This window comes from Pongo abelii, chromosome 10 (genome assembly GCF_028885655.2).
Source record: "Pongo abelii isolate AG06213 chromosome 10, NHGRI_mPonAbe1-v2.0_pri, whole genome shotgun sequence".
In the NCBI taxonomy this organism is placed as follows: Eukaryota; Metazoa; Chordata; class Mammalia; order Primates; family Hominidae; genus Pongo; species Pongo abelii.
The window spans coordinates 91,929,555-92,036,384 of record NC_071995.2 but is presented as its reverse complement, the minus strand read 5'-3'; the positions used below and the strand labels follow the sequence as shown (position 1 = coordinate 92,036,384).

General features: G+C 40.4%; 2 protein-coding genes and 1 long non-coding RNA gene across 12 annotated transcripts; 1 reads left to right on the top strand and 2 right to left on the bottom strand.

The window, feature by feature from the left end:
• Positions 1-7,012: 7,012 nt before the first annotated feature.
• On the bottom strand, positions 7,013-67,414 carry MRPL42 (mitochondrial ribosomal protein L42). 8 transcript variants are annotated; one of them, XM_009248095.4, is made up of 10 exons: positions 67,173-67,414; positions 55,722-55,878; positions 55,497-55,590; positions 51,745-51,927; positions 42,318-42,484; positions 40,512-40,678; positions 32,640-32,703; positions 30,201-30,285; positions 22,038-22,201; positions 7,013-8,497 (listed from the first exon to the last, which is right to left on the bottom strand). In XM_009248095.4, exons 6-10 carry the CDS (start codon positions 40,579-40,581, stop codon positions 8,452-8,454), a joined length of 429 nt encoding a protein of 142 aa, XP_009246370.2. In that variant the 5' UTR covers positions 40,582-40,678; positions 42,318-42,484; positions 51,745-51,927; positions 55,497-55,590; positions 55,722-55,878; positions 67,173-67,414; the 3' UTR covers positions 7,013-8,451.
• A 221-nt stretch (positions 67,415-67,635) lies between these two features.
• UBE2N (ubiquitin conjugating enzyme E2 N) lies at positions 67,636-101,291 on the top strand. 3 transcript variants are annotated; one of them, XM_054526576.2, is made up of 7 exons: positions 86,569-86,755; positions 87,758-87,869; positions 91,343-91,448; positions 94,922-95,020; positions 98,353-98,599; positions 98,778-98,918; positions 99,577-101,291. In XM_054526576.2, the coding sequence occupies exons 4-7, from the start codon at positions 94,946-94,948 to the stop codon at positions 99,615-99,617; spliced, it is 504 nt and encodes a 167-aa protein (XP_054382551.1). In that variant the 5' UTR covers positions 86,569-86,755; positions 87,758-87,869; positions 91,343-91,448; positions 94,922-94,945; the 3' UTR covers positions 99,618-101,291.
• On the bottom strand, positions 80,131-86,582 carry LOC129049192 (uncharacterized). The gene is made up of 3 exons (XR_008512048.2): positions 86,455-86,582; positions 85,362-85,424; positions 80,131-83,613 (listed from the first exon to the last, which is right to left on the bottom strand). It is a non-coding gene; the product is annotated as an uncharacterized LOC129049192 (long non-coding RNA).
• Positions 101,292-106,830: the final 5,539 nt, after the last annotated feature.

Genomic DNA, 106,830 nt, shown 5'->3' with positions numbered 1-106,830 from the left:
CAAATATTTTCAAATAGGAGTAAATTTATTTCATATAGATTCAGGGGCAGAATCAAGTCTGAGGATTATAAACCATAAGCAGACTGATTTCCACTCAATATAAGGAAACACTTTCCATTAAAACTGTCCGATAATGGCCAGGTGCAGTGGCTCACGCCTGTAATCTCAGCACTTTGGGAGGCCAAGGCAGCCGGATCACCTGAGGTCGGGAGTCCAAGACCAGCCTGGTCAACATGGTGAAACCCTGTCTCTACCAAAAAAAATTAGCCAGGTGTGGAGGTGGGTGCCGGTAATCCCAGCTACTCAGGAGGCTGAGGCACAAGAATCGCTTGAGCTCAGGAGGCGAAGATTTCAATGAACCGAGATCAACAGAGGAGACGCCATCTCAAAAAAAAAAAAAAAAGAGAGAAAACTGTCCAATAATGGAGTTAGGTCCATGGAAACGTAGTGAACTCCTAGTTACTGAAAGAATTCAAGAGAAAGCTGAATAATATTCCAGAATGTACACTATAAAACAGGAGTTGGCTGGGCATGGTGGCTCACGCCTGTAATCTAGCACTTTGGGAGGCCGGGGCAGGCAGATCATGAGGTCAGGAGTTCAAGACCAGCCTGACCAACATGGTGAAACCCCGTCTCTACTAAAAATACAAAAATTAGCCGAGTGTGGTGGTGGGCACCTGTAGTCCCACCTACTCGGGAGGCTGAGGCAGAAGAATCGCTTGAACCTGGGAGGGTGAGGTTGCAATGAGCCAAGATCGCGCCACTGCACTCCAGCTGGGGTGACAGAGCAAGACTCGGCCTAAAAAAAAACAGGAGTCATTGAACTATCTGTGATGAAACAATAGTTCTCTAATCCATTGTGATCTAGTACTTTTATAAATTATAAAATGAAACTAGTAGAATGAAAAAAAAACTTTTTTTAAAAGCCCCAATTTTTAATTATGTTAATGGATATAAAATTAAATTTCAATAAATAGAATTGGAACACATAAAAGGGAAAGAAAAAAATTATTAAGAAACCTTTTCACTGAAAATGTGAATTTAAGATTAACATAGCAATTTCTATAACTCAACTTTTTGTCATTCTTCAATTATAACTGAAGATTATAACTGAAGTAGTGATTCTGTTTATTAGACCATTAGATATACTTTGAACAAACACAATGCATACTAATATTTAAAAGTTTTTAGGTCAAGCGAGGTGGCTCACACCTGTAATCTCAACACTTGTGGGGGCCAAGATGGGAGGATCACTTGAGGCCAGGAGTTTGATACCAACCTGGGTTAACACAGGGAGACTTCGTCTCTACAAAAAATAAATTCGCCAGGCGTGACGGCAGACACCTGAAGCTCCAGCTGCAGGCTGAGGTGGGAGGATTGCTTGAGCCCAGAAGTTCAAGGTTACAGTGAGCTACGATTGCACCACCGCACTCCAGCCTGGGCAATAAAATGAGGCTGAGGCAGGCAGATCACCTGAGGTGGGGAATTCGAGACCAGCCTGACCAACACGGAGAAACCCCGTCTCTACTAAAAATACAAAATTAGCTGGGCGTGGTGGCTCATGCCTGTAATCTCAGCTACTCGGGAGACTGAGGCAGGAGAATCGTTTGAACCCAGGAGAGGAAGGTTCTGGTGAGCTGAGATCGCGCCATTGCACTCCAGCCTGGGCAACAAGGGCGAAACTCCATCTCAAAAAAATTTTTTTTTTACAGATGGGCTCTCACTATGTTGCCCAAGCTGGTCTTGAACTCCTGGGCTCAAGCAATCCCCCAACCTTGGCCTCCCAAAGTGCTGGAATTACAGGTGTGAGTCATCATGCCCAGCCCCAATCTTGTACTCTTGAAACCCTAAAGCCATGTGAATAATCCAGGCCTAGCTTGCTGGATGATGAGAGAGACACAGTCCCCCTAATGCCCCAGGTGACAGTCACTCAATACCAGACATATGAGTGACACCATCTAGGACCAGCCAGCCCCAACAACCCAACTAGTAACCTCAGCTGCATGAGCAAGTCCAGCCAAGATAAGCTGAGCTGGATCCAGACTATAAGAATTACCTGGAAAAACACAAACTAATGAAAGATTGTTGTTTTAAGCCAATGAGCTTTGGCGTGATTTGTTAATTTGCAACAAATAACTGATATTCAAGGATTCATCCAAAGTTCCCTTAAAAGATAGAACCCATTAAGTCATTTTAAACACTTATTAGCAAGTTATTAAATCCTTAAAAGAAACTGAAAGTTTCTAAGGTATAGTGGGTTGGAAAAAGGAAAAGAAAAAGAAGCTAAAAGTGAAGGCTGAGACTGACAAGTAAGGAGTTATTTCTCCCTGCAAATGTAATCAGAAAATAAGGTAAAGTGTCTCTGAATGCATAACTAGAACAAGTAAAGAAACAATCTAATGGTTTTAGTAGTAAATATATGATTTCAGGGGCGCATCCAGTGGAATGATGGAGTCAGTGCACAACAACTTGCAAGATCCAGTCATGGAAACTGGCAAACATTACAAGTTAGAACCAGTTGTTAAATCTTCATTAGTACATCATTGGAAACATCTATTGCTAAAGGCACATTTCATCAGTATGTATATGCATAAATATAAATATAAGATGTCCTTAATGTTTAAAAAAGACATTGGTTGGTTCTGCCACAATCTGTGATCTTGGGCAAGTCAATTAGTCTCTTTGGATCTGTTTCCATATCAGTCCCCAAAAATCATCTTTAAGATGTCTTTCAGCTTTACGATTCTATCTTCTACGCTCTTATGGTAATCACACCTGGATGCAGCAATTGAAAAGTCCAATGGGATCAATCCAAATTGCCACACTTACCATGTTACTGACTAAATATATTACTCATCAAGACAATTATTCAAGTAAGTGGCATAATAGTAATCCAATGTACTTTGCATTATGAGTGAAGAAGAGATTAATTTTGACTAGAGGGGAAAGAAGGGATGGTCTGGGCAAGATACTTTGTCAATCAGGAATGAGGGCTATCTTTGAACCCACAGTGGCTTGAACTCTATAGGTGCTTAATAAAATTTGCCGAAAAGATTACACGCTTAGAGACAACACTATAAAGAAGAGACATTCTTGGCCAGGCGTGGTGGCTCATGCCTATAATCCCAGCACTTCAGGAGGCCAAAGCGGGTGGATCACCTGAGGTCAGGAGTTTGAGACCAGCCTGACCAACATGGTGAAACCCCGTCTATACTAAATACAAAAAATTAGCCGGACATGGTGTTGCATGCCTGTAGTCCCAGCTACTTGGGAGGCTGAGGCAGGAGAATCGCTTGAACCCGGGAGGTGGAGGTTGCAGTGAGCTGAGACTGTGCCATTGCACTCCAGCCAAGGCAACAAGAGCAAGACTCTGTCTCAAAAAAAAAAAAAAAAAAAAGAGACATTCTTGCTGAATTGAAGACTCAGAAGAGGCTGGGCACAGTGGCTCACCCTTGTAATCCCAGTATTTTGGGAGACCAAGGTGGGCAGATCACCTGAGGTCAAGAGTTCAAGACCAGCCTGGCCAACGTGGTGAAACCTCATCTCTACTGAAAATACAAAAAATCAGCCAGGCATGCTGGTGCACGCTCATAATCCCAGCTACTCGGGAGGCTGAGGCAGGAGAATCGCTTGAGCCTATGAGGCGGAGGTTGCAGTGGGCTGAGATCATGCCACTGGCCACTGTACTGCACTCCAGCCTGGGTGACAAAAGTGAAACTCCATCTCAAAAAAAAAAAAAAAAAAAAGACTTAGAAGTAATCATAAGGTTTCTACTTGTTATTCTCACATATAATTGTGAGACTCTGCCTCCATTTCTCCATCTAAAAACAGGAGCTCATTTACAAGCAATAGGACAAGAATTCAAGCAGTCATGACTGAAGCATTTCTGCAGGAGGATATGCTATATAAGTATGAGGTTGTTACTAAATCAAAATGAATGCCTTTGTGCAAAACTAGAAAGCACATTACATATTGTTCCTGAGTATTCCTTCCCAGTGCATTCAAAATATTCTCACATTCAGAAGGTTAAACAGCACATTAAAAAATAGTAGGAGGCTGATGGCTGAGCTCAATTGGGAAGATCTTTCTTTGGTGTTAGAATGTTTGAAAATTATTTTGGGAAGACTATGAGCAAGTTATTTTGAATTTCTGGGGGAAAAAAATCTGAAGAAGCATTCCCTTTGCCTAAAAGCAATGGAGACATTTATTTATGCCTTTAGCAAATAAAATAGTTTGCTTACTACCAGTATTTGTGGGCTGATATTCAACTTATCTTCTAGAAATTTTAAAAATACACGTTGAAACTGAAAAAGTATTCTTTGAGTAAGGGTTTACCTGAAGTGCCCAGAACCATCCAAAATGATGGCACATAATATCTTTTTTTTTCTTAAAAATTTTTGGAATCTAATTGAAGATGCCTCTTAGAATATGTGGAAACCACACGTGCTATCTTGCATATCACTATCATTTCAGTTCTAATGTTATTAGGTGTTTAGCTACAGGCAAGTAGAATTAGGGCATGATGTGACAGACTTTAATGAGTTGCTGAGAAACTACATACTCTATCCCCAGGAAAACACATATTCTCAAAATTCTACACAGTTTCAGGAATTTCATAGATGCCCCCACCCCAAATCCCATTCATGAAATCCTTAGCTTAAAATCCTGTGCACTACAGCAATGTATTTTACAAAACCATATTCAGATGCCTGTGAAGCAATGAATGTGCTAGGCAATGTTAAGCAGTAGGAACAGTGATACACCTAGTCAGACAGGGTCCCTAGAAGTCATGGAGCTTATAGTCTAGTAGGGGAGATGGACATTTACCAAATAATCACACAAAAAGATGCCTAATTACAAACTCTGATTAAGGGCTATGGAGAGATATACAGTGTTGCATGTAACAATGGAATCTAAAGAAGTTACATTTTAGGGGGCATATAAACAATGTTGTGCAGGAGAGGTAGAAGAAACATATTACTGTAAAGCGCTGCAAAGGAAATAAGCCCATAATAAGGCCTCTTATAGGTTTAAGCTAGGACCTGAAACTTGTATACTTTATATGCTTTGAAATGAGACATATACTAAATTCAAAGTGGCTGATGAAATTAAAACATTTTCCATTCTTTGCCTACTAAATTGACAAAGATTTTTTAAAATTTTAATAGAAGTAAAGAGAAAATATTTCCATATACTGATGTTAGGAGTATGCAATTTAGGCCAGGCATGGAGGCTCACACCTATAAATCCCACCCAGCACTTTGGGAGGCCAAGGTGGGTGGATCACTTGAGGTCAGGAGTTCGAGACCAGCCTGACCAACATGGTGAAACCCTGTCTCTACTAAAAATGCAAAACTACCCGAGTATGGTGGTGCACACCTGTAATCCCAACTACTTAGGAGGCTGAGGCAGGAGAATCGCTGGAACCCGGGAGGCGGAGGTTGCAGTGAGCCAAGATCGTGCCATTGCATTCCAGCTTGGGCAGAGCAAACTTCCATCTCCAAAACCCAAAAAGTACACAGTTTAAACCACTGACTTTAAAAATGTACATAAACATGGATGCCGGACATGGTGATTCAACGATTGCACTTACAGAAACAAATCTAAGAAAATAGTAATGATCTTGCCAGCTTCTGATAAGATTATAAGAAAAAAAAAAGAAGAAATAAATTTAAAAAATAATAATAAAAAAAGAAAATCGTAATAATCCACCAGGATGTTAATAACAGCATTATTTACAAGATGGAACAAACAGAAACAATGATTTTGTCTAACAGCAGGGAGTTAATTAAATTATGACAAGCCAGATTATAGAATAATATCCACCCATTAAATCAGAGTACTTAATGATATGGAAAAAAATTCCTATTGAGTGAAAAAAGCATTACAAAACAGCATACATTATGAGCTCTATTTTTACTTTTGAAATATATTTATGCAGAGAAATACAAAATGTTAACAATATTATCTTAAAAAAAAAAATAAGGCTGGGCACAGTGGCTCACACCTGTAATCCCACACTTTTGGAAGCCAAGGTGAGTGGATTGCGTTGAGCCCAGGAGTTCAAGACCAGCCTGGGCAACATGGGGAAACCCCGTCTCTATAAAAAAAATTAAAACAATTAGCCAGGCGTGGTAGCATACACGTGTAGTCCCAGCAATTCGGGAGGCTGCGGTGGGAGGATTGCTTGAGCCCAGGATATTGAGGTTGCAGTGCAATGTGATTGTGCCACTGCACTCCATCCTGGGCGACACAGCAAGATCTTCTCTTTAAAAAAAAAAAAAAAAAATCAGTTTTTGCTATTGGTCTACTCAGAATATTCCAGCACTTAATTTCGCTATTACCATTTATTCTACTAGTCATTCTCAACTAATGAACATCCAAATTCTCTGCTAATTAAGTGCTTTTAAAAGTCACTTTTGGGCGAGATGTTCAAATTAAGCCCTGGGTGAGAGTGCCCTCTGGTGGTTTCCCAATAATGCTTGAACAACAACTGTGTAGTGAGTTTTTCATGAAGCTAAATGTATTTAAATTAAAGAAGCATCCCATTTTACGAATTTTAAAATGTCTGCAAAACAGACAAATAAGTAGATCTTTCATAAAATGTTACTGATGGTGGATAACAGGTTCTTATCCCTGGGGGACGGGGGAGGAACAGAGGACAGGTGATGCTGGTGATGGAATATGTGCTTATTTAGCAAAATTAAAAATCAGCAACCCATGAAAAGCAAAATCCCAGAAAGCACAGTGTTAATCTATACTTCCAGTAGAATAAAGTCAAAGTTAATTCTCCAAATCATTGACACATAAGTATGTGGATGTGGGCGTCTTGGGTAAATCCCTATTTAGCAGAGCTTTGTACTTGGAAGAGAAGAAAATCTTCGTCATTATATTTTGATTTTTCACTTCTTTCTACATTTATAACATAGCTAAGAATTTGTAGAATTTTGGATATAAGTCAACCTGAAAGAAAACCAAACATTTTTCAAGAATACACCATCGACAAAGCTGGTAAATATTTCTGATTTATCAAGTTCAATCAAACTTGTTTTTTTAATCTTTCCAAATGAAATTTATATTAATGGAAAAAGTAAACCACTTAACAGAGGGTCATCATTATTAATTAATTCCTTTACTCTCTATTCCTCACACTTCACTGGCCACTTGAAACTTCTAGAGTTCCTTTATTAAAATAACTAGATCAAACAATAGACTTTGAATGAGAAATTATTTTTCACATCAATTTTACAAATACTGTATCACAAACATTCTACAATACCAATTTAAATAAAGCAACTTTCTACCTTATTAAAATATTCCTCACCTCCTAAATAGAAACTGAAGGGGAAGCAATGCTATTAAGGATCATATATAAACTAATAGAGGCAGCAGAATTATCTATTAACATTCTCCTAACACTAGTCTAGTGACCTTAACATTTTAATCACAGAGCTGCAGCTGTTTGCATGTGTTCTAAAGCTAGCATAATCTTTAAGACAGCCAGGAAAAAAAACCTTCAAAACAAATTACATAATATTCTATCTAGAAAAATTTCCAGGAAAGCACATTCTTAGGTGAAAGAAAGCCACCCCTTTGTCAGTGTGATGCACTGAAAAAAAGCTTTGGAGCCTGATAGTTTGGCTCCTGGCTCTTCCACTTGTTTGGGTAGGGTTCGAGTCACTGTAAAATGTACTTATACTCCTTTTTCAAAGGATTATTTTGAGAATTTAATAAGAATGGATGGAAGGGGCCTAGCAGATAGTAAAACCTGATTAAAATATCACTAATTTAATTATTTCCTAGAAGCCAACTGAAACATCATAACATTTATTTTCTTGGTAGACCTTATGAGTTTATTCTCAAAGGCAATTAAAAAATCTCCTTCAGGAAAGCCATGCACGTTTTTATTAATCATATTTATACTACTAACAATGCTTGGCTGATTATTAAAAATACTTAAATCACAGTAGACACACAAAAAGAGATGTTTCTCAACTTATGGTAGGGTTACATCCCAATAAACTTACTATCAGTTGAAAATATTGTAAATTGAAAATGCTAGCCTGTCTTAAATATGCTCAGAACACTTACAGTAGCCTACTGTTCAGCAAAATTATCTAACACGAAGCCCGTTTTATAATAAAGTGTTGAATTTCTGATGTAATTTATTGATGTTCTACTGAATATGTATGGCTTTGGCACTACGGAAAAGTCCTAAATTGGAGACCGTACATAAATGAAAGACTAAAATCGAAAAAGAAAAAAGAAAATAGGTTTCTCTAAATGAGAATGTCAAATCCAGAATTACTTTATATAAAAGTACACATTCTAATATACGAAAAGATATTTTATCATTATTACTTTACTATATATTACTGAATACACCAGACTGCATCTTCTCAAATGGCAAATGAGGCACATTTCTCTTTGATTCCCCCAGGAACCTCAGCATCATCTGTCTTTTGGAGGATTCAGGTTCTTACGACATCTGTGATACCTTGAAAAGAAGAAAATACTTGGAATAAGATGATTGTAATAAAAATTATTTCTGATAAAAATCTAACTTCTATGATTATTTTGCTATTGGAACTATTTTTTTAAAAAATCAATGAAACTACGTATCAGGCATTTCTTAATAATAAGCCACATTCTCCCATTGTGAAAATTTGTTTTCTTTTCTTTAAGTAATCATTTTTTTTTTTTTTCTAGAGACTGGGTCTTGCTTTATTGCCCAGGCTGAAGTGCAGAGGTTATTCATAAGCTCAATAATAGTGTACTACAGCCTCAAACTCCCGGCACAAGGGCTTCTCCTACCTTACCCTGCCTAGTAGCTGGGACTACAGGCACACCACCACACGTGGCTAAGTTGTTGACTATTAATTAAATTAAGTATTTGAAATAGTTTTCTTTCATATCTTGAGGATAGTTTCAACATGGTAACCTAGATGACTGATTTTGAATTAAAAACTAATGGTTTTTTGTCTCAGTAGTGAAGAAATATCACATCTGGTGAGATTTAGGCTTCCAAAACACAAAGAAACATCACATCGTGAACATGAATGTGTTCTGTTAAAGTTTTATTTACAAGGGGCTATTTTCCTCTAAATAGAGGTCTTTATAAATGCAAAATCATGTTTTAATATAAAATAAGATACAACTAGTAATATGTCTGTGGAAAAATGTGTAATGTCATGCAAAATGGAGGGATTGCAAATCAGAACAGTGAGGAACCCTTTGTTTTTGAGATCACAAACATGTTAAAAATCATAATGCCCAATCCAAGCACAGGTGTGGTGAAATTAGGAGTATGAGACCCAACTGGTTAAAAGTATAAACTTTTACTTCAAAATACTTTTGAAAAGCAGTATGATAAGATATATCAAGAAATATTCATAATTTTTGACCTAGTAATTCCTCTTCTAGCACTCTGTTCCAAAGGAATATAGAAAAAGTAGTTAAAATATTAAGGAAGAACACAGGAGAAAACTTACATATATAGCATGATTATAACCATGTAAAAATAAGCAAACTAACAAAACTTATGTATAGATATAGAGAAATGAAATGCATTGTTAGCAGTGATAGTTTTTGAGTGATTTCACCATGGAGCATTCTTCTTTTTCCTCCTCTGCATTTCCTTATTTTCTTTACTGATTTAAGAAACATTTCTGCATAGAGTACATGTGTTTTTGTGATGAGTTATCTTCAAAAATTTCCTTCTGGTCAGATTTTGGCAAGTTGGTCAAAAGTTAATTTTTGTTTTCAACTTTTTGCTAATGTGGAAATTCAGTTTTATACTATAAACGGTAAGACATGTACCCTATGATCTTTAGTTGTTGTGATTAAGATATCAAAAGCATTTTTTTGCTTCAGGTTTCATATAGGCAACTTCCCGATACACTGATTTTTGAAAATTTGCAAAATACAGGAATTAAGTTGAAAAGAATGAAGTACAGCTGTCTATACTAACATGGAACAGTAAGTTGTCAAAAAATACACACAGTAAAATACCATCTGCATAAACATTTCTACATGGACTTATGTTGGCATAGAGAAAATTCTGTTTTTTTCTAAAAGGTTCCATTGACATACCAGATAATCAAGGTTGTAACTAGTACAATAGTGTCTCTGAAAGGCATTCTCTCAAAGCACGGAGAATGGTCATCAGAATAGCGGTTCTAGAAGGAGTTTGGGAAGTCACTAACTTCTTGAAATTATTTGTAAAAATTTTGAATATGTGTTTTTCTGGGCAGTGGATTCAAAACTTTTATCAGATTCTCAATGAAGTATGAGACCTTCAGAATGCTAAGAACTATCCATTAAAAGTGTCATTCAGCATACACTGTTCAACTATATTTACTACTCAAGACTGAAAATGTTTGAGACTCTGATAGCCCTAAACTGAACAAAGTTCTAAAATATGCTCAAATGTTTTTGAGCTCAAATTTATTTGACAATAAATGTCAAATAGCATTTACAGATATCTTATCATGCATGAATTTTAATGTACACTACAATCACTTGCTAAAAGCAAGCCCCTTAATTTTAGGATGACCTTATTCTATCATCCAGATTGGGAACCTTGCAGACACTATTAATAATTAATACAAGAGTTAAATTGAGATTGCTCCTGGCAAACCAAGTTATATTGTTACACTTCTTAGATTACACAATGACTCAGTGACATCTGGAACGCTGGTCTACAGCTCTTAACCCGGAAAACTTTACCTCCCGGTTCATACTAAGCTAGGTAATCAAATCTGTTTCCTATTGATGGAAGTAGCTAACTTTGGTTGTCTCCATGGAAAAATATTAAAGTAGTTTCTTAAATAAAGTGGTACTATTCTCCATGCATTTGTAAGATTGCCCTATATTTCAGAAATTTAGAATTATTTTCTCCTTCCTGCCTGCCTGCCTGCCTCCCTCCCCCCACCTCCTCTCTTTTACTCTCCTCCTTTCTTTGAGTCATGGTCTTGCTCTAACACCCAGGATGGAGTGTAATGACACAATCATAGCTCGTTGCACCCTCAAGCTCCTGGGCTCAAGTGATCCTCCCACCTCAGTCTTCTGAGTAGGTAGGACTACAGGCATACAGCACCATGCCCAGCTAATTTTTAAAAATTGTGGGGGCTGGGCACAGTGGCTCATCCCTGTAATTCCAGCACTCTGGTAGGCCAAGGTGGGCAGATCAGTTGAGCCTAGGAGTTCGAGACCAGCCTGGGCAACATGATGAAACCACATCTCTACAAAAAATTTAAAAAGTAGCCAGGCATGGTGGTATGCATCTGTAGTCCCAGCTACTCAGGAGGCTGAGGCAGGAGAATCTCTTGAACCTGGGAGGTGGAGGTTGTAGTGAGCCGAGATCAGGCCACTGCATTCCAGTCTGGGTGACAGGGCAAGACCCTGTCTCAAAAAAAAAAAAAAATGTATTACGAGAATCAGAATCATTTATCAATTTTAAAATGCGTGAGCACCTACTATGTGTAGATCCTAAGGATTCTGTAGTACACAAAACAAGATAAAAATCCCGACTTTCATGGATCTTACATTCCAGTACAGGAGATAGGAAAATAAGATGAATAAGCTGGTCAGGGAAGGCTTCATTGAGTAAAAACCTGAAGGAAGTAAGAGAGCTAGCTTTACTGATACTGTGAGAAAGAGTGTTCTGTGCGACAAACAGCAAGTATAAAGGCCCTGAGGTGGAAGGAAGGACATGTTCAAAAGCAAAAAAGAGGCCATGTAGCCAGAATACATGAACAAGGAAAAGACAGTAGGGCATGAGAGCAGAGAGGTAATGCAGGACCAAATCACGTAGGTAGTTGTAGGCCTAGAGTGTTTCTGAGTGAGATAGGAAGCTGTTTGAGGATTTTCAACAGAAAAATTACAAGAACCAGTGAAGAGAGATTATTTGACTTTTTCTTTTCCTGAGTGGACGCCTTTTTTTTTTTTCTTGCCTGATTGCTCTGGCTAGGACTTCCCCAGTACTATGCTGAAAAGGAGTAGTGAGAATGGGCATCCTTGTCTTGTTTCTGTTCTTAAAGGAAAAGATCTCAGCTTTTGCTTGTTCAGTATGTTGGCTGTGGGTTTGTCATAAATGGCTCTTATTATTTCGGAGTATGTTCCCTCAATGCCTAGTTTGTTGAGGATTTTCATCATGAAGGGATGTTGGATTTTATTGAAAGTTTTTTTTCTGTGTTTACTGAAATGATCATACATTTTTTGCTTTTAATTCTGTTTATATGATGAATCACATTTATTTATTTGCATATGTTGAATCAGCCTTGCATCTCAGGCAGAAAGCCTGCTTGATCATGGTGAATTAATTTTTTGATGTGCTGCTAGATTTGGTTTGCTCGTATTTTGTTGAGGATTTTAGCATCCATGTTTATCAGGGATACTGGCCCATAGTTTTGTTTTTTTGTTATGTCTCTGTCAGATTTGGGTATCAGGACGATGCCGTTTTTGTAGAACGAGTTGGGGAGGAGTCCTTCCTCCTCGATTTTTTTTTGTTGTTGTTGGGGGAATAGTTTCAGTAGGATTGGTACTGGCTCTTTGCACATCTGGTAGAATTCAGCTGTGGATCTGTCTGGTCCAGAGCTTTTTTTGGTTGTTGGTTTTTTATTACTGATTCAGTTTCAGAATTCATTATTCATCTGTTCAGGGTTTCAGTTTCTTCCTGATTCAATCATGGGAGGTTGTACGTTTTCAGGAATTTGTCCATTGCCTCTAGATTTTCTAGTTTGTGTGCTTGGAAGTGTTCCTAATAATAGTCTCTGAGGAATCACTGGGAGACGGAGGTTACAGTGAGCCTAGATTGTGCCATTGCACTCCAGCCTGGGGGACAAGAGCAGAACTCCATCCCCACCCGCCCCCAACCCAAAAAAAAAAAAAAATAGTCTCTGAGAATCTGTTGTATTTCTCTGGGATTGGTTGTAATGTCACCTTTGTCATTTCTGTATTACTTTTAATCTGGCTGTCTTTATTTTTAAAGTGGATTTCTTATAGGCAGCATATAGTTGGGGCTTGCCTTTTTTTTTTTTTTTTTAACCTAATCTGACCTCAGTGCCCCATCTCATTTCAACATCAAGCTATTTAAAATGCTTTACCCTGTTTTCAGCACTTTTACTCTTCCTCTTCTATTTGCTCTTATCTTACTTTCTTCATGACATTTTACTTTTTTATATTCACTTTGAATATCTACTGTCCCTCTTAGCACAACTGCATATAATTATAGTTTATTAGGCATCTGTTAATGTTATATTTACATTTTTAGGTGACTTTTTTTGGTTAAATCTTCTTCTCTGGAGTATTTCCACTTTGTTAAGGATGTTGTCTGGGCGTGGTGGCTCATGCTTGTCATCTTAGCACTTTGGGAGCCCGAGGTGGGTGGATCGCTTGAGGTCAGGAGTTCGAGACCAGCCTGGCCAACACGGCGAAACCCTGTCTTTACTACAAATACGAAAATTAGCCGGGTGTGGTGGTGGACGCCTGTAATCCCAGCTACTCGGGAGGCTGAGGCAGGAGAATTGCTTGAACTCAGGAGGTGGTGGCTGCAGTTAGCTGAGATTGTGCAACTGCGCTCCAGCCTGGGTGACAAAGCAAGACTCCGTGTCAAACAAAAACAAAAACAAAAACAAAAACAAAACCCAAACATCTGTTTTGTAATTTTCCACAATAATTCTAACACAGTATCCTTAATACAATGTATGAGTATTAAATTATTGTCTGATGGAATACTATCTCACCTAATTGTCTTCACAGTTTCTTTAAGGTGTTCAGTTCCTCTTTGAAATGGTACTTTATGGAAGTTTTGAGGATGCACTGGTAAATTTCCCAGTGATTCTTGGAAGTTTTATTTCCAGAGTTCAGCTACCAGGTTACATGGGTTTATCCATTTTATCCAGGTAGGTCACAGGCGGGTTAAGATGTTCCTCATTATCAGATTCTTAATCAAGGTCAGCAGATCCTTAATGATCCAGAAGTGTTGCCCCACTTCATTCAGTCTTGAAGCTACCTGAGTCTAATTATTGGCCTCACCCAAGGTGGGTGAACTGGGAGTTTAAGTTGTATGACTCTAAAGAATCAATGCTGAATAGGCCAGTGGCTAATAAGTATCATTGATTAGATTATCTCATGTCTGAAAATCTGAAGTGTTTACTATTAAATCTGTGGGCCAGGATTACAAGCTTGTAATCCCAGCACTTTGGGAGGCCGAGGTGGACAGACTGCTTGAGCCCAGCAGTTGGAGATCAGCATGGGCAACATGGCAAACCCCATCTCTCCAAAAAATACAAACAATAACAAAAAAATCAGCCAGGTATGGTAGTATGCTTCTGTAGTCCCAGCTACTTAGGAGGCTGAGTCTTTAGTCTTCCTTAGTTGGCATGAAAAAAAATCAAGTCATAAAGTATTCCTTCTAATATAATCTTCCTAGAACACATCATTTGAGCAGTATTATTGTTGTAGGATTTTTTTCTTAGGTCAGCTAAAGACACACAACCACAAAAAATTAGGTTCACAGACAATTTGAAGGGTGAGGAAGGACAGGGTTTATTGGGTGAAAAGGAAAAAACTCAGCAAAGCAAGAGAGGTTCCTATTAACAGGCCCACATCTCACAGATTGAATCCCCAGGTTACCACACCAGATCACAAGAGGCCAGGCTCCTTTTCCCTGCAAACAGCGCGAACTTCGCAAAGCTCCACCCCATTTTCCCAGTGCACAAGCTGGTCGGAGTTTCTCTGGGGACCCCTGTATCACTATATCTCTATAGAGTTCCTGATGGTGTGTCTGTTACTTTTCTCGTTAATTCGACCTTAGTAATGGTTGAAATTCTTTCTACATATCCAAAGTTAATATACTATCTTGATTTATCTTGGTGCTTCCTTTTCATCTCCCTTGTCTCTAGACTTTGGAGTGCCCCAAGAATCAGTCCTTGGACCTCTCCACTTTTCTGTTCCATTGTCTAGGACAGGAATCTCATCCAGTCCCATGGCATTAAATACCATCTGTGTGATGATGACTTCCAAATCCATCTGTGGTCAAGACCTGTCCCTTGACCTCTAGACTTACATATCCAACTGCCTGCTTGACATGTGTAGTAGGTATCCTTAACTCGGTATGTGTCTAACTGCGCTTCTGATGGTCCTCCACAAACCAGCTTCTCCTGAAGCCTGCTCTCTCAGTTAATGCCAGTTCTATTCTTCTAGGTGCTTGGGCCAAAAACCTTGGTACCACTCTTGATTCCTCTCTCTGTCTCATACCCAACATCTGGTCTATTAGCGAATCTTGTTAGCTCTATCTCCAAAATGTATCTAGATTTGACCACTTATCACCATTCCCTCTGCCGCTTTCCTAGTCCAAATCACCATTCTTGCCTGTTTTGTTGAAATAACTTCCTAACTGGTCTCCCAGCTGCTTCCTTTGCTTTGCTGCAGTCTGTTTGTAGCATAGCAGCCAGAGTAACCTACTGTTAACACTTCCTTGGTTCTTGTAATTTTTCTGTTGAAAATCCTCAAACAACTTCCTATCTCACTCAGAAACACTCTAGGCCTACAACTACCTACGTGATTTGGTCCTGCATTACCTCTCTGCTCTCATGCCCTACTGTCTTTTCCTTGTTCATGTATTCTGGCTACATGGCCTCTTTTTTGCTTTTGAACACGTCCTTCCTTCCACCTCAGGGCCTTTATACTTGCTGTTTGTCGCACAGAACACTCTTTCTCACAGTATCAGTAAAGCTAGCTCTCTTACTTCCTTCAGGTTTTTACTCATTGAAGCCTTCCCTGACCAGCTTATTCATCTTATTTTCCTATCTCCTGTACTGGAACGTAAGATCCATGAAAGTCGGGATTTTTATCTTGTTTTGTGTACTACAGAATCCTTAGGATCTACACATAGTAGGTGCTCACACATTTTAAAATGGATAAATGATTCTGATTCCCGTAATACCTTTTTTTTTGTTTGTTTTTGAGACAGGGTCTTGCCCTGTCACCCAGACTGGAATGCAGTGGCCTGATCTCGGCTCACTACAACCTCCACCTCCCAGGTTCAAGAGATTCTCCTGCCTCAGCCTCCTGAGTAGCTGGGACTACAGATGCATACCACCATGCCTGGCTACTTTTTAAATTTTTTGTAGAGATGTGGTTTCATCATGTTGCCCAGGCTGGTCTCGAACTCCTAGGCTCAACTGATCTGCCCACCTTGGCCTACCAGAGTGCTGGAATTACAGGGATGAGCCACTGTGCCCAGCCCCCACAATTTTTAAAAATTAGCTGGGCATGGTGCTGTATGCCTGTAGTCCTACCTACTCAGAAGACTGAGGTGGGAGGATCACTTGAGCCCAGGAGCTTGAGGGTGCAACGAGCTATGATTGTGTCATTACACTCCATCCTGGGTGTTAGAGCAAGACCATGACTCAAAGAAAGGAGGAGAGTAAAAGAGAGGAGGTGGGGGGAGGGAGGCAGGCAGGCAGGCAGGAAGGAGAAAATAATTCTAAATTTCTGAAATATAGGGCAATCTTACAAATGCATGGAGAATAGTACCACTTTATTTAAGAAACTACTTTAATATTTTTCCATGGAGACAACCAAAGTTAGCTACTTCCATCAATAGGAAACAGATTTGATTACCTAGCTTAGTATGAACCGGGAGGTAAAGTTTTCCAGGTTAAGAGCTGTAGACCAGCGTTCCAGATGTCACTGAGTCATTGTGTAATCTAAGAAGTGTAACAATATAACTTGGTTTGCCAGGAGCAATCTCAATTTAACTCTTGTATTAATTATTAATAGTGTCTGCAAGGTTCCCAATCTGGATGATAGAATAAGGTCATCCTAAAATGAAGGTGCTTGCTTTTGGCTAGTGATTGTACTGTACATTAAAATTCATGCATGATAAGATATCTGTAAATGCTATTTGACATTTATTGAGCATATTTTAGAACCTGACTTTGTTCAGTTTAGGGATACCAGAGTCTCAAACATTTTCAGTCTTGAGTAGTAAATATAGTTGAAGAGTGTATGCTGAAATGACACTTTTAATGGATAGTTCTTAGCATTCTGAAGGTCTCATACTTCATTGAGAGTCTGATAAAAGTTTTGAATCCACTGCCCAGAAAAACACATATTCAAAATTTTTACAAATAATTTCAAGAGTTTAATGACTTCTCAAACCCCTTCTAGAACCAGAATCTGTAAGGAACTTAAATCAACAAGCAAAAACAAGTAATTCCATTAAAAAGTGGGCAAGGGAACATGAACAGACACTTCTCAAAAGAAGACATACAAGCAGCCAACAAACATATGAAAAAATGCTCAACATCACTAATCATCAGAGAAATGCAAATTTAAAAAATCACAGTGTGATACCAGCTGATACTAGTTAGAATGGCTATCATTAAAAACAGAAAAAAATAATAAATGTTGGCAAGGCTGCAAAGAAAAGCAAATGCTTACATACTATTGGTGGGAATGTAAATTAGTTCAGCCACTATGGAAAGCAATTTGGAGATTTCTCAAAGAACTAAAAACAGAACTGCCATTCGACCCACCAATCCCGTTACTAGGTAAATACCCAAAGGAATAGAAACTGTTCCACCAAAAAGACACATGTAATTGTATGTACACTGTAGCACTACTCACAACAGCAAAGACATGGAATCAATCCAGGTGCCTGTCAATGGTGAACTGGATAAAGAAAATGTGGTACACATACACCATGGAATACTATACAGACATAAAAAAAGAACAAAATCATGTCCTTTGCAGCAGCACAGATGCAGCTGGAAGCCATTATCCTAAGCAAATTAACACAGAAACAGAAAACCAAATACCACATGTTCTCACGTATAAGTGGGAGCCAAACACTGGGTACACACGGACACAAAGATGGAAACAAAAAACACTGGGGACAACAGACAGGAGGGAAAGAGGTGACAGAAAGCTGATGAACTACCTACTGGTCACTATCTCACTGCCTGGGTGATGGGTTCAATCATACTCCAAACCTCAGCATCACACAATATACCCTTGTGTACCCCCTGAAGCTAAAAACTGAAATAAAACAAACAAAAAAATCCTTATCTTAGGGTCTCCTAGGAAACCACATCTAAGACAGCATCTATTAAAATACATACATACATATATACATAGTGAAAGGCAAGCTTAGATAAAAAAATTTACAAAGCATATAGCTCATATAGCACTTTGGTCTGTAAGTTTTATACCTTAATAAAACAACCACTTTGCTTTTTAAAAAATAGGCAAAATATTTCTACAGATACTTAACTGAAAACAAACAAAAACCAAAACCCAAACATATGAATGGCCAATAAGCACATGAAAAGATGTTCAACATCTAGGTGGGTTAACCTCTACCTCTATGAATAGCCCTACCTCATAGTATACCCAATTCCCTATGGAGAACATAGAAATAGAGAACACTTCTATTTTATATTTTAAATACTTCTGCATAGTTTAAAAATACTTTTTAAAAATGTGTGTTTTGGCCAGGCATGGTGGCTCACACCTGTAATCCCAGCACTTTGGGAGCCCAAGGCAGTGGGATCATTTGAGGTCTGGAGTTTGAGACCAGCCTGGCCAACATGGTGAAACCTCGTCTCTACTAAAAATACAAAAAACAACCAGGCACGGTGGTGTGCACCTGTAGTCCCAGCTACTTGGGAGGCTGAGGCACTAGAATCGCTTGAACCCAGGAGGCGGAGGTTGCAGTGAGCCGAGATGGCACCACTGCACTCCAGCCTGGGCGACAGAGCAAGACTCTGTCTCAGAAAAATAAAAAATAAAAAAAAAAATAAAATGTGTTTTATACCTTTTAATAAAAACTTATTTAAGAAGAAGTTATATATGCCCAGTTATTAAATTCATAATGAGTCCCATTCTTTTGACTGCTGTAACTTAAGAACTGTGAAATATTTAGTAAATCATCCTTCTATATATTAAATGAGGTTTAAAAAGAAGTGGTCTGACTAGGGAAAACAAGCTGAGAATGAATGAATGAATCAATGCATGAATGGACGGACGGACAGATAGACAGACAAAAAGAAAGAAATGGCCACTGACATCCAGAAACCAACACTTGAAAATGATTCACATTAATCCAAAATACATATGTAGATATCAAATAAATATGTGTTGAATGATAAGTGATTACACATAGGCATATTTAAAATTCAGCAAGATGATACATCTACAAGGACAAGTCCTACAGATAAAATTTCTCTTTATACACATAAACTAGTCTCTGGGGTTTTTCTGCCAAGCTCTTTATTAGGATATATATTGGGATAATCTAATTAAAGTCAATTTACAATAAAAATTGCCTAGTAATTTTGATAGGAAAAAATATCAGGAGATTAAATTAACTAGCAGTCTAAAGCTGATTAGCAGTAAGATTAAGTAAATAAGATTAAACATAGGGTACTAGACACAAATGTCTAAAGATAACATGCTCAGTTTTAAGACTCCTAGTCTCCCTGTCTTCAGTCTTGTCTCCGTCAAGTTACATACCTTTAGAGTGATTTGGTTATGAATGCTTAAAACAGATTGTAGCAATATGGAACATGCAGGAAAGAAACAGGTACTGAAAGCCATTACAGAAGAAGTTGAAACAAGGTTTGAACTCAAATACCTGGATAATGTGATACAAATCAAAAATAAACATGAGAGATGTTAAGAATCATAAAAAGAAATCTCAGAATATAATGAGATTTAATGATTTAAGATACAGGGCTATGAGATGGTTTCCTAATTTGTTTGCACATCCTAACCTTACAATTAAAAATATAGGGAAAAATCCAGATAGCATGCATAAACAAAGTGGGTATTAAATAAGAAGGAAGGCCGGGAGCAGTGGCTCACGCCTGTAATCCCAGCACTTTGGGAGGCCAAGGTGGGCAGATCACCTGAGGTCAGGAGTTCGAGACCAGCCTGGCCAACATGGTGAAACCTTGTCTCTACTAAAAATACAAAAGATTAGCCAGGTATGGTGGCACACGTGCCTGTAGTCCCAGCTACTTGGGAGGCTGAGGCAGGAGAATCACTTGAACCTGGGAGGGGGAAGTTGCAGTGAGCTGAGATCACACCACCGCACTCCAGCCTAGGCGACAGAGCAAGACTATGTCTCAATAAATAAATAAATAAATAAATAAATAAAATTAAATTAAATAAATAAGAAGGAAAAATCAAGGAAGGAGATACAAAAGAGAAGCAGGAATTGAAAGACTATGTTGCCCGCCCCCCCAAAAAAATCAATATTTTTCCTTGGGAAAATGATACAAAAAAAATCACTTTTATTATAGAGATTATTAAGAAAGGGGCTTCTTAAGACAGGAAACAATGGGCTATGTTTTGTTATAATAAATTAATATTCTGGGTGCCATAATCCGACCTATTAGTAATTTCCCCCACACACTTTATCCGAAATGCTGTTTCCTCTGCCTGTGAAGTTTACCCCTCATTCTCCGTGGGTTAACTCCTAACCCTCCTTCAAGGCTCAATCACACTTGATTTAACCGTTTATTTACTCTACTATCTTCCCTCCTTGACTATAAACAATTTGTAAGTGGGGATTATGTTTTGCATTAACCAGCACTTAGAGCCACTTGATAAATGTATATTCATTAATTCTATAAATGTATCCTGCCATAAATATGCCAGCCAGTGCTAGTTACCGAGTTAAACAAGTAAGAACAAAGTTTTATTCAAACTAGCTGGGCGTGGCAGGGTGTGCCTGTAATCCCAGCTACTTAGGAGGCTGAGGAAGGAGGATTGCTTGAGCCCAGGAGTTCAAGATCAGCCTGGGTAACATAGTGAGACCTCCTTCTCACAAAAAAGAAAAAAAAGTTTGTTCAAATATAAACAACAAAAACATCTTATAGTTTGGTATGGAAGAAGATAGATACAAAAGAAAAAAATCAAAAAAAGGAAAACTAATTAATGCCAGAGTCAAATGGCAGGTAAGAATCGATGGAAAATGTGAGTATTTGCAAACATCAGGGCAATTACAGTTTCCAAGGGAACTGAGAACAACATATGCTGCCCAATCATTTGCTGTACCCCAAAGTTTTTGCAATAACTCAAAATCTGTTAAAGAAATTGATAAAGGGCTGAAGACACAATCAATTAACAGGAAAATGAACAAAAACAACATATTAAATGAATACATCATAGAACGTAAAAATTTTCAAGAACTCTTACAAAATTCACTGAAAGCTCTGGTTAAATTCCCCCATTAAAATAAAGAAAGAAAGAAGTACTATTTCATTTTAGCTAAACTATATGTAAATTTAAAAGTACAGTGGCAGTGGCTCATTCTTATAATCCCAGCTGAGGGAGGAGGATCACTTGAGTCCAGGAGTTTAAAATCAGCCTGCGCAACACAGTGAGTGAGACCTTGCCTCTACAAAAGAAAAAAAAAGAGCCAGGCTCGGTGGCTCACGCCTGTAATCCCAGCACTTTGGGAGGCCAAGGTGGGTGGATCACAAGGTCAGGAATTCAAGACCATCCTGGCTAACACGGTAAAACCCCGCCTCTAATGAAAATACAAAAAATTAGCCGGGCATGGTGGCACGTGCCTGTGGTCCCAGCTACTCAGGAGGCTGAGGCAAGAGAATCGCTTGAACCTGGGAGGTGGAAGTTGCAGAGAAACAAGATCGCGCCACTGCACTCCAGCCTGGGTGACAGATCAAGACTCTGTCTCAAAAAAAAAAAGAACAAAATTAGCCAGGTGTGGTGGCACATGCCTGTAGTACTAGCTACTCGGAGGGCTAAAGTAGGAAGATCGCTTGAGCACTGGAGGTTGAGGCTGCAGTGAGCTGAGATTGTGGCACTGCACTCCAGCCTGGGTGACAGAGCGAGATCCTGTCTCAGAAAAGAAAAAAAAAGTACAAAATAGTAGGTGATTCTACTTGGGGTTAATTTCCTCATGCAAAACACCACGTCAGAAGTTTGTTATTGCAAGAAAATCTATGTGTTCCTTTACCGTATGTAGCAGGGATTGAAGAAAAGAAAAGAAAATTTACCGTCCATGAGGATACCAACGGTGCTTAGTAGTAAAGAACATTTTGCTAAGTTGTTCTATCATAGGTCCTTCCTCAAGGTGTTCAACTTTTTCTTCCAATCTGGTTTTCAGCACTTGATCATGTGTTTCTTCATTATTATGCACAGGATCTGGCCGAGGGATAGGCTACAAAATAATCAGTAACAAACATCATGAAGATCTGGGAATGTTAGCCAGCATTTTTGTTTGAGATTACAATAAAACAATTACCATACTCAGTAATTCACTATAGTACTTTAGGGTGGGCAAATAAGTTATCAAAACAAAGTTTCACTTAGTTGCATTATTCATTAGTCAGAAATATTTTTCTTCTCACAGTAAATTTTACGTTTCTTTTCTAATAGTAAAGTTCTTATTTAGGCCAGGTGCAGTGAGTGGCTCATGCCTGTAATCCCAGCACTTTGGGAAACCAAGGCAGGAGAATCGCTTGAGCCCAGGAGTTCCAAAGCATGGGACCAGCTTGGACAACATGGTCAGACAAAAAAAATTTAAAAACTATCTAGGCGTGATGGCATGCACCTGTAGTCCCAGCTACTCAAGAGGCTGAAGTGGGAGGATCATTTGAGACCAGGAGGTTGAGGCTACCTGTGATCACACTACTGCGCTCCAGCCTGGGTGACAGAGTGAAACCCTGTCACAAAAAAAGAGAAAGAAAAATAGAAAGGCCAGGTGTGGTGGCTCATGCCTGTAATTTCAGCACTTTGGGAGGCCAAGGTGGGAGGATCACTTCAGTTCAAGAGTTCAAGACCAGCCTGGGCAACACAGCGAGACCATGTCTCTACTACAAATTAAAAAAAAAGAAAAAAAGAAAAAAAGAAAGCCCTCATTTAATGTTCTTATTTTCCGCAGTAATAAAGTACTTACTACTTTAGTTTCTGTTTCTCAAAGGTATAAATTATGCCTATTATTATTTTTTAACTTAAAAGTTTACCATTTACCTTTTATATCATTAAGATGAGAAACAATTAAAAACTTTTCATTGAAAATGACATTTTTTGGCCAGGTGCGGTGGCTCACGCCTGTAATCCCAGCACTTTGGGAGGCCAAGGCAGGTGGATCACCTGAGGTCAGGAGTTCAAGACCACCCTGGCCAACATGGTGAAACCCCATCTCTACTTAAAAATTAGCTTTGTGCGGTAGCGCATGCCTGTAATCCCAGCTACTCCGGAGGCTGAGGAAGGAGAATCGCTGTAGCCCAGGAGGCAGAGGTTGCAGTGAGCCAAAATTGCACCATTGCACTCCAGCCTGGGCGAAAGAGCAAGACTGTCTCAAAAAAAAAAAAAAAAAAAAAAGAAAGAAAATGACATTTCTTACATCCAACGGAAGCAGAAAAATTTTCAACATTTTCATTTCAGGTGACTAAAATGCCACCAAACAGTGCTTTATTGTAATTTAAACAGCTTTCCCCCAAAGTTAATGATTACTAAAAATCTCATCTCCTCAACACACATGAATGATATACAACATATTCCACCAGTAATAGTGACTCACTAAAGACTTTAAGAATCACTGTCTTAGCCAGCCATGTGGCTCACATCTGTAATCCCAGCACTTTCGGAGGTCAAGGTAGGAGAACCACTTGAGCCCAGGAGTTTGAGACCAGCCTGGGCAAGATAGTGAGACCTCATCTCTACAAAAAATTTAAAAACAAAAAATAAATTAGCCAGGTGTGGTGGTGCATGGCTGCAGTCCCAGCTACTTGGGGTCTGAGGCAGGATGATCCTCTGAGCCCAGGAGTTCAAGGCTGCAGTGAGCCATGACTGCACAGTACCCTCCTGCCTGAGCAAGAGTGAGACCCTGTCTCAAAACAAAACAAAACGGAAAACAAAAGGAATCACTATCTTGGAGGGTCAAGTTACCTATATTTTAAATATTAAGTGATATTAAGGTATGTAACAAAGATTGTAACATTCAATACTATATAAAGCTATCATAATGAAAGTAACATATTCAATAATAATAATATATATGTAACAAGATTGTAACACTGCCTTGCTTTAAAATAACAATATATACGTATTATAATACAATGAAAATCTGAATTTACAGCTAGTAAGAAACAATTCAAACACAGATATTTTCTTTACATTCATACACTATTAGTGACAACTACATTCTACCACTGTATTAAATATTATAGCATATATTTATATCTAGTTTATGCACATGAAACAAGACGTCTTTAAGAGGCAATGTGGCCAGGTGCGGTGGCTCACATGTGTTAATCCTAGCACTTTGGGAGGCTGAGGCAGGCAGATCACTTTGTGCTCAGGAGTTGGAGACTATGTCTCTACAAAAAATACAAAAAATTAGCCAGGCATGGTAGCTCACGTCTGCAGTCCCAGCTACTCAGGAGGCTGAAATGGGAGGACCACTTAAGCCTGGGAAGCGGAGGCTGCAGTGAGCCAAGATTGCGCCACTGCATTCCAGTCTTGGTGACACAGACAGACCCTGTGTCAATTAAAAAAAAAAAAAAGGCAATGTGGGCCACGTGCAGTGGCTCACACCTGTAATCCCGGCACTTAGGAAGGTCAAAGTGGCAAAGGAATGCTTGAACCTAGGAGGTCGAGACCAGCCTGGGCACCATGGTAAGACCCCCCATCTCTATTTTTATATATATGTGTGTGTTTTTTAAAAAGCAATGGAGGTGGCATAATTAAGTAAAGTCATGGGCTGCATAAGAATGTTTTGAGGCTGGGCGCAGTGACTCACACCTGTAATCCCAGCACTTTGGGAGGCCACGGTGGGCGGATCACATGAGGTCAAGAGTTCAAGACCAGCCTGGCCAACATGTTGAAACTCTGTCTCTACTGAAAATACAAAAATTAGCCAGGTGTGGTGGTGCATGCCTGTAACCCCAGCTACTTGGGAAGCTGAGGCAGAAGAACTGTTTGAACCCAGGAGGCAGAGGTTTCAGTGAACCGAGATCATGCCACCGCATTCCACCCTGGGTGACAGGGCAAGATTCTGTCTGAAATAACAATGTTTTAGTCAACAATGTACAGTGATGAAGGACAGTGTATACTACAGTGGTCCCATAAGATTATCAAGAAGCTAAAAAAATTCCTGTCACCTAGTGATGGTGCAGAACGCCATAGTGCAATGCATTGCTTACACGTTTGTGGTGGTGCCAATGTAAACAAACCGACTGCACTGCCAGCTGTATAAAAGCATAGCACATACAATTATGTATAGCACATAATACTTGACAATAATAATAAATAACGGCAGGGTACAGTGGCTCACATCTGTAATCCTAGCACTTAGTGAGGCTTGAGCTCAGGAGTTCAAAACTAGCCAAAGTAACATGCAGTGAGACCCTGTCTCAACCAAAATAATTAAATAATAAAAATAATAATAAATGACTAGGCAACTGGTTTATGCATTTACTATACTATACTTTTTATCATTATTTTAGAGTGTACTCCTTCTACTTGTTAAAAAAAGTCAATTGTAAAACAGCCTCAGGCAAGCCCTTCAGGAGGTATTCCAGAAGAAGGCATTGTTATCATAGGAGATGACAGCTCCAGGCATGTTACTGTCCCTGAAGATCTTCCAGTGGGACAAAATGTGGAGGTAGAAGACAGTAATATTGATCATCCTGACCCTGTGTGGGCCTAGACTGTGTTTGTGTCTTAGTTTTCACAAAAAAAGTTAAAAAAGTGCAAACAAAAATTTTAATACAAAAAAGCTTATAGAATAAGGATATAAAGAAAATATTTTTGTATAGCTGTACACGATATTTTAAGCTAAGTGTTATTACAAAAGAGTAAAAATTATTAAAATTTTTTTAAGTTTATTAAGTTTAAAAGTGACAGTAACCTAAGGTTAATTTATTATTAAAGAAAGAAAAATTTTTTTAAAAATTTAGTGTAGCCTAAGCATATAGTGTTTGTTTATAAAGTATACAGCAGTGTACAATAATGTACTAGGCCTTTACACTCACTGACTCACCCAGGGCAACTTCCAGTCCTATAAGCTCCATTTTTGGTTGAGTACCCTATACAGGTATATTACAATTTATCTTTTATATCACATTTTTACTGTGCCTTTTCTATGTTTAAATACGTTTAGATATATAAATATTTACCATGGTGTTACAATTGCCTATAGTCACTACAGTAATATGCTGTATACGTTTGCAGCCTGGGAGCAATAGGCTATACCATGAAGTCTGGGTGTGTAGTAGGCTACACGATCTAGGTTTGCGTAAGTGACACTCTATGATGTTCACATAACAATGAAATTGCCTAACAATGCATATCCCCATCAGTAAGCAATGCATGACTGTACTACAGAAATGCAAAGTAACAAAGATATCAGTGAAAAGTAGAAAGGGAGCCAAGCCAGAGCCTTGTCACAAAAACCAGAATGGGGCCAGGTGTGGTGGCTCATGCCTATAATCCCAGCACTTCGGGAGGCCAAGGCAGGCAGATCACTTGAGGCCAGGAGTTAGAGACCAGCCTGGCCAACATGGCGAAACCCCCTCTCCACTGAAAATACAAAAATTAGCCAGGCGTGGTCACGAGTGCCTGTAATCCCAGCTATTTGGGTGGCTGAGGCATAAGAATCACTTGAACCTGGGGAGGCATGGAGGTTGCAATGACACAAGATCACACCACTGCATTCTAGCCTGGTTGACAGAGCGAGACTCTGTCTCAAAAAAAAACCAGATTGGGCAAGGTACAGTGGCTCATGCTTGTAAGCCCGGCACTTTGAGAAGCCAAGGTGAGAGGACTGCTTGAGTCCAGGAATTCAAGATCAGTTTGGACAACATAGTGAGACCCTGTCTCTACAAAAAATTTAAAAAATTAGCTGGGCATGGTGGTGTGTGCCTATAGTCCGAGCTACTCAGGAGGCTAAAGTGGGAGGATTGCTTGAGCCCATGTTACTATTATTCTACTAATAGTAACATGTTCTCAAGAGTGTTTCTTATTTTGCATCCCAATCTACAATTTATTGCTTGACAAACAAAAACTTTCCATGCTTTCTCATGTGAATGTCTCTTAGCCCTAAAACAAAAAACCCTTAAGCATGAAGAGGAAGGAACAACTTCATTCACTTAACAGAAAAATATTTATTGTGCACCTACCAAGTTCAAAGCATTATTCCAGGTGCTGAAGACCAAGCAGGGGAAAAAAACACACAAGGCCCTGTCCTCACCAAGCTTACATTTTAGTGATGGGAGATAGCCAGAAAACATCCAGTATGCTAGAAATGATAAATGCTATTGAGAAAAGTAAATCAAAGGACAACAAGGAGTGCAGGAGCAGAGGTACAACTTTAAATGCAGTAGCCAAGGAAGGCCACACGAGATAACAAATAAGGAAAAAGACCTTAAGGAAAGGGAGTAAACTATGAAGTAAAAGCATTCCAGGCAAAGGAAGCAGGAAATACAAAAGCTCTGAGTGGGGAGCTCGCCTAATACAGCTGAAGAACAGCTGGGGTTGTGGTCAGTATGGTGGCAGTGGAGTGATTACTTGAAAACTTGTAGGAGTGATTACTTACCTAAACTAGAGAGATGAATATTGATGATGTGGCAGAGAAGGTAACTGTCAAAACAAAGGAAACACAACAAAGAAAGAGGATGCAGGGGAGGTGGTCATGTGTACAGAGGAATGATGATAATGATAAACCATGATATGAGTCTGTGCTGGGTTAAGTAGGGAGTCAGAATGTGTGAGATACACGAGGGACTGTGAAAAAGTGGTTGGATCAATCGACGTAGGTTACAAAGAGGGAACGAATAATTCTTGGAGCTGGGAGACCAAGAGGGACTGGTAGTTAACTACTGGATTTCTTAAAATTTAGATTGGGAAAGAGGAGTAGCAATGATTGGTAATTAGAATATCTCTAGGGAATCATAGGGAATCCTCCCATGGAAGTGGGTAGCTGATGTAGAGAGAGATCAAGAAGTGAGGCACCACGGTATTAGATCACCTACATGGATATTGAAGTAACAAAGAATGAGGGTAAAACAGTATTGGAGAAAGTGTGACAGCAAGCTTAGAATATTCAAGGAAGTGCAGAGTGGTGGAGGAGGAGAAATAACCTGGCAGTTGGTAGATAACAGCAATAAAAAAAGATAGTAAATGATGCAGTTTAATGATACAAGCTACAAAGCTAGAAATTGTTATGAAGGAAGAGAAATGATCTAGATTTGACAGTGAGAAGCTACAAGGATACCTTCCCCATCTTTAGACCCAGTGGTAAAAGAGTATGGGAGAGAAAGCAGCAACTACTTAAAAGAACTGCTGGGGAAGTAATGTCTCCAGGGTACAGGCAGGTTTCTATTAGAGTCAGAAGGTGAAGGCAACATTCTGGAATAGGTTAAGGTTGTAAGAGATTTTGCCAAGGGTGGTAAGTTCTACAAGCACAGTGGGAAAGTTTTGACATTTGAGGAGGGTCAGATTCAGAGATATAAAGAGCCATTTGGGGATACGAGTCTGGATGCTATGAAATGACCTGGCATTCTTAGTATAATTGCTAAAACAGGGCAAATAAACCAAAGATATTTAACAAAATAACAATGGACAAAGGCACAACATAGTGTGACCTGGAGAGTTTATAGGCCAAAACTCAGTGATGTAGGCCTATTTTTCTAAACGTTGCCCAAATAAGTGATATAAAAGAGGCACTGGATTAGTACCTATGATACCTGGCTTTTGTTTCCTAACAAAGCAGGGAGACAAAATGGTGAGTTTAAAAAGGAATACAGAAATTATTTGTCGGCCTGGGCGTGGTGGCTCATACCTGTAATCCCAGCGTTTTGGGAGGCTGAGGCAGGCAGATCATGAGGTCAAGAGATCGAGACCATCCTGCCCAACATGGTGAAACCCTGTCTCTACTAAAAATACAAAAATTAGCTGGGTGTGGTAGTGCACGCCTGTAATCCCAGCTACTCGGGAGGCTGAGACAGGAGAATCGCTTGAACCCAGGAGGCAGAGGCTGCTGTGAGCCGAGATCGTGCCATTGCACTCCAGCCTGGGCAACAGAGTGAGACTAGGTCTCAAAAAAAAAAAAAAAGAAAAGAAATTATTTGTCAAATCAACCAGCACCCTGACCCTAACGATGATTTTTTTAAAATAAGTACCACTAATATCTTGGATGACTTAAACCATCTAATTTTCTCCTCAAAAAGCACATCAAGGCCGGGCACGGTGGCTCATGCCTGTAATCCCAGCACTTTGGGAGGCTGAGGCAGGCGGATCACCTGAGCTTAGGAATTCGAGATCAGCCTGGGCAACATGGTGAAACGCCGTCTCTACCAAAAATACAAAAATTAGCCGGGCGTGGTGGCAGGTGCCTGTAGCCCCAGGTACTCGGGAGGCTGAAACAGGAGAATAGCTTGAACCCAGGAGGTGGAGGTTGCAGTGAGCCAGATCACGCCACTGCACTCCTGCCTGGGCGACAGAGTGAGACCCTGTCTCAAAAAAAAAAGCAAATCAAACATTACCTAGTAGAAGGAGGCTTAAAGAAATAGGAAAAAGCATTTCAAATACAAAACAATAAAAAGACTTGGGTCAAACTAAAAATAAATTATATTAAAAACAATACAAAATCCTCTTCTATCTAGTACTTGGCTTTTCAAAAAATAGGGAAAAAAATCTAACTGGGCCATTCAAAATATATACCTATGTTGGCCCATTAAAAAATAAAAATAAAGAAATTCACCAAATGTTAAAAAAAAAAAACTGTCAGAACCAATAGTAAAAAAGTAGCTGTAATCCCAGCACTCTAAAATACAACTTTTATTTGTAACAGCACTCTAAAATACAACTTTTTCATAATTGTCTAGATTATAATATGGGGTAGTATGGGACAATGCATTTTATAATTTTATACTAGATGTATTTGATCCTTAACCAGAAATCTACCAAATTTTTTAGACCAGAAAACTGATGCCATAATTGTGTTTAAATGGTTCATTTTGTATTCTGAAAAAAGACTGTAAAGAAAGCAGATGAAAAATAAATAAGCAAAAAACCAAAAAGTAAAATTAAAAAGCCAAAAGAAAATCTAAAACAAGGAAAATCAGATGACTCCTTTCTTTTTGGATACTACAAAGAAGTGCAAACATTTGTAACAGCAAATGAAAAACTGCGAGAAATTTTCTCATACATACTTTTGTGTGTTCATACGGAATGTCCACGGAAGGGTGGTAGCATACTATCGTCCTGCCATCAGAAGTCAGAGCAAGCTCTACGCTGCTAAAAAAGAATGGTTTAGAAATAAAGTTATACTGTATTCAAGGCAAAATGATTACCTTTTTTTTTTTTTGAGATGGAACCTCACTGTGTCACCCAGGCTGGAGTGCAGTGGCCACTCCAGCTTAAAGCTAAAATTAGTACCCGGCCTAATAATCATTCTGGGCCCAGTGTGGTGGCTCATGCCTGTAATCCCAGCACTGTGTAAGGCCGAGGTGGGCGGATTGCTTGAGGTCAGGAGTTCAAGACCACCCTGGCAAAACCCCGTCTCTACTTAAAATACAAATATTAGCCAGGCGTGGTGGTACACGCCTGTAGTCCCAGCTACTCAGGAGGCTGAGGCAGGAGAATCACTTGAACCCAGGAGGCGGAGGCTGAAGTAAGTCAAGATCACGCCACTGCACTCCAGCCTGGGCAAAAGAATGAGACTCCACCTCAAAAAAAAAAAAAAAAAAAGCTAAAATTAATCACAAATTGCTGAAGAGAAGATACTACATCACTGGATTGGCAAACCTGGTACCCATAACACAGGAGACAAATGAAGACCATCCCACAGAATATGTCAGCTTAAATACCACAACTAAATACATTTGTAGCTAACAGAGAATAGGCATTAGATTGTTTCACCGTGGTTTCAAGATTGAACACCATAACATGGCTACAATGAACATTTAATCTGTCAAACGATTTCTTCATGAGAAGACAGTTTTATAGAATGCAAAACACTTATATGACTCAGTCTTTCCAGGTTCAAAAACTGTTACCTATTCCAATTTCATCGCTATCATAGTACTCATTAGATGTACAATTAAAACTAGTGTCAAGGCTAGGCGTGGTAGCTCACATCTGTAATCCTTACACTTTGGGAGGCCAAGGCGGGAGGATCACTTGAGCTCAGGAGTTTGAGACCAGCCTGGGTAACATGGCAAAATCCTGTCTCTACAAAAAATAAAAAAAATTAGCCAGGTGTGGTGGCACACACCTGTAGTTCCAGTTACTTGGGGGGACTGAGGCAGGAGGACAGCTTGAACCCGGGAGGTTGACGCTGCAATGAGCTGACATAACGCCACCACACTCCAGTCTGGGTGACAAGGTGAGACCCTGTCTCAAAAATAAAAGGCCAACCATGATGGCTCACACCTGTAATCTTTGTATGCTGGGAGGCCGAGGGAGGCAGATTGCTTGAGCTCAGGAGTTTAAGACCAGCCTGAGCAACATGGTGAAACCCCGTTTCTACAAAAAATACAGAATTAGCTGGGTGTGGTGGCACACACCTATAGTCCCAGCTACTTGGGGGGCTGAGGCAAGAGGATTACTTGAACCTCGGAAGTTGAGGATGCAGTGAGCTGAGATTGTGCCACTGCATTCCAGCCTGGGTGACAAAGTGAGACCCTGTCTCACAAAAATAAAAGGTCAGGTGCAGTGCCTCATGCCTGTAATTCCAGCATTTTGAGAGGCCCAGGTGGGCAGATTACCTGAGGTCAGGAGTTTGAGACCAGCCTGGCTAACATGGTGAAACCCCATCTCTACTAAAAATACAAAAATTAGCCAGGCATGGTGGCACGCGCCTATAGTCTCAGCTACTCAGGAGGCTGAGGTTGCAAAATCGCCTGAACACAGGAGGTGGAGGTTGCAGTGAGCCAAGATCACACCACTGCTCTCCAGCCTGGGTGACAGAACAAGACCCCATCTCAGGTTGCAGTGAGCCAAGATCACACCACTGCTCTCCAGCCTGAGCAAGAAAACAAGACCCCATCAGGAAAACAAAATAAAAATAAAACTAGTGTCAAGAGAGAAGAAAAAACATTTTTATTATAATTTGTAATAAAAACAACATAGATTAAGAAAATAGGTTGCAGTTTCTGCATATCAGACTCTGCTGCAGAGAAAAAAGACAATGTCATATGTTATTCCTAGTTCTTATCATAGTGACTAAATTGAATAAGTACCAAATAAATGGTGGTTAAATTAAGTATGTGTAATTTAGGATTATTCAATATCAAACAAAAGAAAAGATAAATAATGGCTTAAGCTAATAGATATGAACCCTATAAAAACTAATTAACTTTTCCAAAAAGCTAAAGCATGCTTCAGGAAGAAAAGATAGCAGTTCTAAACAGCATGTCTGTCTTATAACAAATTAAATATTCAATGAAACACAATGACAATGATTTTTATTTAAAATGTTCATAAGCCCAGATACTGGGTAAATAAAATCATTAAAATAATTTTTAAAAACAAAATTAAGGAAAGAATAATGAGAAAAGAAAGCAACAGACATCAAAACAGGAAATAAAATTAAATCATTTCAGCTATAGCTAAGACTATTATTTTTTCGATTGAATTTTAATACATACCAATTATAGTCATCTGGTAGAGGAGAATACGTAGATTTATGACAAACACAATATAAAGCTCCATCTGCAAAAACCCCAAACAGTGAAACAGATTTGGTTAATTTGAGCATATTTTCTCCATAAATTTAAAGCTAGTTTTACTCATTCAACCAACATTACTGTTTAGTATGAAACAGGCCTGTGCTAGGGGCTAGGGATTCAACAACAAGACTCAGTCCCTACCCTCAAAAGGGTATATAGTCTGCTTGTGAGAGAGACAGACAAACAATTACAACATAGAGGATAAGCACTGTTAGGATTGGTAAACAATGGCAAAGATGGGTCACACAGAAAGGCTACCAAACAAATTGTGCAGGTTCAAGAAAGCCTTCTCAGTGGAGATGATGTCCAAGGTGCTCTGAAGAATGAGAAAATAAGTAAGGACTGATAAGAGATGAAAACAATGTTTCTAGCAGAGGGAGTAGCAGGCGCAAGGACTCCAGGTAAGAAAAAAAATAAAAGTGTTTGGGTACTCCAGCCTTTCCAAGAAAGAACTTATTTGGGGCCGGGCACAGTGGCTCACGCCTGTAATCCCAACACTTTGGGAGGCCAAGGTGGGCAGATCACCTGAGGTCAAGGAGTTCGAGACCAGCCTGACTAACATGGTGAAACTTTGTCTCTACTAAAAATACAAAATTAGCCAGGTGTGGTCAGCTACTCGGGAGACTGAGGCAGGAGAATTGCTCGAACCCGGGAGGCAGAGTTTGCAGTGAGCTGAGATCATGCTATATGCACTCCAGCCTGTGCGACAAGAGTGAAACTTTGTCTCAAAAACATAAATAAAAATAAAGTATTTGGGTTTTCCAAGGTGCATAGTTTATAAGGGGTGGGGTGGTGGTGAAGTGATGAAATATGAAATGATTTGTTTAAAATTAACTTTTCTTAATCAAAATGCTTACATTTTAAAGCATATTTTCCTTTTTTAGAATACCTGCAAATTCAAGAGCCAAAACTGTTTTTCTTTTTTTGTTTTTGTTGTTTTGTTTTGTTTTTGAGACGGAGTCTCGCTCTGTCACCCAGGCCGGAGTGCAGTGGTGCGATCTCCACTCACTGCAAGCTCCGCCTCCCAGGTTCACGCCATTCTCCTGCCTCAGCCTCCCAAGTAGCTGGGACTACAGGCGCCCACCACCACGCCTGGCTAATTTTTTGTATTTTTAGTAGAGACGGGGTTCGCCATGTTATCCAGGATGGTCTCTATCTCCTGACCTTGTGATCCACCTGCCTCGGCCTCCCAAAGTGCTGGGATTACAGGTGTGAGCCACCATGCCCAGCCATAATTGCTTTTTTAAAAGCTTGTGAAAGGTTCTTCCATGTTCAAAAAAGGGTATTCTTTTAATATAAAGAAAAAAATTTAAAAGTAGCTCAATATAGTTAAAGCAAGTTTTGAATGCACCTTGGTTAATGCCAAGAATCAAAGTCTCAACAGAGCCTCTTGTTCCTGTGATATAGAACTGTAACCTACCCTGCCTTTCCTATCTCCGAGCCTTTACCATGTCCTCAGTATGGAATTCCATCCCCATTTTGTTCAAATACTCCTCATCCTTAAAATACTTGCCGGGCGCAGTGGCTCATGCCTGTAATCCCAGCACTTTGGGAGGCCAGGGCAGGTGGATCACTTGAGGTCAGGAGTTCAAGACCAGCCTGGCCAACATGGTGAAACCCCCTCTCTACTAAAAATACAAAAAATTAGCCAGGTGTGGTGGTACACACCTGTAATCCCAGCTACTCAGGAGGCTAAGACAGGAGAATCACTTGAACCCGGGAGGCAGAAGTTGCAGTGAGCCAAGATCGTGCCATTGCACTCCAGCCTGGGTGACAGAGTGAGACTTCATCTCAAAAAAAAAAAAAGGTCAAACACTCTTCTTCCATGAAATCCTTTTTACTCTCCCTGCCCCCAAGGTTCCTCATAGAAGAAAGAGTTGTCTATTTTACATGTCCCATAATCAGTGCTTCATATGACATTGATATACCTTCTCTGTAGTTATTTTTTGTTCTGCATTATTTACATGTATCTGTTTTCCACCTTTGTACACATCTCCTCTCCCCAATAACTGCATATACATATGCTCTAAATCCTTACCCCAAGGCATTAAAAAGTCTCTTAACTAAATTCATTATTTTTTTTGCCCTAGAGAGGTTAAGCTGCCATTAAATCCATGATTATCATAAAAAAGACTATTTGGCAAAATGTGAGCCCCAAAATTCCATTGATACAAGATAAAATACAAAGAATTCAAAACTTAATTTCATCTCTGAAAAGATTAATTCTCAATTATCTGTGCTCATAAACAGGAGCATTCAGTAAGACAAATCATTTATACTATTTTATTATTTTTTTATTTTATTATATTTTTTGAGACAGAGCCTCGCTCTGTCGCCCAGGCTGGAGTGCAGTGGCACGATCTCAGCTCATTGCAACCTCCGCCTCCCAGGTTCAAGCAATTCTCCTACCTCAGCCCCTCGAGTAGCTGAGATTACAGGCGCCCACCATGTCCGGCTAATTTTTGTATTTTTGGTAGAGACAGGGTTTCACCATATTGGCCAGGCTGGTCTTGAACTCCTGACCTTGGGTGATCAGCCCGCCTTGGCCTCCCAAAGTGCTGGGATTACTGGTGTGAGCTCCTGTGCCTGCCCATATTTTATTTTCTTGTTTGACATCACTGGGACCTTCCTAATTATGCATGGATTGGGTTAATATTAAAAGAAGTTTATAAAGCTAGGCACGGTAGTTCACGCCTGTAATCTCAACACTTTGGGAGGCCAACACTGCTCAAGGCCAGGAATTTTGAGACCAGCCTGCGCAACACAGTGAGATATTATCTTTAAAAAATATTTTTAAAAATTAGCTGGGCTTGGTGGCATGCACCTATAATCCCAGCTACTCAGGTGGCTGAAGCTGAAGGATCACTTGAACCTAGGAGGGTGAGGCTGCAATGAACTATGATTGTGCCACTGAATTCTAGCCTGGGCAACAGAGCAAAATCGTTTCCAAAAAAATTAAAACTGGTGGGGTGTGGTGGCTCACTCCTGTAATCTCAGCGCTTTGCGAGGCCAAGGCAGCAGGATCGCTTGATCCAGCAGTTCAAGACCAGCCTGGGCAACATAGCTGGGTCATATAGTGAGACCCCATCTCTATTAAAAAAAAATTAATAATAAAAAATATAAATTAAAAAAATACAATTTTGTATCTCTGAATACAAACCAACTAGATGATATACATTTTCACTGAAAGAAACGTGACTAGGTGGCAGAATTAAGTGTTCTGAAATATGCAGACAAGAAAACTCAAGACAACAATATTTTAGTTAACAAGAAACTCAGTAAAATTTCTACTCTGTGTTTACACAGACATTTGTAGACAAGAAAACTCAAGACAACAATATTTTAGTTAACAAGAAACTCAGTAAAATTTCTACTCTGTGTTTACGCACACATTTGTTTGTGCCCTCATGACACACTTATCACATTCTGCCTCATATTCTGGGCATTCTTAGTGTTGCTAGATGTCTGTTTCACCTACAAGTCTAAATAAGTTCCTTAAGGCCAGGAACTGTACCTTGTTCATTACTGTGTCCCCTATAGTGCCTACACATTAAAAAGTGATTGCCGAACTGCCTCTCAAATGTTTCTGCATAATTGATACTTGAAAAATTCATAAGGACTGGGCATCATGGCTCACGCCTGTAATACCAGAACTTTGGGAGGCTGAGGCAGGTGGATCACTTGAACCCAGGAGTTCAAGACCAGCCTGGGCAACATGGCAAAACTCCATCTCTACAAAGAAATACAAAACATAGGCCAAGCGTAGTGGCTCACGTCTGTAATCCCAGCACTTTGGGAGGCTGAGGTAGGTAGATCACCTGAGGTCAGGAGATCGAGACCAGCCTGACCAACATGGTGAAACCCCGTCTCTACTAAAAATACAAAATTAGCCGGGCATGGTGGTACATGCCTATAATCCCAGCTACTTGGGAGGCTGAGGCAGGAAAATCACTTGAATCTGGGAGGCAGAGGTTGCAGTGGGCCAAGATCATGCCATTGCACTCCAGCCTGGGAAACAAGAGCGAAACTCCATCTCAAAAATAAATAAATAAATAAATAAATAAATAAATAACCAGACATGGTAGTACACATCTGTAGTCTTGCTTACTTGGGAGACTGAGATAGCAGGATCACCTGAGCCCAGGGAGGTCGAAGCTGCAGTGGGCCAAGACTGCACCACTGCACTCCAGCCTGGGCAACAGAGTGAGACTTCACTTCAAAAAAAAAAATAAAGAAACATTCATTACCTGACATTTTACCAATGGAAGTAATTCTGGATATAGAAGTAGCAGAAGCTCTAACTATATAATTAGGACCAATGCCAAAGTTAACAGCAATCAAGCTCAATGTGCCAAAAGAATTTCAATTAACAATAATTTCTGTAATTTATGAGTTATTCTTGTTACATATATATATTTAATTGCATTTTGAAAGAGCTATGAAAGCTAAAAGTTGTCCCATCTTCAAATGCTCAGTATTTTACCTTGCTACAGAAAACGAAGTACAATAGAAAGTATACAGGACAAAGTAAGGTGGGGAGATCTAGATTTTGGTCACAGTTTTAGTTTACCAAATATGTGACCCTGGGTGAACTTATGAGGGCCACAGAACTCAAGTTTCTTTACCTTCATAAAGAGGATAAGGCTACATGGGTTACCAAAATCAAAGCTGTTATAAGGACCAAATGGCTTAACATGCTTTGAAAACTGTAAAGTGTTCTACATTCCCAGGCTGCCTGACCATTTGGGAAATTTTAAAATATTCCTTCTAGAATATAAGGAAGGCTTTTTATTTTTGCTCACTGAACTTTCTTCCTTAATCATGATTTCGCTTTGCCTCCAATCTTACTGTCCTTCCCTTTTTTATTAAACATCAATAATAACAGTAATGAAACTTTCTTTAATTTTAATTTTTTATTTTTGAGACAGGGTCTCACTCTGTCTCCCAGGCTGGAGTGCAATGGCACAATCACAGCCTTGAACTCCTGGGCTCAAGCCATCCTCCTACCTCAGCCTCCTGAGTAAGCTGGCTCCCTCCTGGGACCACAGGCGTGTACCACCTCGCCCAGCTAATTTTTTGTAACTTTTGTAGAAATGAGGTTTCGTCATGTTGCCCAGCCTGGTCTCAAACTTCGGAGCCTGCCTCAGCCTCCCAAAGTGCTGGTATTACAGGTGTGAGCCACCCTGCCCAGCCCTTTACTTTCAATAATAGTAGTAATGGGAACTTTGCAGTATAAGGGACTTTTAGGATATAAGAAGTTAGGTCACTGAGTATTAGGATGACTGATAATGGAATGATTTTCTAGGGTAACCTAATTCTTAGTTAACTAGATATTTTGAGAGTAACTCTAATCCATTCAGATTACTTGAACAAACACTGATATATCTCCTATCATGAATGAGAGGCCCCAGGGACACCAAAATGAATTAGATACAGTACAAACTTAGTGGGAAATCCAGTAGGGAAAAAGATATATAAACAATTTTCAATTATCCAGGGACATATTAATTGGTTTTCTGATGGGCCTGTGTGAGGACTAATTGTTTCAAAACATAGTCTATGTAAAAACTGATTGGATGTGACTTCTCATTAGCCTAGGAGCTGGGTTCCTGCAAGGCAAAGAGGAGTCTAAGAAGTAAGGGTCTTTCTCCCAATTCTCAACAACAAAAATGCTCCTAGATAATCAAAAGCTGATTGTAGTTTTGTTGTAACTTATTTTAGTTTATATCCAAAGTCTCTTAAGCAATCTCCTGTTCTATTTACTGAATTCTAAGTTGATTTTACTTTGAATATATTGTAATAAATGTTTCTATGTTTAGGGCCCTAAAAAATGGGAGAGTGGGGCAAGCAAGGAAGCAGGGATGGAAAGCTTCCTATAAGAGCAGGATTTGGTGGCCGGGTGCGGTGGCTCACGCCTATAATCCCAGCACTCTGGGAGGCTGAGGTGGGCAGATCACTTGAGGTCAGGAGTTTGAGACCAGTTTTGGCCAACATGGTGAAATCCCTCCCCTACTAAAAATACAAAAATTAGGCCAGGCGCAATGGCTCACACCTGTAATCTCAGCACTTCGGGAGGCCAAGGCAGGAGGATCATTCAAGGTTGGGAGTTCGAGACCAGCCTGGCCAACATGGTGAAACTTTACCTCTACTAAAAATACAAATATTAACCAGGCATGGTGGTAGGTGCCTATAATCCCAGCTACTCAGGAGGCTGAGGCAGGAGAATCACTTGAACCTGGGAGGCAGAAGTTGCAGTATGCCAAGATCATGCCTCTGCACTCCAGCCTGAACAATGGAGCAAGGTCCAGTCTCAAAAAATAAAATAAAATAAAATAGAGTAGGATCTGGCAGACTTTTGAGCATTCTATTCAACAAAGGTGTTTACTGAGTAAAATATTTTCCTCGTCTCAAGCATAACAAATTGCCTATTTATTACTTTACTTTTACTCTATTCTTCAAATTAAACATTGGGTACATATGGACACAAAGATGGGAACAATAAACACTGGGGACTCAAAACAGAATGGAGGGATGAAGGGAAGAGTTGAAAAACTACCTATTGGGTACTATGTTCACTATTTGGGTAACGGGTTCAGTTGAAGCCCAAACCTCAGTATATGTAAATATCCACGTAACAAACCTGCACATGTACCCCCGAATCCAAAATAAAAAATAAAAATAAAAAGTTGGCTGACATAGTTAAATATAAAAAGGCAAACCTACTGTAGCCTTCTATACATGTCTACTTTAGAAATGGAAAGCTTCCTATAAGAGCTGTTTATAAGAGCTATAAACTCTGTTTACAGACAGGAAAAGGAAAAAGAAAGCACAGTTGGCTGAGAAAAAAGACTTTAATACTCTATTTACTTATTTGGGTCCATGCTTTGACTGTCAAACATGTATTAACAGGCTTTCGAGAAAATACTAACTATATACAGTTCTTTAGAAAAGAAAGGCAGAAATTACATTTCATTTTTTTAAAATGGCTAGGTACATAGAAAAAACACAATGACAATCCACCAAAATATTAACAATGATTATCTTTGGAAGATGGGACTGTGAATTTACCCTTTATTCGCACATTTTAAGAAATACTAAAAAAGTAATCACACCACCGCACTCCAGCCTGGGCGACAGAGCCAGACTCCGTCAAAAAAAAAAAAAAAAAAGAGAAATACTAAAAAAGTAATACATGTAATCGAACAACAGAAAGTTACCCTTGACCAGTCCCTTACTCCTACCCTCAGTCAAATCCCAAGAGTGGGCTACACAGATAACCACTGTTTGGTCCAGACCTTTTACCTCTGCATTTATGCATATGCACATATGCATATGATGGGTCATCTTTTAAACATATAAATAAGATCATATGATAGATATATATAGATGTGGTTCTGACATGCTTTTTTGTTTCTATTTGGAGATCTTTCCATGTCAGTAACAGCTACATGACAGTCACAGTTAAGATGTACCATAATTTATCCATTCCCCTCCCTGACTCACATGTTTTTTTAGAGATGGGGGTCTTGCTATGTTGCCCAGGCTGGTCTCAAACCCCTGGCCTCAAGCAATCCTCCCACCTCAGCCTCCCAAAATGCTGGGATTACAGGCATGAGACACCACATCTGACCTATCCATTCCCCTTTTGACTGACATTTAGGTTTTCTCCCACTTTCCATTATTGCAAACACTCCTGCAAATTACAGGCATATACAATAACTAAATGCTTTAAATTTTCTATATTCTTAAAAGTTTAAAACTTTTTAAACATTAAAAAAAAATTTCACTTACTTTGGACTGGAAATAAATGTTTCAAGATAGTTCTCTTTGACATCACCCATTTTACTGCAGCTACAGCCATGGTGTTTCAAGATGCTTATCAAGTGGTATGAAAAAAGATGTTTTGAAGATAAACTGCTTTTAAAATCTGCTTCTAAGCATACCAATTTCTACTCCTGCTGAAGAGATAAAAGAAAAATCAGTGCTACCTATGGTAAATTTAAGTTATATTAAACACCACAAGAACAAGGTAAGAATCACTGCCTAGAAGTCAACTGAAGCAATGCTTTTAAACAACTTGGCAATTCCACATGATTTAACAACAGGACGAAGAGCAACATGGACAGAATATAAGATCAGAACCACTGGAACTATGTCCATTACTATTTATCTTAAATGCAAACTTCTCTGCAGGACCCAGTGCAGCTCCTTCCACTTAATGAATACTCAGTAAATGTGTAACTACTCTTGAAACAGTCACTCACAAATGGTACACAGAGTACTCATTCTCATAATGCTAGTGTGTCTGTGTACAACCTCCAAGGTTCCATACACAAGATACTACATCACTTACAGTACTATCCTGTTTCTGATTAAATATTTGTCTGCCCTGAGCCATTAATAATAATAATAATAATAATAATAATAATAAAGAATATCAAACAAGGCCTATCCTTAGGCTATTCCTCAATTGGAGGAACTCATAAATGCCCTCAAGTCCCAGATAAAATTTCACTATCTTATATGTGTATAAGGTTTTTAACTTTCCAAGGTACTTTCACCACCATTTCATTTTGCTCTCGTATTAATCATGTGAGGTATCTTTATTCTGATTCACGAAGAAACTAAAGTACAAAATTTAAACGTCTTGTTTCCAAGGACTTTAGAGTCAGTCACTGCCAAACTGGGAAACTCTAAACAAGTCATTAACTAAAGGATCCTGTTTCTCCAATGACAAAATGGGGAAAACCACAATCTTCATGGCCTGTTGTGAATAAATGACAAATAACCATTGTTAAACCTTGTTTTTAATAGTCTTCAATGAGTATCCGTGCCCTTCCCCCAATAGTGATAAAAGAGAATTAGGACACAGGCCCTCTTATTTGCTAGTCTAAACCACTCACACTGATACCTTGCACTGCCAGTACATTAACACCGTTAACCCTGAGCTCATAGGTGTGCTTTTTAGTTTACAACCCACTTTCATATACAATATGTGCTCTGACTTTCACAAGTCTGTGAAGCAGGCATCTCCATTTCAGATGAAGAACAAAGGCTCAGGGAGGTCAATCGATTACTTGCTCAGTATGTCGCTGCTTAATACATGCGTGGGACGTAAACCCATGACCTCTGACCACGAATAAAACATCTTGGGGGAAATTAGGTCCCCTCTGTCCGAAGCCCAGAGGCAAGCACACCCTGCTGGGAGTCAGATTATTCACCCCAGGAAGATCATTTCGGAGGTCAAGTCCCGTAGCCCGGAATTCAACCCCAAAACAAAAGCTACAGAGCCTCTGAGGGTCAGAGGTTTGAGGAGCAGGCTACCAGGAGCACCGGAACTCTTCGACCTAAAGGAGTCCCTAGAGCCACAAGCTGCATCACCTCCCCACGGGCGTCCGCCAGGGAACAAAGGGGGCGCTATAAGAAGCGCGCAGCCACATGCCGGCCCTTCTGCAGGAAGGACAAAGGCTGGGGATGCAGGCAACCTCGCCCTGCCGGGAACGACAGGCGGGAGACCTCGACAACTGCCGACAAACACTGTGAGACTGCCCAGTTTCGAGGGAGTCCTCGACAGGAGGAGTAGAGGGAAGGGGTTACCTTGACGGCTTCTCACCACGGGCCCGCCATCTTGTTTCAATCCTGGTCCCACGAAACAGCGCTGCGCGCGTCCTCCCGGCCCGCGGGGCATTCTGGGAAAAGTAGTCTCCGCGGGAAAGCGGCCCGGGTGCAGAGAGAAAGCGGGGATCGTTGCTACGGACTCTTGCCTTTAGTTGCGGAAGCGTGGCCGCAATGTTACTAAGGTACCCAGAAAAACAAAATCACTGCCCCAAACACATACCCTTAGAAAGTAACAAGCTTTTTTTTTTTTTCTTTCTTTTTTTTGCAGCCTCTACCTCCTGGGCCCAAGAGAGCCTCCCACCTCAGCCTCCTGAGTAGCTGGTACTACAGGCGCACACCACCACACCCAGCTAATTTTTTATATTTTTGTAGAGATGGGGTCTCGCTATGTTGCCCAGGCTTGACTCAAGCAATCCTCCCGCCTCAGCCTCCCAAAGTGCTGGAATTACAGGCATGAGCCACCATGCAAACCTACAAGTACTTTTTAAAAAAATTATGTTAATATTCAGAGAAATCATAGATTGCTCTTTAGTAGATGAGTTAAAGTTTCCCAGGAGAAGAGACATTCCAGAGAAGCCCTGAAATGTGGCGGCTAGGATTTGGACGTTTGAAATCAGAACCTGAAGAGGCCCTGCACTCGGAAAACCTGGCGCTGTGCCCTCAGAACTGTGCTGGCTACCTATTATGGGAGGAAGTAAATATGCAGAATCTTGGACCTCGCTTTCCATCTTAGTAGGAAGGAAAGACTCCTGGGCCTTTGCACTCTCTGTTCCCATTGCCAACAATGTGCTTCTGTCACCTCTTCTCATGACTTTACAGGTCTTTCTCAAATATCATCTTAGAAAGGACCACACCATTAAAATAGCCTCACCCACCTTTATTCCATGCCCCCCTTTATTTTCCTTCAGAGCATTTACCATTACCTGACTTTATATTGATTATTTGTTTGCTCGTTTAATGTCTCTTTTTTTTTTTTTTTTTTTTTGAGACGGAGTCTCGCTCTGTCGTCCAGGCTAGAGTGCAGTGGCATGATCTCGGCTCACTGCAACCTCCGCCTCCCAGCTTCAAGCGATTCTCCTGCCTCAGCCTCCTAATTAGCTGGGATTACAGGTGCCCACCACCACGCCCAGCTAATTTTTGTATTTTTAGTAGAGATGAGGTTTCGCCATGTTTGCCAGGCTGATCTCGAACTCCTTACCTCAGATGATCTGCCCACCTCAGCCTCTCAAAGGGCTAGGATTACAGGCGTGAGCCACCACACCCAGCCTCGTTTAATGTCTCTTATGCTGGATAATGTAAGCTCCGTGAAGGCAGAGACATATGTCTATCTTGTTCTTTACTGTGTGCAAACCCAGCATCTCAGACTGTGCTTGGTCTCATTATAGGTCTCCAGTAAGTGTTTGCTGAATGAATGAAAAGACTAGATAACGCTGCAAGTATCCGAGACAGTAGATGATTGGCTGGTAAAGCAGAAGCGGTCGCCTGGGAATTCCCTTCTCCCATGATTTGCAAAATTTTGCTTTTGTATATTTTTCTAAGAAAGAATCTATAGCTTTTATTATGTATTCCAGGGAATTGATAAACCCCTCAACAAGTTAAGAACCATATTCCTGAAGTGACTAGTATTGAAAGTAAGTGAACACAGATCACATAGAAAAGAAAACTAAATATGGGCTGTGTAGTGTGTCTCCTCATTTCCCACAGAATATCAGGAGGCTAATCTTTGCTCTTATAGAACCCCACAGAGGGCCCATCTGTGTCATTTCCAGTCGTGTCCATCCTCCAAAGCCACCCATGATGTCTTTCTGGACTATGCAATAGGAAGGGACAGAGAGGAGAAACAGATTTGAATGAGCAGTCAACTGGACTGGTTGAACATTCCCTGCGTAAAGTGTAAGAAGAATGGATCACAGATAATTCCAGATGGCAAGTCTTGATGGCTGTGAGCAGAGTGGGACCAGCCCCCAACAGGGCGACTCACTAAGTGGGACCATTCCCCAACAGGGCGACTCACTTAGTGGGACCAGGGAAGGTCTCACAAAGCTGAGACCAGAAAAGAAACCAACATTTTTGGGGGAAGAGAGGGGAGAGACAGGTTTAGGCTGAGTGAGGGAACAACTTACACAAAAGCTTTAATGTGGTGGAAATAGCTTACCATATACTGGAGTAGGGTGGACGGTGCAGAGGAGAGCGGCAGGAGATGAGGAGAGTCGGAGCCAGGTCATGTTGGGCTTCATAAGCCTTGGAGGGGTTAACATGGAGTTAGGACACAGGACATATGTAGAGATTAAATAGAGTAGGTGGTGCTGTGTGCCTGTAGTCCTAGCTACCCTGGGAGTGGGAGGCTGAAGTGGGAGGATTGCTTGAGCCCAGGAGGTCAAGGCGGCAGTGAGCTATGATCGTGCCGTGCACTCCAGCCTGGGTGACAGAGTGAGCCCTGTCTCTTGAGATTTTTACACAAAAGAAGTGACATAATTTGATTTCTATTTTTAAAAGGTTACTCTGGCTGCCCTGGGAGGAGTGGTTTGGAGAGTGGCAAGACCGCAGGCAAGTCTAGCAAGGAAGCTACTGCAGTACTGCAGTCAAGAAATCATGTGATGGAGGGTGGTGGCAGTGGAGATGGAGAGACAGGAAGAGTCCAGATGTATTTTGAAATTGGAAGTGATGACTTAACTTGCTGATGGATTGATTGAGAGGGAGGAAGATACTTCAGGTGATGCTTTGATGACTAGTTGACAGTGGCGCCCTTCATAAGACAAGGAAGACTGAAAGAGGAACAGGTTTGGGGAGTCTGATGACGGTGGAAATGCATACTTCCGTTTGGGAGTTGTTGAGTTTGAGATGGCTCTGAGACACTCCAGTGGAGATACAGAACAAGGCAGCAGCCTGGGCAATATAGTGAGTGAGGCCTTGTCTCTACAAAAAATAAACAAAACTAGTCAGGTTGATGGTGTGCACCTGTGATCCCAGCTACTAAGGAGGCTGAGGTAGGAGGATCATTTGAGCCCTGGAGGTTGAGGCTGCAGTGAGCTATGGTCATGCCACTGCACTCCAGCCTGAGTAACAGAGTGAGACCCCCATCTTCAAAAAAACAAAAAACAAAAGGCAGGTACTTGAAGAGGTGTGTTTGGAGAGTAGAGGTTGGACTAGGTATCGAAAAAAAAGATAAAGGGCCTGGAAGCTTGCCCCAGGGAATTCCAAGGCTTAGAAATCAGGTGGAGGAGGATAACCTTAAGCAAGGGCCTCCCAGGAGTGGCAGTGAGAAAGGTAGAAGGAAAACAAATACGATGATGTAAGAGTAGTTAAGAGAGGCCATGTCACAAAGTGCTCCTAACTTAAGAGGTCAGTGCTAGCAACTTAAAAAGTATAATTTCCAAAAATACAAACTGAAATACCAGCAAATAACTTATATTGGCCTACATAAAAGTGCTTTATTTTATTTTATTTATTTATTTTTTTAAGACGGAGTCTTGCTCTGTCACCCAGGCTGAAGTACAGTGACGTGACCTCGGCTCACTGCAACCTCCACCTCTTGGGTACAAGGGATTCTCCTGCCTCAGCCTCCTGAGTAGCTGGGATTACAGGTGCCCACCACAATGCGCAGCTAATTTTTGTATTTTTAGTAGAGACAGAGTTTCACCATGTTGGCCAGACTGGTCTCGAGCTCCTGACCTCAAGTGATTCGCCCACCTCAAGTGATCCGCACACTTCAACCTCCCAAAGTGCTGGGATTATAGGCATGAGCCACTGTGCTCAGCTACAAATGCTTTAAATTCATGCTAGTAGAATGACAAACAGACAAAATTCTAGAACTTTGGAATTGGCATCAAATGGCTTCCATTTAAAAGAGGATTGCCTTTTCTTCTGTAACTTCCCAGAAAAAAAAAGTCATTCTTTGTATCAATCAGAGAGCAAAGACTCCAGAGCAATCTTAAGACCAAACTATTAGGAATGATCTTTCTGGTAGGGCACGGTGGCTCACGCCTGTAATCCCAACACTTTGGGAGGCCTAAGGCAGGCGGATCATGAGATCAGGAGTTCCAGACCAGCCTGACCAACATGGTGAAACCCCGTCTCTACTAAAAAATACAAAAATTAGCTGGGCGTGGTGGCACACGCCTGTAATTCCAGCTACTCAGTAGGCTGAGGCAGGAGAATCATTTGTACCCGGGAGGCGGAGGTTGCAGTGAACCGAGATCACACCACTGCACTCCAGCCTGGGTGACAGAGTGAAACTCTGTCTCAAAAAAAAAAAAAAAGGAATGATCTTTCTAAACACTTAAACAATTATTGTTACTGTCATTTTACAAACAGAAGTAACAGAGGCACAGAGAGGTTAACAACTTGTTCAAAGTCACACAAGTTATTGTGCTTTGAACCCAGGAACTACTATTACCAGTGCTCGTGAACTTAACCACTGTGCTAGACTGAGCCATGCTTATTTCAAAATACAAAATATAGATTAGACTAGGTGCTGTGGAGTGCACCTGTAATCCCAGCTACTCAAGAGACTGAGCGAGGAGGACTGACTGAGCCAATGAGTTCAAAACCAGCCTGAGCAACACAGCAAGATCCCATCTCAACAACAAATAAAACAGATTTTTAAAAAAATGAATGCAGATTTTAAAAACAAAACCCAAGAGATAATCACTGCTAACATTTTGATATATAACTTTTCACTTTACATTTCTTTACTTTTTTTTCTTTGAGACAGGGTCTTGCTATAGTGCCCAGGTTGGTCTCAAACGCCCGGCCTCAGGCAATCCTTCTGCCTTATCCTCCTGGGTAATTGGGATTACAGCCTTGAGCCACAGCACCCGGCTCCCTTCTTTTATCTATATTATGATAATAGCTAACATTTATTGAGCACATTATGTGTACTATTCTAAAGTTCTATGGCAAGTAAATGGTGGAGCTGAGATAGGAACTAGATAGCCTGATTCTCCTTCAATCTCCCTTTCTTTCACACAAATACATTATTTTTAGGTTTTCTCCTATTACTGTTAATATACATATACAAATAAATATACATATACACGTATGCACATATTTTTTCCTATGAACACCCTAAATATTGTCAGTGTAGAACCACAAGCCTCCTAGAGATCATCAGGACTTAAAGGATTATTTCGATTATTAAAGATCTTTACATTGGGTATGGTGGCTTCTGCCTGTAATCCCAGCACTATCAGAGGCCAAGGGAGGAGGATCTCTTGAGCCCAGGAGTTTAAGACCAGCCTGGGCCACATAGTGAGACCCCATCTGTACAAAAAATTTTAAATTTTGTTTTTTAAAAATGAAGTCTGGGGCCAGGTGCAGTGGCTCACGCCTGTAATCCCAGCACTTTGGGAGGCCAAGGCAGGCAGATCATGAGGTCAGGAGTTCAAGACCAGCCTGGCCAACATGGTGAAACCCCATCTCTACTAAAAATACAAAATTAGCTGGGCGTGGTGGCGGGTGCATGTAATCCCAGCTACTCGGGAGGCTGAGGCAGGAGAATCATTTGAAGCCGGGAGGCGGAGGTTGCAGTGAGCTGAGACTGTGCCATTGCACTCCAGCCTGGGCGACAGGGTGAGACTCCATCTCAAAAAAAAAAAAAAAAATGAAGTCTGGGCATGGTGGCTCACACCTGTAATCCCAGCACTTTGGGAGGCCAAGGCAGGAGAATTACTTGAGCCCAGGAGTTTGAGACCAGCCTGGGTGACATAGTGAGGCCCTTGTTTCTACAAAAAATAAAAAAATTCGCCAGGTATGATGGCATATGCCTCTAGTCCCACCTACTCAGGAGGCTGACGTGGGAGGATCACTTGAGCCCAGAAGGTTGAGGCTGCGATGAGTCATGGTTGTGCCACTGCACTCCAGTTTGGGTGACATAGCAAGACCCTGTCTCAAAAAAAAAAAAAAAAGAAAGAGAGAGAAATCCTTACAATATAGCTTTCATCTTTTTTTCTGAGATGGGATCTTGTTGTTTTGCTCAGCCAGGACTCAAACTCCTGGGCTCAAGCGATTCTCCTTCCTCAGCCTCTCAAGATGATATTTTTCATTTTAAAGTTAATTCATTATTAGGTGTTTTCCTGCAACTCCTAGATTTTTAATTTATTCTAATTCATTTACTTATCTAATAAATATTTATTGAGGACCTATTATATGTACCAGACACCAGAGCAGCAGTTTGTCTTCACAGATTATATCGTCAGAGGGTGACAGATACTAAATATATACTATGGGATTAATTATTGTATGACAGTTTTGTTGAGTGTCTCAGAGGAAACGGATGTCAATGGAGCACATACCAGGAACATCTGACTAGTGTACTCAGGACAGGAAAGGCTTTCCTGAGGAAGTGAATTTAAGCAGAAATGTGAAGGAAGAATAGAAGTTAGGTAGAGGAAGAGGGCCAGAGGGAACAGCCGGTGTGAAGGCGCTAAAATAGGAAGTAGTATGATTCTTTTAAGAAACAAAAGAGACGGTGTAGTAGTTCAGCCTATAATCCCAGCAACTGGTGCTGGGGTGGGGGCATAGTGAGGCAGGAGGATTGCTTGAAGCCAAGAGTTCAAGACCAGCCTGAGAAGCATAGCAAGACCCTGTCTCTAAATAAATAAATAAATGAGGCCTGTGTGACTAGAATATAGGGTGCTAGCAAAAGCAATGAGGCTAATGGCAAAGGCAGATTTATTTTAATGTTATTCCTGACAGCCAAAAACTGGCTGGTTCAAGTGCAGCGGTGTTTACAACTCATTGATCATAACCAGTTACAGATTTCTTTGTTCCATCTCCACTCCCGCTGCTTCAGTTGACTGGCCTAAAAAAATAATTAACAAATAAACCTTTCTAGGAGACCACATTATTTCAAACTTAACCAAAAATCAAGACCCTGTTTTTCTAGTAAGCACTAAGTGTTCTTTTTAAGAAGTGTTTGCTTTGCCTTGTTAAGATAAATGTTATACCTTAAATCATAGGAATAAATGTCCCCACCAGAAACTGAGAAATCTATAGCAGAAACTGCAAGCTATCCCCTAACAGATGTTTCTGCTCTTCCTCTGTATTAACAGAACCCCTAATTCAGGGGTATATGGTTACTCACAATTATAAAATTCACACTTTTTTTTTTTTTTTTTACAAAAAATTAGCCTGGCATGGTGGCATGTGCCTGTAATCCCAGCTACTCAGGAGGCTGTGGCACGAGAACCACCTGAACCTGCGAGGCAGAGGTTGCAGTGAGCCAAGATTGTGCCACTGCACTCCAGCCCAGATGACAGACTGAGAGCCTGTCTCAAAAAAACAAAAAAACAAAAAAATTACATTTTTCAGCTTCTTTTGCAATCCTAGTTGTGGTCATGTGACTTCCTTAAAGCCAACTGGTATGCACCTTTTGCTCCCTACTTCATCCTTCCTCTTGGAATGTGGATTTAATGATCATTATTGTAGAATCCCAGGATGGCCTTGACCTTGGAATGATGGAGCAGTCAGCTGGAAAGAGTCTGGATTTTTGATGGCTTTGTAGACAAGGTTCCTGAGACTTCCTACTACAGATTTTTACAAAAGAGAGAAGTAAACTTTTATCTTGTTTAATCCGCTGTTATAGTAATTGCAGTTTTTGTCACTTACAGTAATGGCAAAAGTTAGTGCAAAAGTAATTGCACCAATTTTTGCCAGACACCAGAGCAGCAGTCTTCACAGATTATATAGTCAGATCGTGACAGATATTAAATATATAATGATGGGATTAATTATTTTATGACAATTATGTTAAGTGTCTCAGAGGAAAGGGAAGTCATGGAGCACATACCAGGAACATCTGACTAGTGTACTCAGGACAGGAAAGGCTTTCCTGAGGAAGTGAATTTAATTTGCCATATAATCTGTGAAGACAAACTGCTGCTCTGTTAGTAAAAGACAAAGTGTTAGGCTGCTGCGCAACAACCTAATACTTTGTCTTTTACTAACAGTGGAAACTAATCCTATCTGAAATGACAGAATCAAATAATTCAAATCAGAAATAATTCAAGAAAAATATCTACAAAGGATTAGTATTGATAAAAATATAAGGTCCTCTATTCTACTGAGTACAATACAGATCACAAGTTATAAACTACTTTTCCTTCAAAAGTTTTCTTAGGACCATTCAAGATGAGTTTTACACTTAATATCATCTCTATCCTTAAGATCTTAAAGGGCTCCCCATGTGTAGGATCATCTTATTTCTTTTTTTAAATAGAAATTTATTTTATTTATTTGTTTATTTTCATTTTTGAGACAGGGTCCTGTGCTGTCACCCAGGGTGGAATGCATTGGTACGATCTCAGCTCACTGCAACCTCTGCTTCCCAGGCTGAAGCAATCCTCCCACCTCAGCCTCCCTGGTGGCTAGAACTACAGGCACAAACCACTACTCTGGGCTAATTTTTTGTATTTTTTGTAAAGACTGAGTTTTGTCGTGTTGCCCAGGCTGGTCTCGAACTCCTGGCCTCAAGTGATCCACCTACCTCAGCCTTGCAAAGTGCTTGGATTACGGTCATGAGCCACTGTTCCCAGCCAGAACCATCTTAATTATTTTCTTTATAGCTCCTGGAGGTTCAGCATAATGTTAGGTAGGCAGTAGAGTGCAGAGGTTAAGAAATGGAGTCTGAGAATCTAGCTGCCTAAATTTGAATCTCCCCTTGCTTCTTAACTATGTTATTTGGGGTAATTTAATTACTTAATATTTTTGAGTCTCAGTTTATCCTTTGTAAAAGTAAGGTAATATGTTTTCTGGCTGGGTGTGGTGGCTCACACCTGTAATCTACTTTACAGAATTGTTGAGTGGAAAAAATAACAGAAAGTGAGCAAAAAGCTTAGCAAAGTACCTAGCAGGTAGTAAGCACTCAATCAGTGCTAACCATAATCAGATCTTACAGATGCTTAACAAAATCTTGTCTAATAATTTTTGTGAAAATCTGTATCAAGGAGATGACTTCTTAGGCACTAAAATAAAAGCCTTCCCTTTTGACTACAAGGAATGATCTAATAAATAACTAAAAATGAAAAAACAAATCTGGTCTAAAATGAACAATAATGGCCAGGCGCAGTGGCTCATGCCTGTAATTTCAGCACTTTGAGAGGCTGAGGTAAGTGGATCACCTGAGCTCAGGAGTTCGAGAACAGCCTGGCCAACATGGCAAAATCCCATCTCTACTAAAAATACAAAAATTAGCCAGGCTTGGTGGCACGCACCTGTAGTCGCAGCTACTTGGGAGGCTGAAGCAGGAGAATCGCTTGAATCCAGGAGGTGGAGGTTGCAATGAGCGGAGATCATGCCACCGCACTCCAGCCTGGGCAATAGAGAGAGACTCTGTCTAAACAAAAATAAAAACAAAAAGGTTGGCATATCTGTTAGGGTCCCAGAAGAAAACAGATGACTCACTCACATCGGGATGGTTTCACGAGGGTTTGTTTACAGAAGGTGTCTTCACGGAAGTGTGAGTGGTATGTAGGGGAATCACAGGATCACAGGTAGTAGTAGTAATAGTAGTAGTAGTAGCAGCAGTAGTAGTAGAAGAAGAAGAATTTGGGCTTAGTAAAACTGGCTGTTCCTTCATGCTCCTCCAGGCCTGAAGGTACAAAGAGAGGGAGCAGTTATCAGAACCCAGAAAAAGAGAGTCCTGCAGCAGCTACCTTGAGAGGGGAAGTAACCTTCAACTGAAGGGCATAGCTAGCCTGAGGTGACCTTGAAGGAGTAACCCAGAGTAATAATTACCCTGACCTCTCCATCTTTCCTGTCTCCCATGGGTTAAGGGCCCAGTCTCATAAGACACAAGACTGCCCCCGCCACTGCAGATGCCAATCTGTGATGTACTGCGTGTGTGTGTGTGTGTGTGTGTGTGTACTGGAAAATAGCACTGTAGGTGGATCTGGTTTATTTCATTACAGATATATATACATATATATGTGTATATTTGTGTGTGTATATATGTGTACACATCATATATAATATATGGTATGTACATATGTACACATCACATATTACTATATGTAAGTATTCTATGTGTAAGTCCTTAGAATGTATTATATTCACTTTGTGGCCTATTAGTTTATCTTTGTAATTCTAATTTTTTTTTTACATGGGGTCTCACTCTGTCACCCAGGCTGGAGGGCAGTAGTACTATAGTGGCTCACTGCAGCCTTGACATCCCGGACTCAAGTGATGCCCCCACCTCAGCCTCCCAAGTAGCTGGAACTACAGGTGTGCCACCACGCCCAGCTATTTTTTTTTAATATAGAGATGGGGGGTCTCACCATGTTGCTTAGTCTTGTCTCAAACTCCTGGGCTCAAGCCATGCTCCCAAATGCTTTTTTTTTTAAGACAGGGGATTTTTTAAAGATTTTAAGATTTTAGATTTAAGATTTTAAGATTTTAAGATTAAAAAAAAGTTAAGATTTTTTTTAAGACGGGGGAGAATACTCCCCAAATGCTGAGAGTACAGGTATGAGCCACTGTGCCTGACCTATGATTCTAATTTTTAAAGGCTTCTTATTACAGAAAATTTCAAACATATACAAAATTAGAAAGAATAGTATAATAAACCACTAGGTACCTCTCATTCAGCTTCAACAATGATAACTCATGGCCAATTTTATTTCATCTATACTCCCACCTTGTACCTTCTCCTATATTATTTTGAAGCAAATCACACATAGCCTATAATTTCATCTATAACTATCTCGGTAAGAAACACTAATAGGTAAGAACTCCTTTCTTCTAACATAACCGTATGTCATTATACAATTTTTAAAAATTGACAAGGATTATTTAACATTCTCAAATATCCAGTGAATATACAGCTTTCCAGATGGTTCATAAATGTCATATTTTAAATTTGCTTTGCTTGTTTGAATCAGAATCCAAATTAGATCCATGCATTTTAACTGTTTGAGATCACTTTTAAGTTTCTTTAATTTACACGTTCCTCCTCGATTCCTCTCTCTCTCTCTTTTTTTTTTTCTTGCATTTATTTGTCTAATAAACCGGGTTGTTTGCCCTGAAAAGATTCTCACAGTCTGGACTTTGCTGAGTGCATCCTTGGGGCAAACTTTAACATGTTCCCAGGTCCTTTGTATCTTCTGTAATTTGTGATCCCAATTTTTTTAAAAAATGATTTCCTTAGAAATCATTATATTAAAAAGGACAATTGCACTCATATGTTTATCACAGCACTAGTCACAATAGCAAAGTCCTGAAACCAACCTAAGTGCCCATCAACAGTTGGCTGCATAAAGAAAATGTGTGAGAGAGAGAGAGAGAGAGAGAGAGATAGATAGATATCTCATGGAACACTATGCAGCCATAAAAAAGAATGAAATCATGTCCTTCGCAGCAACGTGGATAGGGCTGGAGGCTGTTATTCTAAGTGATCTAATTCAGAAACAGGAAATCAAATACCACATGTTCTCACTTATAAGTGGTAGCTTGACAATGGCATACATGGACATAAAGATAGAAATAATAGACATCCAAAGGGAGGAAGTTTGCAGGGGGACTAGGGTTGAAAAATTTTACCTCTCAGGTACAATGTTCACTGTTTGGATAGGGGATACACTAGAACCCCAATCCATCCCCACCAGTGTGAAATACAGTCATGTAGCAGACATACACATGTACTCCTTGAATCTAAAACTAAATTAAATTTTAAATAAGTTTTAAAAATGTATCTTTAGGTAGCCAATTTAGACTTGTAAGTCTATGTTGGAGGGTGTAAAAAATTGTATTAGGTTTGGAAGCACTATTAGAGTATTTCATAGCTGAGTTGCCATATTTAGATTTTTTTAATTTATGAGAATTATTTCAGTGCTTGAGAATATTTATCAGTCAGAAAATTGGAGGGCTGGAAAAGAAAATCGTATATGCTAGATTTATTAATGCAATTTTAATGTTTAAATGGCCAGGCATGGTGACTCATGCCTATAATCCCAGCACATTGGGAGGCTGACACAGGAGGATCACTTGAGCCCAGGAGTTCACAACCAGCCTAGGCAACATGGTGAGACCCTGTCTTAAAAAAAAAGAAAAGGAAATTAATATTTAAATGTATTTAACTTGCTCAAGTATTATTTTAGCCGCTAGTCTATAAATAGAATAATAAGAACTATTGCAGCCATAAAAAAGAATGAGTTCATATCCTTTGCAGGTACATAGATGAAGCAGGAAGCCATCATTCTCAGCAAACTAACACAGGAACAGAAAACCAAACACCTCATGTTCTCACTTGTAAGTGGGAGCTGGACAGTGAGAACACATGGACACAGAGAGGGGAACATCACACACGGGGGCCTGTCAGGGGTGGAGGGCAAGGGGAGGGAGAGCATTAGGAAAAATACCTAATGCATGTGGGGTTTAAAACCCAGATGACCGGTTGATAGGTGCCGCAAACCACCATGGCACATGTATTCCTATGTAACAAACCTGCACGTTCTACATATGTATACCAGAACTTAAAGTAAAAAAAAAAAAAAAGAATAATAAGAACTATAAATCAAACTTGAAATCTTGAGGAAAAACTATACTTTACTGTTACTTCAATCAATTTAATGTTAATTTTTCAAAAATCTGTGAATAACCAGACATGGTGGCTCACGCCTGTAATCCCAGCACTTTGGGAGGCCAAGGCAGGCAGATCACCTGAGGTCAAAAGTTCAAGACCAGCCTGGCCAACATGGTGAAACCCCATTCTACTAAAAATATCAAAATTAGGGCAGGCACAGTGGCTTGTGCCTGTAATCCCAGCACTTTGGGAGGCCAAGGCAGGTGGATCATTTGAGGTTGGGAGTTCCAGAACAGCCTGGCCAACATGGTGAAACCCCATCTCTACTAAAAAATACAAAAATCAACCTGGCATGGTGGCAGGTGCCTGTAATCCCAGCTACTCAGGAGGCTGAGGCAGGAGAATCGTTTCAAACTGGGAACCTGGGAGGCGGAGGTTGCAGTGAGCTGAGACTGTGCCACCGCACTCCAGCCTGGGTGACAGAGTGAGACCCCCATCTCAAAAAGAAAATTTTGTGAATAATCTTGTGCCTCAAAGAGAACAAAATACATCAACTTAAAGATGTTTTTGCCCTCATCTCTCAAAAATCACATCCAAACAACAGTGAGAACAAAAATGGAAGCTGACAGAAACTGGAATACCTGACTTGGTAGAGCAAAGTCAAGCATACAAGTTGCACCAAGGCTCAGGAATTGGTGGCATCAAGTATTTAGGAAGGCAGGAGGGATGAGGGGGCTGAAAAGTGATGGAATATTTGAAAATCAGCATAAAGCACAATTAGACCTCAGACTCCTATATCTAACAGCCTACCCCAGTTGGAAATGGAAATACAAATCCCAAAGATTCTGGATTTAGGAAAGTTATACCTAGAAGAGGGCAGAGGAGAAGAGTCCAATGGAAAACTGGGGAGGTGGCTGGGATGGTGGTTCACGCCTGTAATACTAACACTTTGGAGGTCCAAGCGGGAGATTGTTTGAAGCCAGGAGTTAGATACCAGCCTGGGTTAACATAGCGAGGTGCCATCTGTACAAAAAAGAAAAAAAAAAATTAGCCGGCTGTGGTGGTGCATCTGTAGTCCCAGCTACTCAGGAGGCTGAAGCTGAGTTTGCAGGATTGCTTAAGCCCAGGAGTTTCAGGGTTCAGTGAGCTATGATCTTACAACTGCATTCCAGCCTGGGTGACAGAGCAAGACCCTGTCTCCAAAAAAAGGAAAAAAGAAAACTTGGGAGGAGGAATGCCAGGTCTGTTTTTTGAGCCTGGTCTGCAGCCTTTCCTGTGATCATGTGAACCACCCCATGTCCTCCCAGTGAATTCCTTTTCTGTTTCAGTCAGCCTGAGTCAGTTTCCATGCCTGTAACCAAGAACCCTGATTAACGTAATATTTTGCACTTACTTGGTGACAATTCTACTAACATTATGTTTCCATCCCCCATAAGCCCATAAGGGTAGTTTTTTTTCTTGCAACCTCTGCCTCCCGGGTTCAAGCGATTCTCGTGCCTCAGCCTCCTGAGTAGCTGGGATTACAGGGACGTGGCCAGCTCGTTTTTGTATTTTAAGTAGAGATGGGGTTTCACTGTGTTGGCCAGGCTGGTCTTGAACTCCTGACTTAAAGTAATTCACCCATCTCGGCCTCCCAAAGTGCTGGGATTACAGGCGTGAGCCACCGTGCCTGGCCCCATAAGAGTAGTTCTTCGTCTGATTTTGCTCATAATTTTACTTGCAGAGTCTAGTATAGTGTCTGGCACTTAGTGGGCACTAACCAAATAAATGTTTTGGTTTGTTTTTTTGTTTGTTTTGTTTTTTTGAGACAGAGTCTTGCTGTCGCCTAAGCCAGAGTGCAATGGCGTGATCTTGGCTTACTGCAACCTCCCCCTCCTGGAGTCAAGCAATTCTCCTGTCTCAGCCTCCTGAGTAGCTGGGATTAAAGGCGCCTGCCACCACGCCTGATTGATTTTTATATTTTTAGTAGAAACGGGGTTTCACTATGTTGGTCAGGCGGGTCTTGAACTCCTGACCTTAGGTGATCCACCTGCTTGGGCCTCCCAAAGTGCTGGGGTTACAGGTGTGAGCCACCGAGCCTGGGATAAATATTGGATGGATGAAGAAGCCTTCTCTGTGTCTTCTATATACTCCTAATTGCATCTCTTCTATATCTCAGTTTAACAACTTGTCACATCAAATTGTATTAGTTTTTAATGTCTGTTTCCCCTATTAGAATGTAAGTTCAAGCCAGGTGCGGTGGCTTACGCCTGTAATCCCAGCACTTTGGGAGGCTGAGGTGGGTGGATCACCTGAGGTCTGGAGTTTGAGACCTGCCTGACCAACATGGTGCAACCCCGTCTCTACTAAAAATACAAAATTAGCCAGGTGTGGTGGCGCATGCCTATAATCCCAGCTACTTGGGAGTCTAAGGCAGGAGAATTGCCTGAGCCTGGGAGGCGGAGGTTGCAGTGAGCCGAGATCGCACTATCGCACTCCAGCCTGGGCAACAAGAGCAAAACTCCGTCTCAAAAAAAAAAAAAAAAAGTAAATTCAAGATCAGAGATCCTACCTTGTTCATTAAAAAAAAAAAAAAATTACCTCCTAGACCAGGCGTGGTGGCTCATGCCTGTGAACCCAGCACTTTGGGAGGCCAAGGCCAGAGGATCGCTTGAGCTTAGGAGTTCGAGACCAGCCTGGGCAACATAGCAAGACCCCATCTCTATCTTAAAAAAAAAAGTTAAAAAAAAATTTAGTTCCTAAACCAGGTGTGGTGGCTGGTGGCTCAAAAAAAAAAATACAAAAATTAGCCAGTCATGGGGGTATGTGCCTATGGTTTCAGCTATTCAGGAGGCTGAGATGGGAGGATAGCTTGAACCCAGGAAGTCGGGGTTGCAGTGAACCATGATGACACCACTGCGCTCCAGCCTGGGCAGCAGAGTGAGACTCTGTCTCAAAAAAAAAAAAGTTCTTACAGATGGTCTAGTATAGTACATCATAGGCAGAGAATGAGTGAAGGCAGGAAGGAGGGAATGTGTGCAGCCATTATGTTACTGCTGAACACATAACAAAGAAGAATATGGTGCTCCCTGCCTTAAAGGGGTGCACAATGTGGTGAGGGAGACAGGTAAACAGATTACTACAAGTGACCGTTGTTAGAACATGATGAACAAGGTGTTTTGGAGAACATGGAGAAAACTTCATTGCAGAAAGTAAAAAGTTTCCTCTTCAAATTTCCCTTCTTGTTAAAGAATAAATCATAAGTGTTAGAAATAATAATTTCTTTTAAAGACTAACTTCCTTGAAGCCTCCTTGCTTTGTGCTAATAACTCTTTGTTAAGCCTTATCCTATGTAGCTGTTAGACATACTCACAGGCACATAGTATATTCTATGTCCTTGTACTTTAACCAAGATATTTGTGCTGGACGTGCTCACAGGCATGTTCCAGCTCACAGCCTATGCCCCTTCCTTATTTAGGAATATTATTACTTTTCTAAGTCCTTTGGTAAGCAACTTCCTCTTTTCCTCTGTTCTCCATTGCTTTTACCTATTTTTAAAAGTTTTTAAGCTGTTAGCCAATCGGGTGCAGTTTAGACTGTGAGGTCTGGCTCCAGCCAATGGAGACAGGACACAGTAGCAAGGACAAGCTGCGTAAGGAATAAAAATTGCTTCCCTCCTTTGTTCAGATGTGCTCTCACCATTGTTCCATCTGCAAGGAGCACCCTTTCTGCAGAAAGTAAAATTGCCTTGTTGAGAGAACTTTTTGTCTGAATGCTAATTTTTCCCTGTGGTACCAAGGAACAAGCATTCTGTTTTTAAATAAACATTTTACATATAACATTCATGGAGGAGGGCAAGAAACCATCAGGTAGATGGGGTGGAGAACCTCTTGTGAAAAGGCAACCAGATGTGAAAATTATGGTGTTAGAAGGAGTGCTAGTATGATCCATTATAGGACATTCAAAGCAATGACGAGATTGCCCAGGTTGTGATATGGGGTTGCTTTCAGGGAGTTGTCATAGAAAGTAAGCAGTCGGGGCCTGGCGTGGTGGCTCATGCCTATAATTCCAGCACTTTGGGTGGCAGAGGCGGGAGGATCACTTAAGGCCAGGAGTTCAAGACCAGGTGAGGCAACATGTTCTCTATTAACAACATGTTGCCTAGCCTGGTCTTGAACACATAACATCTTTCTTATGCTTCTGCTTACTTTTTGTTGTTGTTGTTAATAGGGATGTTACAACAGCATCTTTATTAACAAAAACAACAACAAGTAAGCAGAAGCATAAGAAAAAGTCAAGTGGTTTTGTGATTTTGTGATTACAAGAGGAATAAGTTTTCTGATTGGTGAATTTCAAACTAATGAACTCGGTCTGCTCAGCCTTTTATCTTTCCCTCCTCCCATTTTTTCTCTCTCCTATTTTTTTTTTTTTTTTTTTTTGTCCCTGCCTCTGGCCTCATGCATTCCCATTTGCTGTCTTGGGTTAAGGAGCTTGCAGTTGTCTAGCTGTGCTAAGTGACTATGTAGCTATAATTGCAATTATGGGGCTAGTGGGGGAACATTAGTAAGCCCAACTGACTGCTGATTTAGAGCTATATTCTCCAATCAGATTTATTAATAATGAAAGCAATATTTTAATTTCCGTCTGTTGTGTTTTTCAACTGGTTATAATTTCAGGAGTGGAAAGCCAGGTATCGTGGCTCACGCCTGTAATCCCAGCACTTTGGGAGGCCAAGGTGGGCAGATCACGAGGTCAGGAGATCAAGACCATCTTGGCCAACATGGTGAAAGCCCGTCTCTACTGAAAATACAAAAATTAGCTGGGCGTGGTGGTGCACGCCTGTAGTCCCAGCTACTCGGGAGGCTGAGGCAGGAGAATTGCTTAAACTGGAGAGGCGGAGGGTGCAGTGAGCTGAGATCACACCAATGCACTCCAGCCTGGGCGACAGAGCGAGACTCTGTCTCAAAAAACAAAAAAAAAATTCAGGAGTGGAAAGAGGTGAACAATACTGAACACCCAAAACCCAACAATCTGGAATACTGAACACCTGGGGCCAACTTAAACTTCAACAATCTGAAATATCTCACACTTGGACCAAAAGAATTTGAACAGGCAGGAGGAAAGATATAGGTATTGGGTCAGGAGAGTTTAGAAAAGCAGGAGTAAGTAAATTGTAAGTCAAGGTTCCTGTTGCAACTGTTTTGCTTTTCTTGAAAAGGTCACATAATATGACATTGACTCTCAAGCTTTAGACCCTTCAGTGGCCCCTAGGGAGCTTGTTAAAAACACAGAGACATGGGGACTATGACTTGAACTCAGAAGACCTTGGGCAGGGCCCCTTCACTGGTATGTTCAACTAGTCTCTGAAGTGAGCAAGCAGTCTAAAGTTTGAAAACATCTGTTCCAGGGTATATCGGATCCCAAATCAATGCACTCAGAAGAAAAATAACAATTTCAAAAACATTTCTAATCATACTAGAAGCAGATGAATTTTTTTTTTTTTTTTTTTTTTTTTTTTTGCAGATAGCAAGTGACATAATAGAGAAACGTGGGAGAAATCAATCAGACTTGAGACCGACAGGTGATGGTGAAGGAGGGAGAAAGGTGATGGGAGTGAATTAAAAAGAAACTTGGGTGGGGCACACCAGGTGGGAGGAAGTGGGAGAACAGTTTAGGCTGGGTAGGGGCTGAGTATGCAATCACTGGCAGAGTTACGAAGTGACTGAAGCCCAGGGACGTGGAAAGCAAACAGTTCTCCTGGGAACCTGAAAGGGTGGCACACTGGCGGAGAAGTGAGCCCTGCTTTGCAGAGTTCCTGTTCCAGCCAGGCTTCTGGCCAAATGTCTTGAGTCACCAACCTCTGGAATCCTGTTTCCACTGGGAACTGGCCCAGACAAAGGAGACGAATATACGTGTGGAACACCCTCCTCCATCCACTTTTATTTATTTATTTATTTATTTATTTGAGACAGAGTCTTGCTCTGTCACCTAGGCTGGAGTGCAGTGGCGCGATCTTGGCTCACTGCAACCTCCACCTCCTGGGTTCAAGCGATTCTCCTGCCTCAGCCTCCCAAGTAGCTGGGATTACAGGCACATACTACTACGCCCAGCTAATTTTTTTTATTTTTAGTAGAGATGGGGTTTCACCATGTTGACCAGGCTGGTCTTGAACTCCTGACCTCAAGTGATCCACCCACCTCAGCCTCCAAAGTGCTGGGATTACAGGCATGAGCCACCCTGCCCAGCTCCATTTACTTTTATAGGAACATTGCAGAATCAGTGATGGATCCTACAAAATCACTCTAGTGGTGCATGCACTTAAAGGTACTTAAAGCTGTTGCTAGGTGAGATAACATTCACAAACACTTTGTAAAGCATAAAACACTAAACAAAGCAAAGCTGTATTACTCTGATTCTCCTGGGTCTCATGTTTCCCAGGGTCTTCCACGTGAGACAGCACTCCTTAGGGACTGCCTATGACCCTGGAAGATCCCACTCAGGTCCTTCTTACAGGCTGGTCTGGTGCTGGTTAAGAGTTTGTAAGTGCTCAATGTCTTATGATGAAGGCATGAATATAAGCCACCAGGCAATTTTTCTTCCTTTTTTAAAATCAGTGAGCAGTCTTTTCTTCCCACACCCCCACCCCACCCACTCCCTGTTTGAGTCAGTGTTCATGAACCTTCCTCTCACAGATTCTTCTGTCTTGATCACCCACGAAACAGTTTCCCTATGCTGCAAGAAACAATAAGGGAACTTGCAAACAAATACTTCTGCCTGATGACAATTGTATATGAATTGAAATAGGACCTCTATTAAAGGTGACTGATATACCATTTTCCAAACTGAACTACTCTATTCTTTTTCTGCAAAGCATTAGTTTGTAGAAAAACTCTGTTGCTCTCCAGAAAGTCAAGTTGAAAGGTTTAGGGATTGACATAAACATCCTGTGCTTTCTGTAAGTGTTCACTTACGGATCATGAATCTATGGCAACCATTCTCAAACAGGTGTTTATATTCAGCCTGTACCGATTGATTTATTCCCTTGACAAGTATTTTTTGAGAGCATATATGTAGCAGTCCCTGTACTTGGGCCCAGGGTACAGTGGTAACCAAGACAGAGAAGATCCCTGACTCTGAGAAGATCAGGAACATATGTCCTAAGTTATTGCCTATAGGGTAAATGGTACTTAGGTCTCTGCCATTACGAGACCAAAGTAGAAAACCTGGAATATTTGGGGGTGGGTAATGAGGAAGCAGCAAGGGGCAGTAAAATACTGTTTGGGGGAGTAAGAGTTTCTCATACAATGGGACTCCTCTAATGCCTCCAACATAGCAGTCATTCTTGTTTGCTTGTGCCCTGTAAGATAATGCAATGGCACTCGCACTTTGAGTCCCAGAAGGAGCAGAGACTGGAAAAAAACCAGGAGAAGAGTGCAGCCTGACAAAGAACCAAAAAAAGACTAATTAGCTAAGAGTTCTGGTCTGGGCGTGGTGGCTCATGTCTGTAATCTCAGCATTTTGGGAGGCTGAGGTGGGTGGATCACCTGAGGTCATGAGTTTGAGACCAGCCTGACCAACATGGCGAAATCCCGTCTATACTAAAAAATACAAAAATTAGCCGAGTGTGGTGATGTGTGCCTGTAGTCCCAGCTACTCAGAAGGCTGAGGCAGGAGAATTGCTTGAACCCAAGAGGCGGAGGTTGCAGTGAGCTGTGATCGCACCACCGCACTCCAGCCTGGGCAACAAAGCGAGAGACTCTGTCTCAAAAAAGAAAAAAAAAGAAAGAAAAAAGAGTTCTGGGTCAGACATGGTGGCTCACACCTGTAAGTCCAGCATTTTGGGAGGCAGAGGCAGGAGTATTTCTCGAGGCCAGGAGCTTTAGACCAGCCTGCACAACATAGCCAGACCCAGTCTCTACAAAAAAATTAAAAATTACCCAGGCATGGTGGAGGCTGAGTGGGGAGGAGTTGGAGACTACATTGAATTATGATTTGATTGCGCCACTGCACTCCAGTCTGGGGCAACAGAGCAAGACACTGTCTCTTAAAAAAAAAAAAAAAAAAGAGTTATGGCTAGCACTGCTCAGCTTAGTGAAGCTATCTGGCCACTGTCATTATTTATTCAGTACCATGGACCTGGACCAGCATCTTTTTGCTGAGTTTTGAGTGTATTATATAAGTCCTGATCAGCATTGTTAGAGCTTTGAATACCTCTTGAGCAGTCTATTGAAATTAGTGAACTGAACACATATTTCACATTTTGAATAGCTAAAACATTCACGTGGTTCATAATTCAAAAAGTATAAGAGTACACAGTAAAAAGCCTCCCTTTTACATTTGTTCTCTGGCTGCTCAATATCCCACCTCTGAAGGAATCCACTTAGTTTTTTAAAAAAATGTTTTGTGGGTACATAGTAGGTATATATATTTATGAGGTACATGATCAGTTAGTTTTTTAGATATCCTATTTTATCCATATTTTATGGGTATAGTAAGTAGGATTTTTAAAAATAAGTTTTGGCCAGGAATGGTGGCTTACGCTTGTAATCCAGCAGCACTTCAGGAGGCTGAGGTGGGAGGGGTCGCTTAAGCCCAGGAGTTCGAGACCATCCTAGGCAACATGGTGAAACTCTTGTTTCTAAAAAATTTAAAAATTAGCTGGGCATGGTGGTGTGCATCTGTAGTCCCAGCTTCTCAGGAGGCTGAGGCCCACTTGAGCCCAGGAGGTTGAGGCTGAGGCTGCAGTAAGCCATGTTTGTACCACTGCACTCCAGACTGGGTAACAAGTGAGACTCTGCCTCAAAACATTTTTTTTAATTTTATTTATTTTTTGAGACCTAGTTTAGTTCTTGTTGTCCAGGCTGGAGTGCAATGGTGCCATCTCAGCTAACTGCAAACTCTGCCTCCCGGGTTCAAGCGATTCTCCTGTCTCAGTCGCCCAAGTAGCTGAGATTATAGGCATGAGCCACCACACCCAGCTAATTTTGTATTTTTAGTAGAGACGGGGTTTCACTGTGTTGGTCAGGCTGGTCTCGAACTCCTGACCTCGAGTGATCCACCTGCCTCAGCCTCCCAAAGTGCTGGAATTATAGGGGTGAGCTACTGTGTGTGGCCAAACAAAATTATTTTATTGTTTATATTGAAGGTATACAACATGATGTTATGGAATATGTTGTGTATCAATAGTAAGTAGGTTACTATTGTGAAGCAAATTGATATATCCATCATCTCACATAGTTACCTATGTTTTTGTGACAACAGTAGCTAAAATCTACTTATTTAGCATAAATCTCATACATAGTGTAAACTTATTACCTATAGCTCTCATATACATTAGCTCTCTAGGCTTGTTCTCATGTACATTAGCTCTCTAGACTTGTCCTAAATATCTGCTACTTTGTACCCTCTAATCTACATCTCTGATTCTCCATCACTCCACCCCACAACCTGCTCCGGGTAACGACTGTTTTGTTGTCTATCTCTGTATTAGATATAGTAAACAGGATTCTTAACTAGCCTTCTAATTTGAGAACTGTATCTCAGCCCTGTGACAACCTGTTCTTCTAGAGTATATCCTGTTCCACAGGATTTATATGAATCAGAAGTTCAGATTTTCGTTTCCAGATGAGTTTAGTGTGAGCTGTCCTCAAGAGGGAAAAAAACAGAAAAAACAATTTGGAGAGACAGGAAAAATGTATATGTTAAAGTGTTAATACTCTCAGAGAATATTATGCCATCAAACCAATCTCTACCAAACAAAGTTATACTATCAAGTTTTAAAAATCTGGTTTCCTAAAGAAAACTATACATGGTTCTATCAAATTACAAAAAATAAGTGATTGCTAAGTGCTGTGTACTGTTCTAAGTACCTTGTACAAATGACATCATTTAAACTTCCCAACAACCACATGAAGGTAAGTATATTTAATAGGTGAAGAAAACAAAGGACAGAGAAATTAAGCAAAGTGTGTTTTCAAACCCAGACTGGGGGCTCCAGAGCTCTCACGCTTAACCTGAATGATACTTATTGTCTGTTCTGATAGAAAATAGACAAAAGGAGGCCAGGTGGAGTGGCTCACACCTGTAATCCCAGAATTTTGGAAGGCCGAGGCAGGCGGATCACTTGAGGCCAGGAATTCAAGATCAGCTTAGCCAACATGGTGAAACTCCATCTCTACTAAAAATACAAAAATTAGCAGGGGGCGGTGGCACACACCTGTAATCTCAGCTACCCTGGAGGCTGAGGCAGAACTGCTTGAATCTTGGAGGGAGAGGTTGCAGTGAGCCGAGATCATGTCACTGCACTCCAGCCTGGGTGACAGAGTGAGAGACTCTGTCTCAAAAAAATAGAAAAAAAAAAAGCACCCGGCACCTCTTTTTGTTTTGCTTATTGTTTTTTTCTCATTTGTTCAGAATTTTTTGTCTTCAAGTGTTAGTATCCATCAAAATTACCCCTGATGTTTAAATGCAGATTCCCAGGTCTCAGCACTGACCTAGAGAATTAGAATCCCTGGGGGAAGGGTTCCAGCTGCAGGAATGCTTTTTTTAACAACAACAACAACAACAAAACAGTGCCCTAGGTGATTCCAAGGCGGGTGGCTGGTAAGCATACTCTGACAAATATTGTACATGTGGCAGTTTCTTTCCCAAAATTGGCCACAACCATACTTTCCATCACATATATGCTGCTAGTTCCTAGAGTCTTGCAGCTCCCCTTTCAAGAGGTGGTGTCCATGTTGCCTGCCCTTGAGACAAGGTGGGTTTTGTGGCTGGTTGGCTGATGGATTATGGTTATTGTGATGCCATGTGACTTCCACGAGGCCATGTGATTTCCATGGCTGGGTCAAAAAAGGCGATTTAGTGTCCATTTCAGCTTGCTAGAACACTTACTCTTGGAGCCCAGCCACCATGCAATGCGGAAGCTCAAGATGCCCCAGGGAGAGGCCCACTTGGAGTGAAACTAACAGCCAGCACCAACTTGCCCGCCTTGTGAACCATCATGGAAGCCAATCTTCTGGTTGCACAGGCTGATGCAGCACAAGCAGAGTGTGCCTTCCTGCCAAGCCCTGCCCAGAATGCAGACCTACACACTCCCAACACAATAGCACTCTGCCTTTCTGCCTACCAGCATGAATTATCCTGGGTCCTCTATAAAATATTCTGAAAAGTATCTTTGTCCAGTTTCATTTACTTTTGCAGATTCTTCTAGTCACAGAACCACCTATTGCAGACTTCTGGTTATTTGAAATTCTCATTATTACCTCTGAACCTTGGCTTCTCATCTAAAACGTTCTGTTAATAATAGAGCCTACCTCATCTGTTTTATAATTGAACGATGTATTAAATTTATGTAATCATTTAGCATCGTGCCAGCACAAAATATCTCTTATTGTTCTTAGCAGGTTTCTTGCATTCAGAGTTCCAGTTTCTTTAGTGCACTATTTTTTCTCTCTCATAGCTCAATGCCATTTCACAGGCCATTTCCTATGCTTGGCATGCTCTTCCCTACAAGGTCAGGTAGGTTCTTACTCATCATTTAGGACTCCACTTATTTAAGAAGGCTTCCTTGAGTTCTCAAGCAGTTAATGCCTCTCTGCTAAAATAGCACCTTGGAGGAACCTCTATTACAGCCCTTAACACATTTGATTGTAACTAATTGTTTACTGGTCTCTCTTCTCCATTGGAATCTAAGTTCCTGGAAGGCATGGTCAGTCCTGTCTTCATTTATTCACCATCTACTGTCTGTTAGTGTGCTAGGAAACACTGTGGTTAAGTAGTTAAGGGCCAGGTCTTGGCGGATCTGCCTGGGGACAAAACAGCTCCTTGGAAAAGGTTAACTCTCTAAGCCTCATTTGTAAAATGGAAACAACACCTCCTCCTTATGATTGCTGTGAAGATGAAGTAAAGTGCTTGCAAACAGTCCATCACACAGCAAACCATCATCAGGATAAAATGCTTCCCCAACAATTCAATTTTCGGGCACCCCCCCACTCTAATTCTCTCATAGGACCTCGCACTCTATAGGTAATCTCTGGTTTACGGATTACTCTGGGTTCTTCAAACCTTTCCTTGGTCATTCGTCCTGTTAACAATTCTGAGTCTCAACCGTTAGGTCTAGGCGTTCAGAACGATTCTTCCCGCCTCCAACTCGCTCCAAACCCTTTTCCTTCAGCCTACTCTGGGCCTACGGGGCGTGTCAGAGTTCCGATTTATACAATTTAAACATCAAAACTCCCCCAACAGCGTGTGAGTAACTGGAGAGACCCCCAGTCAGAGCTTTGCCACCGAGTTTCGGTCTTGCCCTCCCTTTGAGGAAGGAGCAAGACGATGAGCCCCACCTCAGTCGTTCACTGCAGAGCCAGCAGGGAACGCGCGCAATGCAGGCTGAGCTGAAAGAACGAACGCGTGAATGAATGAATGGGCTACGTCGGAGGCCAGGCCTCTGTTACGTCGTCCACCGGCGCGGGCGTGGCCACGGTTAAGAGAGCCGCGCGCGCGAGCGCGCGCGGGCCGTGTCGTACCACCGTCGCGGGCAGGCTCGGCCACGAGCGCCAGAGCCCCGCGCCTCCCCGCGCGGCCTCTCCCAAGTCCCTGCCCCGCCGCAGAGCGTCACTTCCGCCATCCCCGGCCGCGGTTGGGGAGGGCCGCACGGGGGAGGGGGCCAGGTCGGAGGGAAGCCCGCCCGTGCCCGAGCCCGCGCCCGAGCAGAGACTACATTTCCCGAGGGGCCACGGCGGCGGCTGCGGCGACGGGCGCGGCAACGTCCCCCGGAAGTGGAGCCCGGGACTTCCACTCGTGCGTGAGGCGAGAGGAGCCGGAGACTAGACCAGAGGCCGAACTCGGGTTCTGACAAGATGGCCGGGCTGCCCCGCAGGATCATCAAGGTAACCGCCGAGGCCGGCCTCCAGCTCTTCCCTCTGCTCTCGTCGGCTCAGTTGGGCAGGCAGCGCGGCCTCTCGCCTCCTTCGGCCCGCGGCGCGCTCTGGGAGGCCCGAGGCGGCGCGGAGAGGGGTTGGCCGCGGCGGCGAGGGAAGTCGGGTGCTGGGGAGGGGGCGCCGGGGAGACTTCCGGCCGCGGCGGGGCAGCCGGACAGCGGGGAACCGGGGCTTGCAGGCGGCCGCCCGGCGGGCTAGGGAGTGCTGTCCCGCGCCCCGGCGGAGGGTGGGGCGGCAAGGCTGCGGGTCTCTGGGCTTGGGCGCGGGCCTCCATAGCTTCTGAGACCACCCCCCGCCGGAGGCCGCGGGCGCGCGGGAGTCGCGGCGGGGCTCGGACTCCTGGTGGGGATTGTGGCCCGACAAGGTCCCTCGGCAGCCGAGCCCCTCCTTCTCCGCCCGGACGGGGCCGCGGAGGTGCGGCAGCCGCGGGTGCAGAATGAATGAACCGGGAGGGTCAGGCCGGGCGGGGCCCTGCGCCCCGGGAAGTGGCTCTGGGAGGCCCGCGCGTCCTGCCGCGGTCAGCACATGCTCGCCCCTGATTGCCGCGGCTGCCTGGGTCCCGGGACGTGGGGGCCCTGCGCCCTGCTGCCCTTGCTTCCGCGATCTCTCTCTTCTAAATACGTTTCCGCTCGTTTATCTCTGCGAAGTGATTTTACTCTGGTTGGCAAACTCTTTCAGAGCTGTTCCGAGGAAATAGTTTTAACACAAGGCTCGGGGAGGGCAGCAGTTATGGGGGATTCTCTCTCTCTCTTCTCTTCTCTCTCTCCTCTCCTCTCTTTTTCGTAGATATGAGGCCTCGCTATAGTGCCCGGGCGGATTCCAAAACTCCTGGCTTCAGAGATCTTCCTACCTTGGCCTCTATGGGGGATCTCGTGAAATCTTTTGCCCCTCAGTTTAGTGCGTTTTAATTATTAATTGGCTGTTTATGAATACTGTGTTTTGACAAGTACATATGGAATCATGACATTTTCGATTCTTTGATTTTGTAAAGTCTTAAGGAAATATCGACAAGTCTTCAGACGTGAGATATTCCTTGTCATCACAACAACTAAACCTTAAATTTTTGTGTCAGTTTTTATGAAGGAAATTAGTTGAACATTTGTGTGGCTAAATGCGCCAGTTAAAGTGACTCAATTGCAACATCATTTTGCTTGATATAACCTGGTGAACGTGTATGTTAATCTTGTTCATTCTTGTGAAATCTATGGGGAGATGCATACTAAGTGGAAGACTTGTTAGGCTTCGAGGATGATGTACTGTATACTGCTTCATCCAATTGCATTTAAATATATCTGAGATGAGGGAGATGTCACTGACCTAAGGGTGCTGATGTAGAGAAATAAGACGTTTTTGTATGGTAGAAATTCTTAGAAATGAGAGAAATAGAACAGATTGTCAGGGAGCACTGGAGTCTAATAATGTGAATCTTCATAGTCCGAAATTTGTTGTGTGTGGTTTTATCTAGGATTCTGTCCAAGGAGTTTTAATTGTCATATGTATTGGCAGGTCCTTACAACGTGGTTTTAGTTATAATGCAGTCACATGGTCCCCAAAGATTATGTTTATTGAGGCCCCAGTTGAAAAATGCATAGGGAGTGATAGAGCCATACATCAAATATCCTTGTTTTTGTTGTTACTTAGGTTATTGACTAAGTACATATTGCAAGTTGACATTCATGATAATTCTCTGAAATTACATAGTGAACTAAACATTTAACACGCATTTTTCTATTTTTGATTATGAAGATATGCCCGGTAGTATGAAAGCCTTGGATGAAAAAATAAATTCTGTGGAACCTTGTTTATAAATTTACAGAAATGGTTTAAGGCAGTAAGTTGAAGTCCTCATGATTCAGTTCATTTGGCACACAGTAATTTAATTTACACTGGGCATTTACATTTTGCTGTTCAAACTAAGATAGTAGTAACTCATACTGTGATATATAATCTTAATTTTACGGTATCTTGTTGAGAACATCTATCTAATGAATGGTACCTTGATTTGGGTTTTATCTTATTAATGTCATTTATAGCTTAAAAGGATGGTTTTCTCCAATCTTTAAACAGAAGACTAAAATACTAGATTTTTAAAAGTGTCCATGCTTGTGTTATGTAGGTTGTTCCATAATCAGTGACAATGCTTTAAAAAAAAATCAGAATTTATTTTTAAAAGTTGCCTTTTTTCTGTCAATCACTATACAAAGTTCTGTGTGGTGGATGGGGGTAACGGTATTGTCCTGAGGCAATAGGGACATGACTTTGTTGATTGGACTGTTAATTTGTTTTACTTCTGGGTCATCTTTGACTTTCTTCTTTTCTTTCTGTTTTTCTTTTCTTTTCTTGAGACTCGTCTCACTCCGCTCCCAGGCTGCAGTGCAGTGGCAGGATCATGGCTTACCACAGCCTTGATCTCCTGGTCTTAGATGATCCTCCCACTTAAGCCTCCTGAATAGCTGGGACTGCAAGGTGCATGCCACCACACCCAGCTAATTTTTGTAGGGACGGGGTTTCGCCATGTTGCCCAGGCTGGTCTCAAACTCTTGACCTCACACAATCCACCCACTTCAGCCTCCCACAGTGCTGGGATCACAGGCGTGAGCCACTGTGCCCCGCCTGACCTTTGACTTTCAAAGGATGAAATTTAGTGTTGATATAACATCAGTGTTATCATTCTCATCTAATGAAAATGTTAAAATAAGGTGGTTTGATTTGCATGCCTGTTAATATGATGCTTTCTAACTTACAATGATCACTGTTTACATTTGTAGATTTCGTAACCATTTGATTCTTACAGACATTTTTGTGAACTAGACAATATATTTTGCTGTCTAGAAAGTGACTTAAATGACTTTCCTAAGGTAAAGCTGGTAAGAGGCAGAATTTGGATCTTGATTAGTGTAACATTCTCCTGTCTCTTGTTACTGTAAAATGACTAACTATAAATACAAGATGATTTTCTGGACTACTATTCACCCAGTTGCTATCTCATTTAGATTCCTATATCTAATCCAGTAGCAAATTCTGTAGGTTCTGCCTTCAGTATATGTACTAAATCAGACACTTTCCCCTCTGTGTCTTTCAAACTTCTGTTCACTTCCATCATTTACTGCCTGGCCTCCTGTATTAGCCTACTTTGGAGCAGCAGCTAGTGTTATCTTCTTAAAATATAGACCATGTTACTCCCCTACTAAAAACTCTGTAGAGGTTCTCCATCACACTTACATTAGAATCTTGCCTTTTCCCCCCCCTTAGCTATAAGGCCCTGCATTCATCTGGGATGCCTACTTCTGAGCGCATCTGCACTTCTCTCTTTGGGTCACTCCACTGTAGCCACACTGTTGCTTTGCTGTACCCTGAACAATAAGTGGTTGAGCTTATTCCAGTCACAGGACTTTCCTCCTATTTGTTGCATTGCTTGCTTTGTCCAGTTGTTCCGTTCTTAGCTCATATGTTATACCCTCTACCTAACCTGTCCCGTATAAACGAGTTTCCCTTTTTCCTCCCCCACAATTTTACCCTCCTATCTCTCTTTCTTCTGTATAAGTGCTTATTACTGTTCGAAGTTACGTTATTTACTGTTTATTTCTCTCTATTCCGCATTAAACCTTCATGAAGTTAGGGACTCTTGGATATCCCGGGCATTGCTCATTCGTGCCTAGACCAATCCTTCGCACATAGTAGATACTGAAATATTAATAGACTAACTGAATTGATGAGGCTTAATCTCAATGAGCAATAATTTGACATTGTTACTGCTTGGTATATTCTGTCTCAACCAATGTCTGAGCTAAAAGTTAAAGCTAATCTCATTTTCCACCCATAAGCTCATTTAAAAACCACATCAATCTTTTACATTATTTCTTTTTTATGTGCCTACTCTGCTTATGTATCTTTTGTTATTAACTAGGAAATGCACACATAGAGCACATTTGAAAGGCTCTGAAGGATACATAGAGAATCCCTCATCTGTCCTTCAGCATTCCAGTTCCCCTGCTTAGACAACCACTGTTTTTGTTTGTCTGTTTGTTTTTTGAGACGGAGTCTCCCCCTGTTGCCCAGGCTGGAGTGCAGTGGTACAATCTTGGCTCACTGCAAACTCCACCTCCCAGGTTCAAGTGATTCTCCTGCCTCAGTCTCTTAAGTAGCTGAGACTACAGGCACGTGCCACCATGCCTGGCTAATTTTTAGTAGAGATGGGGTTTCACCATGTTGGCCATGCTGGTCTCAAACTCCTCTTCTCAAGTGATCCACCTGCCTCAGCCTCACAAAGTGCTAGGATTACAGGTGTGAGCCACTGCACCTGACTTCAACCACTATTTTTATTGTGTATCCTTACAAGAAGACCAGAGCAACTTTCTGCTATAAGTTAGGCATCTTCTTCTTCTCATGCAGATACCTTGATTCCCTTCTTTTCACCTCTGACCACCTAGTATCTTCAAGTTGACTTTTTTTTTTTTTTTTAAGAGACAGACTGCTGCTTTGTTGCCCAGGCTGGAGTGCAGTGGCTTTTCACAGGCGTGATCATAGTACATTATATACATACAGCCTCAAATTCCTAATATCAGGTGATCTCTACCTTCAGCCTCCAGTATCTGGGATTACAGGCATGCATCATAGTGTCCCGCTTTGGCTCTTTTTTTTTTTCAAAGGGCTGTTTAATGGAACCTTATGGTTAGACTTTATTTTATTTTTTTAAATATTGGAAATTTAATACTTTTTCAATAGAGATGGGGTCTTGCCATGTTGCCTAGGCTGTTCTCGAGCTCCTAGGCTCAAGTGATTCTTCCACCTCGGCCTCCCAAAGTGCTAGGGTTACAGGCATGAACCACCATGCCTGCCTAGACTTTATTGTAACTAATTGCTTATTCATAACTTTCAGAATATTTCCCTATTGTGCTATATAAAAAATGCTGTAATGAAGTTTTGTATGTATGGCATTTTGCACAAGTGTGAGTGATATTGAGTCTTGGTAGTTCTGTTTTAAGCTAGAATCTTTAGTTTTGTTTTTCTGCCTTATCTTCTGGACCAAAGCTCTTTTAGCCAGTAAAAGTGACTGAAGCTGGGCACGGTGGTTCACACCTGTAATAACAGCTCTTTGGGAGACTGAGGCCCAAGGATTGCTTGAAGCCAGGAGTTGAGACCAGCCTGAGGAACATAGTGAGATCTCCGTCTCCACCAAAAAAAAAGTGAACAGTTAAAACTTAAAGTCATAAAGGCTAAGAGGTACCTAAAATGTCCCTCAAATGAGAGGTTCTGCATAATCCTGTCATAAAGAAGAATCACTTTCGGGAACCAATAAGTGAGATCTATAGTTATGGCCTTGGTCAAAACCAAATCTGTTTCAGCTTTACATGTTACATTGATATAGTGACTGACATTCCTTTAATGGTCTTTTCAGAATTAATCATGAGGGCTGGGCACTGTGTCTCATACCTATAATCTCAGTACTTTGGGAGGCGGAGGCGGGAGGAACCCTTGAGCCCAGGGTTTCGAGACTGGGCTGTACAACATAATGAGACCTTGTCTCTACAAAAAAATAAAATGAAAATTAGCCAGGTGTTGTGGCACACATCTGTAGTCCCAGCTACTCAGGAGACAGATGGGAGGATTGGTTTGGCCCAGGAAGTTGAGGCTGCAGTGAGCCTAGATCGCGCCACTGCACTCCAGCCTGGGCGACAGAGTGAAACCCTGTCTCAAAATAGTAATAATGATAATAATGAAAATGATAAAATACGGTCTTGGGAAAAAGTAGTTAACTTACCCTAGGGGTTGACTTATTTGATTAAAACCTAGTGAGCCAACCTGCTGGAATTAGAATTTTACCAGTCTTTCGCAGAATTTACTTTATGTCTCCCTTCCCCACTGGTCCCTTGTCTATGGTGCTGAAAAATTTACTTAAAAAAATACATTTAATTAATTTTTTGAGACAGGGTCTCTGTCACCCAGGCTGAAGTGCAGTGGAAAAATTTACTCTTCTGTTTGGTGTGATTTAGCCTCAAATTCTTAAAAAGCAGATACAGTCTGATTTTACATTGAGACTTGAGTTTACTTTTTTAATAGGATTTTTTGAAGTGCACACATTATTTTTTCCTATTACTGTTTAAAAGCCACTCATTTGATAGGTATTCTAGTGCATACGGTATTTTTTTTTGTAAGAAAAGTGATTTAGAAAACTCACTTTATTTATTTATTTATTTATTTGAGATGGGAGTCTTGCTCTGTTGCCCAGGCTGGGGTGCAGTGGCACAATCTTGGCTTACTGCAACCTCTGCCTCCCAGGTTCAAGCAGTTCTCCTGCCTCAGCCTCTGGAGTAGCTTTACTCTGCCTTGGACTTTTTTTTTTTTTTCTTTTTTTGAGATGAAGTTTTGCTTTTGTTGCCCAGGCTGGAGTGCAATGGCGTGATCTCGGCTCACTGCAACTTCTGCCCCCTGGGTTCAAGCGATTCTCCTGCCTCAGCGTCCCTAGTAGCTGGGATTACGGGTGTGTGCCACCACGCCCAGCTAATTTTTGTATTTTTAGTAGAGGAGGGTTTCACCATGTTGGTCAGGCTGGTCTCGAACTCCTGAACTTTGGTGATCTGCCCACCTCGGCCTCCCAAAGTGCTGGGACTACAGGTGTGAGCCACCGTGCCTGGCCTACCTGTTGTTTTAAGCTCTGAAAATACTTGTCTGATAATGTTTTTTTCCAACTAAAAAAAGGCATGGAAAAGTTACCATGATGTTTCAGAAATATATCTACCTCCAGGTGAGGGCAGGGGAACTTAGCCAGGTATGGTGGTTCATGCAGTAATCCTAACAGAACACTGAGGCAAGAGGATCCCTTGAATCCAGGAGGCCGAGGCTGCAGTGAGCTATTAGTGGCACCACTGCACCCCAGCCTGGGTAATAGAGGCAAGACCCTGTCTCTTAAAAAAAAAAAAAAAAAAAAAAATTAAAAAAAAAACTCATTATGATGAAGACGGATTTGTTATAAGTTGTAATTAAAATCACCTTTGGAATTAAAAAAAAAACTTGTAAAAAATTTGACCAGGAACAGTGGTTCTTTAGTTCTTTCAGTTGTCTCACTTAAGAATTTTCTGACCTCTTCCTAGAAAAAAAAGCTATATTTTTTAGCGTATGACTTCTGGGGATTCAGATTCTTGCCAAGTTGTGGATTCCCTAGGTCTTCATGTGCTCCATGTTAAGAATCCTTGGACTGCTTTTGGTAGTGATTAAACTTTCAGGCTCTAAAGATACTGTTTTAATATACTATCTAATGTTTTGATTATGAAATGAGAGCATAACTGAAAGTAAGTTAAAAATCGCAGTCAGTTCAGTATTCTTTCTTAAGCTCCTCTGTGTCAAGCAGTTCCTTTAGTCCAGATTGATCAACTCCTGCACAATTGAAATTAAGTTTTGTCAAATTATCAAGCACTTTAGTATTCACTGTGCTAAATGACTGTGACTGGAAATGTTATGCATTTGCTTTGCTGAAGTTTGGAATTTTTCCACACGTGTTAATGACCACTCTTAAAACCAGAGGTTTTTTTTTTTGAGACAGAGTCTCACTCTGTCGCCAGGCTGGAGTGCAGTGGCACGAACTCGGCTCACTGCAATCTCTACCTCCCAGGTTCAAGCGATTCTCCTGCCTCAGCCTCCCGAGTAGCTGGAATTACAGGCACACGCCACCACACCCAGCTAATTTTTTTTTATTTTTAGTAGAGACGGGTTTCACCATATTGGCCAGGATGGTTTCTATCTCCTGACCTTGTGATCCACCCACCTCGGCCTCCCAAAGTGCTGGGACTACGGGAGTGAGCCACCAGAGTTTTACACATTAGAGAACATCTGTTCATCCTTTTCTTTCTCTGGTGAGGAATTTGTAGGCCAAAGAAGTTGGATGACCAGATTCCTGATGTACAATTCGGTTCTTCTTCTTTTTTCCCTATACCTTATAGGATAGTTTACCTGTGTAAATGGATTTAAGAAGAAAATATGCTACAGATTCAAGTTGTATGGATTCTGAACACACATTATATTTTCTGTTATAATGAATTATGGATGCATATGTGCTATGGAAATAAATACTAGAAACAAGGAAATGAGGACAGCAGCATCCAGCAGGGGCTTTTGACATTACAATTATAGTAATCATAGTTCTGATTTAAGGTGCCAAATTCGTATCTTATACAGTGCTGCTTTCTAAAAACAAAATAAATCTGAGAGGCGTAGTATATGTAATAATATTATATCAAGAAAAAGAATTCTTATGTGTGTATGCGAAAAATGAGTTGGACTGTTGTTTCATTATAGAGTTGAAATTTTCTTTGCAAATGTAATATATGAAGGAATCAACGTGGATATACCAATTAGGGGATGAAATAATAGGGAGTCTTTTAACTTCAGTTAAAATCTTAGCTTTTAAAATTTCTTCCCAAGTGAAGTGATTGATGGCCCTAGGGTCTTTTGTGGCAGAAACATGACTGTGTGGTTGGAAGAACTGGATAATTGGTTAAGAGTCCTCAGAATCAACAGAAATACTTCATTATTATTCATTCTTTCAAGGGCTACATGACACCATTGGGGGCATTTTATATTTTTTAAAAATCCTGGCCAGGCGTGGTGGCTCATGCCTGTAATCCCAGCACTTTGGGAGGCTGAGGCAGGAGGATCACAAGGTCAGGAGATCGAGACCATCCTGGCTAACACGGTGAAACCCCATCTCTACTAAAAATACAAAAAAATTAGCTGGGTGTGGTGGTGGACGCCTGTAGTCCCAGCTAGTCGGGAGGCTGAGGCAGGAGAATCGCGTGAACCCAGGAGCAGCGGAGCTTGCAGTGAGCAGAGATCGCCCCACTGCACTACAGCCTGGGCAACAGAGGGAGACTCCGTCTCAAAAAAAAAAAAAAAAAAAAATCCTGGAGGAAGCTATTCTAAAATTTCTTGAGGACTTAGGCACAGACATTTTTGGTTTTGAATTGGCCAGTAACTGAGATGCTTCTGAATAATTAGGATTCTACTGTAATTTAAAGTAATTTTAGATACCGGTTTCAGAATCTAAGGTTGACATATTTTGCATTAAAACAATTGGCTATGTTGTCTTTAGATTTTCAAATTTTTTTTTAGTTTTTGGTACCTTCACATTATGTCTCCATCAGTTTGGTTAATTTTGGGCAAATGGATTTATATTTTGAAAGTCTTTACAGTTCTAGGGATTGAAGGCATTGTAGTTAAGGAAACACTGGAAAGAACTAACAAATTTATATCGTGAAACCATTGGTGATTTTTTTGTTGCTCTATAACTTTCTTAAGATTACTTTATAGCTTATACTCAGGAAAATGTTAGTAAGTAGCTGTTTTTTTTTTTTTTTTTTTTTGTGACTCTTAAAGACAACTAGATTACCATCTTACTATGAGGCAGAGACAAAGTGGTTTTAGTAACATAGGCCGATCCCAAGGCCAAATTTCAGTTTTCTGTAACCTTGTGATTTGTGTGTCTCTTTTATTATCCATTCATAAGATTTTTATTATATTATTATCCATTCATAAGTTTTTTTTCAGTTCAATTAATTGGACATTCATTGAATGCATAATATGCATTTACCAGTAAGCCAGGTGAACAAGAAAGGCATCCCTGTGTAATGGAAAACACAGTCATGAAACAAGAAATTTCTGTGGCCCAGGCTGGAATGCAGTGACGCGATCTTGGCTTACTGCAACCTCCGCCTCCCGGGTTCAAGCAATTCTCCTGTCTCAGCCTCCTGAGTAGCTGGGATTACAGGTGCATGCCACCACACCCGGCTAATTTTGGTATTTTTAGTAGAGACAGGGTTTCACCATGTTGGTCAGGCTGGTCTCGAACTCCTGACCTCGTGATCTGCCCGCCTCGGCCTCCCAAAGTGCTGAGATTATAGGTAGGAGCCACCGCGCCCAGCCGAGGAAGTGTTTTTAAACTTGAAGAGTAAGAGTTTGCTGGGCCAAGAGAGGGAGGGAGTGTGAGTGAGTTTTGGGCACATGGGGCAGCAGATATGAAAGCTGGAAGGAGAGACAGAAAGCATGGCATCATCTAGAAATATAGTATGTGATGGATAATAGAATCAGGGTCTCATCAAAAATAATTATTACTGTTTAATGACTGTGTTCAAAGAGTTGGCATCAAGAATTGTTAGGCAAACAAAGTGTTTCTAATTATGAAATTCATATTTAGTCTGTGAACTATTCACCAGCATGCAGTGTGGCAACTGTTCCTGAAGTGAGGTTGGTCATATAGTTTTTATTATGTAAAAATAGACATCTTTCATTGGCATCGTGTACCAGGCACTGTTCTAAGCATGTTATGTGCATTAATTTACTTAATTCTAATTGCAGTTTTATGATGTGTGGATATTAGTATCATTCCTATTTTATAGCTATGGGAACCTGCACAGAGGGATTTATTAGTTTGTAGAGCTATGATTTGAACCCAGGTGGTCTGATTCTGTAGACTGTGGGTACTGAAGATAGAATACGCCAGAACATATCTATTCCTAGATAATAACTGGCAGTGCATGTATTTTTATACTGTATCATTTGGACACGTGAAGTGGAAACATGTTTAAGAACAGGATCTGAGTGCTTAGCTTACTTGTTTTGGGTTGTGTTTTGTTTGTTTGTTTGGTTGGTTTTTTTTGAGACAGAATTTTGCTCTTGTTGCCCAGGCTGGAGTGCAATGGCATGATCTTGGCTCCCAGGTTCAAGCGATTCTTCTGCCTCAGCCTTCGGAGTAGCTGGGATTACAGGTGCCTGCCACCACACCCGGCTAATTTTTGTATTTTTAGTAGAGACGAGGTTTCACCATGTTGGCCAGGCTGGTCTCGAACGCCTGACCTCGTGATTCACCCGCCTTGGCCTCCGAAAGTGCTGGGATTACAGGCATGAGCCACTGCGCCTGGCTGTGTTTTTTTGTTTGTTTGTTTGTTTTTAAGATAGGGTCTCACTGTGTTGCCCAGGCATGATCATGGCTCACTGCAGCCTCAGCCTCCCGAGTAGCTGGGATCACAGGCATGCACTACCATCCCCAACTAATTTAAAAAATATTTTTTTATATATATGTAAAATATATATTATGTACAATATATATTATATGTGTATATATATTATATATATAAATACATAAAAATATATAAAAATACATATATATGTATATATATAAAATATATATACATATGTAATATATATTACATAGAGACGGGTCTCCCTATGTTGCTCAGGCTGGTTTTGAACTCCTGGGCTCAAGTGATCCTCCTGTCTCAGCCTTCCACAGTGTTGGGATTACAGGCGTGAGCCACTGAGCCTGCCGCTTTCTTGTTTTTTTTTTAATCAGAAGTCTGTTTATTGTAATTTAATTAGAGGCTTTCCTACAAACATGAGACCCTGTTTAGTAACATAGTTCACCTTAAGATGGAATGCCTCTGGTCTGGATAGCATATTCTTTTCCTCCCCCTCCCCACCCAGCCAGTCCTGGATTTGAGGAATTTTGTGGTCTGGTGAGAAGGGACTCTTTGCTACTCTTTCTTACTAGCAAAATATACAGTCTTGAATCACTTAACGATGGAGTTACTTTCTGAGAAATGCACCATAGGCAATTTCATCATTGTGTGAACATCATAGAGTGTATTTATACAAACCTGTATAGTGTAGCATGCTACATACCTAGGCTATGTTGTATAGTCTGTTGATCCTAGGCTACAGACCTAGGATCAAGTTTAGTATGTTACTGTACTTAATACTGTAGGCAGTTGTAATGCAGTGGTAAGTATGTGTATATCAAAATAGGAAAGGTACAGTAAAAATCTGGTATAAAAGATAAAAAATGGTATACCTGTATAGGGCACTTACCATGAAGGAAGCTTGCAGGACTGGAAGTTGCCCTGGGTGAGTGAGTGGTGAGTGGATTTGAAGGGCTAGGACATTACTGTACACTACGATAGACTTTATAAGCATTGTACACTTAGGCTACACCAAAAAATTATTTTTTAAAATGTTTCTTCAATAATAAGCCTTAGCTTACTGTAACTTTTTTATTTTATAAACTTATATTTTTAAACTTTCGATTTTTTTGTATTAACATTTAGCTTAAAACACATCATACAGCTGTGCAAAAATATATTTTCTTTATATCCTATAAGCTTTTTTCTCTGTTACAATCTTTTTAAAAAAACTTTTTTGTGAAAAACTAAGACATACACACACATATTAGGCCTATTCAGGATCATCAGTATCACTGTCTTCCAGCTCCTCTTGTCCTACTCGAAGGTCTTCAGGGGCAGTAACACACATGGAGCTGTCATCTCCTATGACAACAATGCCTTCTGGAATACCTCTTGAAGGACCTGCCTGAACCTGTTTTACAGTCAACTTTTTTTTTTTTAATAAGCAGAAGGAATACACTCTAAAATAATCATTAAAAGTATAGTGTAGTAAATACTAGGCAATAGGAATTTTTCAGTTCCATTATAATTTTGTGGGACCACTGTCTTGTGCAGTTCATCATTGACTGAAACTCATACGGTGCATGACTGTATTTAAAGTACCACTGAATCAGACTAGTTTTAAACAAGAATTTTTTTTCTCAGTAAGCCTAAAAATATATTAGTTATCTTGCATTCATTTATATATCAAGTTGAGTTTTGTGTTTTCTTTCTTTCTTTTTTTTTTTTGAGACAGAGTCTCCCTCTGTCGCACAGGCTGGAGTGCAATGGCGTGATCTCGACTCACTGCAACCTCCGCCTCCTGGGTTCAAGCAGCTCTACTTCCTCAGCCTCCTGAGTAGCTGGGACTAGCTGGGACTACAGGCGTGCACCACCACACTCAGCTAATTTTGGTATTTTTAGTAGAGACGGGGTTTCACCATGTTGGTTGGGCTGGTCTTGAACTCCTGACCTCGTGATCTGCCCGCCTCAGCCTCCAAAAGTGCTGGGATTACAGGCATGAGCCACCGCACCCGGCCTATGCTTTTTCAAATAAAGCACACCATCCAGGACCCTGTCTTTATTGTTGTGGTTCAGGTAAGGGTTAAACTAAAAGTGCTGCAAGCTCTATTCAGGGGCCAGCACTGACTGTGATTAGAGAAGTACTTGGCCAGACCTTGCCTATTTTTTCTCCTAGTTTAATTGGCAGGGGTGCTGATGTATTGGCAAGGATGCCAAGACAAGAATCTATGGGCTATTTTCTCTGAACACTTGTTTCTAGTCTGAGTACTTAGTTCATGGTTATACATCAGAATTATCTGGGGATGTTTGTAAATTTAACATTGCCAGCCCAACATATTTTTGTTGTTTTAAGAGCTGCTTATGATTTTAGTGTACACTTTGCAGAAACACTGGTCATCTGTGTGCTTGGCTTCAATGCAAAGATGAGTAGAATGGGAGACAAAAGTAAAATCATACAGCTAGTGCTGCTTTGTATGTAGAATACAAAGGCATCAATGGGAACACCAAAGAAGTAACAGACTGGCCTGGAAAACCCTCAAGATTGGTTTAGGGAAAGGTTTTTAGAGGATGATATTTGAGCTGAATTTTGAAGCATAAGTAGAAAAGGGGGAGTAGAATGTCATTCTAGGTTAGACATACCAGACCCAGGAGATATTTGAACTAAGACTGTGTAACTTGAGTCAGCATGTCTATGCTTGGATCACAGATACTTAGTTTCAAAAGTAATCTTTTAATTTGAAGTTTCTTTTCTTCAGAAGTGTAGTTCATGAATATATATTCATTACTAAAAATTCTGTTGGCTGGGTGCAGTGGCTTATGTCTGTGATCCCAGCACTTTGGGAGGCTGAAGCAGGTAGGTTGCTTGAGCCCAAGAATTCGAGAACAGCTTGGGCAACATGAGGAAGCCCCATGTCTACAAAAAAATACAAAAAATAGCCAGGTGTGGTGGCACACGTCTGTAGTCCCAGCTACTAGTTGGGAGGGTGAAATGGGAGGATCACTTGAGCCTGGGAGGTTGAGGCGGCAGTGAGCCAAGATTGTGCCACTATACTCTAGCCTGGGCGACAGAGCAAGATCCTGTCTCAAAAAACTGAAAACTCTGTTAACATGCTGTGAATATGTTATATACTAAATAGTCAAGTAATAGATATTTATTTTCTCTTCACTTACTTTTACTATTCCAATCTCTAATTCATCGGTAAGATTCCAAAATCTCACTGAATATTGAAGGAAAACTCAAATGCTTCATTTATTTTTTTGAGGTGTAATTCTCATACCATAAAATTCACCCAAAGTGTACAGTTCAGTGGTTTTTTCATATATTCACAAAGTAGTACAACATCATCACTTGCTAATTCCAGAAGATTTTTGTCACCCCAAAAAGAAAAACCCTGTGCCCATTAGCAGTCACTCTACCTTCAACCCCTGGCAACCATTTATCTGCTTTCCAATTCTATGGATTTTCCTATTTTACACACTTCATATAAATGGAATTATACAATATATGGCCTTTTCTTTCTGGCTTCTTTCATTTAGCATGTTTTCAAGGTTCATGTATATTGTAGCATGTATTAGTACTTCATTCCTTTGTAAACATTTTAGCTGAAGTGTTTTCTAAATGAAATCTTTTAAAAAGTGACAGTGCTGAAGGGAAGCAAGGTAGAATTTTTAGGAGATAGGTAATCTGTATTGGCTCTCATAAAACTAGTCTCATTTGAAGCCTGCATTGCTTTAGAACAGGGATTTCCAACCTTTTGGCTTCCCTGGGCCACAATGGAATAAGAATTGTCTCGTGGCCGGGCACGGTGGCCCACGCCTGTAATCCCAGCCCTTTGGGAGGCCGAGGTGGGCTGATCCTTTGAGGTCAGGAGCTCAAGACCAGCCTGGTCAACATGGTGAAACCCTGTCTCTATTAAAAATACAAAAATTAGCTGGGTGTGGTGGCACACCCCTGTAATCCCAGCTACTTGGGGGGCTGAGGTGGGAGAATTGCTTCAACCTGGGAAGCAGAGGCTGCAGTGAGCCGAGATCGTGCCACTGCACTCCAGTCTGGGTGACAAAAGAAAAAAAAAAAAAGAATTGTCTTAGGCCACACATAAAATACACTAACACTAATGAGCTTAAAAAAAAGCCGATGAGCTTAAAAAAAAAAAAAAAATCTGCTGATGCACCCATGAGAGGGGAGACAGCACTGTCCTCTCTCGCAGTTTTCCCTTAACACCCCCTTATCTGCAGACTTAAACTAGGAGCCCCTAGCAGAGTCCTACCTCCAGAATCACAAAAGTGTAGAAGGAAAGTGAGAGACATTGATTGATTTTATATCTGACTTTCTAGTTTCCTAAGGCAGAGATTTTTTAGAAAACTGCCTGGCCTGGCCCAGCCCATGATAGATAGGGATGGGTAAGAAGCCCTTGAGATGTGGCAGTATGTGGCTTGACTTCAGACTTGTCGGATTAGGGGTTTTATAGGGTTTTTTGCTCTTGTTTTGATTAAGCTTGTTTGACTTGCAGGGTGTCTCCTACTTGTGTTCCAGCCACCCGATTTCCTTACTCAAGAAAACTGTTTACTTATACTATTCAAATTATTTTCAGGACTATTTTTATGACTTTTTAGCTTTTTTTTTTGGATGCAGTTTCACATAATACATTGCTGGCTTGTGTTGCTAGCAAGAACTGATTCCAGCATTTATATTCTTTGATTGTATTGTCACATTCTTTCGGAGACTCAAGCTGTCCACATGAAGTGGATGAATTTGACCCGGTATTATTGTCCATGGGTACTCTATTGTAATACATCAGCCCTAGTGTGTAAGTTTGTGCTTATTTCAGTTACATTAAAATCTGAGTTGTCTGGATCATTTCCTCCTCTGGCTTAGTAGTGCAGGACGAGATCATCTGAAATCACAGAAGAGTAAAAAATCTGCTGAGTTATTTACTCCAGCTGGATCTCTTAAGACTGTTCAAATTTCAGACCTCATTGATAATCTGTGAAATATTAAAGTCTCTAACCAAGCTGTTTCATTTCAGATTCTTCCCAAAACCTTGAGGTAGGGGAAAGAATCATCTTTAATATGTCAACTCGTGATTATTGAGGCAATGATCACTTTTTTAAATTGAGGAAAATGCTTATTAGATTGTTGAAGCTGCCTAGAGGAGCAAAAGAAGTGATAAGGTTGGTATCTCTGGTGCTTCATAATTGGTCCATTTAAGTGTATGACCTGTAGGAATAGTGTCAAAGCTAAGGCTTTTGGACAGACATGCTAAATAATTTGTAAAGATTCGGTTTGGAGTCTTGCAAGTCTTTTTTTCTGCATACTCCTGCTCTTTGCAGTCACCGCTTGGCTAGGCCTACTATTTTTGGAAGTTCTTGAATTTCCTTTTTACCCAGTCAGTCATTTTCCTTACTCTGTGGGGTTGGCCTCAGGTAGTTCTGCAGTTGATCTGTTCATTAACCGGTAAGAAATGCGAGACACACTGGTGTCCAGCATTGGGTCTGCAAATGTTAGACACAGGCCTTGATCTCTAGGAACTAGTTTAGTTGGAGAGACAGTAAGGTAGCAAAGTGTGTAAGGGATGGCTTACAGAAGGTTCATTCCTATTGTAGTCTATTGCTGACCTCTTAATTGACAATTGACTTTAAAGATGGTAGAAATGCTGCTTTTCATGACTAAAATAATGTTTTATTTTATGGCTCAGAGAGCCTTACTTACTAATTCTCTAGAGCAAAACACTGACTTAGGGAATATGAAATGTATGTTTATGTATAGCAGGAACAAAGAATCTGAGGCCAGACTCTTGAGTTTGATTTCTAGCTCTGCCAAATATTAGCTTGGGCAACCTCATTTGACCTCTCTGCTTCTTTATCTGCTTAATATACTAATCTAGCTGTATGGTAATTGGAAGGATTAGAGTGTAAAGAACAGACTCTAACATAATACTGAGCCTTATATAGTGTTGGTTATTACTGTTTTCTGACTTTGCAAAGATGCTGCTTCACCATAAACATAAAAAGATTGAATGTCTTCCTAGTGTGTGGGAAAATGGTTTGTTCATTTATGTATTTGTTTCACAAAATAGATGACATTAAATATAACTCTGAAGTGAGGCATAGATTTTGTGAAAAGCACAGTGAATGTTCATTTACCGACAGTGGATAGCAAAATGGGATGTTTTGGGTAAATAACATTTTGATTTCATTAAAATTATCATATGTATAATCCATTTTCCATGGGTTAGGTAATAATAAAGTTGATCTTTGCAACTGCTAAATTGAAGTTTTATTTTTTAATCCAAAGTATTTCACTGTATAACTTCAAGAGGCGCCATTTATGCAGACTGTCATATGAATGGTCCTCTCCTGAAGCTGTGCGGTATGGTTAGCCCTGAGAGAGGATGCTTACTGGGTGGGAGACAACCCTCCAATATCTGCATGCTTTCATGTTTCCTAATTTATCTCAGAGTTAGTATGCAGAGTGTGAAAAACTTTTAATTTTTCTTTCCTGATGGTTTGGATTTTATACAAAATTGTGTTACTGGCACAATTGGATTGAGAATGCAAATCTGAGCGAAATGTAACTTGTTTTTTGTTTGCTTCGTTGAAAAGTTCAACTGCTCTGCTTCCATCTGTTCTTGTCTTGCCTTACCTATTATGGAGTCCTCAGGCATTAAATTTTGTTGTGATTGCTGCATTTGAAACCAGAAGTAACCTGAAGAAAAAGGGTCGAGTAAGTAAATACATGGTAGTTATACTAGTGTAGTCACTAGCTTGTAGGCCAGGAAAAGTACCTGTTTATGCCATATAGTTTTTAAAGAATATTGATTTGTCTGTAAATCAACCAACCTTGAGGAAAGTGGCTGCAGTGACACAGGAGTGAAAAAATGTAAACATATTAAACTGTTCTTAAGGGCTTTTGTCTTTATCAGAACGAAAAAAAAAACATTCTAGAATGTTAATTGGATTTTGGTTATTAGGAGAATGGCTAATTTTATTTAGATTAATTTTATGTATTTCTTTAATGAGCAAGTGAAAAAAACTTGGGAAAAAAGCAGGTGCCCTTAGCAACAAATTTTCTCTTTATTTAGATATTGAACTTTGGCATAAATACCAGGGTTACAGTTCATAATATCCTTCTCCTTCAGCAGGGAAGACTAAAACAGTAATTATAGGCCTAAAGAATATTATTACAAAAGGGGACCTTCCAGAGTAGAAAGAAGCATATAGCAATAAGATTTAACTCATTCTAATAATAATAAAGTGTTCAGACAATTTTGGTGCTATAGAGAACCTTTTAAATGTTCAAGGGACATTTTAGAAGGCTGGAGAGGTAAATGATTTGTCTATGGTCACATATCACATTGATACAATTAAAATTGGAATTAAATTCAGATGTGCTAACTCTTGAGCCTCTTCCCCCGCCCCACGCTAGGTACACCAGGCTGCTTAGTTGAATTTAACTGCCTAGTGTGAAATTAGCTCCTCCTTTAAAAGGTTTTAAGTAGAAGTTCTTTGATAAAGAGATTAGTTGACTTGTATGCTCTCCTCTTTTGACTTCATTTAATCCCAAAGAGATATTTAGCTTCTTATTTACCAGCCCCCAACCCCCTCCTGCCTCCGTCTGCTAACTCTTAACCTTTTCTTCACTTCCTTTCCTGTTGAGTTTAGACTTTATTTTAGCAACCAACAGAAGCCAGCTTTGGCTAGTTTAAGCAGAAATGATATTAAGAGTTATTAGTTACCTCACGCATTCTTCAGGAGGACCAAAGAAAAGAGGGAGCCAGGAACAAACTTCAGAATCACATCACGATGATTTCACTGCTCACACTGTGTGCAACACATTCTACAGTGTGTGCGGTGTGATTGTTGATGTCAAGCGCAGAATGCTACCACTAGAACTCTGCCGCTATCTTAGTGGTAACTACTGCAGTTCTTTCCAGAATGGGTTATTTCTTTGCTTGTGATGCGCAAGGAGTGCTGCATGCATACTACCAACCTCATTTTGCCCAAATGCTTCCAGGCAGTCCTTTTGTGTGACCACGGGTAAGTTTTTCTTTTTCTACAAGTTTCTTAAAATTTTTACAATTTTCTTAATCTCCCAGCTCCAACATTATACTAAAGAGTGGGAGCTAAAGGAACATATGAATGAGTGGGGGAATTTTTAACATTGTTTAATAGTTAACATAGACAAATGACTAAAATTATACATAAGGGCCTGAAATGAATTACCAACTTGAAAAAAACAAGTAAAATTTTATGAAAGAAAAAACCCACAATCTACATCATTTTTTACATAAAAGCTGGATCAAAGAAAAAAACCAAGTTCACTGGTTTTTGCTAATAAATCTTATGATTTTAGTGTTCATCACATAAAACAGGCTTTTAAAAAATTTCCCTAATTTTAATTCAAGATGAATACAGAAGAACATTTCCTACCTCACCTACTAAGTTATATACCCACTCCCAGAACCTAAAATATGCAATGGGTTTGTTAATAGTGCCTTGAGGACCATGGCACACAGCAGTCCCAATGAACTGTGTTACTAAGCTAGGTCCTTTCTTTTCATTCAGCATTCTGAGACATCTCTGTCAAATCATTCCTGAGATACAGAGTTCATTAAGATAGACAGCTACATTATTTAAATCACTAAAGTCTTATTTTTATTTTTTGAGCTGGTGCTAAGAAAAGTTCAGGCAATGAAGTGTTATGTCATTCATCAAATCAGGAACCATAGAAAATGGAGACGCTTGACTGCCATGAGTCTACTAATTATAGTGCTGAATATTCAAAGGACATTTTTACCACCAAGAAATTCATGAGTGTTTTATGAAGGAATAGTTGACACAATCTTTAGCTGTGATGCCAATATTTGGAAATCTTTGAAAAAACAAAGGGAAAAAAGTTGGAGACGAGGTTTTTAATCTTTCCGGAAAACTTTAAAAATGTCTTTAGAAATAAACAAGAACATAATAGCCCTGTAATCTGGTTCTGCTCTTCATATATTAATAGTATCCTAACTCACACCTCCTGTACCTTCTTTTAAGACCTTGTCTACTCACAATGAAATAAACTGCTGGATGCCAAGAAGTTTTACTCTTCCTTCCAGTTATTTAATACCACAATGCCATGAACAAAATAAGCAATGAATAAACATTTGTAAGTAAATTTATATTTCAAAGTCACAAAACATTTTAGAGCATGTTGATTTCATGCAGTATTAAAGATAGGCAAAATGGTTTACCATCTGATAATTCCAAGTCAATAGTATATACCAATTTTTCAATCAAATAAAGCAGTTTTTTTCCTATTTTTATCTTAATAAGACTATACTTTTCTGGTTGCCAGTTCAAAAAGAAAAAAAAATTTATGACATTATGGCTTAAATTTACCTTTTTCATGAAGCACCACTTCAAGATTATGAAGGGTTGAAAATAGCCCTTTTAACTCCTGTGCTGTTTACTGTTTCTGCCAAACATTTGACATTTACTGCTTATGTAGTTCATTGTCTTTATTGTATACCATCAAGATTAGGAAACATGAGCCGGGCTCAGCAGATCACGAGGTCAGGAGATCAAGACCATCCTGGCTAACACGGCGAAACACCGTCTCTACTAAAAATACAAAAAATTAGCCGGGCGAGGTGGTGGGTGCCTGTAGTCCCAGCGACTCAGGAGGCTGAGGCAGGAGAATGGTGTGAACCCAGGAGGTGGAGCTTGCAGTGAGCCGAGATTGCATCACTGCACTCCAGCCTGGGTGACAGAGCAAGACTCTGTCCCCACCCACCCACCCCCCCCAAAAAAAAGAAAAAGATTAAGAAACACACCCTGAAACCAGACTGAATAGAGCCCAACAGCTTGGATTTGAATTTTCGCTCTGTCATTCGCTAGCTTTGGTTGATTACTCTTTGTTTCTCAGTTGTAAAATGAGTATGAGGATTAAATGAGCTAATACATATGTAGCACTTAAGTCAGTATTTGGCATAGTTTGTTTTTAACTGTTACCCGAGATTTTCTTTTATTGATTCTTTGTATATCTGGGAGCAGTGCTTGATAATTGCATGTGGTCCCTGCTTTTATGGGGCTTACAGACTGGTGGGGAGGAAAATATACACAGACTATAATACAACCTGATGTGTTTAGTGGGCAGAAGAATTGGGGAGGCAAGACAGACAAGAAATAAAGGAATTCAGCTTAACAGTTTTTCTTCTTGGTGGGACGATTTGTTAGTAGGATTATTCTGATTTTTGTCCATTGTCATTGTCAGTGATTGGAATAATCTTAAATGCTGTTCCTGAGATGGAATTTACCAATGAACACAGCAGATACAGTATTCCTCATCAGCTCTGGGTGGTACCTAAGCATTGCAGACGTTCATTCACTGAGCAAGCATTTATTTAGAATTTACCACCATTTACTAGCTGGGGTTCCTCTCTTCAAATAGTTTAGGGTGTGAGAAGTAAACCAGCAATTATTGTGCGTAGTTACAGTAAGTGGAGAGGTAGTAATGAACAGGAAACTGGAAGTACAAGGGAGAAACTTTTAGATTAATTCAGACCTGAGATACATTCTGATGTATCTCAGATTATATATACTTTGCCTTTCAGAAGTCCCTCCAGCTCCCAAGTCTCCATTCCTTTTCACTGAGCTTCACAGAAATATTGATCTGGTCTAGGTTTGAGGGAAAAAATTAGGATGTAGCGATTTCTAGCCCAAGTCATCTGGCCCCATCTGTTCGTTATTACTTCAAGTGGAATAGAGAGTACTTACCTATTTGTTACCTATCAACCCATAAATAAAGCTTTTCCCAAAAAAAAAGGAATATTCTGGTCTAAAGTACTCTGAGATTTAGTCTTTGGTACCCAGAATCTTAGAAATAGCTTCTTCCATTTTTCCTTCTCTGAATCTGCCACCTAAGAAATTGTGAGATTTAAGTATGTGGGAGTAGAAGGGAAAAGAAAGAACAAGGGAGGGGTGTGTCTTGAGAATCATTATTCTCCATTTGACTTTAGGATAGGCATTTTCAGGAAATTCTCATGGACCCAGTTAGCTTATCTGGGGGAGTCTAAGTGGTTAGGAGCAAGATAGGCACAAGAGGTGAAAGCAGAAAGGGAATACAAAATTGTCTTAGCTTTGCTTGGTTTGCTTTTATTAGTTTTCTTAAACTATTTTCATTTTATTTACTGTTGGAATCTATAGGTCTTTTTCAAGGATGTGTTTAGGTGGGTGCTAACTTTGGTTTGGTTTTACCAAAGCAAGGAGTGATCATATAATGTAAGTTTAAAAAGCTTAGCAAACTTGGGTACAATAACTTTTAAGAGCATCAGTTTTTTCATTTGCGAAGGAAAGGTGGTGAAATAAGTAGATGACGTCTTATGTCCACTAGGGGGTAGTGTGTACTGTAAAAATTAAAATAGTTCCTCAGTGAACTCTTTACTTCATCATGCAGTTAGCTTGTTTGAATTAATTTTTGTTCATTTAATGTGTTTTGAAATTGCCATAAATTGTTTTTTTCAAACACAATCTTGTGACTGTAGCAAACAGCAACTCTTGTTACATGCATTCCTGTTATTAGTGATGTCAAATGTTCTGACATTACTTTTTTTTTTTTTGAGATGGAGTTTTACTCTTGTTGCCCAGGCTGAAGTGCAGTGGCACGATCTCGGCTCACCGCAACCTCCACCTCCCAGGTTCAAGTGATTCTCTTGCCTCAGCCTCCTGAGTAGCTGGGATTACAGGCATGCAGCACGACGCCCGGCTAATTTTATATTTTTAGTAGAGACAGGGTTTCTCCATGTTGGTCTCGAACTCCTGACCTCAGGTGATCTGCCTGCCTCGGCCTCCCAAAATGCTGGGATTATAGGCATGAGCCACCACGCCCAGCCTGACATTACTTTTTGTATAGAATTTTTTGAGGGGAAAATAGTGATGCTTTAAAGTTTCTGTACAAAATTTTACCTATTATATGAAATAAATTATTCATAATGACCAGGCAGTAACATTATAACATGATTGTGTTTCACTCTCCAGACTAATTTGGGAGCCACTAATCATTCCATGTGGCTGTTGAGTAGTTGAAATATGACTAGTTTAAATCAACATGTGCTACAAGTGTAATTTGCACAGTGGGCATTGAAGGCTATGATAAAAGATAAAATACATCATTCATTTCATACTGATTTCATGTTGAAATAATATTTTGAATACATTTTTAGATAAAATATATTAAAATTAATTTTACTTGTTGCTTTTTACTTTTTTATGTGGCTACTAGAAAATTTTAAAATACTTATGTGGCTTGTATTATATTTCTGTTGGACAGCAGTGCTGTGGAGAAAAGTACTCATCAGCCATTTTTATCTTAGTGTATCTCTAGGTGGCCTTATGATGTGTAAGGAAGTAGTGTAGTGGGGAGCTTGAGCAAAACTTTGGTTCTATTTCTAATCCCAGCTAGAAAATAGGCAGTCAGTTTTACTATAATGAGACATTACATGTTCCTAAGAATGTTATGTTATACAAAAATCATGTAGTAAAATTCACAGGGCTTACAGATAAAATGAAGCAAGGGGTACGCACTTGGAAATGTCCATTGATGATAATTAACTTTTTGTTTTGTTTTGTTTTGTTTTTAAGAGACAAGCGCTCACTGTCGCCCAGGCTGGGGTGCAGTGGTGTGATCACAGCTAACTGTAAGCTTGAACTCCTGGGCTCAGGCAGTACTCCCACCTCAACCTCCCAAGTACGCTAGGACTATAGTCATATGCCAGCATGCCCAACTAATTTTTTTAGTTTTTTGGTTTGGAGAGATGGGGTCTTGCTATGTTGCCCAGGCTGGTGGTATCATTTTTTAAATGCTCACTTATGGAGCCAAGTGTGGTGGCTCACGTTTGTCATCCCATTGCTTTGGGAGGCCAGGGCAGGAAGATTGCTTGAGGCAGGAGACTAGCCTGGGCAACATAGAGAAACCCATCTCTACAAAAAAAGTGATAAATAAAAATGCCCACTTACATATATAGAGGGTGAACTTGCAGATTCTCATAAGTAATTTACAGTTGTGTACATAATGAAGAATTGACTTGCTTTGTTAGTGATCCCAAAAAAGGAGCCCGTTTGTTTTATCTTACAAATTTTTCATAATTTGTTTTTTCTTTATTTAAATTTTTTTTCTATAACACACAACTTTGCCCAGAACCCTGTTTGTTAATATTTTAGAATCGCTTAAAGATGTAGTGACAGGTTGGAGTTTACAGAGTAGGTATCATTGAAGCATCACTCAGTTTTTTAACACTTATTTTTCAGTAATGAAATTGGCAGTTATTGAGTTATCAGACAGCTCTTGTTTGAGATGAGCTAAAAGATCTACAGTTGATATTACTGGTCATACGTTGCAATTTTGTGTTTCAGAGAATATTCTAAAATACCTAATCACTGTAGACAGGATGCACTGGGATATAGATAGTTACTAACTGGACCAACTTTTCTCACACACAAATTAGCACTCTTTCTAAGAATACTGTTTATTACCCCAAAATTTTACTGTACGTAATTTAATCATTGCCTTGCAGAAGAACATCTAAGACCTGGCATTGCTTCGTACTGAGCACAAATTATTTTTCAACTTAAAAATAAGAGTCCTGGTTAATAGAGATTGGTTGACAGAATGTCAGTTGTTATAATTTACTAACTACAGTATAGTTTACTGTAGTGTGAGTCTAGGGTTTGCTTTTCAAGTCCCAGTAGATCTATTGATAATTAGATCAATTTGATGTGATATTTGATTCCTTTTAAAAATATTTGTAGCATTAACTATTGTATGCATTCTTTAAGATGAGATACCTTCCTTTAGACTTAATTTTGTTGACATTTAAATCCATACCCTATTCCTTTACCAACTTCCTTGTCTATTTTAGTAACTAATTTCCTGAACATAGTCTACAGTGCTTTCTATTATGCATGGCCCTAAACTCACTTCTATTTGGGATTCTATCCTTTGACTGCTTTTAAACATAATAGAATCACAAAGTGCATTTAAGGGTTATTCTGTTTTTCTGTAAACAACTATGGCCTTCCTATGTGATTCATTTGTCAACTTTCTTTTTTTTTTTGATAGTGATGGGGTCTCACTATGCTTGCCCGGCTTGGTCTGGAACTCCTAGCCTCAAGTGATTTCCCTGCCTGCCTCAGCCTCCCAAAGTGCGGGGATTACAGACGTGAACCATGGCGTCCCACCTGCAATGTAAATTACTTGTGCCAAAAGATAGATAAGGCTGGGCGTGGTGCCTCATGCTTACAATCCCAGCACTTTGGGAGGCTGAGGCGGGCAGATCACTTTAAGTCAGGAGTTCGAGACTTGCCTGGCTAACATGGTGAAACCCCGTCTCTGCTAAAAATACGCCAGGTGCTCGCTTGGACCCAGGAGGCAGAGGTTGCAGTGATCCGAGATCGTGCCACTGCACTGCAGCCTGGGCAACAGAGCGAGACTTGTCTCAAAAAAAAAAGATAGATAAGTGAAACAGTAGGAATTTTAGCCCTTTACTTCTTCACTTAAAGAAATCATACTGTACTCTGTCTTTCCACCAAAGAATAGTGTAAAACCAGAAGGTATTTTAGTTAGTCATGTGTTGAATAGTGGCCGGAAAGATTTTATTTCCTAGCCAGTTTTTGCCTTTTTAGGAAAAAAGTTGACGTCAGTCTCTGTGGTTGAGACTTTTTCAGATGCTGCCATTTCAGACTTGTTTCATTTAGTTTGGATTTTATTCCTTTTTTCCCCTCCCACAGTTTATGCTGTGGGTTTGTTAGGGAAACCAACACAGTTTAGTGAAATAATTATGCATGTTTTTGTGTCAGTCCATTAGAACTTGAGAGCAGCATATATTATAAGGACTATTTCAAAATGTTTTCTACACACGAAAGCTTATTTTAGAATGTGTTCCGATTAAATCTAGGCTTGATCAGGTCACATGATGTGCTTAATATATACATTCTTTACAAAGAATATCTGATTTTGAGGGTGAACTGAAGATGAGAAAGTAAATGCCATATCTATCTCTGCCACTGTGTACTGAGTGATTTTGAAGCTATTTTGGGATATGCTTTTGGAGGCGTTTCTGTAGCTTTTTATAGTAGATACAGAGCTGCTACTACTTTGTGTAACTGGTGAGTGGTGGATTGGGACTCTTGGGCCCTGGCTTTCTTTTTTTTTCCAGTCACCCAGTTTATGGCTTTCTCAAAACATGAAGACCTGGGGTAAAATTAAAGGATGGAGGTGAGGAGAGCCGAGAATTCAAGGAATTTTGCCATCCAGTTATTTTCTCATTCTTCTACTCCTGCTATTCATCCCTAATATCTTAACTTTTTTCCTAAAAAATGAAGACGAGCCTCTTTTGTTCTGGTCACATGTTAAAGGACTTCCCAAGGTCAGAGGCTTCATTATTGCCTCTTGAGCTTTTTAATGCTCTAAAAATGTTTTAGTTTGAACCTAAAGAACATGTCAGTTTCTCACTTGCTCTTACATTGCCATGATCAAAACAAAAAACTAGTCTTAAAATACCAGAGACATTACCTAAAATGGCCATGGGTTTAATTAACACATTTTGGGGAAGCATTTGATTTGTATTTACATCTTATGACTATTTCAGTATATTACTGTGCTGAGAGAGAAGTTATTTGTTGTTGTTGTTTTTAAAAATGCCTTATAGCTTGTGGAATGAAACAGTTTATGATGTGTTTTTTTTTTAGGTGAAGGCAGTGTAAATAAAATGTTCTCATTTATTGTTTTTCATACCTAAAAGCTTATTTAAATATGAACTTTTTCTGGTTAAAAATAAATATAAGTAGAAGTTGGACTATTTTTCCCCATACCTGAGTGGCTCCTTTTGTTTTCCTTCCATAATGTGCACATCCTGCCTTGAAAATAACCCTGCCTTCATGATGTTAACGATGAAATTCTGATCGTTTATTTTCCTCTCTTCATAACATCAAATAGATTCAGAATTCAGTAAATATTAATTGAATATCTATTGTGCCAGGCAGTGTTCCAAATGCTGAGGATATAGCAGTCCATAAAATAGACTCAAATCCATCCTCTCATGGAGCTTAAATTCTGAACAAAATAAGTAGAAATGAGATTTGTTAGTAGTGCTGTGGAGATAAAGCCGGGGAGTGGGGATAGGGAGTGTGCAGGGTAGGGTTGAATGGGGTTTGCAATTTCAGTTATGATGGCTTCACTGAGAAAACATGAAGATCTTAGGAGCTGAGGGAGCAAGCCATATGGATATCTTGGGGAAGAAGAGGAAGTGCAAAGCCCTTGAGGTGAGAGGATGCCTGGCACGTTGAAGAACTACAAGGAAGCTAATTTTTGTCTGGAACAGAGAAGGTTAGGGGATGGAGAGGGAATAGCTGAAGATAAGTCAGAGAGGTAGGTGGAGTGAGGGCATCATATAGAGCCTCTTTTGGGGGCCCATTACAAGGACTATGACTTTTTTTTTTTTTTTTTTTGAGACGGAGTTTCACACTTGTTGTCTAGGCTGGAGTGCAATGGCGTGATCTGGGCTCACCGCAACCTCCACCTCCCGGGTTCAAGCGACTCTCCTGCCTCAGCCTCCCAAGTAGCTGGGATTACAGGCATGTGCCACCATGCCTGGCTAATTTTATATTTTTAGTAGAGGTGGGATTTCTCCATGTTGATCAGGCTGGTCTCGAACTCCTGACCTGAGCCGATCCACCTGCCTCGGCCTCCCAAAGTGCTGGGATTACAGGTGTGAGCTACCATGCCCATACTTTTTTTGAGATGGAGTCTCGCCCTGTCACCCAGGCTGGAGTGCAATGGCACGATCTCAGCTCACTGCAACCTCCGCCTCCCGGCTTCAAATGATTCTCCTGCCTCAGCCTCCCGAGTAGCTGGGATTACAGGCACGTGCCACCATGCCCGGCTGATTTTGTATTTTTAGTGGAGATGGGATTTCTCCGTGTTGATGAGGCTGGTCTTGAACTCCTGACCTGAGGCGATCCATCCGCCTTGGCCTCCCAAAGTGCTGGGATTACAGGCGTGAGCCACCGCACCTGGCTCAGGACTATGACTTTTAAAGGGTCTGTGGATAATAGACCTGCGAGGGAGGTAGTGAGGTCAGAAGCAGGAAGAACAGGTTAGGAGGCTGTTGTAGTATGCCAGGTCAGAGCTGATGGTTGCTTGGATCAAAGGTGTAGCAGTAGAAGGGTGAGAAACAGTCCAATCATGAGTGGAATTTGAAGTATTAAAAAAACCCAATTTGCCAATCAGGCTAGATGTGTGTGGCATATGAAGGAAAAGGTGGATCATTTGGAAAGATGGGTTTGCCAGTAACTGACGTGGGGAAGACTTTATGGGAGGAGCAAAGGTTGGGGATAGAGAGGTCATGTTAAATTTGGGATGCTTATTAGACATTCAAGAGCATATATCAAGCAGGTAGTAATAGAGGCAAGAGGCACGATGAGGAGAGAGGTCTGGGCTAGATATGAATTAGGGGAGGCTTCAACTTACAGAGTGTATTTAGTATTTAAATTGATTGCATTACATGAGATCACTGTGGAAATGTATAAACGGAGAGGAAGCCCTAGAATAGAGCCCCAGTGCACTTCAGTGTTGCGATGTTGGGAGATAGGAAGAAACCAACAAGGAAACTAAAGGAAGCTGCTGCCAGACAAGGAGGAAGAGAGCCATGAGAATGTTTATAGGAAGTTAGATAAAGCTTTGCAAAGAGGAAGGAGACCAGCTGGATAAGATGTTGCATTTAGGTAGGATAAAGATTAAGCACTGGACATTTGATTTAACCTTGTGGAAATCATTGGTGACCTTAACAAACAAGTTAGCGATAACTTCAGCTTGATTGGAGGGTATGTTCAAGACAGAAGAGGAGGAGAGAAATTGGAGACAAGCAAAGTAGAGGTTCCTCTTCAAAGACTTTCCTCCCCATCTAATTAGGAATAAATAGTAACTTCTCTTAGAAGCAAAATTTATTTGAAGACCTGTGCAAACATTCTTAAATATCTGCTAGCCATAATAAAGAAGTCATATGTTCTTAGCTCCCACAATTTAGCCTAAATATTTGCCCTGGCGTGCTTATACTGGTCCAAGCAAGCATTAGGTCATAGCCTGTTCCTCTTCCTTATTTAAAAGTGTTTTTACCTTTCTCAGCATTCCACAAGTTACTTCCTCTTTCCTTTGTTCCCCTCTACCTTTACCTCTTTTAAAAACTTCTAAGTTGCTAGCCAATCAGGACAAATACAGAATGTGAGGTCCCGTTCCAGCCAGTGGAAACCGGACACAGCAATAGGGTGGACGCGTCAGGTTATAAATGACCCTGTCTCCTTTGTTCAGTGTACTCTTGTGGCAAAACTCCTGGCGAGTGTACCCTTTCTGCAGGAAGTAAAAATGGCCTTACTAAATAAATTAAATTTATGTTCAAGTGCTATTTTTTTATGGCACCAAGGAACAAACATTTCAAACAGATCAGTAAGATCTAGTGCTCAAGACCGATTGGCCCTAGCCAAGAGTATGTTACATTTCATCTATATAGGAGAAAAGCCAGAGCGTATGGGCGCAGATGCAGGGAAATGTCCAAATGCTACAGTGGGAACTGATGGAAGTATCTAACTTGTCATGAAATAGGAAGCAGGACATCAGCCACAAGTGAGGATGGGGATGGAGATGCAGGAGGTTTGAAGAGAGAAGAGAAAGAATAATAATAGTTATTTAGGGGAGAGGGAGAATGATGAAAAAGAGAACTAATGATACGATTGTTGGGAGTATTAAGGGTTCCTCTGAAGTTAATTGTCAATTTTAGAGTAATCAGCATTGTTAAATATATTTCTTTAGTCCTGTTCAGGTACCTGGGCCTCTTCTTATCTCCTTTCTTTAGTCCATTACGTTTTTCAGAGGGGAGGTTTTCAGTGGGTTTAAAAACTAATTTTTGGCCGAGTGTGTTGGCCCATACCTGTAATCCCAGCACTTTGGGAAGCCAAGGCGAGCAGATCACATGAGGCCAGGAATTCAAGACCAGCCTGGCCAACAGGGTGATACCGTCTCTACTAAAAATACAAAAATTAGCTAGGTGTGGTGGCGCACACCTGTAATCCCAGCTACTCAGGAGGCCGAGTTGGGAGGATCACCTGGGCCCAGGGAGGTCGAGGCTGCAGTGAGCCAAGATCTTGCCACTGCACTCCAGCCTGAGTGACAGAGTGAGACCCTGTCTCAAAAACAAACAAACCAAAAAAAAACCACCAAAGCAGCTAATTTTACTTTTTAAATAGCCTTGTTTTGGTTGAGTTTAGAGCAAGTTGCCTTACTTATGTAATCCTAGTGTTACTTTATTTTACTTGAGTAAAAAATCAGTTTTATTAACCTAATTTTATTAACATATTTGTAGACATTTGTAGCCAAAATGTATGATAACATCATTGGTATTCGCTTGCAGTTTCATTCAGCTGGTTGTAATTATTTAAATGGTATTTTCTTGAATTTTGCATTTTATAAGCTAAATAAATCCTGTTGGGAGATTGGAGATGTTCTATTATGCGTAGTTCTAAGAGATGAACTTTCTAATTTTACTTTTGGTGTCTAGCAAAATGACATTTGTTTCACAAATGTGTTTGTTTTTCTGTCATAGGAAACCCAGCGTTTGCTGGCAGAACCAGTTCCTGGCATCAAAGCAGAACCAGATGAGAGCAACGCCCGTTATTTTCATGTGGTCATTGCTGGCCCTCAGGATTCCCCCTTTGAGGGAGGGACTTTTAAACTTGAACTATTCCTTCCAGAAGAATACCCAATGGCAGCCCCTAAAGTACGTTTCATGACCAAAATTTATCATCCTAATGTAGACAAGTTGGGAAGAATATGTTTAGATATTTTGAAAGGTAAGTGTTATCTTTATCAGCATATGCTATTATTAAGCTTTCTCCTTTTTCTCTTAAGCATTCCATGTTTAGAATGTAAACATTATACAAAGATCAGAGAGGTCTGTGGGAGGGAAGTGAAGCAGTTCTGGGCCTGTTTTTTTCATGCTTTATCATACTGGGCCTGTTGCCTTCATAGATAAGTGGTCCCCAGCACTGCAGATCCGCACAGTTCTGCTATCGATCCAGGCCTTGTTAAGTGCTCCCAATCCAGATGATCCATTAGCAAATGATGTAGCGGAGCAGTGGAAGACCAACGAAGCCCAAGCCATAGAAACAGGTATCTAATATTCATTCTCCTTCACATCACTTCCACTTTTACAAATTTGTATTACCACTTAAACTTTTCTAAAGCTCTTGGCAAGGAAAAGAAATAGAAAAAAGTATAATAAGTGAGATCCTGCTTATAGTATGTAAATACCTCTTAACAAAATGGCCTGCTATGGGACCCCCCCCCCCAAATTTAAAGATAACCTGTAATTGGAAGGTCTTGGAGTCTCTTGTAACTACACCTGGTTTAACAAATACTGAGTGCGTACCATTTATCTAGTTATATATAAAGAATACTGGAAAACTTGAACTGTTTTTGTAACCCATTTGATTAAAGTATTCAGCTGTTTATGGCTACAGAATTTGGAGTCAAGAAGCTTTGCTACAAATTTTAAGAAAATTAGTGGGGAGAATTGTGTATCTAGAAATGGACAACTTGATTCATCCTCTTGAATTTTCTAGAACTTCTTAATTTTATTGTAGTGTTTTGGTAATTGGACATTTACAAAATCTTTCAGCCCTGATCCAATTTATAGAAAAAGGCATGAATTTAAGAGATTACAGCATGACATTTCCATAATTAATAGTGGTTGTTTGCCATTTATAGTTTGGAAAGTAACATATTGAACTAAGGAAAATAATAATCGTATGTTTGTTTCTGTCTACAGCTAGAGCATGGACTAGGCTATATGCCATGAATAATATTTAAATTGATCCGATCATCAAGTGTGCATCACTTCTCCTGTTCTGCCAAGACTTCCTCCTCTTTGTTTGCATTTAATGGACACAGTCTTAGAAACATTACAGAATAAAAAAGCCCAGACATCTTCAGTCCTTTGGTGATTAAATGCACATTAGCAAATCTATGTCTTGTCCTGATTCACTGTCATAAAGCATGAGCAGAGGCTAGAAGTATCATCTGGATTGTTGTGAAACGTTTGAAAGCAGTGGCCCCTCCCTGCTTTTATTCATTTCCCCCATCCTGGTTTAAGTATAAAGCACTGTGAATGAAGGTAGTTGTCAGGTTAGCTGCAGGGGTGTGGGTGTTTTTATTTTATTTTATTTTATTTTTGAGGGGGGAGGTAGTTTAATTTTATGGGCTCCTTTCCCCCTTTTTTGGTGATCTAATTGCATTGGTTAAAAGCAGCTAACCAGGTCTTTAGAATATGCTCTAGCCAAGTCTAACTTCATTTAGACGCTGTAGATGGACAAGCTTGATTGTTTGAACCAAAATGGGAACATTAAACAAACATCACAGCCCTCACTAATAACATTGCTGTCAAGTGTAGATTCCCCCCTTCAAAAAAAGCTTGTGACCATTTTGTATGGCTTGTCTGGAAACTTCTGTAAATCTTATGTTTTAGTAAAATATTTTTTGTTATTCTACTTTGCCTTTGTACAGTTTATTTTACTGTGTTTATTTCATTTTCCCAATTTGACAATCGTATTTTAAAATTAAAACTGATGGAACATTCTTTCTTGGTCTTCACCATCTGACAGATTGAATGGCAAGAGGTGGATTTTGCCAGTTTCTTTTCACTGATGCAGATTTGTGTTAAGATAGTGCTGAATGGAGTATTTATAAACTGGCCCTGAGCATGCATAAAGCATCAGTATCTGACCTTTTTTTTAACCTTCTAGGAATTTGAAATAAATGTGTTCGTGCTGTCTGATTAGACGATCATTGGTGTCTTGCCACAATGTTTAAAAATTACTGTACAGGAAAGTCACAGCAAAGATAGCAGTTGTGACTGACATGTAGGACTTTCACAGTTGTGCCACATTTTTGCCTAAAATTTGGGTTATGACATTTTTCTTGGTTCTTGTCTGAAAATTTCATCTGTAACCTTTCCTGTGTGTTAAGAAACACTGATCTGATAATCATTTGGGATTTGCTGAGGCATTTGTGAGTCTTCCTTATAAACCTGATGAGCAGATCTCAAGTATCCAGCTTGCGTGTCATCAGAAAGGTTTATCCCTTTGAGAGTATCAAATCCTCAATTAATGATTCTTGCTTTCATCCCTCCAGTATTTGCTGTGGGAGCTCGTTTTATTCTTTAATTTGGAATTCAGTAATTTTTCTTCTTTATTGACAGAATTCCTCCCCTCACAAAACTGTTCTTTCGCACCTCTCTCCATATCTAATTCCTGATTCTTGTTATTTTTAAGTCATAAATGTAGCCAGTCATAAATACATAAATGTTAACCTTCGGGTTGCAACCTTGTCTCTTGCAGTTTAAGGTAATGGATATTGTAGCCCATTTGAATTTTCTTCACTCTTATTCTGGTAATTCTGGAGTTTCTTCAGATTGTGGTGTATTTTATTGTGCTCCTATGTAAGATGAAGAATTAACTATTAAAATTACATTTTCAACATACAAAAGCTTTTGATGACTGGTAACTGGTATCCTTCCAAATAAATGCATTGCATGGTAACAAATGTTAGCTTAATTCAGAATAAAATAGTTAACAACCCTAACATTGTAAAATTTGAAAACTAATAGCAGCTGTCATTTTAACAATTCTTGGGCTGTTTAAAGGGTACATTTGACTATAGCTAAGGAAATTGAATCTCACTTTAAAAGTGAACCACACAAAACTTCAAGAAACGAAATAGAGATCAACATTTACTGCCCATAATATTGCTCATGGTTATAGCTAGTATCACATAGTGATTTACAAACCAGATTTAAATCTGTTGCACTACAAAAATATGTCTAAATGATGTCTGCTAAATTTGTGAGTTACAGAAGTACAGAAATAAGTCATTTTCATTTCAAATGCAGTGAATTTCTGATTTCATGGTATCATATTTTTTTCCTTTGCAATTTTGGTAAGAATCCCCCATTACTTTGATAAGACTTGCTTTCTCAACCAGTGGGATGAAATGAGTGCCAGTGTGTTGACTGAGCCTTCTTAGGACGTAAGGGGCTCTGGGAGAGGCCAAGGCAGCAGTTGAAAACTGCACCTTCACCTGGCCTTTGGGCCTGTTTTCCCTGGCCCACACAGTGTAGCTGGTTAAAACATTCTGAATTTGATGCCAACATTTTTAAAAATTGGGAGATTTGCATGAAAATCTAGAATTCTGGTAACTTTTGAATGATCTGAAGATCTGGCTACAGTAGACCTGACCCACCTTTGTGCATGGGACTTACTGAGAGGATCTGAGTAGCAAACACCCTAAGAGCATGTCATTGTCTTCTCACCAGTTACTCTCCAGTTGGCTAGAGTCCCCTCCGAGCACACCTGCTAGTCCTTCCCCCTTGTAAGCCTTTGACTTTGTAATCCCTGGGCTAAAGGAAACAAATTATTCAACAAAAGTGTTTCATGTTTGCCCACTAGTTGTTGGGGATGATTAGGTCATGAGTGAACGGCATGGAGCTTTCCTTTGGGGACCATATACTCTAATGGGGAAGGGGGACAGACAAATAGTTGTAACTCTGTCATGGAAAAGAGAAGTAACTTGGACAGACTTTTGGATTCAGGCCAAATGAACATCTCCAGGCAGAGGGAACAGCAGCATCTGCAAAGTCCTGGGAGAGAAGAAAAGAATCTGAACATTAAGTGGCTTCCTGAAAATCGACTGCCCAGGCCGGGCACAGTGGCTCACGCCTGTAATCCCAGCACTTTAGGAGGCCAAGGCAGGAGGATCACTTGAGCCCAGGAGTTTGTGACCAGCCTGGCTAACATAGTGGGACCCAGTCTCTATTTAAAAGAAAATTGCCCATTAAGAGGCTTTTCTAAAATCTTGAGGTGTTGATAGGAGCTTTATGTTTTTTGACTTTTTTGATTTGTTGTAGTCTACTTCGCTGCGATTTGCTTCTGCTCTAGTTATCCTTCGTCCTCTCAAAGGCTGTCTAGCAAGATCTTAGGTCTAAAGTAAAGTCATCTCGGTATTTGTCGGGAACTGGTTCTAGGACTTCCTTTGGATATCCAAATTTGCAGATGCTCAAGTCTCTGGAATAAAATGAGGTTGTATTTGCATACAATATACAAATCCTCCCGCATATGTTAATATTTAGATTACTTATAATACCTATTATAATGTAAGTGCTATGTAAATAGTTACACTATTGTTTAAGGAATAATGACAAAAATATACATGTTGACTACAGACACAATGTTATTTGGAATATTTTCTGTCTGGTTGTTTGAATCCACGAAGTGGAACCCATGGATATGGAGGGCCAACTATATAGAACCTTACTCTAGACCAAGAATGTACTTGTAAAACAATTTCAAAGAAGCACTTAAAAATAAGATTAAATACAAACCAACAGATAAAAGTCACAGGTGCTATGGTTGTTTTATGGAGAATGGGGAAGGAAATCTGTCCAAAAATACATTATAAACACAGTGACCTAAGTGGAACTAAATTGGATCGTGGAAATGATAGGAATAGGCCTTATTTTTCTATTGAATTGTTGAGGAACTTTTTTTTTTTTTTTTTTTTTGGCTGCTCTAGCCACTTTTTGTTTTTTGAGGCAGTTTAGCTCTGTAGTTTAGGCTGGAGTGCTGTGGCATGATCTCGGCTCACTGCAGGCTCCGCCTCCCGCATTCAAGCGATTCTCCTGCCTCAGCCTCCTGAGTAGCTGGGACTACAGACACCTGCCACCACGCCCGGCTAGTTTTTTGTATTTTTAGTAGAGACGGGGTTTCACCATGTTGGGCCAGGATGGTTTCCATCTCCTGACCTCGTGATCTGCCCGCCTCGGCCTCCCAGTGCTGGGATTACAGGCGTGAGCCGCCGTGCCCAGCCCCGCCACATCTTTTTTGTTAGTTGCAGTAGCAACACAACCTTATCTAGAAAAACTGGCCAAAAAAGAAAATACCATGATAATAGGGTACCTAATTTATTGATTTAAGAAAAATGTAATATTTCATTCAAATAAGTACTTTTGGGCTGGGATGATATTTCATTTAGCTACTTGGCATGCCACCCATCTTAGGGAATTATATGAGGGTTTATATTTTAAATAACATAAAAAGCGAAACATGCTGAATGTAATAATTTGAAAGAAGTGTAAATAATAAAAATCTGTAATCTACCACCTGGACTGGTAATACGTTGTTTTCTTAACTATGCACTCACCCCTGCACTATTTTCCATTTTATCATGGAAATTAGGTATATTCCAAGAGTTGGCTTTATGGTACTGAGTAACTTGCCATTAGCTGCCATGCTGGGAGCTGGACTAAAATTTTTCCTGTTTTGTGGAATCCAATATTAACAGTTCGGATCTCCCTGGCCCTCTCCCAGTTTCATCTTGTCACCCTTGAGCTGATCTCATTTCATGTGTCTTGTATGGCCCTGCTGGGTGGCACTGGTAAGTGTATGAACATAGACTTGATACCAAGCTGTGTCTCTACTACTGAATTGATGACATGATTTTTTTCAGTTTTATTTTTAAAGACTCCTGATCCATCTTACCATATGACTGCTTTTGAAATAGTTCCATGATCTAGATTAGTAAATATCGATAGTTCTTAAGTTTTATTATAACCCAGTAAGTTTACAAAGTCTCCTGGCTTAAGGTCAGGAGTAGATATCAGATCTGGCAAAAGCAGCTTAGAGGTGATAGGTTGATTGCACTAGATTGAACTTGGTGCTGTTTCCCTTAGGTTTTAGCAGGACACATCAGGACTGAGCAACCAAGTAGGTACAAGTTATTACAATTCATGTTGTTTTCTCCTAAAACAGTAAATATTTTGGCCTTTGTGGGCCATAGGTGTGTCTCAACTACTGAGTTCTGCCATTGTAGTGAGAAAGCACTCATAGACGATTTGTAAACAAATGGGCATAGTATTTTTTTTTTTTAAAAAAAAAACCTAAAACATTAAAAAAATTTTAAACTTGTTGGCCGTACAAACAGGCAGTGGGGTGGGATTTGGCCTGTAGGTTGTAGTTCTCTGCCCTGCTCATGTCTATTTCCCAAAACATTTTTTAAACCATACAGGCCTTTAAAAACAAAATCTACAATCTGTACAACCTCATTTTAAGTGACTAAGCTTTTTCAGTGTATGCAAATACGTGCATAAAACAGGTAGTTCTGTCTAGTGTTCTGCCTTTTTCAATCACTATTGAAAGGACTCCCTGTGGCAGCACATAGCTCTGGTAGCCACAAAGTATCCAGTAAATAGATTGCCATGACTTAATCACATTTGAATATTAAATTGGTACCAATTTCATAAATCCTACAACACACATATTTGACCATAGCTTAGTTGTGCAACTTGTCCATTTGTTGACTAGACTCCCAGAAGTGGAACTGTTGGGTGAAAGGGTATGTATGCAGCTGTGATAAATACTACTCAGTAGCTCTCCGACAGGCTGTATGAGTTTCCACACTCTGATCCTTACCCGAATGTCATTTCTAATGACTGTAATATTCCACTATATGGATATATTACAAGTTAACCATTACAAATCCTTTGCTGCTGAGCATTTTAATGGCTTTCCACTCTAGTGCCTTGTTTTGGTATGTAAGTCTTTGTCCACATTCCTGTAGATAAGCTGAATTCCCAGTATATTTACTTCGTCAATAGGCATGTTTCTTAAGGTTGATAAATAATGATGGCCAAATTAAAGTATTTCAGTAACTTAAGGAATGAATTTGAGGAAAAGTTGAGAAAAGCAGGAAAATTTACTTTCATTGTCTGATACTGATTAGCATCAGGAGAGTGGCAGTCTACATTTTGGGAGATGTTTGTCAAATGTTACAAAAATGCAAAAATGCATTAAGAGTAATACCGGGTATCAGAATTTGCTGAAATCATATCAAGGTGGAAGAATTAGAGAATAGTTCCCTGGCTAGAAGAAGTTGAACCTTTGAGTGTTTAGGTCTTTGCTATAATGTCTTGCTAAGATAGGCCTTAATGGCCCTCTCATCGTACTGCTAGAATTTAGCCAGTGGCACCAGTCAGGAAGTTATTAAAGTAGCACCAGCGATAGATTACTTTTCATCCTGACTTTTGTCCTAGAGCTCCATAAAATGTGCATTTGGTGGGGGAAATCACATCTATAAATAAAATTGTATTGCTTTTGAAGATGGTATAAGCCTATAGATAAAAAGCTGTAAAACCTTGAAAAATACTGAAGGATATAAAAACACCAAGATAGGCCGGGTGCGGTGGTTCACGCCCATAATCTCAGCACTTTGGGAGGCCGAGGCAGGCGGATCACGAGGTCAGGAGTTTGAGACCAGCCTGGCCAATATGGTGAAACCCCGTGTCTCTACTAAAAATACAAAAAAATTAGCCGGGCGTGGTGGCAGGCACCTGTAATCCCAGCCACTCAGGAGGATGAGGCAGGAGAATTGCTTGAACTTGAGAGGCGGAGGTTGCAGTGAGCTGAGATTGCACCACTGCACTCCAGCCTGGGCGACAGTGCAAGACTCTGTCTCAAAAAAACAAAAAAGCCAAAACTACACCAAGATAAATCACTTACCTCTACCGCACTAGAATATAAGCTCTTTGAGACTAGAAAATTGTTTTGTGCTCTTATCACAAATACTAGGCATAAAGAAGATGCTTGTTATTGAACAGCAAATGCTTAAAAAGACCTGCAGGCCAGACAAGGTGGCTCATGCCAATCATCCTAGCACTTTGAGAAGGCTGAGGCTGCTTAAGCCTAGGAGTTTGAGACCAGCCTGGGCAACACAGCAAGACCCCATCTCTACCAAAAAAAAAAAAAATTAAAGAGTCCTATAGAGAATTCTTATACTCCAATGTGAAGACAACATTGGAAAAGGCCAAGTTTCTCATCCCCTCCAACTAATAAAACCCTAATTAAAAAATGAAATGACACTCGAACAGGACTTTTACATAAGGATTCTACAGTTGGTCTTCGGCAGCAGTATGTTTTAGGAAATGTAATGGCGGTGGGGGTGGTGCCTTAGCCAGTTATGCTTCCATTTAAATGGA

What these genes read in the sequence shown, in the direction of transcription:
- UBE2N (XM_054526575.2), top strand. Translation starts at nt 94,946, where the DNA reads ATGAAGATCTTAGGAGCTGAGGGAGCAAGCCATATGGATATCTTGGGG. An exon ending in GGAAGTGCAAAGCCCTTGAG is followed by an intron (nt 95,021 to 98,352) that starts GTGAGAGGATGC and finishes TTTCTGTCATAG; the next exon opens with GAAACCCAGCGTTTGCTGGC. An exon ending in AGCCCAAGCCATAGAAACAG is followed by an intron (nt 98,919 to 99,576) that starts GTATCTAATATT and finishes TTCTGTCTACAG; the next exon opens with CTAGAGCATGGACTAGGCTA.
- MRPL42 (XM_054526298.2), bottom strand. Translation starts at nt 40,581, where the DNA reads ATGGCTGTAGCTGCAGTAAAATGGGTGATGTCAAAGAGAACTATCTTG. An exon ending in CTACCAGATGACTATAATTG is followed by an intron (nt 30,286 to 32,639) that starts GTATGTATTAAA and finishes ATTCTTTTTTAG; the next exon opens with CAGCGTAGAGCTTGCTCTGA. An exon ending in CGTTGGTATCCTCATGGACG is followed by an intron (nt 19,646 to 22,037) that starts GTAAATTTTCTT and finishes CACATTATCCAG; the next exon opens with GTATTTGAGTTCAAACCTTG.